The following is a 101,742-nucleotide window of genomic DNA, read 5'->3' on the forward strand; positions in this document are numbered from 1 at the left end:
CAATCATACAATATGATCACAAATGAGGACAGAATTTCTATGATCCAAGATGAAGCGTCAATTATTAAATTTCACATTGTGAAAGTTATTCATGAGTATTATGATAAATCATGCTTGAACACAGGCTTGAATGTGAAACTCAGAGTAGTAATGGATGTTTGGATTCCATACCATCAGAGAAATCAGCTAATGTGAACATGTATCATGCCCTTAAGTCTTACCACCGACAAAAAGATGCACTTCAATTAGTTGAAGTACCCAGACAATCAATAGAGCATCTTATACAAAAGGCTTGGAGTAAAACTCAGAAAAAGAGTTAAATGGTGAATGATGAGAAGATGCATCATAAATTAGTGACCAAGACTTTCTACTAAAACGAAAGGCCTTGAATATCCAATTTTAGCTGATGTAAATATAAAGCTAGTGCATGCTTAAATGCCATTTGATTACATATAACAATATTATGCGAATCCTCTATGGAATAAAATTAAACATCTAATAAGATAGAAGTCTTCCATCGGCAAGTATAAACTAATCAGTGGGAGACATGCAGCTTACACAGTATTGTTTTGTCCAACAGGCCTACATTTTCATCAGGATCATTTGCTCCATTAATAGACTACTTAGTCCAAAGCATGACTTAACAACAGCACCTTAATAAGACCATATGTGCTGTGATGCCATTGGTTTGAGTCCGGAAAGAACAAAAAAGTATTTTAATGTTCTTAATGTCCTGAAGTAATATCTGACCAATCAAGTCCCACTGGTATCTGAGGTAAAACAAAGGCTACATTCCATTGTAAAAGATTTCTAAACCTGAAGTCATTTTGCTTGAACTTTGGAACCTGTTTTTCGTGACCTTTTAACTATCCTATTGATTTCACTGAAAAAATGCTAATCCTTGTAAATGCCAGGGCCCATTCTAGTTCAAAAATTCCTATTCAAACCTTTGTTTTTCTGTTCTATATTCATAATTCAATATTGGATTAATGTTTTGATATGGGATACCAAATTTTATGTTTGACATCTTTAGCTTAGTGCTCTAGTATCTGATTTATCACAATAATACATGTTATGCAAAATGTTTATTTAGTGGCTTTCAGACTTTTTCTCCACTTAATCATCTACCGACCAAGCATTGCATCATTATTCCTCCTGACCTGTGATACCAAATAATTGTCGCATGGTGAACAATTAGATCTCAAACATCAGTTTCCCAAATTCGAAAAGCATATGACTTTTATATATTCCTAGCATCCTGTCAATAGTTAGAAAAGGATTCTTAGTCAATTCTAGAGTGTCAGGCATTTCAAAGGCCGCAAAGCTGATACTCCACCCTAAACTTGCCCTCCATCTAAAATTTCTATGGAACAAAAACAATTTTGTTTTCCTTCTTTTAAAAAATTGATGAGTCAATCTCTGATTATTCCCAAACAGAAATTTTCATGATTCCACCATATAGAAAACAAAGAGGATGTAAAATTAAATATACAATATATATATAAATCAATGGAAACATACAGATACAACAAAAGTGATAAGCTGAATCAAGATTCAAGGTGGATTCTTTCCATTGTTTCTCATAATAATCAAACTCATCTCAGATCCTTCCAAGGTAACATTCCTCACCTCCAAGACGCTCGATCTCTTGAACAAGGCCTTGATCCCCTCCGCCTGTAACTGTCGCCGTACTGCAACAACGACAACCCCACCGCGCCGCACCGTCCGCTCCATCTCCGCAGCGAACCGTGCCGGAAAGAGCGCAGCTTCGACGCCGGTGCTGAACCCGAGATCAAAAACTCTATCAAAGAATGGGAGGTTGTGCGGATCTGCCCGCTTTACGAGCGGCGGGAAGTCGACGAGGTCGACGCCGGTGACGTCGACCACGCCAGACTCCTGCAACGCGGCGACCTCGTGTCCAGCGCCGGCAGAGACGCAGAGGACGCGGGAGGAGTTGGAGAGGAGGGAGATGAGGCGGAGGGGGAGGAAGACGGCGGAGGAGAAGGAGTCGACGCGGCGGCGGTAGGGGGCAGAGGACCGGAGCTTCGAGAAGCGCTTCTCGGGGGAGAGGAAGGAGCGGGAGGAGGCGTCGCAGGAGGACTTGGGGAAGGGGGCTAAGGTTAGGGTTTGGGATTGGTGATTCGGGTGGGAAGGGTAAGAGATGGGAGGAGAACAGTAGGAGGAGGAGTGGAGGAAGAGGTGGAAGAGGGCAATGGTGGCGAGGGTGGCGAAGGTTAGAGAGATGCGGTTAAGTAATCGGCGGACGTTTCCGTCCATTAGAGAGAGACGGAGATGGGGGGACAAGAGACAGAAGAGACTATGGAGGCATTTTGTTTGTTGAAATGCGCCTAAGAGGACGATGGGCAATTTCGAGTAAGCCCAGATCAGGCTAATACAAGGGGAAAAAGTACATTTCACACTTTGTCTTGAAAGAAAATTACGGTTCACATCCTAAGCTAACATTGCCTAGAAAGAATGAGAAAGGGTAAATTACAAATGTTAAATCTTTCCACCACAATAAATATTAAAATTTAAAAAAATATATACTTTCAGCCTTTTTATCTTCTTCATCTAATGTGACAAGATTTAAATCTTAATTATTATCTAACTATTATAATATATATCTCTTTTTAAATATATGATTATATTTTTATTCATCGTAGAAGCTTCATGTTTATTCAAATAATAGAGTGATACGAATAAAAGCTTAGTATATCAAATAGGCATAACCACAGTGTACACCTCCGACCTCAAAGCAATCAAGAAGAAGCACAAGTAGCTCCGCATCCTCACCCACCCCGACAAGAACCTCCCCGCCGCTGCCGATGGCGCGTTCATGTTCGTCAAGGAGGCGTGGGACGCGCTATCGGCGTGCAAACCTGAAGCCGCCGAGACCGGCTCATGCACCAAGGCGTCTGACGAAAGGCCATGTAAGATGGTGTGCTACTACTGCCGCGTGATGTTTGTTGCTTACGTGGAACAGTCGACCGTGCAGTAGTTGGATGAGTTCGCCGTGGTATAGGTTTAACTGGCCGTTTAATCAAGATTCGACTTTTCCAGATGTGCCCTTGAAAGCTTAGCCGACGATAGGACGAGGGACCTGCCGGTGCTGCCGCTCATCGGGTTGGCCCGATGTTCGCCGGCAAGTGAGAATTACCGTGCAGCAGTGGGCCATCCGAGACTCGCAGAGTGCCGATGGTGATGATGAGGGGTCGCCTGAGGCCGGCGGCGGTGTCAAGTTCCCTAAGAGTGCGGCCGGTAGTGCAAGTAGTGGATGTGCGGTAGATATCACAGCAGAGATGTTTCTAATGTTGAGGTGTTATTTTCCTCAGCTTCTCTAGCTCTCTTACACTAGAATTTCCGAAGATTTTTGTTTTGAGTATAATGAATAGGTCATGAAAGCTGAATGCTGAAAACAATCTCGTATTACTCACTGACACCATGGCAAATTCACAGCTACAATCTCAACTTCTTTAGGCACATTTTAATTTAAGAAAAATATTTCGCTATAGTTCATAAGGTGTCTGTGTAATTATCCCTAAAAAGAACATTTTAAGTTCTCTTCTCATGACAAACTTTCAATGATTTGCAACACAAGAATATATCAAAATCAAAAGTTCACTCTTGCACTCAATCCACATGTTTTATCCCATAAATCCAAACATTTTTCGAGATAGCTGAATAAGTTGGCAACTATCAACAGTAAAACACATTGGTAGACACCTTAATTCCATCAGTGAGGTTATTGCCGATATCTATCCAACCTAAGAAGACAATAACAGATTTCGATACCTAATAAATACCAAAAGGGCATTCAACCCACACCAAGTTGACACCAAGTTGAGCAAAGAGAATTAATAAACAGAGAAAGGAGTCATGTAGCTATCTAAGATGTATGGCACATTGGCATTTGAGGCGCAGTTCTGTTATAGTTATTGGTACTTTCCTGGAGAGTTCTGCCCCTTTGACAAGCACAAAAGACAGTACGTTCCCTGGGTACATAGGCATGACACAAACCAAAACTACACCCTGAAGACCAAGGCATAATTTCTCTCCCTCATACTTTCAAATGACAACACTAAATTCATCATGGATTGCCAAACAATGATGTGGAGCATCAAAATATCATACTGACTCCCACAAAAAATGAATAACTTGATTCTCTGCATTAAGATTGGATCTTCAAATCAATTTACTGCTTCATCAACTAAAGCAAATTTTCTCAAAGCAGTAGCTACATTAAGCTATGAAGCATACATATATGGTGCACACAAATGAAGTAAGCTGCTAACTTTCGTCACAAGAATAAAATTTGTCGTATCAGGATATCGCTAAAGTTGCTCGACTATTCAAGTAAAACATCATGTTTGGGACCGAACTATTCCACCAAATCTCCTTTAAACATACCTATTACTTACATATATAGGAAAAACTTCTCATGCTAATTTTAAATATCATTTCAATTTAGCATAAAGATAACATTATAGACCTATTTGTTGTACTAAATATCTCATTGTCTCTCTAGTAAACCATTATAATCTTTAATGTTGATGTCTTTATGGAAGTCGATTCTAAAAGTTAAGAAAAATTTCACCTGTCTTAGAGAAGCAAATATTTTCAGTAAAATTAATAAGAGAACAAAATAAAATATGATATCCTCTATTTGTTCTTTTATCCATATCTAAGGTGATATCTCATATTTCAACTTCTTTTTTTCAATATGACTACTCAAAACTGTTATTCTATAGATGTGTTACATTTAATATCCCTCTAGTCATTTCATCTGGACCTTTGTCCACTCACATTCAGGATGATGTGCACTATCCCATCCTTAGCTCATCAATGCATCGGAGGTAATGAAGATGCATTATTTAGCACTAATTTCTTCACCTGAAGGAGTTTATTTTGGATATATCAGTTTTCATAGTTTCAAGTACCTAGACAAAAGTTTTACATTGAAAAGATACAAGCTGCAATCCTCCTCCTTTACGCCAGCTAAAAAAAATGATAACATAGAAAGCAGAAAAGATAAGTTATATCAAATCAGTGGTGAAATATAAATTAGTAGTACTAGAATTATTTCAATTTCAAAACATGTACAGAATACAAACTAATGTGAAGAGTCAGATAATCAAACTTCTTGAATGCAAAATAAATGTTCAAGGAGCACCTCACCATTTAGAAATGGAAAAAAAAATGAACCAAGAATCCGCATTGTAGAGAGATTGATAAGGTCCCAACCAATTTAGATCTCATGACAGATTAGATAACCACTCCATAATCTTTTGGTCCAGCATGCATCCGCAAGGCTTCTCAAGTAGCCATGAATCTCCACAATTGGAACACTCGATGAACTCGCCCAACTCAACTCTTGAGTCCCAAAGGAACACCTTCAGACGCGAACTCTTCTCAAGGACTACATCAGTGATTGATGAACTCTGATATCCTGAAATGTCAAGGTGCTCAAGCTCCTTCAACTGATCCAAGAAAGTGATAATTGCCTGTGCTGTGAAGTTGGTATTAGTTATCTCGAGCTTCTGCAAGTGTGGGAGAGAATTGGAGATAATAGACGCCATCTCATCATCCAAATATCCAGTAAACACCTTCAACTCAGTGAAGTTGGCGCAGCACTGATTAACATGCAGAAGCACTTCGTAGCTAATAAGATTTTCATCTACTGCCATGCCCTTGAGAAAATGTAATTTGGAAACAGCTTCACAAAACTTATCCGCAGATAAATGTGGATCTGGAAGACTGAAGTAAAGCAATTTTGGGCACCTGAAAGTTCCACAGTTTTTTTTTTTATCTTGTAACAAACTGAGGAATTCAATCCCATTTCCAACTAAAGAAATTTGCAAACGAGTAGAAGATGTTCCTCAAATCAGAAGATATGCTCCACAAAAGAATGACCAAATTTCCTAATCCTAAGAAAATTTTGACAAAATTCGAACTGCATTCTTCAAAATTCTAGAAACTGCATTCATAACTAAGAGAGTCAAAAATTCCAAAATGACACCACTAGAACCCAAAAAATCCGACTTTTTTTTTCCGCTAAAACAATCTCATCAGCAACCAAACAACAACACCCAATTCGAAGAAACAATCACCTCTCGGCGACCAAGAGGAGGTCGTCCTCATCGGCGACGGAAGGGAAGTAGATGGAATCCAGCAGACCGCGGGTACGAGAAAGGACGAACTCGAGGAACCCGGGGAAGCCGTCGAGGCCTCGGAGGCCGAGGTGGTACGAGATGGCGTCCCAATTGCTGAAATCGAGATTTCTCCAGCACGCCGGGTCCATGGCGGCGCCGCGCCACGACGAGCACACGAAAGGTACGGCGGCGACCAGATCCGCCACCCCGACCCTGGCCAAGATCGCGACAAGGAGGTCGCGGTTGAGATCCTCCCACCTCCCCGCTCCGCCCTGAGTGGAAGAAGACATCCGTGTAGGTTTGAGAATAGGAGGGTTGGGTCGGAGTCGGAGAGTAAGGTTTGGGCCTCGGCTTTATTAATACTCTTTGGTTCAAGTTTCGTCAAAATTTATTATATAAATATCACATAACTAATAAGATATTTATATTCTCTCCGGCGTAATCTTTGTTAATCCTCTCTTTCTCTCTCTCTTATTCTTCCAGCATTTTTCTCTCCCAATAGCAATTACTCTATGTCCCTTCAAACTTTAAGAATAACTTTTTATTATGAAATATAATTATTTCAGCTAAATATTATAATAGCTCTAATCTAGAATATAAATATTATTTACTAGAATTATATCTATACCACATAATAATTTACTTACTAATTTATCTTTAATATTTATTCAATCAATTTATTTTATATCAAATCAAAAAATATTTATCCTAATTTTATAAAAAAATAATTTTCTTTTTTTCTTTACTTATATTACATTAAAAATAATTATTACAATTTTATTTTAAAATATTAATAAATATAAGAATACTTATATTCTTAGAATAAATACCTCGTTTTAGAAATAACAAATAAATAATTTCTCTTCTCTTTATAAAATCTCCAAAAATAGGCTGTGAATCATAAATAGATAAAATACAAGGTGTAATTTATAAAAATCTCTTGTTTTTATTTAATTTATATTAATTATTCATTCTATGTTAATTAGTTAATTGAAAGTAAAAGTTTGAGATGCTGATTACTTTAAGATTATGCACTCATTACTATAATTATTATCCAAATACAATTAGTACAATGGGTAATTAAATATACTTAGAAGCATTTACATGTATATAAATATATATCTATAAATTATATATTATTAATAGATTAATAATTATAGTTTTATTAATTCTAATCAAATTTATGTATATTTCTATTCATGCTATGTAATTCTAACGTCTAAATAGATTCTCTTGACTTTCTTACACTAATTATCATCGATTTAGGTAAATCACATGGGCAACATTTAATTAATTCACTTTATTAATTAGACAATCTGCTTAATATAATTTACTAATGATAATTTGTATTAATTATCCGACATGTTCAATTAATATAGATATCCCTAAATCAACTACTCATTTGCTAAAATTAATTTAACCAAATTGTAATTGACCACGCCAAATTCCGATTAGAGCTAATTCCCGGTTATCTATAACGGTACTTTGGGATCACAGTCTAATTTATTAAAAAAAATTATAATAATTAATATAGTTGAACACTAATATCCACTAAATATAATTAATTAAGGCTCATGTCGGACAAGATTAACTAAATAAAATATTTAAATAAATTAATAATAATAAATTTATTTAAGCTAGCTCAAAGTCCATAGCAAAATGGGTTGAGTTGTCACCAACCCAAGCACGACAAACCCACCAAGATAGGCCTAGAAGGCCCCAATCCACTAAAAAAATTAAATAGGTTGGGTCACAGCACAACCCGCAACAATATAGGCTAGGCCACGACCCAACCTATGACCACACATGGGCTAGGATGCACTTAGCTTAAACCCAACATGAGTTGAGCTAACAACAGCCCAACCCAACTAGCAACCTAGGTTGAGTTGCATCCCAACTTAAACTCGAAATGGGCTAGGCAACCCAACTCAATAACACCCTTATCTTGGGCTGGGCTGCACTCAGCCTAAGCTGACTTGAGTTAGGACTCAACCCAACCCAAACCCCAAGGTTGGGCCCTAGCAAACCAAGGGAGGATTCAACCCATCCCAACTCCGTTTCCTCAACCTAGCCTAGCTGAGGAGTAAGGGAAATGGGTTGTGCTATTCCCGACACCCTATAGGTTGAAGAAGACACCCACTATGCATGATTAGCCGACGGAGTAGGCAGCAGCCACCTAACAATGCAACCAAATGCCTCATAACGGGGAAGGAAAGCTGCCAGCTATCTCAGCCACCGATAGCCTTGATTGACCCCACCGGCACTCTCCCCTTGACTAGCAGAAGCTATACGACCAAGGTTGCCGACCAAAGCAAAGGGCTGTCTGGCAGCTCCGACCATGATGGCACCAAAGGATGCCTTTGAAGGCATCCACGCGAGGAGGGGAAGCTCACAGGACTGGCACGGTGAGGCACGAGGTCGTCAGCGATCAGATCACAGCAAGATCGAGAGGAGGAAGACTCCCTCGCTCCTTTTCTTTTTCTCCTTCTTCTTTTCTTTTTATTTTCCTTCCTTCTCCTCACCTGCAACTACCATTAGCCCCTTTTGGGGTTTACACTAGTCACGTGCGTACTCTCTTTTTTTTTTCTAGGGATGTTATAGGAGTACAATTAAATTGTCGAATTACGAAGTCCATCCCTCCAATTTCCGTGATGTTTTTAAAAGAGTCATTCGTGTCAACTTTCCACCAAAAGGAAGGTGGAGGTTCTCATCAGATCAAAAAATTAGAGGAGGTAGTTTTATCGGTTCGATAAAATGGTATTCAACGTATTCATTTTTCTTATGGATGAGAAGCGATCAAATTTGATCTAAAATTTCTCTATCAAAATTTAAAGGTAACCCGATCTATATATTACTAAATCTGATGAAACATAACAGCAATCAAAATCGTGAGACTTTATCTTTTATCTTTATCAGGGAGACACTCCCTCTCCATCTGCCCAGCCTTCATGTGGATTAATGCAGGAGAGGCGAGATTACATCCATAAACCTCAAGGAGGTAAACGAAAGAATGTAATAGACCATTTAACCATTTACTATTCTAAAAAATAAAAGAAACCATTTACTTATGCGACTTGATTAACATAGCAGACCACGTGGAGAAACTCAATTCAAAATTCAAAATTAGATTATTTTAACTAGAAAATTATTTAAAGAGAAGAAGCGATCTATTCTAATTAAACTTAAATTTGACTGTAATATTATATCTAATAATCTTACATAATATATATATATATATATATATTAATCTGATTTTAAAGATTTTATAATTCGATCCTTATTTTCTCTATAATTTGTATGACATCCTACTCACTTCAATAATTTTCTATATAATTTTTATAACATCTGAATTTAATGGAGTATTTTCTGAAAATATTTAGTAAAAAGTAGGCCTCGAATTGTAAATAAAAAAAATAGATGAACAGGGTGGGTGCTAAATGAATATTTTACCTTAATTTCCTTTTTGATTTAAATTTATGCTCGATTTAAAATTTAAAATATTCATAAAAGCTATCCCATATTTCCATACGTTTGGGTAAGAACGTACGAATTGTAAATTACAAAAATGGAGGGTGTAAATTAGAAAGAGATAAAAAGACGGGATGTTAAATGAAATCTTTCCTACATTTTACTTTAAAACATCAACCAGTTTCCTTCCGACTTGACTTGTTTCACTATTTCCAAATTGAGCCGTACATCTGACGAGCATATTTAATAAGGAAATAAAGGTCTCAAATTATAAATATTAAAATGACAGGATGCTAACCACAAAAATGTAAACACCTACCAGTACCGATATAATAAAATTATTTAGTTTACATTTTAAATAGTACTGTGATGAGCTCCTCAAATTATTAACTAATTTGATGCATATGGCTTAATCCCGTCTTGGTACCAAGATGCATTCAATGCCCCTAAATGGACAGAATATCTACGATTAAAAAATGCGAGATCCAAAACATCGAGTGCGTACAAACTAAGGACCGTGATCTTGTGGATCGACAGGTCACAGACTCAGAGATCTCTCACTACGCTCTCTCTCCTACTTAACCAATTGGAGTTAAATATTTACTTTTTTTAAATTAATTTATTTATTGAAGCATTATTGAAGACTGACGATTTGATAACGACGCACAGAAACAGAGGGGATTCAATGAATAACACCGACTGGGTCCAAGCAGGATGTCTGCAAGTGACAATTATATTTTTGGGATAATTGAGATAATTAATCTTCCATGCTGAGATGAGTATGATGCATTGCAAGTATCCTCGGTAGTAATTTGTTTTATTGAAATAAATACAGTAATTTGTCTTAAATTATACATTAGATTCTCAGGGAAATACATGCAATTATATTTCAAACATTTTTATTTTTATACTCAAAATTAATATTGTAGAAATTGATCAAAGGTTCGTAGATGTAACGATTATATGACATGTCATTAGTTTATAATTGTGGGTTGCGTGCAAATTGGATCAAAGGTGCTTCTAGAGACTTATAAATATTTTTATAAAAATGCTATAGCATGTAGGATGCTAATGAGTCCGTCACAAGGAGTGCTATTATGATAATAAAAAATGAGCAATTAATTAGATAATAAGAACGGTTTAAAACTATCGGTAATGCAGCTGAATCCTCTATTATTTGACCATCTATATATGTAATTATATTAATTTTTTTTATTATTTTATTTCTTATATAAAAACTTTTATAACTAAGGATGAATTATACAAGACAATGGTCACTTCTATCTACGGATTGATTTTTATCTATTGCTCACTTTTTTATTTTAATTTTTGATACATCGAACAAAACCAAACATACTTGTCCCATATTATATTATTCACGTGGTACACTATGTGAATTTTTGAATATTTATTATAAATTATATTTTGAAGGCATAATATAATCTGTGAGATGTTTTATGTTGGATGTAACCAAATTGGGTAACAATAAATTCTATATAATCATAATATTTTGTTATTGCTCAATGGATAATACTTTTATAGCAATTATGTTCGCTACTATATATATATATATAAATGATAGGTACATAAGTAACACATATATTTTGCTAGTAAAAAAATGTAAATTTTTACCACTAAATATATTTGTCACTAAAATTTTTTTAATGATAAATGATATTTGCTACTTAAGTTCTTTACTCTTAGAAATCAGTAGTAGTAACAATTATGATCATCACTTTAAACTCTACCTATAATAGTAAATATATTTATCGTTATAAATTATAATTTTACTGAATATTTATTTATTTTTGCTAAGATTTATCGAGAGTATTTGCCATTACAAATCAATCTGTTGCTGCTAAATATTTTAGCTCCCCCAAAAAATATATTTTCTAGTAGTAATTATGCTTACTAACAAATATATTGTAATGGGTACGTCTGCACTTGTATATTATTGTCATATAGCAAAGAGTGAGGTGGCAATGTTTTGAATAATAGAAAGATCAGATCAACTAGGAAAAAAAAAAAAGGGGTAAAGAATCACAAGTGTATATATAAGATAAGACAAGGAGCAGAACAGTACAAGCTCGTGTCTATATCAACATGTATGTCATAAGGGGGAAGTATCTTCATCTCCACCTCTCTTTCTCCAGCCAAACAAAATGCTCATCAGTAAGCCTTCCCTTTCTATTCACAAGTTATTTATCGTGAAGCGAAGTGCACGAGAACCACACCCTCTTCAACTGCCTCTATTGTATGGAAGCTCTCATGATGACAAGGTTAGCAAATTATTAACAACTTTGTTTACAAACACTAAGCATGCATACATACATATATATATGTATTACACTTCATCATCTTGGTGCACAATGTAGATGCCTTGCAAAATTTTGAACAAACGGAACACAAGGTGTAGCTTACAAAAGGTTACGCGCAGATTAGCAAATTACCATCCGAGCATTTGGAATCATGAACTCATCCAATCGATGCGGAGCCCTTTTATCGTGAGATTCTTAGTGCTTAGGTTTTTAGAGTAGTCGTTGAGTTTAAATGCTATATATTTACTTTGATACGGTAGGAGGAGAGATTCACGGAGTATCTGGACGAACTCAAGTTTGAGGCTAAGTCACTGCTTAAGGCGTGTGATGGGCTCTCAGCTCAACTCCAACACATCAACTTGATGCAACGGCTTGGAGTGGCATACCATTTTGAGCAAGAGATCAATGATGTATTCGGTAATGCCTATGCCAATGGTTTCGAGCATTTCGATGATTTAGGCGATAGCGCCCTTTGTTTTCGACTCCTAAGACAGCATGGTTACTATGTGTCCACTGGTAAGAGACTCAAAATATTGCAATACATCTCTAAAGGCTTGATCGATTCCAGACTTCAATTAACTGCATCCCTGCATGGAACTCAGATATTTTTGACAGGTTTAGAGACGAGAATGGATTTAGAAGCTGCTATGCCGATGATATTAGAGGGCTACTTAGCTTATACGAAGCCTCGTACATAGAAGTAGACGAAGGAGAAGTGCTGAAGGAAGCTAGAGAATTCAGCGTTAGGCATCTCAATCAATTGCCATTGGATGCTGACTTCAGACTTGTGGAGCAAGTAAGACATGCAATGGAGGTTCCTTTGCATTGGAGGAGGCCAAGGCTGGAACACAAGTACTTCATACATAGCTACCAAAGGGAGGAAGGATGCAATCCACTCCTTGTAGAGCTAGCAAAGCTAGACTACAACATTATCCAGTCACTGCATCTAGAGGAGATGAAAACACTCTCGTGGTATAATTAGTATTAGTAGATAATTATATTAATTTACCTCTCAAGTTTGTAGATCGATCGAGTTGCTAAGTCTTTTCCATGCTATAATAAATAGGTGGTGGGAAGAACTCGGCAAAAAGCTAAAATATTCTAGGGATCGTTTACTTGAGAATTACTTGTGGACGGTGGGGATTGCCTGGGAGCCTCAATTCTCCAAGTGCAGGATCATACTCACCAAGATTACTTCCATCCTCTCGGTGGTCGATGATAATATACGACACTTACGCTACACTCGACGAAGCTCAACTCTTCACACAGTCTCTCAAAAGGTGATCTTATATACTACATATATATCGAACTTTATCAAGATATGACCTATGTTTTGTCTTTATTGTTATTATCTAAGGTAAGTAACGGTAAGATATAGTTTCAAATGATAAATTTTCCATACACTAATATACAATAGTACCGTGGTTAAGAGTTGAAGGCAATTCAAGCAAGATAAACTAGAATTTATATTAAAGTAAATTCCACAATTATTTTTACTAGCTAGATTGGTTTCCTGGATTTCTTGTTTATACCTAAAGAAGAAAACAAAAAAGAATCCAATAATGGCGAATCCATATGGGGTCAGCGTAAATATCTCTTGATTGATTGCGTTGGATATGGAAAAAGATAAGGAAATTTGCAAAAAGGACCTTTTATGGTTTAAAAATTAAAACCCACCTTATCATTTTTTTTTCTCTAAATAAGCCCTTATTTTTACTAAAATATTGAAAAACCTCAAAGTTAACCTAAACCACATTAGCCTAACATAACAGAAATATTCTACTTTCCTCCTCTAGTTTGCATCCTGAGGCGAAGGATGGGCTTCCAGATTACATGAAGTGGTATTTCCTGGCAGTGAACGAACTCATCAACGAAGCTTCAATTGAAATTGAAATGGATCATGGCTGGGATGCTAAATCCCTCATCAAGAAAGAGGTATATATCTATATATGTATCTATGTATGTATGTATGTACATATGTATATATCTATATATCAAAATTGTCACTACTTTTTTTTAAGAACTTTTTTCAAGATATATATGTAAATAACTAAAAGCTTTTACAAGAAATAAGATTTTCTTATAGATACTATGCTATTGTGTAACAATGGAGAGCTTTAAATTTATACAAGGATATATTAATCTCCTTGTAATCTAAGTTTAGTTTTTAGTTAGATTTAATGGGCGAATTGATATTTTAAAAAAATGTCAATAATTTTCATGATAATTATGATAATTTAAAGAATGCAACTAGTTGTCATTGAGCCTAGCACTAATTAAGCTTGAATTAAAATTAATTTTAAATCTAATTATAATATTAAGTTTGAATTGAAATAATTTTAATTTAATTTAGACTTAAATCAAGCTTGATATAAGGCATGATTATGGAGATATAAGAACTTATATAATAATATTATATGTATTATTTATTATATAATTTAAATATTATATTATTATTATTTTTAGTCTTATTATGATTTTGTTCTATAAATCAAGCTTGAATTAGCTTATTTTTAAGCCAAGCTCAATCGAGCTTTGGCTCTACCGGGGTGGATAAATGTAACAGCAATAATGATAATTAATTTTTTTCCTCCAAAATGCAAAGTGGGAGAGATTATGTGAAGCATTCTTAGTTGAAGCTGAATGGTACAACAAGGGATACAAACCCAGTCTTCAGGAGTACCTCAACAATGCATGGATCACAGTGGGAGGCCCCATTGTTATGGCTCATGCTTATTTTCTATTGGGAAACAAACCAGTTGGAGATGATAGGAATAGCTTGCAAATTGAATCTGGAATCATATATTGGTCCTCACTCCTCGTTCGTCTGGCTAATGATCTGGCAACTTCTAAGGTGATGATTTCTCTTTTAGCCCTTCGTATGTAATTGAATTCATCATCATGATTTATTTTTTCATGTAAAAATAGACATAAAACCTTTCCCCGTATCTCATTCTTTGAACTTAAAACAAACTGTGGTTTTTCTTTTTTTTCCCTCCTTTTCTACTATCTTGAAGTAATAGGAAAGAGTGGTATACATATAAAATTTATGATTGTTGGTGTTGGAAGGCGGAGAAGAGAAGAGGAGACGTTTCCAAATCAGTGGACTGTCATCAGAATGAAACGGGTGGGAAGGAGGAGGCGTCCATGGAGTTTATAAAGGGGTTGATGAGCTACTCCTGGACACAGTTGAACAAGGAGAAGTTATTAAGTGGTCGTCTCCCACGGAGTTTCACAAGCATGGCGGTGAACATGGCAAGAGCTGCTCATTGCATCTACCAACACGGCGACGGCGTCGGCACTTCTACTGGCATTACCAAGAACAAAATCACCTCTATGTTCTTCGAATACATCCCCATGGAATAATAAGAATAATAATCGTAAGAGTAAATTATAGCTTTGATCCCTTGGTTTATAGCTATATTGACTTTAGATTAAGTACTTTTATCTTCTGTGGTTATAATTAAGTCGGACTGTTAATTTTTTTCATCAGAAAATAAAGATATTTTTATCGGTGCTAATAAATTACAAAGCGAGAAGACTACTCGTACAATATTTCAGAGCAGATTATTCTTTTTGTGCGGACGAAAAAAAGTTCCACTAGTATTTTATTCTGGTAATTAACAGTTGAATTGAAGTTTGGTAGGCTCGACCAGGCCAGCCAAGCTAGTTGTAACAATTAATTACTATTAGAATATGGAATGGGGATAAATATCCTTCTTGGGTCCAGGACTGTAAATAACATCTTTTTATCCGAGTGCCTCCAAGATTCGTTCATTATAATTAGCAGATTTAGTCGCGGTGCCCAATTTGATCTCAATTTGGTTAGACAGAGATTTTTAACTTACCCCTATCTATTTTAAACTTAATCATTTAATTTATTAACGAAAATATAAAAGGGCTTAATTACCTTGCACAAAAGTACACTTCGATTTGACGATATGAAGGATATTTTAGTTATTTAGGCTTTTAATCGAAAATATTAGAGTCAATAATAGTATTGATAATAATTGTTATTTGTACTATTACTTTTGGATACAAAGTCTAACCATTGCAACTCAATCGGATATATCTCATAGTGATTAAGTGCTTCAGTTTAAAGAATGGTGCTGGTAAGAGATCCAAAACTTTCTACGTACAACGAACAATAAACGAAGGGGCGTGTTTGAAAACGGTAGGTACTTAAGATTAACTTAATTTCTAATCTCCGTTATGTGTAAATTTCTCACAAGAGCGGAACAATGAGGAATTTACTTGTTTTGCATCTGATCCTTGTTCTATTATTCTTGCGTCCTCCTCCATAATTCAATACACCACATAATTAATCATGTCTACGTACTTAGGACATATTAGAACTCTTTCCTTTCCAGATCTACCATGCGTTCCAGATGCTCCAAGCCCAACCTCTTCCAATGCACAGCCCATGTACAGTTGCTATTATAAATCAATTACTAATGCCTCCTACTTTAGACTAAGTTCTCCTTCGCTCAACTAGAATCATGGGGTTCCTGACTTGGTGGAGGGGAAAGAAAGCCTCACATTCAAACAGTAACAATCAACAGGCCACACCAGAGCTACAAGGCATACCCAAAGACAAGGCATTCTTCGAGTTCGGTTCGACGACCGGTGCGCGAGCAGCTCTCGTCGGGTGCTGCCCGGTTGCCGGAGGGCTTGAGCCTTGCAAGTGGGAGATTATCCGGCCAGCCGAGTCCAATGCACCTCAATTCAGAATTCTATTCTAATTGTCGGTGTATAGCTATAATAAAAAGCTTCTACTTCCTTAGCACACTCTGTTGGTGTTTGCTCTTTAGATGGATTCTCAAACGTTTGCTTTGTTCTAAGAAGTTGATCTCTGAGATGACCTCAGTGGCATTAAGCTTTTTATTAGACCTATCAGTTCTCCATGTATCAAATGGATGGTCCGGTATAATAGAACTTTACTAGAAAATCAAACAAATAGTTCATCTCTTCAGCACACATAAAAAAATGAAGAGAAATTTAGAGGATACCAAAAGCTTATTCTTTCCACTATCCTAGCTTTGCAAGGATGTCATCAAGGGCTGTTTTGGTAGCTGCGTAAGACTTCTCGGCCTCCGCGGTGCTCTTTATCTTGGCGGCGTAGTCGAGCTGATCACCAATAAGCACGTAAAACAGGGTGTCAAATGACAAAAATCCCCAAAACTTAGAATAAGTCGAGAAAGTAGGGTGCGAAATGAGAATTTCTCACCTGGTCGATAGTGGCGAAGAGCTTCCCGGAAAGTTCCTTGAGGGACTTCTTCTCCTCCTTCGGCTTTGCGGATATGACGGTGTTAAGATCGTAACGGAGATAAGATGCCTTAAGGCGAAGGTCATTTTGCACGTACGGCCATGCCTTTTTATCAATTAAGCCCTTGAGGTTTACGATATCCTTGGCGGACTCCTTGGCTCGCGCTGCGGCCTCGGACGGAGGCAATGGTTGGAGGTAGAATCGCTGCTTCAGAGGAAGTACGAGATCTCTGGCTTGGTCGGAGTTTAGAGTACCAGCTGTTCAAGACGTGGATTATTATTATTATTATTATTATTATTATTATTATTATTATTATTTTCAATTTACACCTGCTGTTTGGGTTTTTTTACATAATTACCGCTGAATTTTTTAACAATACTATAATTACTACTACATTCTTTAAAATATCATATATAACAGCAACTAAATTTTTTAAAACCCTTTCAAAGGTATCATTATGTTTAATTTTTAAACTAAATATTTATAAAATATTTCTAATAAATAGTCGTTAAGTGAACAAATTCTTATAAATAACTAAAATAAAGCGTGAAATATTTATCACTGATTTTCCTATTTTTGTACTGTGATATCCTTACATAACTTCAGAACTAATTTACGCAATTTAAGCAATTGATATAGGGACAAAATTTAGTTTGGTTAATCTAATTTTTGTCGTAACTTTGATTAATTAGATTTAATCGTACTTCAATAATTTTAATGACAATTATAATATTTTAAAGGATGCAGCGGGTATTTAAAAAGTCGGTTCACTATTTCCGAATCATAACCTGCATTTCTAATTAAACCAGGGGAAATTTGAGTTGATTCTCGGTTTCTTTTGGAGACAATTAATTTGAGAAGACTTGGCTAATTTGGGAATATTGTGCCTCGATCCTGGTGAATTCGTACCAATCGTAAGCGAAACTACGAAAGCTTAGCACTAAGTCAAGTATTTCCTAAATAATTCCATCATTAATCGATCAACCAAAAAGATTTAAAAGAAGGGGGAGCTGGGTTTCAGACTACTCACGAAGTCCACCGGAGGGGAGCGGAGGTGGCCCAACCTTAATGGACCTCGCCTCCGCAAGCACGGCCTCGACAAACGCTCCGCCAGCTAGGCCACCGGCGACGAGGCCCACCAGGGCTCGCCGGCCAACTGCCGCGTCATCTTTTCCGGCCCGGGCTTGGATCCTGAGCCCAACCCTGCCCAACTTGGGCTGGCTGCTCCCCGGCCTGGCTAACCGGCTAGAGCCACCAAGTTGGCGGCTCCCCTCTAGTACAGCCTGAGAAGCGCCACGTAAGCCAGCCATGGAAGCCACAGCTTGTGCCATCTCTCCCTCGAGATCTCAATTCCACCGATGGCTTTTTTCTGTGATCGGGGAGGAATAATAATGTCGGATGGATACCTTATCCGCCTCTCCCTGATTTGGATAGGTTTCTAACCAGGGGATGGTGGACGCGTGGCACTGTTTCCGCTTTTGGTGCAGTGGGTAAGTGGGTTGCCACTGTGCTGTTGAGTAGTTGACACGTTTCTGATGTATTCTCGTTTATCGTGGTCCTACGAGGGCAATTCAAGTTTGGGATGAATTGAATTTTCCGATATATCGCTATATATTAAAATAAAATGTCATGAAATTATAAGTATGGCTATAAGGATGTCTACTGTTCTTCAATTTATATCTTTATTTAAATAGACTATATTATTATAAATATAAATTCAGATATCAAGATGGATAAAATTTATCAAAAATAAGATGAAAAGAAAATTCTTAATTCATATTCAACAAAATTTAAATACTAAATTAGAAAACTCCATTTTCACCCCTAAATTCAAGGGTCAAATTGTCTATCGGGGATGTCAATGATAATTAAGAGTAAACATTAAATTATAAAATTTCCAGACAAACCTTACAGATATAGGTGCTATCTCAGTTTGTTTAGTAGTACCATAAGTGCGTTATGTTACTACTAAACAAATTACTAAATATGGGTCCAGAATACCTTACTAAAGATGTCAACTTTCACGTTGCATGTATAGGCAGGCATATATATGTTACTACTAAACAAATTACTAAATATGGGTCTATAAAACGTTACTAAAGATATCAACTTTCACGTTGCATGCATAGGCATATATACGTTACTACTAAACAACTTACTAAGTATGGGTCTAGGAACGTTACTAAAGTTATCAACATTCACATTGCATGCAGAGGCATGAAGCATGTATATGTTACTACTAAACAAATTACTAAATATGGGTCCAGAAACCGTTACTAAAAGATGTCAACTTTCACGTTGTATGTATAGATATATATACGTTACTAATAAATAAATTATTAAGCATGGGTCCAGATTACCTTACTAAAGATATCAATTTTCACGTTGCAAGCATAGGCATGTATACGTTACTACTAAACAAATTACTAAGTATGGATCCAGAGAACAGAAACCGTTAGTAAAGATGTCAACTTTCACGTTGCATAGGCATGTATACGTTACTACTAAAGAAACAACTGGAAATTTAGCAGAAACACAATTCAAGAACTTCTGCAAGTGCTTAAACACACAAGCAAGCATTATAGACAGTCTGCCATACCACAACATTGTAAAGTTTAAGTTGTTAGTACTTAAAACACAAGCACCACTACTACCAGTTTATTATTAGGGAAGTTCCTAGGAGTTCCATGACTTCCTCATAGTTCTGGAGTAAGCGACAAGCAAGCAGCCTATACACCAAACCTGCGGGCTTGTCGCCGACCTCCGCCGATGTACTCAGTTAATCCGCACCGCCACGTTAGGGGAGGCTCGAAAGAAGGCTCGGATCCTCTTGCGAATGAGAGAACGCATCGCCACATCAGCCCATGAAGCACACTTGATGATGAGATGCTCCAGATCAACAGAGCTCCTTAGCAAGTACATGACAAGCATCATCTCATCCTCCATTGTTCCAAACTTCTTCAGCTCAATTTTCTTCAGACGGTTGGGGATCACTCTGTTCCTCATGATGTCTGGGGTTTCGGGGTAGTAATAGATCCTCTCTTCGTTGTAGTAAATTCCTGGCGCAGAACACTGATGAAGGAATTCAGGTAAGGAATAAGAAGACTAACACTGGTTTAAATGGTAGCTAGCTGATAATAGAATTAGTAGGTCGTGCTTAAGTGTGAGAAAGTATTACTTACATCCAGACTTGTGATACTGAGGAATTGTAGGCCCCGCGCGGCGTTGATTATCTTGACTAAGATATATGCGTGGCCTCTGTTAGGGCACATGCTCACGGATAATGACTTCAAGTTCATGAAGGGAGGAAGAGTGATGATGTTTGATATTGTTGTCAAGTACTTGATACACACAAATATGATAATTATGGCAAAGTTAGCAAATCTATATAATGAAATCAGCTTCCAACAAATTGAGCTATTACCGAAGAAAAGGACAGCCATATGTTATAGATTTATGTAGCTTGTAAGTTTGACATGGAAAAGAAGTTCTTAAATAGGTACCTTACCTCAATGCACCATTCACTCAGAAATAGGTCAGTGACATTGCGAAGAGCCCACAGAATCCGATTCATATTCTTACCAAGGACACATGCAAATCCATCCCTCCTATACTCCAGGTATCTACCACCTTGTTCTTCAATATCTAACCTCGCCTCCTTTATTGATGATAGGATGCTCAAGCTGTACTTGCCGAGCACAAAGTTCATGCCTTTGTATCTGAACTCTGTAAGGTTTGCGGCTGACAAAACAAGCGCGGCCTGATGGAAGAAACGGCAGTTGATGAAGCTCAAGTAGGTGAGACTGGATTGGTTTATGAGGATATCGACATCCCTCGGTCCGTTAATGAGACACTCTTTCAAGACAAAGTTCATCAAGTTCGGGCATCCGTCGAGCAATCTCTGGAAGATACTGGTGCCATGAAACACAACCTCCTCAAGCCACAACTTCTTTAGGTTTGAAAGGCAAATATTAGCAGGCATTCTCACACACATCTCATGCATTCTGAGTTTTAGACACACCAAGGTATCACATGTGAAGACCGAAAACGGCAGCGCTACCGGAAAGCTGATGTCGATTTCTAGATTCATAATTCGGTTTCTTGTCAAGTAGTCGATCCACATAGCGGCCCTTCTGCTACTTGAATCATAGTAATGGTGAGCGATCCTCATTGACTGAATGCCAGGTCCAGTATGGAAATAAATTACGCGCTCGACGAAATCTTCGAAGTTCTTTCTCTTGTTCTTGATGCGAGGAAAATCAACGTATGCTAGGTCCCAGTTCGGCATTGAACTCCAGATGTTCCTCCATGCCTTTGATAAAACTCCAGTCATGACAGCGTCCCTCAGAGGAAGTAGGGATACTATGTAGCATAGAATAACATTCGGCAAATCATTGATTGTAGTAGCCCTTCTTGTTTCCCCATCATTGTTCGCCAGCCGGCTTCTTTTACTTGCGACAACGAATTCCATTGGTTATGCACCTGCAGCAAAGTTCCTAACATATTATTGTCATGCAGTACTTAGTGGTATTTTCACAATGCCGAAAAGGAGGATGTGAGATATTTTGCAGGTTTACTTCAAAGTGACGCTTGTGGTAAAGCAAAACCAAATCTCTCTCTCTATCTATCTATCTATCTATCTATCTATCTATATATATATATATAAAGCAGAAATTTTCATGTTTCTAGATATATTGCATCTATGCATTTCTTGTATCAGAAGATGATAAGGTGACAATAATTATCTTTTATTGCTTCATCCTTCAAAAGATTTGATAGTAAAAGAATATGTACACGCGTAAACATATACAGTAGCACTTGAAAAACACAGAACTAGAAGATCATGGATATATTTATGCAAGAAAAAGTTTTGTAAGTGCTACTACTAATGCTACAAATATAAAAGTAGAATATTGTGGAACATCTATTTTTGGTTGTATAAGTTTGATGCAGGTGTAATGCGGGACATTGTTGTGTTAATAAATACCATGATCTCATAGTTTCGAGCCATGGTAGCAGCCTATATGTATAGCAATAGAAGAAGGAATGCATCACGCACACACTCTCTCTCTCTGATGCAAGAAACTAAGCTTCAAGGGAAATTAAATAATTTTGAATCCATTTATTCAAGATGAATATTGGTAAATACTAGTATGTTGATTTTCTGGGATGCCAAATCAACGGCAACAGCTTTTATGATTAGACAAAATATGCAAATTAAGTTGCAAAAACCTTAAATTTCATTGATAAATAGCCTCCATGAGCCTATAATATTTTATATAAGATATAAGATAAATTAGGACTCACATAATTTGATAAAAAATGACAAAATTTCTAAATTAAGAAAGTAATTTGATAAAAAAATGGCAAAATTTATAAATATAGAAAGTTCGGATGAAGACTCACAAAATCCTACTTAACTTGTCTCAAGACAGATGGAATTAACTCCGAGCTCTACAAAGAACGACTTAAACAAAACTTTCCTAAGGTAATGAAAGTACAATCTTGAAAATCTGAAGATGCAATTTGGCTGAAAATTTCGCCAACAAAGGTATGATAGTTTTTATTCCCCTTTCAAAGGTCCCATGAACTTATCAAGTTTTACCATATTTCGAATCGGAGGCATCGACTATTACTCATTTTCTAATCAAACTGGAATTTCAATACCAACTCGGTCATCAATTCATAGTCCTTCTCCAACACGAGCATTGTCATCATCATCATTTCTCTCTTACACATATACTTTATTTAGAATTCGCAAAATGGTAGATCAAAAATTAAGATAATATAGCTCTCACTCATTCCATGACCTTATCAAGTTTCGCTAGATTTTGAATAAGAGGCACTTACTATTACCCATTTTCTAATCAAACTTAAATTTCAATACCAACTCGATCATCAATTCACAGTCCTTCTTAAACACAAAAATTGTCATCATTTGTTATCTCTCTCTCACAAACTTTATTAATAATTCGTGAAATGATAGATAAACAATTAAGATACTGTAGCTCTCGCTTATTCCATATACTTGCATATTATCACCTTCCAAATGTCATTTAAAGATTCATGGAAAGACATTTTCTTGCTTGGTTTTCTTTGCTCGACATCATTTACTGATTTAGCCGCAGAAAGATTCTTAAGAAATATTAGAGCTACAAATAGTAGCATATTTTTCTTAATGAGAAGCTAACCAACTAGCTAACTGGATGGATGACCTTGGTTGATCACAAAAAATTTCCTCTCTTGAGATCGACATTATGCTCCCTAATTAGTTGGCCTTTCTGTATAGGGATACCCTAGATATTTGATAGGATAGCTTAAGTAATTTGTGCCCCTTTTGAGGTAATAGTAGGACTTTTCTACGTAGAGTTGTCAATCTAGCTCATTTATTCGCTAACAGATAATCCAATTATAAATTTTGTCAGGGATGGTCTCTCTCAAGGAAACAAAATGGAATTTCATTATATAAATGAGATTTGAGCTTGAAATATAAACGGCTAGAACATGAGGCTTAGCTTCCTCATGTTTGTTTCATCATAATTTTGACTCATTAATCCTCGAATCATATATTTTATCGCTACATATTCATAAAATACTCTCTCTATATTATTTTTATCTGGACTTAATGTTATCCATGATTGTTTTTCTACTAGTGCGTTATTCACATCGAGAAAGAATTCAAGTTGCATTGGACTCTTTCCATTTCTTATGGCGGAATATATGGAAAACAGGAAATTGATAAATTTTCAAGAAGTCAACCAAAACGACCATAGGACTTTGGTGAATTCTAATTGATAGAATTTTAGAGATAATTTTGCCCCTTAAAATATTCTCTCCCTTTTTATTGTTTTTCTTCCTTTTGTGTGATAACTCTTCATCTTAATATATACTTGGGCATTTCTCATTTCTCAAAAGAATATATTGCTTTCAAATATGTATACAACTGATTTGTGATATGTTCTTCAGCAACAACTTCGAGAACTCAACGAATTTGAAAGCTATAAACAAGCAAATCCCAAAGTCGAAAGAGCTAGGTCTAAGTGATCTTGCAAACTTTAGAGCTCTTCGACAACCCAAATGAGCCCAAGAGGAGCTTGTCATTCTTAGCTCGACCTTTGATTCTATTTGAGGTCAAAGCTTGTGAATCTTAGTATTGAGTAGAGTATCGTAGTCTTCTTTCTCACGTTCGACAAGTCGATAGCCCTACCTGTGAGTAGCTTGAGAACCTGCATACAAAATAGGTTGATTAGGTTTTCAAGAGAGAAAACCCTAATCTCCATAATTGACTTCCACGGTAAGAGAACCACTTGGTAGCATATATTAGAAATATAATATAGTAAGTTATAGCGCTCTTGTGTTCAAACAAAAGTGAGGTTACTAAGTTCAAGTTGGACTTGGCTTTTATGGAGTGAGATCAAGGGACCATCAAGTCTTCAAAAGGGGGGCTCGATTGCGGTGGGCCTCTGCCTCTGTCTCTTTCTCTCTCTCTAAGATTTGGAGGTAGTGGAGAACCTCTTTCTCTTTCTCTTTCTCTTCCTCTTCCCAGGTATCCTTTGATGACTTCTCAATGGTGATCTCTCCATAATTCTATATTCCTCTTCTCCTCGGTATGTTTCTCCCTTTGTTTTTTCTAATAATATAAGTGGGCTCGACCAGCTTTTCTCAAAAAAAGAAAAGAAAACTCTTGGACAAATCCAATCATTTAGGTCCTCAAAGTAGCAATTTTTTTTTTTGTTTCTGGGAAGATGTTTCGTCAAGAACTTAGAATTTGATTTCATTAGTCCTTAGTGATTATCATTGGATATTAGTTGCCTGCAAGTATATATAATACAAACATTTGCATTTTTGGGGATTAGGCTGATTTAATTTTCCAGCTATTAAGGTTTCTAGTTATGGGTTTCCTATTAATACTTCAACAAGCCAAAGATGAAAGTAATTTAGACTGTTATTTCTTGGTAGCGAAATTATTTTTCTCCTTTTCTAGCTCTCACACCCTTAATTGTTAGTGCTCTTTTTTTTTTAATCTATGTTTATCCTGAATCAATAGATTATGGAAAGTTTAGCTCTTCATCAGCAAACATATGAAAATAGAGTTATTCATGCATTCCCATCCATATCAGCCGGTGACTAATCTCTTCCAACGTTGTTGCATAAGTTAATGTAATAATTTTTCAGGCTTGGCTGCATCAATTGGTATGAAATCTCTTCGTACTACAATCAAGCTTAACATTATCGTTTTGAGTAAGGTTTTTGTTGCAAATTACCTAGTCATTCGGTTATCCAACTTCAAGCTATGAACATTTTCAGCGGAAAGGTAGAGGACAAAGTTGATGTAGGATAAGATTTTACCTAGCCTCTTACAGATTTTTATAGTGGTATGTTATTAGAATACACTTTCTTAATATTTTTGTAAATGGAAAATTGATTAAAAAAATGTTAAGAAATTTTACCCCCAATATGATCTGATAATTGTGGGACTAGTAATCTATAAAATCAATTAAAAATAAATATATTAATGTCCTATATTCAGAACATAGAAATGAATAATTCACAACAATGTAGGAAAACAAAACTAACTATGTTAAGAGTAAGAAAAGAGGCACCACCAAATACCAACAACGAATGACCTATATATGGAAATATAATCTCAGTCAGAATTATTCCCTCTAAAATCCAATAATCATTGACTAACTAAGCATGAGAAAATAGCAAATAAATAACAAAACATTGAAAAGAGAAAAGAAAAATTCTTCAGGTATATTACTCATATTACTCTAAAATGTTCACTTCTATATAAGACATTATGCACAATTGAATCAGACAAAATGAATAACAATTATCAACTGTAGGTCTACTCAAAATATCACTCTAAACATTCTTCATCTTTTTCCATTGTTGTAAAGGTAAAGGCAACAAAACACTCCTACCAGTTACGACATAAAACATAGACCAAAGCCAAGAAAACCACAACGTGTATCCATGAACATCAGAACATGGAAACGACGAAGCAAAACGTACCTAAGCACACCAGATCTAACAAGAACAATACGGAAACACCAAAGCCGAGAAACACCAAGGCAAAGAAAGCTGTCGTATGTATATGTGAACACAAGATCAAGATCAAGAGGGAAACACCGACCTGAGAGCCTTCTCTTCCTAAGAAGAAGCGCGTTCCCAGTCTGATCTCCCCCGGTTCGTCTGCCCTAAAGACGATCGATGAGCAAGCGAGAGAGAGAGAAAGAGTGAGATAAGCGATGAGCTTGGAAAGGATGAGTGAGGAGAGTAATTAATAGAGGGAAAAAGAAGGAGAGGGGGGTGTTACAACTTAAAAATTGTGGTGACACCAAACGATGACTACGAAGTTTGGTTACCAGGTGTTGTTGCCTCCAACCCTGATTTAGAAGGCACATAGCCGAACGTGCATGCACCTCACATACACTCATTTATGGCACTCGATTCCGCGAATATTAAAGCAACGTTTTTTTGGCAGTGAATTTGCCGGTGAATTTTAAAGTTCGGGCCGGCGCTAGATTCCGGAGCGGGCTCGAAACCCAACCCCAGACGTTACAGTGGTAGGAGATTTGGCAACGTGGCAGATAACTATTGGCTGACATTTTTTTTGGCGGCTCGGGTCTTTGAGAGGTGGGCCCCGCTTTCCCCAGATAGTTCGTAACTTCCCCCCGCACGGTTTATTCCTGTAACAATTTCTTTGGATACCCGACCAGCCTTTTACGCCCCCTCTCCTTCCTCTGACCTCTTCCTCCCCTCCCACAGCGATCTAGGGTTCCGGCGAGGGGCCGAGATGGGCTCGCATGAGAACTCCGACTGGGTCTTGGATTGCCCCCTGATCGACGATGCGGCCGTTGCTGCTAGCGAACTCGCGGAGTCGGGGAGCGGGCTCTACTGGAATCCACAGGGAATCAATGTCTCCTCCATTCCCGGGTACGACCAGCTCTGAAAATTGGTGCTTCAAGATTCTTTGTTTATGCGATTGAGTAGATTAGGGCTTTCTTGCTCGAAATTATACTTCTATTAACCTTGAAACAATTCTTTTTCATATAATTATGAAACGTTCTGCCTGTTTGGAGTAAATCTTACGGAATGCTTCTACCACTTGCCTTATGTCGCTTCTAGACTCAAGTTGACAAATTGAACCAATTTCCTTTTTTTTTTTTTGGTCCTTAGAATTTAACTATCTTAATGGATTAGTTCATGAATAAAGTGATTCGTGCTTTATTTTCATACATTATGTGCATCAGATAGAGATTAGAGATATGGAAACTTTTATTCATTAACTTAGCGATCATTGATGTTTGTGAGACGAGGAGCTGTGTTTATAGGGCAGATGTCATGTAAGCAATGTCGTTCTATCTGTTCCACAATCCACCTATTCATTAACTTGTTGGAGAAGGTAGGCCCGTTAGTTGACTCCTTTACATATATTTGTGTTTTAACATGAAGCGGCCTAGCTCTCCTAACTCCTTTCTATCCCCTTGTGTTTAGATTTCCTACTCTAGATAAGAAGTACAGATTTTGATAGGACAAGTATGATTAATGATTAACAAAAATACGACATAGTTCATATTAGTACTTCTTTAACTCTTTTCAATAGGAATATGATGAGGGACATTTCCCAATGAGAGAGTCAATCCGGTGCATTAAAACAAACTTTAATCACTAGTTAATTGCCTAGGCATCAATTCCATCAGGCATTGAGTTTCTATTATGCATTCTGTTGCAGGATTAAAATGTCCAATGCAATTTAAAAGTTTAAAGTAATAATTTCTTGTAGGAAATTTTATCTTCTGCATGTTGTTCATTTCTTTCAGTAATTCTTTTGGAGTTCTCAGCTTTTTGAATCATGTTTGCCTTTTCTCATCAGTGTTGATATCAATGGTTCTTTTGTGGGTTCTGATTGCACTGAAGAATCTGGCGCCAATAAACGGTTTGACTCTATTTATTACAAGATCAATATGTACAAAAACAGATATTTTCTTGCCTAGTTTGTTTGTTCAACTGTTGACCATTTCTAAGTTGCAGTGCTAGATCGGAAAACAAGCAGCCTACCTCCAAAGCTTGCAGGGAGAAAATGAGAAGGGATAAGCTGAATGATAGGTATATTCACTGCCATTAAATACCTTTTCACTACCATTAAATCCCTTTTGCTACCCATTATGAGTTAGCTCGTATAGTTATTGTTATTTCTCATATTGTGATTTGTCGACCTCTGGATTAAGGTTCTTGGAGTTGGGATCCATTTTGGACCCAGCAAAGCCCTTGAAGATGGACAAAGCAGCTATCTTAGTTGATGCTGTCCGCATGGTGACTGAATTACGTAATGAATCACAAAAGTTGAAGGATTCAAATGAGAGCCTCCAAGACAAAATCAAAGAGTTGAAGGTCTTAATTCCATTCTCTTTATTTTCCTGTTTGCATGTCTAATTTGATTTGAAATTATATTATTTGGTTCAGTGAGCAAATTTTGATTTCTAATTGATATAACAAGTGGATTGCTTATGTTCCAACTTCCAAGTGGTGATAGTTAGAAAGTTGTGGTATTATCTTTCTATGATTATTCCTTTCAGATGCATGATAAGCCTGAGAGGTTGAATACGTGTTCTCCCTGTTACGCAGGCTGAGAAGAGCGAGCTTCGGGACGAGAAGCAGAGGTTGAAGGCAGAGAAAGAGAGTCTGGAACAACAAATAAAGATCCTAAGTGCTCGACCAAGCTTTGTGCCGCACCCTCCTGTCATACCGGCCACTTTTTCTGCTCAAGGGCAAGCGACGGGACACAAATTGGCTGTGCCTGTCCTTGGCTACCCTGGGTTCCCCATGTGGCAGTTCATGCCACAGGCAGATGTTGATACCTCTCAAGATGCAGAATCATGCCCTCCAGTTGCTTAAGATCATTGCTCATTGCCTTTTAATGATTTCACATGTTTGTTTGCCTCAATGAATTTGCTTTTCTTATATTTCTAGTTTAGCTTATGTGTAGCAAAAGTTTAAATTGTAGCTCCTTGCTCACTTGGTCACCTCGGATGACCTAGAGGTACACTGGGGATGCTTTATTATGAATAAATCTAGCTTTCGTTGGTGTCCTGCGAAAAGAAGTTTGTGTTTGATGTTGTGCCAACGTGAAGTGCCTTAGCTTCTCTATGTATATGGTCTAACATTTTAGATCAACATTATAGTTGGTATATATTTTGTTATAATGAAGTTCACATAATTTATATCTACCTAGCAGACCAGAGTCCATTATTACAAATCAAACAAATAAATATAAAATATAAATTGCTATTTGGTATTATCATTGTACTACACTTTCTATTTGCATTTTTGGTCCTGCTTTTCCGAGTTTTTGCGTAAAAAAGTTACTTTTGGCAGATTCAGCCCGATCAGTCGAACGAAACACATCAATAGATGGTACTTACAATTTGCAAAACCCTGACCCTAGACCCTATTCTCCATCTCTCTCTAGCAATGGGATTGCTCTCTTTGTGGAAGGGGATGGCCCCTCCTCCGGCACCCCGAAGCCGGTGGCTGAGGAGTTGCCGGTGCGAACGGAGGAGACGGTGGCGCTCCAGGTGCGAGCTTTAATTTTACCGATTCCCTCTGACAGACAAAGTTGTGAATTTTATTATCCTGAGCAATTTGGCGGCATGTTGAACTTTAAATCTGCAATGTTGTAGTTGTATGCTGATTAAATAAATTTGTTCACTTGAGACTGCTGCTGTTCGAAGATCGAAACTGAGTATTATTTTGATTCTAGAATATGGTTATTTATTACACATAGGAAATGCTAGAACATAGGTGCTATAAATATTAAATTCTTTATTACATCAGTGCAATGTTAAATATCAAATATAAAAACTACTATTTTTTAATAATTTAAGCTTTTAGAGTAGTGAAATCAAGTATACTTCTTTGACCAATCAAAATGTCTCAGCCCTGAAGTGAGGGAGAGCAGTTGATGAGTTAATAAAGCATATTTATTTACTTAACTTCTACCTAGGTTCAAATTCTGTAACTGACAGCTCATTCAGTGATAGTGGGACAGACTTGCTTGAGGATTGGCGACACTTTTCAATGCAAAATGCAGGCATAGAAGGAGCTTTGATGGATAAATTATCACTGCTAAGCATCAAAACAACCGTTGACATGCTGGGTCTATCTGCTGGATTTTTCTGGACACACAATAATCCAATATGGATGCACGTTAACACCTCACTTCTTGGATAATTCATGCCTAAGGATGGGTCTGTTATCTCTTCCATTGTTCCATTGGTCCAATGGCCCCATACCTGCAATGATAGCATTAGTTATCTAAACTCTATTCTTTATAATCTTCATTAGGATGGTTAAATTTGAAATTTTTTCTTGCTGCACTACTCACATAGGATAAGAGATCTTCATCCTGCTGATATTCAAAATAACCACCGTTTTTTCTTCCTGTAACAACCTCTAGAATTAGCACACCGAAGCTGAATACATCTGACTTGATCGAGAAGTGTCCAAGCGTGGAATACTCTGGTGCCATATATCCACTGCAAATATGAGAGTAAACTATATGATATGCCTAGAAACCTTCTATAAAGATTAATACGATGTCGAAGAGGGGCACTTTGTACTTACAATGTCCCAGCAACTCGTGTTGTGATGCCTTGAATTTGGTCCCCCCCAAAGAGCCTAGCTAAACCAAAATCTGAGATCTTTGGGTTCATGTCAGCATCTAATAAAATGTTACTTGCCTTTAAATCCCTGTGTATTATTCTTAGCTGAGAATCTTCATGTAGATATAGTAGGCCTCGAGCAATGCCAACAACGATCCTGAACCTTGTCCCCCAGTCAAGCTGTTTGGATTTCTCAGGATCTATGTCATCAAATTTACAAAATTACTTCAGTAACACGCACTATAGTAACTTTAAGCAGAATTATATACAGATCTCTGACACTAGAAAAATAGCTTGTTCTAGATTCAGTATGAAGTTAAATGTGGCTAGATGAAAGCAGAGAGTGATGATTTCTGACTACAAAACTCTTAGTCTCTAGAAGAGTAAGTGTGATGTTGTTGTGAAGTAGTACCAAAAAGAATTGTGTCTAGGCTTCTGTTTGGCACATATTCGTAGACAAGCAATTTCTCCTCCAAGCAAGCACCTAAAAGCCTTACAAGATTCTTGTGCTGGAGTTTGGCAACCAAAACAAGCTCATTTTTTAGCTCTCCTATTCCTTGCCCTGAATCTCTTGATAGTCTCTTCACTGCTATCTCCTGTCCATCAGGTAGGATACCCTGTGCAATTTCAGAAGGTTAAAGAAAGGATGGAAGCATCAGAAGTTTCATATGCATGTATAATTAGTCTGTGTCAAAAAGAGTGGAGAGAGATAATGTAGAGTTATCTGACTTTGCAGTGCAACTTCAAAAATCAAACTAACAAATGGGCATGTCATTGAAATGGATATCATGATACCTTATAAACTGTACCAAAGCCTCCTTGTCCAAGTTTGTTGATTTCAGAAAAATTAGCTGTTGCAGCTCGTAGTGTTGACAGACGAAGAAGCAGTGACTCAATATCTGTGATCCCTCTTTCAGTGTCATCTAGTGAAACAGCACAAATATGATTACTGCCACCAAATAATCTATGTCACAGAAATAATAAGACCATAAGTGAACTTTGGTTGGTATCATTCCATTCAAATAGTTACTTACATAGTAGTACTTCCTTCCTTTTTGATCTCCTCCATAAGTAGATGCAGATTGAGAGAACTAATGCTGTCGCTATGGGTATAACAATCAGAACTGTGCTTGTTACCTTCTTTTTTCCTGCATTTATAATTAAGTAATATGTCTGAAGATAACAGATATATGATAGAAGAAGAATATGCGACACCTAAACATATACTGCCATTTCATTTTTTGTAATGTGTGCAACTCTTATCTGGAAATCGAAGCTGTTGATGCCTTAATTTATTGCATCCTTGTTTATCTCAGACTTGCAGTGACATTTGATGCATAAATGATTAGGTGTGACACAAGGCTCCTCTCAGAAGACAGTAATCAAAGAGCAATATATAAAATTTCTTCATTCCCTGAGGTCAGCAGTCTAAGTAAGGTATCATGTGAAGGTTGCTAATTTGTTATACATTCCTTGGTTACATATTTAATTAAACATTTATCAATTTAGCGGTGTTTGTCTATCAAAGAGTCGTGAGAACTATTATTGCGTTGGCTGGTTGGTGGAACTATATTACTTAGGTGGAATACAGCATCAGGTGTTCCCACCATTTTGTGTCTTGTGGCATTCTCATTCTTTGAAGTGCATGTTGACCCATGATATTTTGGGTGATTGCGCATCATATTGGCTGTTGTTTTTTGCCTCTGTTTTGTCAAGGTAAAATTGATCTACTCTTGGGACACAGTAAATTACCTTACATTCTAGTGATTCCTTATGTACACCAATGGATGGCTTCACCAGGCTAACTGCACTGTTTTGAATCTAGTCAAGGTAAATTGAATTTGATTAAAATTAATGACAATTAAGTTGACTTCAATTGAAACAGATAATATTTGTTGTTTTGAACCGAGTCAATATTTTGTTCTTTTAAGCTACTGGATTACTTGAGACAGTGCTGAACTCATAGTTATTAACACAGATGCCTTTACACCCAGTAACTTACCTTGTTTTGCAGCTGGAATAACTAAAGGAGGCATCACTGGAGCTGGAGCACCTGGAGAAGGAAGTTGTACCATTGGCACCCCATTGTAGAAGGAAAACACCTTATACATGATGATGCACTGGACTCCGAGGATCCGCCCACCTTGCTTCCCATCAAGCCATGTTGGCATATCTCCTATGAGCTTCTGCAAGCACTGCCTGCACTGCCTCCTTGACAGGTCATAAGTGCACTGCACCAATGCATATATGGTCAGAGTATCGTCTGTAGATTTCACCTTCCCAGTGGCGAACATCCTACTGGTGTTATATGCTGCCCAATCAGCCACGGCGTTCATGAGCTTATCCACCAGCTTGTCGAACCGACTGTGGTCCGTGATGTTCTGCTGGACATGCATGATCAGCTGGTTCGAGTTGTTGCTGGAGGAGCAGAAGTTGCGATTGGAGTAGCAAAGGAGGCAGTTGTCGTACCAGATGGTGGCATTCTTGCTTCCTGGGCAAAGCCGGAGGATATCCTGGGGTGCGCTGCTGACGCATGAGCTGCACGCAGTGGTGTTGATGTCCCCACGACAAAGGACATGGCCCGATACTTGGTCGGCGGCGTGACCAACAGTCGCAGCGGAGAAGCCGCTGTCGAGGGAGGTGTTGGAGGTGAGGGAGGCGAGGAGGTGATTGAGGTTGGATAAATAGGTGCTACTGGCTGTGTAGTTTTGTCTCGTGCCACAGTGTTGGCCGAGGAGATCGCTGGAGGCGTGGTGAAGGTGGAGGAACAAGAGGCATGATAACACTATGGAGATCAGGGACATCATGGATATGGTGGCATAAGATGTTTGATCTTTGGACCTATTACCATATCCTACGATTCAAGGTGGCGGTGTTAGAACTATGTCGTGATGCAGAGGACTGGTCTACAAGGTGTGGTGCCGTATAAGATTGTTGACTTAATTCCGTTTGGGGGGATAATTTTCCAAGCTGAAACCACAGGGACGATATCAATTGTTTGATAGAAAAAGAAGCATATCATACAACGGATGAAAGGGAATGAAGTTTTCCATGTACTCTGCTTGTATCTTAGTTTTGTTGGTTCAATATGTGAACTTTTTTTTCTTCTCAATCTCACAAATTTAGAGGTAAGATCAGGAATCAATTTAGAGGATATCTGAGAAACCAATGATTTCTGGGGAGAAATTAAATCCTGGTCTTGACTGTTGGCTCGATGTCCTCTATTTCCTGTTTAGTTGTCAGTAAGTCATAACGCCTGAGTGTTCCACTTGTGGTGAGCTATGAGCAATTGAGCATGGCAAATAGACGTCTAGACAATTCGAAGCTGGGATTGAAGGCAAACCAAGCCAAAGAAAGGCGTTCCCTGGTCAACACTCAACTCGTAGGCCATAGCAAGGAAAACTTAATCAAATACATCTTTCCTCGACTAGTACCCTCGGTAGCGATTTATGGTTTAACTACTTCAAGAGTACGACATACAGTATTTTTTATTATCTTACCTATGACTCAGAACATTTTATTACTCCAACAAAATATATTACTGTGGGAGTTTGATCATTTTTTCTACAATTCGAAAATACCATTGACTTGGTACCATCAGACTCATACGGGCACACCAGTACCAGAATTATATCAAATTTTATTTCCAAAGAAGATATCTTGACCTTGGCATTCTTTTCTTGCAGAGCAATTCGAATTACATAGGCATTAGCATCAATTATGTCACCCTCCTTCCTTTTCCCTTTGAATATTTAATCTTCCAACGGAAGAATGGCCAACGAACAACTGTTTGACACAAGTTCTCACGGGGCACAAATATATATATATATATATATATATATATATATATAGAGAGAGAGAGAGAGAGAGAGAGAGAGAGAGAGAGAGAGAAGCCATTCAATAGTATGTATGAACACTATGGCGACGAGCCCAGGATTGAAGAGGCAAAATTTACATGGGGAGAGCTGAAGACAGAATCAGCAACCTCCTAGAACAATTAACCAGCTCTCTCTCAAGGAGATTGAGATCTTTGTATCAGCACTGCATCATCTTTGCCAGCATACTAGATCTTGGTGTGGAATTCTCTTGCAGCCAATCTCCTCGAAACAATTTGCGACAACCGTCAACCGATAACTGCGATTACATGGCGATGGAAAGCTCCAAAAGTTCCGCATTCTCGATCTTCTCTCCCTTTGGTCTCTTCATGCCTGATATAGAGAGCTGGATCAGTTTCGTAGTAAGCAAAGGAGTTAGTTAAGGTGCTTGATTTAGACTCGTCACAAGGTACAGCACACAACGGTATACATATTGCTGAAAGATGGTCATTCAAGCTACCAAATTGTCTGTTACAGTGCTCATTTGTATCTAAGCCGTTGCGAGTTTCACTTCTGCTCTAGACTAGAGATGTTTTCATGGACTCTGTGAGTTCTCTCTAAGTTACATAAAGATTACAAATGAAATGCTCCAAATAATTTTGCTCGATAGTCTGATACTCGAAGGCTTGATCCTGAGGAATTGTGCACTTATCGTCGATACCAAGATCTCGGGTCCTGACATCGGGCTTCAAAGCATAACAATTATAAGTTGCTTTGCCAGGCACTGAATTGGAGATATCAACTCCTAACCTCCAATCTCTTATCCTGTATAGAAGGCTTTCTGCACCATATCATTTCAACAACATTTCTGCATTGGTTGATGCGCATATTTGCTCGGCCTATATTTTAAGTGTATTACAGAAGAAATTGTATTTTTCCTATTTAGTATCGCCTTCCCGAGTTTTGCTTAAAAAGTATTATATTTTGCAGATTTAACCCGACAAGGCAACAAGTCATAAGGAAACGCATCAGTAAAGTCTTTTTTTTAACATAAAAACAGTGATATCCAAAGTTGAAATTTGGTTACTTATTGCTGTAATTAACAGCATTGTATAAAGATTAGTACAGTAGTTACTTATTGCTACCGAGCACAAAAGAAAATGCTAGAGCATAGGAGCTAAAAATGCTAAATACTTTATTCCATCAGCACAATGTCCTTAGTGTTCTAAAGAAAGACATGTCTTGCTAGGCACCAAAAAGCACATTCTATTACTTTCCAACTTCTACCTAGGTGCAACTTCTGTAATTGACAGCTCATTCAGTGACAGTGGGATAGAATTGCTTGAGGATTGGCTGCATTTTTCAATGCAAAATGCAGGCATAGAAGGAGCTTTGATGGATAAATTATCACTGCTAAGCATCAAAACAACCGTCGACATGCTGGGTCTATCTGCTGGATTTTTCTGGACACACAGTAATCCAATATGGATGCACGTCAACACCTCACTTCTTGGACAATTCATGCCTAAGGATGGGTCTGTTATCTCTTCCATTGTTCCATTGGTCCAATGGCCCCATACCTGCAATGATAGCAATTAGTTATCTAAACTCTATTCTTTATAATCTTCATTAGGATGGTTAAATTTGAAATTATTTCTCACTGCACTACTCACATAGGATAAGAGATCTTCATCCTGCTGATATTCAAAATAACCACCGTTTTTTCTTCCTGTAACAACCTCTAGAATTAGCACACCGAAGCTGAATACATCTGACTTGATCGAGAAGTGTCCAAGTGTGGAATACTCTGGTGCCATATATCCACTGCAAAGATGACAGTAAACTATATGATATGCCTAGAAACCTACTATAAAGATTAATACGGTGTCGAAGAGGGGCACTTTGTACTTACAATGTCCCAGCAACTCGTGTTGTGATGCCTTGAAATTGGTCCTCCCCAAAGAGCCTAGCTAAACCAAAATCTGAAATCTTTGGGTTCATGTCTGCGTCTAATAAAATGTTACTTGCCTTTAAATCCCTGTGTATTATTCTCAGCTGAGAATCTTCATGTAGATATAGTAGGCCTCGAGCAATGCCAACAATGATCCTGAACCTTGTCCCCCAGTCAAGCTGTTTGGATTTCTCACGATCTATGTCATCAAATTTACAAAATTACTTCAGTAACACGTACTATGATAACTTTAAGCAGAATTAGATACAGATCTCTGACACCAGAAAAATAGCTTGTTCTAGATTCAGTATGAAGTTAAATGTGGCTAGATGAAAACAGAGAAGGAAGTGCTACCAGAGTGATGATTTCTGACTACAAAACTCTTAGTTTCTAGAAGAGTAAATGTGATGTTGTTGTGAAGTAGTACCAAAAAGAATTGTGTCTAGGCTTCCGTTTGGCACATATTCGTAGACAAGCAATTTCTCCTCCAAGCAAGCACCTAAAAGCCTTACAAGATTCTTGTGCTGGAGTTTGGCAACCAAAACAAGCTCATTTTTCAGCTCTCCTATTCCTTGCCCTGAATCTCTTGATAGTCTCTTCACTGCTATCTCCTGTCCATCAGGTAGGATACCCTGTGCAATTTCAGAAGTTTTAAAGAAAGGATGGAAGCATCAGAAGTTTCATATGCATCTATAATTAGTCTGTGTCAAAAAGAGTGGAGAGAGATACTGTAGAGTTATCTGACTTTGCAGTGCAACTTCAAAAATCAAACTAACAAAAGGGCATGCCATTGAAATGGATATCATGATACCTTATAAACTGTACCAAAGCCTCCTTGTCCAAGTTTGTTGATTTCAGAAAAATTAGCTGTTGCAGCTCGTAGTGTTGACAGACGAAGAAGCAGTGACTCAATATCTGTGATCCCTCTTTCAGTGTCATCTAGTGAAACAGCACAAATATGATTACTGCCACCAAATAATCTATGTCACAGAAATAATAAGACCATAAGTGAACTTTGGTTGGTATCATTCCATTCAAATAGTTACTTACATAGTAGTACTTCCTTCCTTTTTGATCTCCTCCGTAAGTAGATGCAGATAACTGAGAGAACTAATGCTGTCGCTATGAGTACAACAATTAGAAGAACTGTGCTGGTTACCTTCTTTTTTCCTGCATTTTGATTTCAGCAATGTGATTTGTAATCCATCTGACAAATAATAGATAACAGATATATGATAGAAGAATACGTGACACGTACTTAAAACATATACTGTCATTTTTTGCAATGTGTGCGACTCTGATCTGAAATTGAAGTTATTGATTCTTAATTTATTGAATCCTAGTTTTATCTCACAGACTTGCAGTGACGTATGATGCATAACTGGATTAGCAGTGAAACAAGACTCCTCTCAGAAGACTGTAATCAACGGGCAATCTATGAAATTTCTTCATTCCCGGAGGCCCGCAGTCTAAGTATCATGTGGAGGTTGCTACTTATTTATACTTTCCTTGGTAACATATTTAATCAAACATTTATCAATTTAGTGGAGGTTGGTCTATCAAAGAGTCGGAAGAGCTATTATTACATTGGCTGGTCAGTGGAACTACAATACTTCGGCGGAATACAGCATCGAGTGCTCCCACCATTTCGTGTCTTGTGGCATTCTCATTCTTTGAAGTGCAAGTTGAGCTATAAAGATTTGGTTGATTGCCCATCATATTGGCTGATGTTTCAAGCCATTTGTTTTTTGCAAGGTAAAATCGATCTACTGTTGGAATACAATTACCTTAAATTCTAGTGATTCCCTACGTGCACAAACAGATCGCTTCACCTTTTCGGAATCTAATCAAGGTAAATAGAATTTGATTACAATTGATGATAATTAAGTTGATTTCAATTGAATCATTTAATATTTTGTTGTTTGGAGCCAAATCAATATTTTCTTCTTTTTCTGCACTGGGTTTCCTGAGATAATGCTGAACTCATAGTTACTATCACAATTGCCTCCATTTTTACCAAGTAACTGGATTGTTTTCACTTACCTTGTTTTGCAGATGGAATAACTAAAGGAGGCATCACTGGAGCCGGAGCAGCCGGAGGAAGTTGTATCATCGGCGCTCCGTTGTAGAAGGAATACGTCTTGTACATGGTGATGCACCGGACTCCTAGAATCCACCCTTCTGGCTTTCCATCAAGCCACGTTGGCTTGTCTTTCATGAGCTCCTGCAAGCACTGTCTGCACTGCCTCCTTGACAGGTCAGGAGTGCACTGTGCCAACGCATATATGTTCGAAATGTCGTCTGTAGAATCCACCTGCCCGGTGGCGAATAATCTACTGGTGTTATATGCCGCCCAGTCAGCCACGGCGTTCATGAGCTTATCCACCTGCTTGTCGAACAGATTGTGGTTCGTGATGTTCTGCTGAACATACATGACCACCTCGTGCGTGTTGTTGCTGGAGGAGAGGAAGTTGTTGTCAGAATAACAGAGGAGGCAGTATTCGTACCAGATGACGGCGTCTTTGTTTCCCGGGCATAGCTCGAGAATATCATCGGAGGCATTGCGGAGGCATGAACTACACGCAGGGGCACTGATGTCCCTGCGGCAAAGGACGAGGCCCGATACTTGGTCGGGGTTGCGACCGACGGTCGCGGTGGAGAAGCCGCCGTTGAGGGAGGCATTTTGGGTGAGGGTGTCGAGGAGGTGCTCGAGGTTGGGTAAATAGTCGCTGTTGACTGTGTAGTTTCTTCTCGTGCTGCAAGTGTGGCAGAGGGGTTCGTCAGCGGCGAAAAAAGGACCGAGGAATAAGCAGGGTATCAGTATGGAGGTCAGGGAACTCATGGATGTGGTGGAATAAAGTATTGTTTGATTCTCGACCTATTACTATGTCTGCTATGATTCAAGGTGGTGGTGGTGGAACTATGTCGTGATGCAGAGGAGGGGAATGCAAGATGTTGTGGTGTCTCAGATTTTTCGTTAGGATTGTTGACTTAAAATATTGTCGGGTTTGGGGTGGGGGATAATTTTCCGAGGAAGAAAGGAACCAAAAGGTCGATATCCAAAAAGAAGCATATCATAGACGGAAGAACAAATCAAGTGTAAGTTAAATTTACCTGGGAAGAAATATTCTCCAAAATTTGCATTATCGAATCAAACTTCAGAAAGGGAACTAAGTTTTCCATCTATCTTTATTTTATTGGTCCAAAAATGAAGTGAAATATCTTAATTGTTTTTCTTAACCAAGACAAACGAAATCTTGGTCTTGGGTTTTAATGAAGTGGACGTCCTTTATTTCCTCCTTTGCCGTGCAAAGTCATCAGTCATCACGCACATATGGTGAGAAGTCATTGGCTGAAGTGTGAAATATGAACAGGAGTCTCTTTTCGTCCTCAGGTATATCTATCAAGTTCGGGCTCAATCAAGCTCTGGTCGAAAACGAGCAGATTTAAGATTGATCTTTAGAATAAGCTCAAAATTAATTTCAAATCAAACTGAATAAGACTCAGAAATAATAATTTAATATTATTATATTAGTTTCTATATCTTGAACCAGACCTTACTTCAAGCTTAATCATATAATTAGACTTGAAATTAGCTATGTGCAAGAAAAAACTAATCAAAAAACACTTTCTCTTCGGATTATGATTTAAAAGAGTAAAGCATAAATTCTTATTATCTCGCAATAAAATTCTTACTGCACTTAAATATCAGACAACAATTTGAAGTAAATATTGCTGCTTAATTCAGTTAGAAGAACAGTCTTCCTGTAAACATTGAGAATAAAATGAATGGTTTTCTAAAACAGTCTTCCTGCTATTAGCTCTTATCTATCAACTCTCTCATATTAGGATAACACAAGCTCTCTTATACATAGCTTCTCACTTAACTCAAACGAGTAACTGGCTCCATAAGTCTATTGAGCCCATCCAAATAAGTACATGGTTTGATGATTATGTGAGTTCAATACTACAAACCCAACAACAACTTTGACCTTTATCTGTTGCCAGAAAATTAAATCAATTGAATAGAATGGCCATCACTCCAATTTTATTATTTTGCACCCGATATTTGTTTTGTGTACCATCCAACGTATGCGTGCGTACCACTACAAGAATTTTTTATCAAATTTTTCTTTCCAACCACGATAACCCTGACCTTTGCATTCTTTTCTTGCAAACTAATTCATATTGCATAGATTACAAATTTGCATATAATATCCTATTTTTTAATAAAATTATAATTTATATTTTATAATTTTATTATTTATAAATTATGTTAATATTCTGGATTAGATTTGAACTAATACCGTGAGAATATTCCGTTAAGTATAGATATTTTTTTATTTTTAAAATAACTAAAATATCTTTAGTATGACTTAGTTGAAGGTATTTTTATAATTTTCTTAGTATATTTAACTTAACTCAAATGCTAACACGGTAAAAAAAATTTTATACATATTTATTAAATTATATAATTTATAAATAATAAAAATATATAGTGTAAACCATAATTTTATTATAATATAGGATATTATATGTAAATTTTCTGAACATCAATTATGTCACCCGCCTTCCTTTTCTCTTTTAATATTGAATCTTTCAAAAGAAGAGTGGCAGGATTTAGCATCGATTTTGTGGCATCCGCTCCTCTTCTCTTTCAATATTGAATCTTCCAAAGGAAGAATGGCCTGCCAACAACTGTTTGACAAAAGTTCTCAAAGAGGACAAGTACATATTGAGAAGCCATCCAATGGTATGTATGAACACCATGGCCACCAGCCCAGGATTGAAGAGGCAAAACATTGGGAGAGCTGAAGACAGAATCAGCAGCCTCCCTGATGACATCCTTCAATCCATCCTTTCTATGGTGCCTCTCAAGTCAGCCATAAGAACCAGCGCTCTCTCGAGGAGATGGAGATCTTTGTATGAGCACTGCATCATCTTTGCCACCGTACTAGATTTTGGTGAGGAATTCTCTTGCAGCCAATCTCCGGAACAATTTGCAACGACCGTCAACCGGTATCTGCGACTGCATGGCGATGGAAACCTCTAGAAGTTCCGCATTCTCTTCTCTCCCTTTGATCTCTTCATGCCAGACATAGAGAGCTGGATCAGTTTTGCAGTAAGCAAAGGAGTTAAGGTGCTTGACTTAGACTTGTCACAAGGTATAACACACAACGGTATATATATTGATGAAAGATGGCCATTCGAGCTACCAAATTGTCTGTTCCAGTGCAATTCCTTGACTCATTTGTATCTAAGCCGTTGCGAGTTCACTGCTCCTATAGATTTGAGATGTTTTCGAGGACTCTGCGAGCTCTCCCTTGTTAGGAGAAGGTGATGGTAAACTTAAGAGAAGAAGATTGTTCTCTTAACACAAGATGAAGTAGATAAAAAATTTTAAACTTTTTTTCATATCCTTGCACAAGATAAGACCACATATATATAGTGGTTTACATGACTCTTAGATATACTATATGACTCTTAGTTATCATATATAACTCTTTGATTTCCATCATCTAGGGAATCCAAAGATTACTATCATTTAAAGGTATACAAACACTAAGAGTCACATCAAAACCAAAGCATTTTTCTTGAATTCTATACTAGCCAATTAATCTAATTGACTAGTCAAATGGGCTAGCTTAATATTCTAACATTTTCCTCTTAAGCTAGACCATTTCCACACCGAGTTTCTTCTTCAATTTGGTGAAGGTATCCATCTTGAGAGCTTTGGTGAATATGTCTGCTAATTGATCTTGAGTCTTGCAATACTTGACCTCGATCTCACCATCTTTGACCAAATCTCGAATGAAATGATACCTGACTCAAATATGCTTGCTTCTACTATGGAAGACAGGGTTCTTTGTGAGTGCAATTGCTGATTTGTTATCACAAAATAAGTTTGTGCCTTTTCCTTGTGGATGCTTGAGTTCTTCCAAAATCCACCTCAGCCATAATGCTTGACAACTTGCCAACGACAAGGCAATATACTCTGCTTCTGCAGTAGAAAGAGCAACGACATCTTGCTTCTTTGAAGACCATGAGATTGCACCGGAGCCGACATTGAAAACATAGCCGGAAGTACTCTTGCTATCGTCGACGCTTCCACCCCAATCACTATCACAATAACCAACTAAACATGAACTGTTAGTACTTTTATAAGTAATACCTTCATCCAAGGTACCACTAATATATCTCAAAATTCTTTTGCCAGCATTCCAATGACATCTTCTTGGTGTTTCCATGAATCTGCTTAAAAGACTAACATAGTACAAAATATCTGGTCTTGTACCTGTTAAATACATGAGACTACTAACAAGACTTCTATAAAGAGTAGCATCTATAGATTTATCATCACCTTGCTTGCTTAATTTTAAGCCAACCTCCATTGGTGTGCTTATAGGTGAAGCGCCTTCCATTCGGAATCTCTTCAAGAGATCCGCTGCATACTTCTTTTGTGAGATGGAAATTTTGTCTCTACTTTGTTTAACTTCAATGCCAAGAAAGAAATGTAGAAGTCCCATGTCTGTCATCTCAAATTCATGCATCATGCTTTTCTTGAAAGCTTCACAATAATTTGGACTATTGCCAGTGAAGATCAAATCATCAACATAAATGCATGTAATTAAAAACTCACCATGTGTACCTTCTTTGATGTAAAGAGTATGCTCAAATGGACACCTCTTGAATCCATTTTTCAAGAAATATCCATCTATGCGACTATACCATGCCCTTGGTGCTTGCTTTAAGCCATACAAGGCTTTCTTCAACTTGCATACTTTATGCTCTTCACCTTTCTTCACATAACCTGGAGGTTGATCAATATAGACCTCCTCTTCAAGAACACCATTCAGGAATGCTGATTTGACATCCATTTGATGCACCTTCCATTTATTTTGAGCCGCCAAAGCCAAGACTATGTGAATAGTCTCAAGTCAAACAACAGGGGCAAAAACTTCGTCGTAGTCAACGCCATACTTTTGATTGTAGCCTTTTGCTACCAATCGAGCCTTGTGCTTCTCAACTTCACCTTTTTCATTTAACTTGGTCTTGTAGATCCATTTAACACCAATTGGTTTGTGCCTAGTAGGAAGATCTACAAGATCCCAAGTATCATTTTTTATAATTGAATCAATTTCTTGATCCATAGCATGCCTCCATTTTTGTTGTTCTGAAGCCTCCTCAAAAGTGATAGGATCTGCATCAATAAATAGTGCAAAGTTGCTCATATCATCATATGATACTTCTCTTGCAGCTTCATAGATATCTCTAATGCTCCTTGTCTTCCTTGGTAGAGACTCCAATGATGAAGACGTTGAAGATGACGTGGAAGAAGAAGACGGGGAAGTAGGCGGAGTCCTTTCTTCTTCTCCAAGATCACCATCTTGACTTTCTTCTTCACCTGCAAGAATAGAATATTTTCTTTTCTCTTTCCCATCCCACCCCCAAGATTCTCCTTCATTAAATTTCACATCTCTACTTACAATAACCTTCTTGGTAATGGGATTAAAAAGTTTATAGGCTTTGGACATTTCACTATAGCCTATAAGAATACATTTTTCAGATTTGTCATCCAATTTCTTCCTTTTTTCATCAGGCACATGCACATAGGCAATACTTCCAAAAACCCTCAAGTGAGCAACACAAGGCTTGTGTCCACTCCAAGCTTCTTGAGGTGTCATGTCATGCACACTTTTAGAAGTTGCACGATTCAAAAGATAGATTGCACATGCAACGGCTTCGGCCCAAAATGTATTAGGCATCCCTTTTGCCTTTAACATGCTTCTAGCAAGTTCCATAATAGTTCGATTCTTCCTTTCTGCCACTCCATTTTGTTGTGGTGTATAGCGAGTAGTAACTTGATGTTTTATGCCATGCTCTTTGAAAAAAGAGATAAAATCTTGTGAATTATATTCACCTCCTTGGTCGGAACGCAAAGTTTTTAAGATATATCCACTTTGCTTTTCGACTAAGGCCTTGAATTCTTTAAACTTGTTCAATACATCTCTCTTTTCTTTAAGAAAATAAATCCATGTCTTTCTACTATAATCATCAATGAAGGTAAGGAAATAACGATTACCTCCAATAGATGTTGTGTGCATAGGGCCACATAGATCGGTATGAACAAGCTCAAGAGGTTTGGATGCTCTCCAAGCTTTTCCACTTGAAAAAGATTCTCGGTGATGTTTTCCAAGAGCACACCCTTCACACACTTGATCATGTTGATGAATATTTGGCATGCCTCGTACCATATGTTTCTTGCACATGTGAGAAAGAGAGCTAAAACTCAAATGACCATACCGGAGATGCCAAAGCCATGACTCATCCTTTATGATGGTGTTGAAGCATGGAAGAGCTTCACTTTGTATCTTCAAGGGAAACATCTTGTTTGGTGTCATCTTCACTTTGGCTATAAGAATATTATTTTTGTCCTTGATTTCGCATGAGTCTTCTTTGAAGAGAACATCATGGCCCTTAGAAAGAAGCTGTCCAACACTCAAAAGATTTTGCTTAAGATCTGGAACATAGAAGACATTAGTAATGCATTTGACACATTTCTTTGTTTTAACAAGAATGTCACCACTCCCTTTGACCGGTAACTTGTTGTTATCGCCAATGCGAACCTCACTTTGGATAGATTCATCCAAAGTGACAAAAACACATTTGTTCCCTGTCATATGGTTACTACAACCACTATCAACGTACCAAATATCATTAATAACATCTTCTTGTACATTACAAACAAGAAAGAGAGAACCATCATCCTTTTTTTGATCATTTTCTTGAGCATAGTTCACATCTTTATTTTCCTCTTCGGTAATTCTTTTTCTACACATTCTTTTTATGTGGCCATATTTGCCACAATGATGACATTGGACGTCTGTATATCGTCCTCGTCCTCTACCTCTACCTCTATTTGAAGTAGATGAGAATGTATTATCATTTTCATTTTCTTGGCCTCTTCCTCCATTGTTTCTATCTCTCCCACGGCCAAAATGCCGTCCTCCTCTCCCTCTAGAACCTCCTCTCAATGAAACTTGAGATTGAAAGGCTTGCTCTAAGGAAGGGGAATCAAATTGATTCATGCGATGTTCATGGGATTGGAGTGATCCCAATAAACTTTCAATGGAGATAGTAGATAAATCTTTAGATTCTTCAATAGCAACAACAATATGCTTATACTTTTTAGTTAAACTTCTAAGAATTTTTTCAACTACTCTTTGGTCTAAAATTTTCTCACCATTAGTCCTCAATTGATTAACAATAGAGATTACCCGATTGAAGTAGTCTTCAACTACTTCGGAGTCCTTCATATGTAGCGTGTCAAATTCGGCTCGAAGAGTTTGAAGCCGCACCATCTTCACCTTCTCCTCTCCTTTGTAGGACACATTGAGTATATCCCACGCTTCTTTCGCCGTCGACATAGTAGAGATTCGTTCAAAGATTGCCTCGTCCACCGCTTGATAAATGAAGAACAATGCCTTTTTGTCCTTCTTGCGAGTCTCCTTTAACTCATTGAGTTGTTGTGGGGTGAGTGTTGTCACGTTCTCTGGCTCATCATAGCCTTTCTCTACGATATCCCATAGATCTTGGGATCCATAGAGAACCTTCATTTGGATACTCCATTGGTTGAAATTCTTTCCGGTGAAGCGAGGAAGTTGGGGTTGCAACAAACTATTGGAAGCCATTGTATTGTAAGGAAAGCTAGCTCTGATACCACTATGTTAGGAGAAGGTGATGGTAAACTTAAGAGAAGAAGATTGTTCTCTTAACACAAGATGAAGTAGATAAAAAATTTTAAACTTTTTTTCATATCCTTGCACAAGATAAGACCACATATATATAGTGGTTTACATGACTCTTAGATATACTATATGACTCTTAGTTATCATATATAACTCTTTGATTTCCATCATCTAGAGAATCCAAAGATTATTATCATTTAAAGGTATACAAACACTAAGAGTCACCTCAAAACCAAAGCATTTTTCTTGAATTCTATACTAGCCAATTAATCTAATTGACTAGTCAAATGGGCTAGCTTAATATTCTAACATCCCTGAGTTACATAGAGTTTACAGATGAAATGCTCCAAATAATTCTGCTCAATAGTCCGTTCCTCGAAAGCTTGATCCTGAGGAATTGTGCACTTCTCGTCGATATCAAGATCTCGGGCCCTGACATCCGACTTAGAAGCTTGACATTGGTAGGTTGTTTGCCAGGCACTGAATTGGAGATATCAGCTCCTAACCTCCAATCTCTTATCCTCTATGGGAGGCTTTCTGCACCATATCATTTCAACAACATTTCTGCATTGGTTGATGCGCATATCTGCTCGACAACTCGAGTAACTGACAACGACTATGTTACGTTGTTAACTGACCTTGCACACGTTAAGATCCTGACTCTTAGCAGTGCTGCTCTCATGGTACTTCTCGTGCTCAATGTCTTCCTAAGTGTTTTTTTTTTCTCTCTCTCTCGCAATCAGTTTTAAGATCTGTCAAGTGATGTATCCATTTAGGATCTAGCTTTAGCTACAGAATACGATGACGACGAGTATTTCCCGATCCAGTTGCAAAACCTACAAGAGCTACAGATTGCAATGGATTCGATAAGTGAAGAACATCTGACATGCATCTTTGCCTTCTTTGAGCATTGTCCGTCTCCATTTCTTGAGAAGCTTTTCATTCAAGTATGTTCATGTTCTATTTACTTTCAATTTCTTCTATATCTGTGAATATTCTAATACAATCATGCTGAACCTTGCAGCTTCTGGTTGACATGGAAGATCCAATCGGTGTTGCAGATACGGTGACGATTGCAAAAATTGCACCTGACGTCGCCTTCAACCATCTCAAGCTGATCAAAATTAGCAACTTTCGAGGGTCCATTACTGAGCTGCGATTGGTGAAGTTCCTCCTAGAGAACTCTATTGTCTTAGAATCTCTTGTTCTAGTTGCTTCTCAAGCTTCTGATCATACCAAAAGATGTGATGATAGAGAACTTGGCTTAGCAGCAGAAGCTAAGCAAGGAGACAGCTTAGCTATGAGAATTCTTCGAGGGCAGTTGTCACTGATACCCAAGGCATCAGCTGAAGCATGCATTGTGTTGCATGAATTTTTTGAAGATGATTGTAATTTGAATCCAACACACAGGATTGTATGTAGAGAAAATGATGTTCAAACATTTGATCGGGCATAAAAAAAAAATTCTTTTTTTCCTCTTCTTTTGCATATGTATATTCCTGTACTTATTTTCGGAGGGCTAGTTCCACGACCAATGGTAGAAGAAAGTTCTTATTGGATTTCTTCAATTTCCTGCAATCTATGCATGGTTACTACCAAACCTAAATAAACTGCAAGACATTCTTAAGAAAGTCTATTCAAGCACGGAAATAGGAAGTCCAGTTGTTGATTTAGCAATCAAGCAGCAACCAACTATACTACTAAGCATCACTTAACCAAGTTCAACAAAAATGAAATCGACTATACTAACAAGCACTTCAATCATTTTCATTATTGCATTATAGATGATTCTTGGAGATATAATCAACAAATTTGTTGTTATTTATAAATGTTTCCAGATTAAGCACCTGAACTTTGCAATATTGGAATCTCTCACTTCACAATTGAACCCACCTCTTACACTTCCATCATTTGTGCCAATGAAAGTAAACAAGTGGTCAACACCTCCTGAGAATGGATGCTCTAACACCTGAGGAATATCATCATTGTTCATGAAGCATCTGCAACATAGTTCCCTTTCATCTTAGTTCTAGGCTTCGAAATGCCATACTTGGATAATTAGACAAACATACATACCTGGGAAGCTTGAGATATAGAAACTACCCGAGAACTGCACCTTATCGAATAAACAGCTGATCTGAATTTCAAGACGTGCACATAATCATGAGCTTCTAAGGAATAAAAATGGACAAATGCAGGAAACAAGTTTTCACTTTCCAGATTTTGGTAATCATTGGTAGTTTCATTGCAAGGACCACTAAGAATCTCAGAATTGTTTCTACTACCACTGAAAGACCCATCACGAGAAATTATTAGCAATGGCTGAACATCAGAAAACCTATCCTCACATATCTTAGATGTGAGTGGTTTCTTTTGCATCTGCATGAAGGATACAGGACCATCATGTTTGGATACTAATTGCCGCACATCATCAGCATGTTCAACATCCCAAATCTGGAAGCCCGACCTAAAAGCCAGCAGCAGAACTTGGCGAAGCACTTGACCCTCACATTCCAATTTGTCAAACCCAGCCCAATGCACCTTTTAACCAACACCAAAACTATGAACAAATGTGAGTCAACTAACAGCAAACACTTCCAAATGCTACAAAATAGATGCAAGACATAAATTGAATCACTTGCAAAAACTATCGCAGTATATATATTGAGTAATGAGCACTGAATCAACACTTTATGTTAACCAATTACATCAGAAAAGTACATAAAGTGTTGATATCAATGGTTCTTTTGTGGGTTCTGATTGCACTGAAGAATCTGGCGCCAATAAACGGTTTGACTCTATTTATTACAAGATCAATATGTACAAAAACAGATATTTTCTTGCCTAGTTTGTTTGTTCAATTGTTGACCATTTCTAAGTTGCAGTGCTAGATCGGAAAACAAGCAGCCTACCTCCAAAGCTTGCAGGGAGAAAATGAGAAGGGATAAGCTGAATGATAGGTATATTCACTGCCATTAAATACCTTTTCACTGCCATTAAATCCCTTTTGCTACCCATGATGAGTTTGCTCGTATAGTTATTGTTATTTCTCATATTGTGATTTGTCGACCTCTGGATTAAGGTTCTTGGAGTTGGGATCCATTTTGGACCCAGCAAAGCCCTTGAAGATGGACAAAGCAGCTATCTTAGTTGATGCTGTCCGCATGGTGACTGAATTACGTAATGAATCACAAAAGTTGAAGGATTCAAATGAGAACCTCCAAGACAAAATCAAAGAGTTGAAGGTCTTAATTCCCATCTCTTTATTTTCCTGTTTGCATGTCTAATTTGATTTGAAATTATATTATTTGGTTCGGTGAGCAAATTTTGATTTCTAATTGATATAACAAGTGGATTGCTTATGTTCCAACTTCCAAGTGGTGATAGTTAGAAAGTTGTGGTATTATCTTTCTATGATTATTCCTTTCAGATGCATGATAAGCCTGAGAGGTTGAATACGTGTTCTCCCTGTTACGCAGGCTGAGAAGAGCGAGCTTCGGGACGAGAAGCAGAGGTTGAAGGCAGAGAAAGAGAGTCTGGAACAACAAATAAAGATCCTAAGTGCTAGACCAAGCTTTGTGCCGCACCCTCCTGTCATACCGGCCACTTTTTCTGCTCAAGGGCAAGCGACGGGACACAAATTGGCTGTGCCTGTCCTTGGCTACCCTGGGTTCCCCATGTGGCAGTTCATGCCACAGGCAGATGTTGATACCTCTCAAGATGCAGAATCATGCCCTCCAGTTGCTTAAGATCATTGCTCATTGCCTTTTAATGATTTCACATGTTTGTTTGCCTCAATGAATTTGCTTTTCTTATATTTCTAGTTTAGCTTATGTGTAGCAAAAGTTTAAATTGTAGCTCCTTGCTCACTTGGTCACCTCGGATGACCTAGAGGTACACTGGGGATGCTTTATTATGAATAAATCTAGCTTTCGTTGGTGTCCTGCGAAAAGAAGTTTGTGTTTGATGTTGTGCCAACGTGAAGTGCCTTAGCTTCTCTATGTATATGGTCTAACATTTTAGATCAACATTATAGTTGGTATATATTTTGTTATAATGAAGTTTACATAATTTATATCTACCTAGCAGACCAGAGTCCATTATTACAAATCAAACAAATAAATATAAAATATAAATTGCTATTTGGTATTATCATTGTACTACACTTTCTATTTGCATTTTTGGTCCTGCTTTTCCGAGTTTTTGCGTAAAAAAGTTACTTTTGGCAGATTCAGCCCGATCAGTCGAACGAAACACATCAATAGATGGTACTTACAATTTGCAAAACCCTGACCCTAGACCCTATTCTCCATCTCTCTCTAGCAATGGGATTGCTCTCTTTGTGGAAGGGGATGGCCCCTCCTCCGGCACCCCGAAGCCGGTGGCTGAGGAGTTGCCGGTGCGAACGGAGGAGACGGTGGCGCTCCAGGTGCGAGCTTTAATTTTACCGATTCCCTCTGACAGACAAAGTTGTGAATTTTATTATCCTGAGCAATTTGGCGGCATGTTGAACTTTAAATCTGCAATGTTGTAGTTGTATGCTGGTTAAATAAATTTGTTCACTTGAGACTGCTGCTGTTCGAAGATCGAAACTGAGTATTATTTTGATTCTAGTATATGGTTATTTATTACACATAGGAAATGCTAGAACATAGGTGCTATAAATATTAAATTCTTTATCACATCAGTGCAATGTTAAATATCAAATATAAAAACTACTATTTTTTAATAATTTAAGCTTTTAGAGTAGTGAAATCAAGTCTACTTCTTTGGCCTATCAAAATGTCTCAGCCCTGAAGTGAGGGAGAGCAGTTGATGAGTTAATAAAGCATATTCATTTACTTAACTTCTACCTAGGTTCAAATTCTGTAACTGACAGCTCATTCAGTGATAGTGGGACAGACTTGCTTGAGGATTGGCGACACTTTTCAATGCAAAATGCAGGCATAGAAGGAGCTTTGATGGATAAATTATCACTGCTAAGCATCAAAACAACCGTTGACATGCTGGGTCTATCTGCTGGATTTTTCTGGACACACAATAATCCAATATGGATGCACGTTAACACCTCACTTCTTGGATAATTCATGCCTAAGGATGGGTCTGTTATCTCTTCCATTGTTCCATTGGTCCAATGGCGCCATACCTGCAATGATAGCATTAGTTATCTAAACTCTATTCTTTATAATCTTCATTAGGATGGTTAAATTTGAAATTTTTTCTTGCTGCACTACTCACATAGGATAAGAGATCTTCATCCTGCTGATATTCAAAATAACCACCGTTTTTTCTTCCTGTAACAACCTCTAGAATTAGCACACCGAAGCTGAATACATCTGACTTGATCGAGAAGTGTCCAAGCGTGGAATACTCTGGTGCCATATATCCACTGCAAATATGAGAGTAAACTATATGATATGCCTAGAAACCTTCTACAAAGATTAATACGATGTCGAAGAGGGGCACTTTGTACTTACAATGTCCCAGCAACTCGTGTTGTGATGCCTTGAATTTGGTCCCCCCCAAAGAGCCTAGCTAAACCAAAATCTGAGATCTTTGGGTTCATGTCAGCATCTAATAAAATGTTACTTGCCTTTAAATCCCTGTGTATTATTCTTAGCTGAGAATCTTCATGTAGATATAGTAGGCCTCGAGCAATGCCAACAACGATCCTGAACCTTGTCCCCCAGTCAAGCTGTTTGGATTTCTCAGGATCTATGTCATCAAATTTACAAAATTACAACACGCACTATAGTAACTTTAAGCAGAATTATATACAGATCTCTGACACTAGAAAAATAGCTTGTTCTAGATTCAGTATGAAGTTAAATGTGGCTAGATGAAAGCAGAGAGTGATGATTTCTGACTACAAAACTCTTAGTCTCTAGAAGAGTAAGTGTGATGTTGTTGTGAAGTAGTACCAAAAAGAATTGTGTCTAGGCTTCTGTTTGGCACATATTCGTAGACAAGCAATTTCTCCTCCAAGCAAGCACCTAAAAGCCTTACAAGATTCTTGTGCTGGAGTTTGGCAACCAAAACAAGCTCATTTTTTAGCTCTCCTATTCCTTGCCCTGAATCTCTTGATAGTCTCTTCACTGCTATCTCCTGTCCATCAGGTAGGATACCCTGTGCAATTTCAGAAGGTTAAAGAAAGGATGGAAGCATCAGAAGTTTCATATGCATGTATAATTAGTCTGTGTCAAAAAGAGTGGAGAGAGATAATGTAGAGTTATCTGACTTTGCAGTGCAACTTCAAAAATCAAACTAACAAATGGGCATGTCATTGAAATGGATATCATGATACCTTATAAACTGTACCAAAGCCTCCTTGTCCAAGTTTGTTGATTTCAGAAAAATTAGCTGTTGCAGCTCGTAGTGTTGACAGACGAAGAAGCAGTGACTCAATATCTGTGATCCCTCTTTCAGTGTCATCTAGTGAAACAGCACAAATATGATTACTGCCACCAAATAATCTATGTCACAGAAATAATAAGACCATAAGTGAACTTTGGTTGGTATCATTCCATTCAAATAGTTACTTACATAGTAGTACTTCCTTCCTTTTTGATCTCCTCCATAAGTAGATGCAGATTGAGAGAACTAATGCTGTCGCTATGGGTATAACAATCAGAACTGTGCTTGTTACCTTCTTTTTTCCTGCATTTATAATTAAGTAATATGTCTGAAGATAACAGATATATGATAGAAGAAGAATATGCGACACCTAAACATATACTGCCATTTCATTTTTTGTAATGTGTGCAACTCTTATCTGGAAATCGAAGCTGTTGATGCCTTAATTTATTGCATCCTTGTTTATCTCAGACTTGCAGTGACATTTGATGCATAAATGATTAGGTGTGACACAAGGCTCCTCTCAGAAGACAGTAATCAAAGAGCAATATATAAAATTTCTTCATTCCCTGAGGTCAGCAGTCTAAGTAAGGTATCATGTGAAGGTTGCTAATTTGTTATACATTCCTTGGTTACATATTTAATTAAACATTTATCAATTTAGCGGTGTTTGTCTATCAAAGAGTCGTGAGAACTATTATTGCGTTGGCTGGTTGGTGGAACTATATTACTTAGGTGGAATACAGCATCAGGTGTTCCCACCATTTTGTGTCTTGTGGCATTCTCATTCTTTGAAGTGCATGTTGACCCATGATATTTTGGGTGATTGCGCATCATATTGGCTGTTGTTTTTTGCCTCTGTTTTGTCAAGGTAAAATTGATCTACTCTTGGGACACAGTAAATTACCTTACATTCTAGTGATTCCTTATGTACACCAATGGATGGCTTCACCAGGCTAACTGCACTGTTTTGAATCTAGTCAAGGTAAATTGAATTTGATTAAAATTAATGACAATTAAGTTGACTTCAATTGAAACAGATAATATTTGTTGTTTTGAACCGAGTCAATATTTTGTTCTTTTAAGCTACTGGATTACTTGAGACAGTGCTGAACTCATAGTTATTAACACAGATGCCTTTACACCCAGTAACTTACCTTGTTTTGCAGCTGGAATAACTAAAGGAGGCATCACTGGAGCTGGAGCACCTGGAGAAGGAAGTTGTACCATTGGCACCCCATTGTAGAAGGAAAACACCTTATACATGATGATGCACTGGACTCCGAGGATCCGCCCACCTTGCTTCCCATCAAGCCATGTTGGCATATCTCCTATGAGCTTCTGCAAGCACTGCCTGCACTGCCTCCTTGACAGGTCATAAGTGCACTGCACCAATGCATATATGGTCAGAGTATCGTCTGTAGATTTCACCTTCCCAGTGGCGAACATCCTACTGGTGTTATATGCTGCCCAATCAGCCACGGCGTTCATGAGCTTATCCACCAGCTTGTCGAACCGACTGTGGTCCGTGATGTTCTGCTGGACATGCATGATCAGCTGGTTCGAGTTGTTGCTGGAGGAGCAGAAGTTGCGATTGGAGTAGCAAAGGAGGCAGTTGTCGTACCAGATGGTGGCATTCTTGCTTCCTGGGCAAAGCCGGAGGATATCCTGGGGTGCGCTGCTGACGCATGAGCTGCACGCAGTGGTGTTGATGTCCCCACGACAAAGGACATGGCCCGATACTTGGTCGGCGGCGTGACCAACAGTGGCAGCGGAGAAGCCGCTGTCGAGGGAGGTGTTGGAGGTGAGGGAGGCGAGGAGGTGATTGAGGTTGGATAAATAGGTGCTATTGGCTGTGTAGTTTTGTCTCGTGCCACAGTGTTGGCCGAGGAGATCGCCGGAGGCGGGGTGAAGGTGGAGGAACAAGAGGCATGATAACACTATGGAGATCAGGGACATCATGGATATGGTGGCATAAGATGTTTGATCTTTGGACCTATTACCATATCCTACGATTCAAGGTGGCGGTGTTAGAACTATGTCGTGATGCAGAGGACTGGTCTACAAGGTGTGGTGCCGTATAAGATTGTTGACTTAACTCCGTTTTGGGGGGGTAACTTTCCAAGCTGAAACCACAGGGACGATATCAATTGTTTGATAGAAAAAGAAGCATATCATACAACGGATGAAAGGGAATGAAGTTTTCCATGTACTCTGCTTGTATCTTAGTTTTGTTGGTTCAATATGTGAACTTCTTTTTCTTCTCAATCTCACAAATTTAGAGGTAAGATCAGGAATCAATTTAGAGGATATCTGAGAAACCAATGATTTCTGGGGAGAAATTAAATCCTGGTCTTGACTGTTGGCTCGATGTCCTCTATTTCCTGTTTAGTTGTCAGTAAGTCATAACGCCTGAGTGTTCCACTTGTGGTGAGCTATGAGCAATTGAGCATGGCAAATAGACGTCTAGACAATTCGAAGCTGGGATTGAAGGCAAACCAAGCCAAAGAAAGGCGTTCCCTGGTCAACACTCAACTCGTAGGCCATAGCAAGGAAAACTTAATCAAATACATCTTTCCTCGACTAGTACCCTCGGTAGCGATTTATGGTTTAACTACTTCAAGAGTACGACATACATTATTTTTTATTATCTTACCTATGACTCAGAACATTTTATCACTCCAACAAGATATATTACTGTGGGAGTTTGATCATTTTTTCTACAATTCGAAAATACCATTGACTTGGTACCATCAGACTCATACGGGCACACCAGTACCAGAATTATATCAAATTTTATTTCCAAAGAAGATATCTTGACCTTGGCATTCTTTTCTTGCAGAGCAATTCGAATTACATAGGCATTAGCATCAATTATGTCACCCTCCTTCCTTTTCCCTTTGAATATTTAATCTTCCAACGGAAGAATGGCCAACGAACAACTGTTTGACACAAGATCTCACGGGGCACAAATATATATATATATATATATAGAGAGAGAGAGAGAGAGAGAGAGAGAGAGAGAGAGAGAGAAGCCATTCAATAGTATGTATGAACACTATGTCACTATGGCGACGAGCCCAGGATTGAAGAGGCAAAATTTTCATGGGGAGAGCTGAAGACAGAATCAGCAACCTCCCAGAACAATTAACCAGCTCTCTCTCAAGGAGATGGAGATCTTTGTATCAGCACTGCATCATCTTTGCCAGCATACTAGATCTTGGTGTGGAATTCTCTTGCAGCCAATCTCCTCGAAACAATTTGCGACAACCGTCAATCGATAACTGCGATTACATGGCGATGGAAAGCTCCAAAAGTTCCGCATTCTCGATCTTCTCTCCCTTTGGTCTCTTCATGCCTGATATAGAGAGCTGGATCAGTTTTGTAGTAAGCAAAGAAGTTAGTTAAGGTGCTTGATTTAGACTCGTCACAAGGTACAGCACACAACGGTATACATATTGCTGAAAGATGGTCATTCAAGCTACCAAATTGTCTGTTCCAGTGCTCATTTGTATCTAAGCCGTTGCGAGTTTCACTTCTGCTCTAGACTAGAGATGTTTTCATGGACTCTGCGAGTTCTCTCTAAGTTACATAAAGATTACAAATGAAATGCTCCAAATAATTTTGCTCGATAGTCTGATACTCGAAGGCTTGATCCTGAGGAATTGTGCACTTATCGTCGATACCAAGATCTCGGGTCCTGACATCGGGCTTCAAAGCATAACAATTATAAGTTGCTTTGCCAGGCACTGAATTGGAGATATCAGTTCCTAACCTCCAACCTCTTATCCTCTATGGAAGGCTTTCTGCACCATATCATTTCAACAACATTTATGCATTGGTTGATGCACATATCTGCTCGGCCTATATTTTAAGTGTATTACAGAAGAAATTGTATTTTTCCTATTTGGTATCGCCTTCCCGAGTTTTGCTTAAAAAATATTATATTTTGCAGATTTAACCCAACAAGGCAACAAGTCATAAGGAAACGCATCAATAAAGTCTTTTTTTTAACATAAAAACAGTGATATCCAAAGTTGAAATTTGGTTACTTATTGCTGTAATTAACGGCATTGTATAAAGATTAGTACAGTAGTTACTTATTGCTACCGAGCACAAAAGAAAATGCTAGAGCATAGGAGCTAAAAATGCTAAATACTTTATTCCATCAGCACAATGTCCTTAGTGTTCTAAAGAAAGACATGTCTTGCTAGGCACGAAAAAGCACATTCTATTACTTTCCAACTTCTACCTAGGTGCAACTTCTGTAATTGACAGCCCATTCAGTGACAGTGGTATAGAATTGCTTGAGGATTGGCAGCATTTTTCAATGCAAAATGCAGGCATAGAAGGAGCTTTGATGGATGAATTATCACTGCTAAGCATCAAAACAACCATCGACATGCTGGGTCTATCTGCTGGATTTTTCTGGACACACAGTAATCCAATATGGATGCACGTCAACACCTCACTTCTTGGATAATTCATGCCTAAGGATGGGTCTGTTATCTCTTCCATTGTTCCATTGGTCCAATGGCCCCATACCTGCAATGATAGCATTAATTATCTAAACTCTATTCTTCATAATCTTCATTAGGATGGTTAAATTTGAAATTATTTCTCACTGCACTACTCACATAGGAAAAGAGATCTTCATCCTGCTGATATTCAAAATAACCACCGTTTTTTCTTCCTGTAACAACCTCTAGAATTAGCACACCGAAGCTGAATACATCTGACTTGATCGAGAAGTGTCCAAGTGTGGAATACTCTGGTGCCATATATCCACTGCAAAGATGACAGTAAACTATATGATATGCCTAGAAACCTACTATAAAGATTAATACGGTGTAGAAGAGGGGCACTTTGTACTTACAATGTCCCAGCAACTCGTGTTGTGATGCATTGAATTTGGTCCTCCCCAAAGAGCCTAGCTAAACCAAAATCTGAAATCTTTGGGTTCATGTCGGCGTCTAATAAAATGTTACTTGCCTTTAAATCCCTGTGTATTATTCTTAGCTGAGAATCTTCATGTAGATATAGTAGGCCTCGAGCAATGCCAACAATGATCCTGAACCTTGTCGCCCAGTCAAGCTGTTTGGATTTCTCAGGATCTATGTCATCAAATTTACAAATTACTTCAGTAACACGTACTATGATAACTTTAAGCAGAATTAAATACAGATCTCTGACACCAGAAAAATAGCTTGTTCTAGATTCAGTATGAAGTTAAATGTGGCTAGATGAAAACAAAGAAGGAAGTGCTACCAGATTGATGATTTCTGACTACAAAAATCTTAGTTTCTAGAAGAGTAAATGTGATGTTGTTGTGAAGTAGTACCAAAAAGAATTGTGTCTAGGCTTCTGTTTGGCACATATTCGTAGACAAGCAATTTCTCCTCCGAGCAAGCACCTAAAAGCCTTACAAGATTCTTGTGCTGGAGTTTGGCAACCAAAACAAGCTCATTTTTTAGCTCTCCTATTCCTTGCCCTGAATCTCTTGATGGTCTCTTCACTGCTATCTCCTGTCCATCAGGTAGGATACCCTGTGCAATTTCAGAAGGTTAAAGAAAGGATGGAAGCATCAGAAGTTTCATATGCATGTATAATTAGTCTGTGTCAAAAAGAGTGGAGAGAGATAATGTAGAGTTATCTGACTTTGCAGTGCAACTTCAAAAATCAAACTAACAAAAGGGCATGTCATTGAAATGGATATCATGATACCTTATAAACTGTACCAAAGCCTCCTTGTCCAAGTTTGTTGATTTCAGAAAAATTAGCTGTTGCAGCTCGTAGTGTTGACAAACGAAGAAGCAGTGACTCAACTTCTGTGATCCCTCTTTCAGTGTCATCTAGTGAAACAGCACAAATATGATTACTGCCACCAAATAATCTATGTCACAGAAATAATAAGACCATAAGTGAACTTTGGTTGGTATCATTCCATTCAAATAGTTACTTACATAGTAGTACTTCCTTCCTTTTTGATCTCCTCCATAAGTAGATGCAGATAACTGAGAGAACTAATGCTGTCGCTATGAGTACAACAATTAGAACTGTGCTGGTTACCTTCTTTTTTCCTGCATTTTGATTTCAGCAATGTGATTTGTAATCCATCTGACAAATAATAGATAACAGATATATGATAGAAGAATACGTGACACGTACTTAAAACATATACTGTCATTTTTTGCAATGTGTGCGACTCTGATCTGAAATTGAAGTTATTGATTCTTAATTTATTGAATCCTAGTTTTATCTCACAGACTTGCAGTGACGTATGATGCATAACTGGATTAGCAGTGAAACAAGACTCCTCTCAGAAGACTGTAATCAACGGGCAATCTATGAAATTTCTTCATTCCCGGAGGCCCGCAGTCTAAGTATCATGTGGAGGTTGCTACTTAGTTATACTTTCCTTGGTAACATATTTAATCAAACATTTATCAATTTAGTGAAGGTTGGTCTATCAAAGAGTCGGAAGAGCTATTATTGCATTGGCTGGTCAGTGGAACTATGATACTTCGGTGGAATACAGCATCGAGTGCTCCCACCATTTCGTGTCTTGTGGCATTCTCATTCTTTGAAGTGCAAGTTGAGCTATAAAGATTTGGTTGATTGCCCATCATATTGGCTGATGTTTCAAGCCATTTGTTTTTTGCAAGGTAAAATCGATCTACTGTTGGAATACAATTACCTTAAATTCTAGTGATTCCCTACGTGCACAAACAGATCGCTTCACCTTTTCGGAATCTAATAAAGGTAAATAGAATTTGATTACAATTGATGATAATTAAGTTGATTTCAATTGAATCATTTAATATTTTGTTGTTTGGAGCCAAATCAATATTTTCTTCTTTTTCTGCACTGGGTTTCCTGAGATAATGCTGAACTCATAGTTACTATCACAATTGCCTCCATTTTTACCCAGTAACTAGATTGTTTTCACTTACCTTGTCTTGCAGATGGAATAACTAAAGGAGGCATCACTGGAGCCGGAGGAGGTTGTATCGTCGGCGTTCCGTTGTAGAAGGAATACGTCTTGTACATGGTGATGCACCGGACTCCTAGAATCCACCCTTCTGGCTTTCCATAAAGCTGCGTTGGCTTGTCTTTCATGAGCTCCTGCAAGCACTGTCTGCACTGCCTCCTTGACAGGTCAGGAGTGCACTGTGCCAACGCATACATGTTCGAAGTGTCGTCTGTAGAATCCACCTGCCCAGTGTCGTCTGTAGAATCCACCTGCCCGGTGGCGAATAATCTACTGGAGTTATATGCCGCCCAGTCAGCCACGGCGTTCATGAGCTTATCCACCTGCTTTTCGAACAGACTGTGGTTCGTGATATACATGACCACCTCCTGCGTGTTGTTGCTGGAGGAGAGGAAGTTGTTGTCAGAATAACAGAGGAGGCAGTTTTCGTACCAGATGACGGCGTCTTTGCTTCCCGGGCATAGCCCGAGAATATCATCGGAGGCATTGCTGAGGCATGAACTACACGCAGGGGCACTGATGTCCCCACGGCAAACGACGAGGCCCGATACTTGGTCGGGGTTGCGACCGAAGGTCGCGGTGGAGAAGCCGCCGTTGAGGGAGGCATTTTTGGTGAGGTAGTCGAGGAGGTGGTCGAGGTTGGATGAATAGGCGCTGTTGACTGTGTAGTTTCGTTTCGTTCTGCAAGTCTGGAAGAGGGGTTCGTCGGCGGCGAAAGCAGGACCGAGGAATAAGCAGGATAACAACAGTATGGAGGTCAGGGAACTCATGGATGTGGTGGAATAAAGTATTGTTTGATTCTCGACCTGTTATTATGTCTGCTATGATTCAAGGTGGTGGTGGTGGAACTATGTCGTGATGCAGAGGAGGGGAATGCAAGATGTTGTGGTGTCTAAGATTTTTCTTTTGGATTGTTGACTTAAATATTGTCGGGTTTGGGGTGAGGGATAATTTTCCGAGGAAGAAAGGAACCAAAAGTTTGATATCGAAGAAGAAGAAGAAGAAGAAGAAGCATGTCATGGACGGAAGAACAAATCAAGTGTAAGTTAAATTTACCTGGGAAGAAATATTCTCCAAAATTTGCAATATCGAATCAAATTTCAGAAAGGGAACTAAGTTTTCCATGTATCTTTATTTTAATGGTCCAAAAATAAAGTGAAATATCTGACAAATGAAATCTTGGTCTCGGGTTTTAATGAAGTCGACGTCCTTTATTTCCTCCTTTGCCGTGCAAAGTCATCAGTCATCACGCGCATATAGTGAGAAGTCATTGGCTGAAGTGTCAAATACGAACAGGAGCTATCAAGTTCGGGATCAATCAAGCTCTCGTCGAAAATGAGCAGAATTAAGATTGATCTTTAGAATAAGCTCAAAATTAATTTCAAATCAAACTGAATAAGACTCAGAAATAATAATTTAATATTATTATATTAGTTTCTATATCTTGAATCAGACCTTACTTCAAGCTTAATCATATAATTAGACTTGAAATTAGCTATGTGCAAGAAAAAACTAATCAAAAAACACTTTCTCTTCGGATTATGATTTAAAAGAGTAAAGCATAAATTCTTATTATCTCGCAATAAAATTCTTACTGCACTTAAATATCAGACAACAATTTGAAGTAAATATTGCTGCTTAATTCAGTTAGAAGAACAGTCTTCCTGTAAACATTGAGAATAAAATGAATGGTTTTCTAAAACAGTCTTCCTGCTATTAGCTCTTATCTATCAACTCTCTCATATTAGGATAACACAAGCTCTCTTATACATAGCTTCTCACTTAACTCAAACGAGTAACTGGCTCCATAAGTCTATTGAGCCCATCCAAATAAGTACATGGTTTGATGATTATGTGAGTTCAATACTACAAACCCAACAACAACTTTGACCTTTATCTGTTGCCAGAAAATTAAATCAATTGAATAGAATGGCCATCACTCCAATTTTATTATTTTGCACCCGATATTTGTTTTGTGTACCATCCAACGTATGCGTGCGTACCACTACAAGAATTTTTTATCAAATTTTTCTTTCCAACGAAGATGACCTTGACCTTTGCATTCTTTTCTTGCAAACTAATTCATATTGCATAGATTAGAAATTTGCATATAATACCCTACTTTTTAATAAAATTATAATTTATATTTTATAATTTATTTATTTATAAATTATGTTAATATTTTGAATTAGATTTGAATTAATACCGTAAGAATATTCTATTAAGTATAGATATTTTTTTATTTTTAAAATAACTAAGATGTCTTTAGTTAAAAGCATTTTTATAATTTTCTTAGTATATTTAACTTAACTCAAATGCTAACCGTAGAAAAAATTTTATACATATTTATTAAATTATAAATTTAATTTATAAATATAAAAAATATATAGTGTAAAATATAATTTTATTATAAAATAGAATATTATATGTAAATTTTCGGAACATCAATTATGTCACCCACCTTTTTCTCTTTTAATATTGAATCTTTCGAAAGAAGAATGGCAGGGTTTAGCATCGATTTTGTGGCATCCGCTCCTCCCTTTTCTCTTTTAATATTGAATCTTCCAAAGGAAGAATGGCCTGCCAACAACTGTTTGACAAAAGTTCTCAAAGAGGGCAAGTACATATTGAGAAGCCATCCAATAGTATGTATGAACACCATGGCCACCAGCCCAGGATTGAAGAGGCAAAACATGGGGAGAGCTGAAGACAGAATCAGCAGCCTCCCTGATGACATCCTTCATTCCATCCTTTCTATGGTGCCTCTCAAGTCAGCCATAAGAACCAGCGCTCTCTCGAGGAGATGGAGATCTTTGTATGAGCACTGCATCATCTTTGCCACCGTACTAGATTTTGGTGAGGAATTCTCTTGCAGCCAATCTCCGGAACAATTTGCAACGACCGTCAACCGGTATCTGCGACTGCATGGCGATGGAAACCTCGAGAAGTTCCGCATTCTCTTCTCTCCCTTTGATCTCTTCATGCCAGACATAGAGAGCTGGATCAGTTTTGCAGTAAGCAAAGGAGTTAAGGTGCTTGACTTAGACTTGTCACAAGGTATAACACACAACCGTATATATATTGATGAAAGATGGCCATTCGAGCTACCAAATTGTCTGTTCCAGTGCAATTCCTTGACTCATTTGTATCTAAGCCGTTGCGAGTTCACTGCTCCTATAGATTTGAGATGTTTTCAAGGACTCCGCGAGCTCTCCCTGAGTTACATAGAGTTTACAGATGAAATGCTCCAAATAATTCTGCTCAATAGTCCGTTCCTCGAAAGCTTGATCCTGAGGAATTGTGCACTCCTCGTCGATATCAAGATCTCGGGCCCTGACATCCGACTTAGAAGCTTGACATTGGTAGGTTGTTTGCCAGGCACTGAGTTGGAGATATCAGCTCCTAACCTCTAATCTCTTATCCTCTATGGAAGGCTTTCTGCACCATATCATTTCAACAACATTTCTGCATTGGTTGATGCTCATATCTGCTCGACAATACGAGTTACTGACAACGACTATGTTACGCTGTTAACTGACCTTGCACACGTTAAGATCCTGACTCTTAGCAGTGCTGCTCTCATGGTACTTCTCGTGCTCAATGTCTTCCTAAGTGTTTTTTTTTTCTCTCTCTCTCGCAATCAGTTTTAAGATCTGTCAATTGATGTAGCAATTCATAATCCATTTAGGATCTAGCTTTAGCTACAGAATACGATGACGACGAGTATTTCCCGATCCAGTTGCAAAACCTACAAGAGCTACAGCTTGCAATGGATTCGATAAGTGAAGAACATCTGACATGCATCTTTGCCTTCTTTGAGCATTGTCCGTCTCCATTTCTTGAGAAGCTTTTCATTCAAGTATGTTCATGTTCTATTTACTTTCAATTTCTTCTATATCTATGAATATTCTAATACAATCATGCTGAACCTTGCAGCTTCTGGTTGACATGGAAGATCCAATCCGTGTTGCAGATACGGTGACGATTGCAAAAATTGCACCTGAAGTTGCCTTCAACCATCTCAAGCTTATCAAAATTAGCAACTTTCGAGGGTCCATTACTGAGCTGCGATTGGTGAAGTTCCTCCTAGAGAATGCTATTGTCTTAGAATCTCTTGTTCTAGTTGCTTCTCAAGCTTCTGATCATACCAAAAGATGTGATGACAGCTTAGCTATGAGAATTCTTCGAGGGCAGTTGTCACTGATACCCAAGGCATCAGCTGAAGCATGCATTGTGTTGCATGAATTTTTTGAAGATGATTGTAATTTGAATCCAACACACAGGATTGTATGTAGAGAACATGGTGTTCAAACATTTGATTGGGCATATCAAATATCTTTCTTTTTTCCCTCTTCTTTTGCATATGTATATTCCTGTACTTATTTTCAGAGGGCTAGTTCCACGACCAATGGTACAAGAAAGTTCTTATTGGATTTCTTCAATTTCCTGCAATCTACGCATGGTTACTACCAAACCTAAATAAACTGCAAGACATTCTTCAGAAAGTCTATTCAAGCACGGAAGTAGGAAGTCCAGTTGTTGATTTAGCAATCAAGCAGCAATCAACTATACTACTAAGCATCACTTAACCAAGTTCAACAAAAATGAAATCGACTATACTAACAAGCACTTCAATCATTTTCAGTATTGCATTATAGATGATTCTTGGAGATATAATCAACAAATTTGTTATTTATAAATGCTTCCAGATGGAGCACCTGAACTTGGCAATATTGGAAGCTCTCACTTCACAATTGAACCCACCTCTTACACTTCCATCATTCGTGCCAATGAAAGTAAACAAGTGGTCAACACCTCCTGAGAATGGATGCTAACACCTGAGGAATATATCATTATTGTTCATGAAGCATCTGCTATGAGTACCTGTAAGACGTTAAAGAAAATCTCAAGATTCTGTACAGGGAAAAAAGTCCACAATATACAGAGAGCGCAACTGCTACAACAAACATATCAGTAGTCAATCTTGGAGAATAAAGACTCCAAGCACGCACTAATTCAACTATGCAGAGCGAGATGAGTGGAATTTGCCAGGAAAGTTCTTCAAGGACCAATTAGTCACAAATCTAATTGCCACCAGTGTGGGATAAGTGAACTGCTGCAATTAGTAAAGCAGGACACTACACTGATGAGCATGTAAATTCTTTGTGCATTATATAACAAACTCAAAACCATAAATAAGACATCAGCAGCAGCAGCAACATATTATGGTTGGACAACTGAGTTTTCTTCAAAAGGTTACCTAAATCATCATCATTATCATTTCCGGAAGTGGGTCTCCATCTCTGTCTTCTCTGTTATTTACAAACCTTATCTGGAATCCACCTTCATGCCCTCACAATATCTACAAAGTCGAGTTGGCTTTCAAGTTTCAAGTTCTAGCATGTGGGTTGGCTGTCCCTTTACTTATAGCACCTTCATAAATGCCCCTTGGGTAAGAAACCCAACTATTTTCGTCAATTACATTAGATCGATCAGCGACAACAGCACTTCTACACATGCACTCTGAAGAACTGCAACTGCTTCTGCATGAAGGTCTCCCATCTTCTGTTAGTCCAGACTTTTGGCACAAAGGTCGTCCTTTTATGTTAATATCAAGAGTACTTACACTGTGAAAAATAGAAGATTATTTAGTAGCAACACCATCCAATCATGGATATTAGATAGAAAATAAGAAACACCAAACAAACCAACATTCTAACCAAAAGGAGAAGAAACAATGGCATGAATTTCTAATATGGCATCCCAGAACATGCATAGATTGAGGAGAGAAAGATTTCATACAATCCAAAGCGCACCTCACTTGTTGAGATCTGGATCTTCGGTAACAATCAAAAACTGGTCTGAGATCTTTTGACCTTGCTGCAATTGTCCGAGTAGGGATCCTTTCTATTTCAATTTCCCTGCCAACTGCACTACTATTGTCAACTTCCATCTTTTCGTCCATCATCACTTGAAAGCATATCTGCTAAGAAAGTAACATGGTGAGCTACCTTAAATTAGGGTACAAAAATTATCACTACAAGGCATGAGCAGACCATAAAAGTACCCCATATTTTGACCATAGTGGAAGCTGGACTGCATGCATCTGCAACTCCATCTCAGATATGTACAAGTGATTATTCTCTGCAGCACTAATCTTCGGTTTTGAGTCGCAACCACTATTAACATGACTGAGATTAGTTCCCTTATTAACCCCTTTCTGGAAGACATTAATGTTTTCTCCATTCCCTTGATCACCATATATATCAACACTATCCCCACTATCTCTTCTGTTTCTCTTGTGACATATATCCCATTTCTGAAGTGGTCTAACAACAAAGGTTGTATCAGTTTCTTTCGATGATCCATGAGAACCAGCACTAAACCCAGAAATATCCATGCCAGAATCTTGCCCTTGTGGGTGATGCAAGACATACTGAATAACACAGCCAGAAGGGGAGAACACAAGTAAGTAGTATTTTCTCCACATTGAGCAATTGTCGGGATAGCCCTCAGAGTTGTGGAAGGCTGATGCAATAGCCCCCGAAATTGGACTGACCACACCTGTAGCAAATGCTGCAGCACCACGGACAGCGCTTTTCAACCCATTACTCCCATTTCTTATTCTGCTTGTCACAGACAGTGTGACTGGAGCACCAGATGTGGAAAGGCTGTCCTCATGGAGCTTTAAAGAGGATGATGTCTGAGAGCAAGGGAAAACTGTCTTAGAAGTCGGATGCATCATATAGTTGTTATTTGCACAGCTGTTCTCACTGATCTGATAATTTGCACTTGCTTCAAAAGGAGATAGTGAGAATAAGTGACTAGTTCCCCTTGAGGAACTAATCATTACCCATTGACTATCGTCACTAAAACTGATGTCTTTTATAATCTGGTATACATGAAAGGAAACGGTTTTAGAAATAAGAAAGTATAGTCTAAGAGCGAAGACAATCAATTTGTAGGCATATCTACCGCATTTGTGATGCCACGTTGCAACCTGTATAGATGTACATATGTCCCATTAACATCAGATCTTTGTGAGCTTCCTTGTAAAGAAGGCATAATACAGAATATGTTGATGTCACGACCATGAATAGAAGCAGTAACTAGTAAAGTCCCACTAGGATCAAAGCATAATGCAGAGATAGAACTAGTATGTGCCCTAAATTGAACGACAACTGACTTAGAAACAATATCTCGAACTATGACCTGCATATGTAAAAAACGGCAATTATCATAATGGAATGACAAATATTAAGCACATCAAAGAATATCTTAGAAAAGTATGATATCTCGAATTTATACCATCCCAGCATTTTCATCATCAGATGTATGCTCATTCATGGTACCATTATCTTTGGTGCTAGAGTTGCCTATCTTTATAGAACGATTGTCATTAGGCAGAAGATCCGAGCAATACTTTGACAGCTTCTTATATCCTATATCTGCAATTGTAACTATACCAGCAGCTAGTTGCTTGCTTGATTCTTTTGCATAGAGTGCCACCAGACTTCCATCTGGAGGAGGTAATGACACACTTGTAGGACTTAAAAGTTGAGAGCTGACACGACCAGAATCTGAGATTGCCACAGGACTTCCACTATAGGCTAACCATCTAGATCCCACTGCAAGTGGTCCATAACCTGTAACCCCTGATCCAGGAATTGCCGAAACTATCGGATTTGTAAGAATAGTATATTCTCTCTCCAGCGTCACAGAGTTAAAACAATGTATCTGCAACATAGTTCCCTTTCATCTTAGTTCTAGGCTTCGAAATGCCATACTTGGATAATTAGACAAACACACATACCTGGGAAGCTTGAGATATAGCAACTACCCGAGAACTGCACCTTATCGAATAAACAGCTGATCTGAATTTCAAGACGTGCACATAATCATGAGCTTCTAAGGAATAAAAATGGACAAATGCAGGAAACAAGTTTTCACTTTCCAGATTTTGGTAATCATTGGTAGTTTCATTGCAAGGACCACTAAGAATCTCAGAATTGTTTCTACTACCACTGAAAGACCCATCACGAGAAATTATTAGCAATGGCTGAACATCAGAAAACCTATCCTCACATATCTTAGATGTGAGTGGTTTCTTTTGCATCTGCATGAAGGATACAGGACCATCATGTTTGGATACCAGTTGCCGCACATCATCAGCATGTTCAACATCCCAAACCTGGAAGCCCGACCTAAAAGCCAGCAGCAGAACTTGGCGAAGCACTTGACCCTCACATTCCAATTTGTCAAACCCAGCCCAATGCACCTTTTAACCAACACCAAAACTATGAACAAATGTGAGTCAACTAACAGTAAACACTTCCAAATGCTACAAAATAGATGCAAGACATAAATTGAATCACTTGCAAAAACTATCGCAGTATATATATTGAGTAATGAGCACTAAATTAACACTTTATGTTAACCAATTACATCAGAAAAGTACATCAAGAAATTAAAGAGACAAGACATTCTTGCAACTAATAAATTCCTGATGATTAAACTGACTAGCTACAACAAGTTGCACCCAAAGCATAACAAATCAAGGCAGCTAGGCACTGCCTGACATCATTTAGTTACTTAAAACACTAAAACGTTCAACTGTCAACGAGAGAAATGGTTTCCAATTTCATGCATAAAGCCTCATGAAATGAGGCAAAAAATATTATTGATTACAAGACTCTGTATATTAATCGCCACATACACCAGAAGAGACAGTTGTCTCATGCATATATTCTTATAATACAATCACAACCAAATTCCTAGTTCAAAAATATATACAGAACAAACATATGAATTTGACTAATTTCAGCTCAGCAAACCAAAACGGCTCGGACTCAAACAAAACAAGAAGATGAAATCAACTTCCGATACCTGATCACGGCCAGCATCATCGTTGGAGATCGAGGACACGAGAGACGCCCCAGCCGAACGTAAGGTGGACGCAGCGGTCGACGCGCCCGAAGACATGATCCTCATATAATTCGACAGGGAGCGGACAGAGAAGAGCCCATTCTTGCTCCGGCCATCTCTCTTCGGTGCATCGTTCCTCATCCTCTATTTCCCCCAAAAACCTTCCTAGTTTCCAAAAGAGAAGAGCCCAAGTAAAATACTTGCGATCATAACCCCAGGCTGCTTTTTTTTTTTTTTTTTTGGTTCCTTTTCTTCCCAAGAAGAAACAGCCGAAACACTTTAGGTTACCAGCATCTCCATTTCCATCTCCATCTCCATCTCCAACAAGAATCCCCCAAAAACCTACACAAGTCCGTATCAAAATCAAAGTTTTCTCTCTTGGTTCGGTTCAGGATAGAGAAAAACGAACTGGGTAGCTTAAAAATCGCAACTTTTTAGGAGGCATGCAGTCGCCGTAGAATTAGGTGAATTGGGGGGAAAAAGATAGCGTCTTTTTTTCTCCTTTATTCGAGAAGGAAGAGGGAGATAGGCGAAGACGCTTGTGATCGGATGATGGAATAGACTCGCCGTCTACGTCTCTCTCTCTTCTCGTCCGATGTAGCTTGGTTGAAGTCTGTTTATTTATTCCGCCTTTTTTTTAATCTTTGGAGTTTATTCTCTTCTATGAACTCTTCATCCACCGATAGCGTGGCATACATTAGTCGGATGGCATTCTTTTAATCTCTTTCCTTATCTTAGTAGGTTGCATTGATATCGTATAGAATTATGGGCAAAGATTCTATCCAGATCCAGAAACACCTCCGGATAATGATTGTAAATTTCATAAATCTTTCTATTGGATACGGATATCACGGACTTCATAACTTAAGCTCATAAGCATTGCGCTCGAGCCAAATTAGGATCCTGGGGGAGATGACTCCGTGCCATCATTCAAATTTTACAACAACTCTTTATATAATTGTTTAAAATACAATTTAATATATATATATACTTTCTAAAAATCCTAAATTTTATTATGCATCTCACTCTCCTTATCTTCTCCGAATACAACAAACCAAGCACTCAATGGTTACTATGTGTGAAATTATAGTTCACCTAGAACCCCAATTACGTAAGGAATAACCAAAAGGGGCAAGAAAGATGCTGAACCAGAGATTATCCATTAGAATTTAATTTATAAATAATAATGTGATAGAGATGGATCTTGTGTTTGTGATAAATAGTTTGTAGGCAAGTAATGAAATTGTATGCTTTACTTAGGCTTGATTACAAGCTCCTTACCGAAGAATTGACTCGCACAGGCTAATATAAAAGAAGATGAACAAATTCACCGTCACTTCATGAGCAAGTAGTGATAGTTCAACTGCAAGGCTATCCCGTCTATTTCATTTGCCTTGCAGAGTAGTCAGAGGCTATGGGATTTAGATGGAAACTTTGAGTATTACTCCTCACAGAAATGATCCTTTAGATCCGTATTTCATGAGCAACTATGAATAAGTAATTTAGGTTGTCAACGTAAAGCTTCCGATTAAAAATTTTAAGATCTTATTTGTACTTATGTAATTAATAAATTATGTTTTAAATAAAATTGTATCCGTGTTATATGTCTAGTTTCTATCTATAAGCTTTAGTGTAAATTATGAGATTTTTAATAAAGAATCTAAACTTTAATTTTATAGCATTGGCTTGTCACAGACCAAATAAGCCATTCTGATTGACTTGTCACAGAATATTATTAGGAAGAACTAACAGATATGAGAGTCGTTTTGCATGAAAGATATGATGCTTTATGGAATGAGTTTCTACTTGATGAATGTCAGTTGTAGTTTGCACTGAGAGAGAGCATGGCTATGTATAATGCCAATAGAAAACGAAACAAGATCTGTTGGATGAGAAGACTAATGCATGCTTCTTTTAACTGAAACTCGTCATTACAAATTAGGCAGATTGTGTCTGTCTCTAGCAGTTGTTGGATGAAATCGCAAGAGCCCAATATTTGAAATTAAAACTTGAAACCTTACTAAGCTTAAAATTTGAACACTTTAAGTTCCGGAGTCTGGACCACTTTTACATATCAACCTTTTTTCTACGTGAATCCTCTAATTTAACCAACACGGTTTGCAATTATCCAAAACAGTTTTCTGATACTGAGAGGGCTGCCTTTCTTTTCCTAACAAAACAGGTACATATATGGGGTTATTGTAGATAAGATGAGACCGAAATTATTTGACTTCAGAGCTTCAGATAAGAATCAGATGCAACTATTTGTAGAATCTCAAAACCCCCAGTTCCACCATAAATGTCCTTGTCTTGATTGATGTCACAGGACTTAGCAGAATTTCTTGCTGCAATGGATCATGTCCAACTCAGTTGTGAGGTTTAATCACACAAGGACTGAAACTTGTGACCAAAAATGTTGCTAGGGAATAGTGGAGTCATAATTTGCATTTACTGCTCAACCTTTGTCTTCTCAGGTGATCAATAAGAGTACCTCCGTAGGAACTTCTTTCCATTCTTGAACTTCCCAACCCATCTCAGGCCAATCACTCCTCTCTACTAACTATATTGAAACTTTTGATTGCTAATGCTGCTATTCTTCTCTATGTGTTTTCAGCTGGCATACCAATACAAGATCTTCAGTTCACCGGAAGGACAAACATTCCATATTGGATCTTTACTGGGCAACTTGATACAAGTTTGTTTGCTCAATAAATAAGAGAGAGAAAAATCAGAAACTATCCTCAAGCACGCAAGCCTTGTCGGTACAATTCTAGAATGGAATGAACAACACCTCATAACCTAATATGAGCCACACTATGATGGGAGTACCGCAACCAATCAGGATCACTATATATGCCAGCCAATGGGAGCCAGCAGAAACCACCAACTGTACCGCCGTCATCAGTGATACTACCATTGCTAGGCATGCAACCACTGTGATCCTGTGACCCCAAATTAGCTGCTTGAGCTTGAATTGCACCGGATCTCTCCATGCCCAGATGAAGCAGATGACTGCGATAAGTGAGCTCCACATGGCAATAGTGTTGGAGACCACAAAAACCTTGAATGCAGGAAACCTTCCAAGGATGGCTATACCGGAAAATTGGTTATAGCCGCCAGGCATAGTGAAGGTTGCAGAAAAGGAGACAGTGGCTATGAGTGCAGCAACCAGAGTGTATGTCAATACACTTAATTCAAAGTAGTCATTGCTCATCGAATTATTGTTTCGCAATAGCCGTTTGCTTGCTACAGGAGGTAATTGTTCCTTCTTGCATTTCTGCAATTATTGTTTCTTTAGCTCCTTCCAAATGAACATCTAATATGATAATAAGATAGTGTTAGTGTGGCATGCTTTTAAGAGAGCAAGAATGGGACTGCCGGAGATGTATCCGATGAAGTACCCAAGTGGAAGAGGAGGTTGAGAGTTCCGACTTCCCGGCGGCAAATTTATCTTTGTTTATCTGCTCTTTGACAGAAAAGAATGAGACTGAAAGATAGTTTAGCAATCCCTACGTCTTTGAGACACTAGATCAGATATTCATAATTATGTCTTAATCAATTTCTTACATCTTTTCGTACACACATGATTCCACATCTTCAGAATTTGGAAAGCTGCTTTGAGGAATCAGAGTGTGTACTAGGATCACAGCACGTTGACCAAGCTGATCTACTTCTATCTTAAGCGGTCAATTGGTTAAGTGATCTTAAAAATAGATAAAGTGGAATATAGATTCCCATCCATTGTACTTTATACATTTGGTAAAATTTGTATAATAAAGTGAGACCAATCTTTATCTCGATGCTTCTTTCATTCATTTAGCTAGTTACATCAATGTGCAACAATATAAAATTTTCTTTTCTAATTTGGTGTTCTAACATCTGATCAAATGAACATAGAAATGACCTGACATAAAGATGTTTATTACCACCTATCTTTCACTGTTGGTTTCAATGATTGCGTAGACGACTAATTAACCGTGTAAATTTGACAAGTTAATATCTGACAATAATTTTTTGTTTTACCATTTCCTCTCATGTGTGGACTTGGGTCGTTTTTAGTGCGTCTATGTTGTGAATTTGACATAATTTGGTAGGGTAAAATTTTCCCATTTAATGATAGATATTCCTGGCTGGATAATTACCTCATAAGTTTCCATTTCATCCAGCGACTCGATTACGCTCCGAGCTGTCTTTCCTTCGTTATTTACGATGCACGGATTAATCCTCTTGTCCCTCAGCAGATGAATTGATGACTGTATTCTGGAATGCATTGCTGAGAGATGGAGTGGAGTATTGCCTTCAGCATCAGCGTGGTTTATGATTTCTTCCGGTTCTATGTATTTCAACAAGCACTTGAGAGCGCCGACTTTCCGGTTCGTCACAGCGATATGAAGTGCATTTTGACCATTTATGTCAACTAGCTCTGCAGTGTCTGGGCATTGCTTGAGGATCTCCTTGATTGCCGAGTTTGATCCATAAGCAGCAGCTGAATGAAGAGGAGATTGCCCATCATGGTTCTTGATGTATGCCAGGAAAGGTTCTTTGTTCAGAAGCATTTCTATCATCTTAGTGTTGTTCTTCTGTGCCGCGTAACGAAGGGCAGTGTTGCCAGAGCTGTCAGCAACTTTGATGAAGTCGCTTCTTGCCTCCAGGAGCATCTCCACAATTGCTACAACTTTCATATATTGGCAGAACTGACAAGTATTGGCTGCACGACGTCGAGCAACGGCGATTTCTACAACACCTCCGGCGTCGTAGGGCTAGGCTGAGGCAAGCTATCTCTCATGTCACAGTTGAAGGCTAAGAAGTTCTCCTACTGCTTCACTTCTTACGTAGACCCGAACCAGGCCGGAAGCTCGAGCTCACTCATATTTGGCCCGTCGGCGAATTTAACCAACAAGGCTCTATCCACGCCGTTTGTTCCAAACCCTAAGAGTGCTCCCACGTCATCCTTCTACTACCTCTCCCTCCAGGGGATAACAGTGGGAGGAACCCGGGTTTCGATACCGAAGTAGGCGTTCGAGCTTAAAAAGGACGGCAGCGGCGGCGTGGTGGTCGACGTCCCGTTCTTGCTGACGTACTTGATCGACGAGGCGTATCAGGCGGTGAGGAAGCAGTTCGTCGCGCAGATGACGCTCGAGGAGACGACGGCGCCGGACGGGTTGGATCTTTGCTTCGCAGTGCCGCCGGACACGCCGTCAATAGAACTGCCAACGATGGTGTTCAACTTTAAGGGAGCGGACATGAAGTTGTCGCCGTATAACTATTTCGTTGTATTTTCTGATGATAGAATAGTGTGTTTGACTATGAACTCGGTTACTGGTATTACGGTAATTGGTAACCTCCTGCAGCAGAGCATGCACGTATTCTATGATCAACGTAAGGGGGTCTTTTCTTTTGAGGATGCTGACTGCACTAAAGTGTGAGGTTGAAGTCTCACTCTTTTTCCTATATCCATCTCTTTCTTTATGTGTGATGGAGTCTTCGGTCTCACGCAATGGTTGTAATGTGAAGCTATATGGACTGTGATCTGTGAAGTCTATGTATGTGGCTTTATTTTGTTGTTTTCTTCGAGTTGGTTCTCCTTAATAAAGGCTCGTGTTCTGTCTTTTTCATTTTTATTATCTTATTTTTCATCTTTTTCTTCCCAAAGATGGATGGTCGACCGTTGACTGACCAAAGATTTGGGGTGTTATATGCAAACTTCCGTTTGGCGTTTTTCTACATACGGGTCCGCGACCAGGATCCGAATCAGGGAAGCGCTCGGTACGAAGGATTCCTCTTGAGAGAGAACCCCTGTTTCTTCTGGGTGCGGATCCTCTCCAGCCGCGACTGCGGGAATTCACTACAGTCGATTTCACGGCTGCCAAATTGTGAGCTAAATCTCCTCCTCCTACCTCGTTTCTACCTTAAAGGAGGCTCCTTTTTTGCGATCTCTGTGTTGGTTATTGGAAGAAGAGACAATGCCGACCAACGACATGGCAGTCCACGCAAGGTGACTGCATTTTGTTCCAAGTTCTTCTATCTCGTTGTGCTTTATGGTTGTTTCGCCATATGGGTCGGACTCCGAATCGAGAAAATTTTCCTTATTTGCTTAGATATAGCGTCCCCGCTTTCATAGTTTTGATCCTTGCTTTGTTAATCGACGAACTATGGTTGGTTTATTGTATGAAATTATAAGGAGGGTTCTCTTTGAAATTTCACCTAGAACCCCAATTACATAAGGAATAACCAAAAGGGGCAAGAAAGATGCTGAACCAGAGATTAACCATTAGAATTTAATTTATAAACAATATTGTGATAGAGATGGATCTTGTGTTTGTGATAAATAGTTTGTAGGCAAGTAATGAAACTGTATGCTTTACTTAGGCTTGATTACAAGCTCCTTACCAAAAAAAAAAAGACTCTTACAGGCCAATATAAAAGAAGATGAACAAATTCACGTTCATGAGCGAGTAGTGAAAGTTCAACTGCAAGGCTATCCCGCCTATTTCATTTGCCTTGACAGAGTAGTGATAGGCTATGGTATTTGAATGGAACTTTGAGTATTACTCCTCACATAAATGATCCTTTGGATCTGTACTTCATGAGCAAGTATAAATAAGTAAATAACATTGTCAGCCTAAATCTTCCGATTAAGAATTTTAAGGTCTTATTTGTACTTATGTAATTAACAAATTGTACTTCAAATAAAATTGTATTCATATTTTATGTCTAGTTTTTATCTATAAGCTTTAGTGTAAGTTATGTTTGATGAAGAATATTAAAGTAGAAGATTAATTTTAAAGTAAATTTTTTTAATTTTATAGCATTGGCTTGCAAAAAGAAGATTTACATGAAATGTTCATGCAGTGTTTCTAACCATCGAAAAAAATGGTTCTAACAAGAAAGTTCAAGATTTTTTTTTTGGTTGTCAAGCGCTAGAAGAATGATTCTAACCATTCTTAGAATTAAAAAAAAAATCAATTCAACTATGTAGAATTATTATCATTAGTCAATTATGTGGATACGATTTCCATAAAGTAAAAAGGGATTGGAGGAGTCTATGAAAGATGTATTATGGTTCAAGATGAAATGAGAAACCAAGTCATTATTATGTGGGAATTTGCATTCTACACGACCAAATAAGCCATTATGGTTGACTTGTCACAGAATATTATTAGGAAGAACTAACAGATATGAGAGTAGTTTTGGATCAAAAATATGATGCTTTACGGAATGAGTTGCTACTTGATGAATGTCATTTGCAGTTTGCACTGAGATAGAGCATGCCTATGCATAATAATATGGTGCCAATAGAAAACAAAACAATATGTGTTGGATGAGAAGACCAATGAGACTAATGCATGCTTCTTTTAACTGAAACTCATTATTACAAAGACCAAATTAGGCACATTGTGTCTGGCTCTTGTAGTTGTTGGATGAGATTGCAAGAGCCCAATAGTAGCAGAAGTAGGACTTGATGTGCATATTTGAAATTAAAACTTGGAACCCTACTAAGCTTAAAATTTGAACACTTAAGTTCTGGAGTCTGATCCACTTTTACATATCAACCTTTTTCAGTCTTATCTTTTGTTCTATGTGAATCCTCTAATTCAACCAACACGGGTTGCAATTATCCAAAACAATTCCCTCATACTGAGATTGCTACCTTCCTTTTTCTGACAAAGCAGGTACATATATGGGGTTATTGTAGATAAGATGAGACCAAAATTAATTTGACTTCAGAGCTTCAGATAAGAATGTGCATTCAGTGATTTGGACTGATGCAACCATTTGTAGAATCTCAGAACCCCAGTTCCACTATATGTGTCATTGTCTTGATTGATGTCACAGGACCTAGCAGAATTCCTTGTTACAATGGATCACATTCAAGACATTTGTGAGGTTCAATTGCACAAGGAATGAAACTTATGACAAAAAATGTTGCTAGGGAATAGTGGAGTCATAATTTGCAAGCTCAAGTTTTGAGTTGATCTAGTTTTAATTTGCATTTACTGCTCAACCTTTGTCTTCTCAGGTGATCAATAAGAGCACCACTGTAAAAACTTCTTTCTATTCTTGAACTTCCCAACCCATCTCAGGCCAATTACTCTTCTCCACTTACCATTGAAACTTTTGATTGCTAATGCTGCTATTATTTTCTATGTGTTTTCAGCTGGCATACCAATACAAGATCTTCAGTTCACCGGAAGGACAAACATTCCATTTGGACCTTTACTGAGCAATTTGATACAAGTTTGTTTGCTCAATAGATAAGAAAGAGAAAAATCAGAAACTATCTTCAAGCATGCAAGCCTTGTTGGTACAGTTCTACAATGGAATGAACAACACTTCATAGCCTAATATGAGCCACACTATGATGGGAGTGCTGCAACCAATCAGAATCACTATATATGCGAGCCAACGGGAGTCAGCAGAAACCACCAACTGTACCGCCGTCATCAGTGATACTATCATTGCTAGGCATGCAACCACTGTGATCCTGTGACCCCAAATTAGCTGTTTGAGCTTGAATTGCACCGGATCTCTCCATGCCCAGATGAAGCAGAAGACTACGATAAGTGAGCTGCACATGGCAATAGTGTTGGAGATCACAAAAACCTTGAACGCAGGATGCCTTCCAAGGATGGCTGTACCAGAAATTTGGTTATAGCCACCAGGCATAGTGAAGGTTGCAGCAAAGGAGACAGTGGCTATGAGTGCAGCAACCAGAGTGTATGTCTCTACACTTAATTCAAAGTAGTCATTGCTCATCGAATTCTTCTTTCGCAATAACCGTTTGCTTGCTACAGGAGGTAATTGTTGCTTCTTGCATTTCTGTGATTCTTGTTTCTTTAGTTCCTTCCAAATGAACATCTAATTTGGCAATAAGTTAGTTGTCAATATGACTGGAACTAAATATGAGCAAAAAATCAAGTTAGCATGTTAGTGTGGCATTCTTTTTAAGAGAGCAAGAATGGGACTGCCAGATGTACCCAATGAAGTACCCAAGTGGTAGAGGAGGTTGGGAGTTCCAACTTCCCAGCGGCAAATTTATCTTTGTTTATCTGCTCTCTGACAGAAAAGAATGAGACTGATAGCAATCCCTATGTCTTTGAGATACTAGATCAGATATTCATAATTATGTCTTAATCAATTCCTTTCTTCTTTTCCTACACACATGATTCCACATCTTCAGAATTTGGAAAGCTGCTTTGAGGAATCAGAGTGTATACTAGGATCACAGCAGGTTGACCAACCTGATATACTTCTATCTTAAGTGGTCAATTGGTTAAGTGATCTTAAAAATAGATAAAGTGGAATATTGATTCCCATCCATTGTACTTTATACATTTGGTAAAATTTGTATAATAAAGTGAGACCAATCTTTATCTCGATGCTTCTTTCGTTCATTTATCTATTTATATCAATGTGCAACAATATAAAATTTTCTTTTCTAATTTGATGTTCTAACATCTGATCAAATGAACATATAACTGACCTGTGACATAAAGATGTTTATTACCACCTTATTGGATTATCTTTCACTGTGTTGGTTTCAATGATTGCATAGACGACCAATTAATTGTGTAAATTTGACAAGTTAATATCTGACAATAATTTTTTGTTTTACCATTTCCTCTCATATGTGGACTTGGGTCCTTTTTAGTGCGAGTATGCTGTGAATTTGAAATAAATGGGTAGGGCTAAATTTTTTCCATTTAAAGATAGATATTCCTGGCGGGATAATTACCTCATAAGTTTCCATTTCATCCAGCGACTCGATTACGCTTCGAGCTGTCTTTCCTTCATTATTTACGATGCACGGATTAATCCTCTTGTCCCTCAATAGATGAATTGATGACTGTACTCTGGAATGCATTGCTGAGAGGTGGAGTGGAGTATTGCCTTCAGCATCAGCTTGGTTTATGATTTCTTCTGGTTCTATGTATTTCAACAAGCACTTGAGAGCGCCGACTTTCCGGTTCGTCACAGCGATATGAAGTGCATTTTGACCATTTTGGTCAACTTGCTCTGCAGTGTCTGGGCATTGCTTCAGAATCTCCTTGATTGCAGAGTTTGATCCATAAGCAGCAGCTGAATGAAGAGGAGATTGCCCATCATGGTTCTTGATATATGCCAGGAAAGGTTCTTTGTTCAGAAGCATTTCTATCATCTTAGTATTGTTCTTCTGTGCAGCGTAATGAAGGGCAGTGTTGCCAGAGCTGTCAACAACTTTGATGAAGTCACTTCTTGCCTCCAGGAGTTTCTCCACAATTTCTGCCAATACATGGAAGAACTGACAAGTTTTGGTCATCAATTAATTGCCTATATTTGCATTGACAGTTTCCAAATGTGAAGATGTCCAAAATACTGAAGCTTTAATTATGTGAATCACTACCAAGGACATGAACGATGTGGACCTTGATTTTCTGTAAGTACAAGAGATCCTTCTACTTTGTTCTCATTATCTTCCTTAAATTATTATAAGTGATGGCTGGATTCACTGTGATGATAATGGAACAGAACCCTTGTGAAATGTAACAATTTCTGTTTATTATGATCTGTGTTATCAAAATCAAGATAGAGGTGCATGATTTATATATTCATTATCATTTGAGATTATTTGATGGGGGCTTTTGCAATTTAATTATATATAATTTTTTAATTTAGTATATAAAACTAAGTGCATATATTATTTTATAGTTGATATATATTTTGTTATTATATAGTTCATATAATTTATATATATAGTGTGCACTAGATTTTACAAAAACCTCCTGACTGGTGACATATATGAACCTTATAATTTCAAGCCCATATCGGAATATAAGATACAAATTCTTCTTTTATCTAGCAGCTTAACTTTAACCTTTTGGTAGTCATGGTGATTTTACATCTGTCAGTCCATGTTATTGGCCATTAAAATGTAATTTGTGTTGGGTTTATTTAGCCAAGTTGGTTTGGGCTAGCCCCATGAGGTGACTCACTTGGCCAATAATTAGTTGAGTGAGACTTTTGTTAAGGGGTACTTTTTGCTCATGCCACTTAGTGAAAAAAAAAAGAAGACAAGAGAAAAGGAGGTTTTTCTCTACATACAACAAGGGTTTGCAACTAGAAGATTTCTTGGTTGGGATCAAAGGAACAAGGATTTTCTTCTTCACATCTACAAGGGTTTTCTTACTTCAAGAAGGTTTGGGTTTCTCTATTAGAGGTGTTATCTAAACTTGTTAACTTGAAGCTAGGGTTATTGGTTTCTTGTGGATGGCATTCTTGTGACTTTAAGAGACTTGTTGTGGTGATCTTCTTTGTACCAATTCTCTTGATAGTGGATTCAAATTCATGCTCCGTGAGTTTTCCCTTTAAGAAGGGTTTTACACATAAACATAGTGTTCTAGCTTTCTTTGGTGCTTGGTGTTGTTAATTGCATATGTTTCTTAATTGGCATCAATTTTAGCTTTCATTGTCATAGATCTCTTGGGTGGGAAAGAGAGCTCCTTTTCAACAAGTGGTATCAGAGCCTTGGTTGGTGCACATAAGGTGTTTGATAAAATTCCCTAGAGAGCTATGGAAGTGGATACAAGTAGAATGATGAGCTTAAGTGGTGCCAATTGGAGGACATGGAAGGGCAAGATGCTAGACTTGCTTTATTGCAAAGAAATGCATGCTACATTGGAAGGTGATGATGCTAAGCCAAAGGATATGTCGGAAGATAAATGGAAGCTCTTGAACCGGCAATGTGTTGGTTTCATTCGGCAATGGTTGGAAGATAATGTCTACCATCATGTGGAGAATGAGACATCGGCTAGCACATTATGGAAGAAGCTAGAAGACTTGTATGAGAGGAAAAGTACAAATAACAAACTTTATGTCTTTAAGAAGTTTGTTAATTTGAAGTACAAGGAGGGCACACCAATGGCGGATCATTTGAATGAAATGCAAAGTTTAGTGAATGAGCTTGCAACCATGAAGATGGTATTGGATGATGAATTCCAAGCACTTCTACTCTTAAGTTCTCTTCCGGAAAGTTATGAAACATTGGTGGTTGCTCTCACAACAACGGCATTGAACGGAGTAGTGACAATGAACATGGTGAAAGCTAGTTTGCTTGAGAATGAAACAAGAAAGAAGAATATAGATTCTTCACACTCACAAGTTCTTATTTCGGAAAATAGAGGGAGGAGCAAAAGTCGTTTTTCTCACAATCGTGATAAATCTAAAAGTAGATCCAAGTCAAGAAAAGGTATACATTGTTACAATTGTGGTAGACCCGGCTGCATGAAGAGAGATTGCAAGTTTCCAAGAAAGAAGAATGAGAAGAAAAGTGAAAGCAAACAAGAGGATAATGATACCACCGCGGTTTCGGATGAAGAATTGATGATATTATCCGCTTGTGACGAAACTTGTGTTGCCATTGCAAACCAAGACTTGGATTGGATTATTGATAGTGGAGCCTCATGTCATGCTACCCCAAGGTTGGATTTCTTCACTTCTTACAAGGCTGGAGACTTTGGTTTTGTGAAGATGGGTAATAATGGAGTTGCAAAAATTGTGGGCTTGGGTGATATACATCTTGAGACTAGTTTAGGCAATAAGCTAGTACTCAAGGATGTAAGGTATATTCCGGATCTTCGTTTGAATTTAATCTCCATCGGCAAATTGGATGATGATGGTTTTGAAAATCGGTTTGTTAATGGAAATTGGAAGCTACTCAAAGGTGCACTTATCTTAGTAAGGGGGAGAAAATGTTGCTCACTTTACCGAACTCAAGCTAAGGTGTACAATGTGCAAAATAATACCATAGAGAAAGAGACATCTATGGATCTATGGCATAAACGGCTTGGTCATATGAGCGAGCGAGGTCTCCAAGTACTTGCAAAGAAAGCACTCATTTCTAATGTCAAAGGTATGCCATTAAACCGGTGTTCTCATTGTATTATTAGAAAGCAAAGTAGAATTTCATTTTCACATACTTCTAGTAGAAAGCATGATTTATTGGAATTGGTGCATTCCGATGTATGTGGACCCATGAGAAAACAATCTATAGGTGGTGCATTTTACTTTGTCACTTTTGTAGATGATGCTTCTAGAAAGGTGTGGGCATATACAATGAAGCACAAGAATGAATTATTTGGCATTTTCAAGCACTTTCATGTAAAAGTTGAAAGGGAAATCGGAAAGCCTTTGAAATGTATTCGGACGGATAATGGTGGAGAATATAGAGGTCCATTTGAAATCTATTGCAAGGAGCATGGTATCCGATGTGAGAAGACGGAAAGTGATACTCCTCAACATAATGGTGTGGCGGAGCGGATCAATCGCACTATTTGTGAAAAAATGAGGTGTATGTTGTCACATGCCAAATTATCAAGATCATTTTGGGGAGAGGCAATGCGGACCGCATGCTATTTAATTAACCGGTCTCCTTCAAAGCCTTTGAATGGTGATTATCCGGAGAAGATATGGACCGGTAAAGATGCCTCTTTCAAGCACTTGAAGGTATTTGGGTGTAAAGCTTTTGTTCATGTTCCAAAAGGTCAAAGAAGTAAACTTGATGACAAGTCAAGGCCATGTATCTTCTTGGGTTATGGAGGTGAAGAGTTTGGTTATCGGCTTTGGGATCCAAAAACTAATAAGTTAGTTAGAAGCCGAGATGTTGTGTTCTTTGAAGACCAAACTATTGAAGATGTTGACAAGGTTGAGAAGCCACAAGCTAGTGAAGGTGAACTTGTTGATTTGAGGCCTATTTCTCCTCCGGTGATTCATGATGAAGGGGGAGATATTCAAGAAGATGAACATGAAATGTTTGGTGAAAATCCTCTTGAAGATTCTAGCCAACAAGGAGAACCTATACATGAGCAATCTTCTCAAGATCAACCTCCACCGGTTCCGCAAGTTAGAAGATCTATAAGGGTCTCACAACCATCAAGAAAATACTCTTCTAATGAGTATGTGATGCTTAATGATGTTGGAGAGCCGGAAACATTTCAAGAAGCAAATATGCATGAACAAAAGGACAAATGGCAAAAGGCTATGCAAGAGGAGATTGATTCTTTACATAAAAATGAGACATATGATTTGGTGAAGCTACCAAAGGGCCGAAAAGCTTTGAAGAATAAATGGGTGTTCCGATTGAAGAATGAAGGTGATAATCAAGTCAAGTACAAGGCAAGACTAGTTGTTAAAGGCTTTGAGCAACGGAAAGGTATTGACTTTGATGAAATCTTTTCACCGGTTGTTAAAATGTCTTCTATCCGGATTATTCTAAGTCTTGTTGCATGTCTAGACTTAGAATTGGAGCAATTAGATGTCAAAACTGCTTTCCTTCATGGTGATTTGAAGGAGGAGATCTACATGGAGCAACCCCAAGGTTTTGTTCATAAGGGCAAAGAAAACTTGGTTTGCAAGCTAAAGAAGAGTTTGTATGGATTGAAGCAAGCACCTCGGCAATGGTATAAGAAATTTGATGGTTTTATGATGAGCCACAAATATAAAAGAACAAATGCGGATCATTGTGTTTATGTTAAGAGGTTTGCGGATGGTGATTTTATCATTCTTTTGCTCTATGTAGATGATATGCTTCTAGTTGGCAAGGATGTAGAGAAGATCAAGAAATTGAAGAAAGATTTGGGTAAATCTTTTGATATGAAGGATTTGGGACCGGCAAAGAAAATTTTGGGCATGAAAATTAAACGTGATAGGAAAGCAAAGAAGTTATGGCTATCACAAAAGAAATATATTGAGCAAATTCTAAAGAGATTCAATATGAATAATGCCAAGCCGGTTGGAACACCATTTGCGGGTCATTTCAAATTGAGCTCAAAGCAATGTCCTTCAAGTGAGAAGGAGAAAAATGAAATGAAGAGTTTTCCCTACTCCTCCGTCGTAGGAAGTTTGATGTATGTAATGGTTTGCACAAGGCCGGATATAGCATATGCGGTTGGTATGGTTAGTAGATTTCTCTCTAACCCGGGAAAAGAGCATTGGATAGCCGTGAAGTGGATGATGAGATATTTAAGAGGCACTTCTAATTTATGTCTATGTTTTGGAGGTGGAAAATCTCACTTAGTGGGCTACATGGATTCCGATATGGCCGGTGATGTCGACACTAGACGGTCTACTTCGGGGTATATATTTACTTTTGGAGGGGGAGCCGTATCATGGCAATCAAGGCTTCAAAAGTGTGTTACTATTTCTAGCACCGAAGCAGAATATATAGCCGCTACCGAAGCTTGCAAAGAAATGTTGTGGTTGAAGAACTTTTTGCAAGAATTGGGTTTGGAGCAAGATGGATATGTCATCCATTGTGATAGTCAAAGTGCCATAGATCTTAGCAAAAATGCAACTTATCATGCTAGAACCAAACACATTGATGTCCGCTACCATTGGATCCGGGATGTTTTGGAAAAGCAATGGTTGAGACTTGTGAAAATATCCACAGACTATAATCCATCGGATATGATGACCAAGGCTCTTACAAAGGTGAAGCAAGAACTTTGTAGAGACTTGGTGTATATTGATGTTTGGTGAGTATTGGCATTTGGCATGAAATTCACTAAGAGAATGAAGACTCCCCTCGTGGGTCTAGAGGGGGAGATTGTTGGGTTTATTTAGCCAAGTTGGTTTGGGCTAGCCCCATGAGGTGACTCACTTGGCCAATAATTAGTTGAGTGAGACTTTTGTTAAGGGGTATTTTTTGCTCATGCCACTTAGTGAAAAAAAAAAGAAGACAAGAGAAAAGGAGGTTTTTCTCTACATACAACAAGGGTTTACAACTAGAAGATTTCTTGGTTGGGATCAAAGGAACAAGGATTTTCTTCTTCACATCTACAAGGGTTTTCTTACTTCAAGAAGGTTTGGGTTTCTCTATTAGAGGTGTTATCTAAACTTGTTAACTTGAAGCTAGGGTTATTGGTTTCTTGTGGATGGCATTCTTGTGACTTTAAGAGACTTGTTGTGGTGATCTTCTTTGTACCAATTCTCTTGATAGTGGATTCAAATTCATGCTCCGTGAGTTTTCCCTTTGAGAAGGGTTTTACACATAAACATGGTGTTCTAGCTTTCTTTGGTGCTTGGTGTTGTTAATTGCATATGTTTCTTAATTGGCATCAATTTTAGCTTTCATTGTCATAGATCTCTTGGGTGGGAAAGAGAGCTCATTTTCAACAATTTGAGGGCCCATAAGGTATAAAATATGCATGTATCAGCCATGGTTTCGGAAAACACGATGCCAAAAGAGCTGGCGAGAAGTTTACTTACTGATATGACCACCGAGCACAGCCTGGTGCAGAGGTGAGCCCGTTCCTGACAACGGCGGCTCCAGCTCCTCCGGCTTCTCCACCCATGGATGATTCAGGATTTCCTGGACGACGACGCCCAGCCCTTCCCTTGCAGCAATGTGGAACGGCGACTCCTCCTTGAGGTTAGTTATATGCCCCACGTCAGGGTCATTCTGCAGCAACTTCATTGCAATATCGGTTCTCCGGTGAATCACCGCCTCATGCAGCGGAGTGTTCTTTAGCTTGTTGGTCATCCTTAGGGGCCCTTCCTCAGATTTGATGTCAAACGGCCAGATCGTAGCGTGGTTGATCAGCGAGGTGACAACATCGACGTGTCCGAACCTCGCCGCTAAATGCAGCGGGGTATCACCGTCGGCGTTTTTCCACAAGGCGAGGCGGTTGGTATCGTCCTTTAGGATCTCTTCGGCGAATTCCTTGTGTCCTAGCTTTGCAGCAATATGTACTGCAGTGTTATCTTGTGGAGTCATGGACAGGATGATCTTTGGGTCGTCCTGGAGGAGAGCTTTTAAGCTCCCGACATTCCCCAGAGTCGCTGCTTTGAGCAATGCAGGATTCATGCTTGCCAATTATAAATTAGGAGACGATTCGGATCGCTTCTCCAATCAAAACAAAGAGAGCGTCTGTGATGTGACATGAAATGAAAGGTAACGGAATATATTTACACCACTACTATTTATCATTTAAGCAGAAAAAAATAAAGTCTAGTTAATTTGACAAACGTCATGCTTACCTTGTCCTCCACCTGAGGTTATCTTCTTATGAGATTGCCTAAATGGGCTAAAGATGGCTCCCCAGATTGGAATGAAGCTCGGGATAAGGGTATAACCTTCTCTCTGGCCACTATATAGAGAGACACAACGTGAATTGGTACTTTCCTTACTTGGATTCCTTGTGCTCTATTGATACCTTACCACTGTTCCCAGGATAGTATATGAGCGGCTCCACCTCATACCTAATTGCTACTTTTCCTTTTCCTGTCTGCTTTAGGAGCACCTCTTGCTTCCAGAAAGAGGAACACAACTGATGCTAAAACTTCATAACCCCTGGGTGAGCCATGTATGCTCTTGTTTTAAGATGTTATTTTGTCAGGAATAAAAGCTTTAGCTTTCTACTTTCTCTCAGTTCACGCATACTTGTTTTCTTGTCTCTTTTTTTTTTTTTCCGGTATGTGTGCTCATCTTGATATTTTCGTTTAATGAATCAACTTATGAGCTCCAAGTGTATAACAAAGTCTGAGCTTGATAAATAGAACGTGCATGACACAATGATTTATCTGTTCACTTTTATATGCATAATTATGTGATCATTGGCAAGGGATCGGGATCGGAATCGAGATCTGAATTAGGTGTTGGATAGAATCCTATTAGATGGGTCCTAATAGTCTGAATTTATGGGCTCATTTGGAATAAGCAACAAAAAAGAGATTAAAATAAAATAAAGACTTATCTTAAAGTTTATCTCAATTTAGTTGTGGGCATTTGGTCGAAAAATTAGAATAATTATTAGATAAAAAATATAGATTAAGATAATATTTGACTGTGATGGTTAGAATAATAAATAAAATAATTAAATTTGATCATATTACCCATTTTCTACTGGAATAAGCTCATGGCATGGGTGGGAAATTGTGTGGAAACTTGGCATCAGTTCCGCGGGTCAAATTGTTCAATTGAAAATTGACGTGCGGAAGAGCGTCATCCAAAGTGTATCGTCACAATCTTGGCTTGGGCGTGGATTCCATCTGCTCACTTTGTGAGCTATGGAATTAAAAACATTTAGGCGTAAATATGCCACAGAGGACTGGGAAAGTATTGGTAAGATATTGGTATCACTTTTGAGCCTACTTCAAATTAGCTCACTGCTGAGCAGTCTGTTAGACAGAGCAAAGAGTAAATTTAGTTAATGTAAAGATGTTAAATAAACATTATAAAAAAAATTTAGATAATAAAATTCTTAAAGAGAACGTGTGAGTTGAATCATAAAATAAATAAATTATAAATTGTGACTGATAAAAATTCCTTAAAATTTAATGATATTTGAGGGGTTTTAATATATAGAAAAAGATAATTTTTTTTAAAAAGATATGCATACAAATATCAAATTTAGAAAGATATACGCGGGTACATCACATTTAGAAGAAGTATATGTGAATGAGATATTTTAGGAGGGTAGATTGTAAATAAGAGATTTAGAAGGGTATACGCTGCAAATATCACTTTTGAGCAGTATATGAGAGTAGTTTTGCTAATTCTTATCAAAGTTTTCCGAGTTAGAGACGACACAAAGAAAGATAAAGATATGGGATATTTTGAAGAGAGACCCTCTACTCTCTAGTAGCGCTATAAAGAAAATGAAAATATCAAAGACCCAAGGGCAAATAAGTTAAGTTCTCTGTATGATAAAACACCCGAGCATTATTGGCTAGCTAGTATAAGCTTCTCTTCGATCAAGCGATGATCTTGAAGCATTAATAGCAAGACCTTCCAAAAACCAAAATCCTGACAAGCACGAGACACAGCAGCCACCAGCACGCAGACATGGGACAGGCCGCGGTGAAACCCCAAAACCCATCGCACCAAACAACCAAGACCGTGGCCAAGGACAAAAACTAGGCCAACTGAAAAACTCTGACCAAGCACCGCAAAGACCTGAAAGGGCTCCGCGAGATGCCGACCGGAGAGAAGACGACCGGAGCAACTCGGCAGACAAGAATTCTTTAGTTCACCGAAGGACAAACGTTCCATTTGGACCTTTACTGGGCAATTTGATGCAAGTTCGTTTACTCAGTAGATAAGAAAGAAAAAGGAAAAATAAATAAATCAAAACTCTCTCGAAGCAATGCAAGCCTTGTCGATCGGTACGGTTCTACAATGGAACGTACAAAACCTCATGGCCTAAGATGAGCCACACTACGACGGGAGTGCTGCAACCAATCAGGATCACGATATATGCCAACCAAAGGGAGTCAGCAGAAACCACCAAATGCACTGCCGTCATCAGTGATACTATCATTGCAAGGCATGCAACCACCGTGAGTCTGTGACCCCAAGGTAGCTGATTGAGCATGAATCGCACCGGATCTCCCCATGCCCAGATGAAGCAGAAGATGACGATAAATGAGCTGCACATTGCAATGGTGTTGGAGATCACAAAAACCTTGAATGCAGGACGCCCTCCGAGGATGGCTGTACCGAATGATTGGTTGTAGCCTCCAGGTAGAGTGAAGATCGCAGAAAAGGAGACAGTGGCTATGAGCGCAGCTACTAGAGTGTATGTTTGTACACTTAATTCAAAGTACTCGTCGCTCTTTCGCAGTGAACGTGTGCTTGCTGCAGGAGGTAATTGCTGCTTGTTGCATTTCTGCGATTCCATTTTCTTTAGTTCCTTCCAGATGAACATCTAATATGATAATAAGTTAGTTGTTGATATGACTAAAATTAAATATGAGCAAAAAGTCGAGTTAGCATGTTAGTATGGAGCACGCATTTAAGAGAGCAAGAATGGGACTGTCAGAACCCAAGTGCTAGAAGAGGCTTGGGAGTTCCAACTTCCCAGCAGCAAATTTATCTTTGTTAACCTCTGACAGAAAAGAATGAGACTGATAGACAATTTAGCAATCCTAAAGTCTTTTAGATACTAAATCAGATATTGGTAATTATATCTTAATCAATTTCTTACTTCTTTTCCTAGACACATATGATTCCACATCTTCTGAATTTGGAAAGCTACTTTGAGAAATCAAAGTGTATACTAGGATCACTGCAGGTTGACCAAGCTGATCTATTCTATCTTAAGCGGTCAATTGGTTTAAATGATCTTAAAAATAGATAAAATGGAATATTGATACGCATTCATTGTACATTATATGTTTATCTTTATCTTGATGTTCCTTTCTTTCTTTTAAGCTATTTATATCAATGTGCAACAATATAAAATTTAGTTAAGTTTTCTAGGATCTGATCAAATGAACAGAGATCTGACCTGACATAAAAATGTTTACTACCAGCTGATAGGATTATCTTCCACTGTGTTGGTTTCAATGATTGGACAGCATAATCGGCCAATTAACTGTGTAAAAATGACAAGTTAATATCTGACGACATTAATTTCCTCTCATGTCTGTCTGGGCTTGGGTCCTTTTAGTGCGTCTAAGTTGTGGATTTGAAATAAATGGGGTAAAAATTTTCCATATAAAGATAGATATTCCTAGTGGAAGTATTACCTCATAAGTATTCATTGCAGTCAGCGACTCGATTATGCTTCGAGCTGTCTTTCCTTCATTATTTACGATGCACGGATTAATCCTCTTGTCCCTCAGCAAATAAATTGATGACTGTATTCTGGAATGCATTGCTGAGAGATGGAGTGGAGTATTGCCATCAACATCAGCTTGGTTTATGATTTCTTCCGGATATATGTATTTCAACAAGCACTTGAGAGCGCTGACTTTCCGGTTCGTAACGGCGATATGAAGTGCATTGTGACCGTTTGGGTCAACTTGCTCTGCAGTGTCTGGGCATTGCTTCAGGATCTCCTTGATTGCCGAGTTTGATCCATAAGCAGCAGCTGAATGAAGAGGAGACTGACCCTCATGGTTCTTGATGTACGCCAAGGAAGGTTCTTTCTTCAGTAGCATTTCTACCATTTTAGCACTGCTCTTCTGTGCCGCGTAATGAAGGGAATTGTTGCCAGAGCTGTCAACAACTTTGATGAAGTCGCTTCTTGCCTCCAGGAGCTTCTCCACAATTTCTGCCAATATATGGAAGAACTGACAATAAGTATTGGTCATCCATTGATTGCCTTTCCTTAAGTTGACAGTTTCCAATTGTCGAGATATCCAAAATAGTGAAGCTTTAATTATGTGAATCACTACCAAGGGCATCGACAATGTGTACCATGATTTTCTGCAAGCAAAAGGGATCCTTCTATTTTGTTCTCATGTTCTTCCTTTAATTATTAGAAGTGATGGGTGGATTCACCTGAGGTGTAGGAAGAGCTTTATCTGTCCTCGCTCTTGGAGGCGAAACACTCAACAATATCTTGCAATAGCAGTTGTTGAGGTTTCTCCCTCAGAAAGGAGAGCCTAAGGAGCTTTCGACGAGAAGCCTATGAAGAGCTGACAACGGAAGCTTTTATAGTGCTTTTAGGATGAGATATAAATTCATCCTTATGAAGCTATTAAGTTCAAGAATGAGTAATCTATCACCTTTAACTTCCCCATAATGGAATACAAAATATAAATTCATCTTTTAGCAGCTTAAGCTTTGGTAATCTGGTGATTTTACATCTGTCAGTCCGTGCTGTTGGCCATTAAAATATAATTGAGGGCTCATAAGGTACAAAATATGTATGTATCAGCTTAAGCTTTTGGAAAACACGATGGCGAAAGAGCCGGTAAGAAATTTACTTACTAATATCACCACCGAGAACAGCCTGGTGCAGAGGTGAGCCCTTTCCTGACGACCGCGGCTCCAGCTCCTCCGGCCTCTCCTCGCATGGATGGTTCAGGATTTCCTGAACGACGGAGAACAGCCCATCCCTTGCAGCAATGTGGAACGGCGACTCCTCCTTGAGGTTAGTTATATGCCCCACGTCAGGGTCATTCTGCAGCAACTTCATTGCAATATCGGTTCTCCGGTGAATCACCGCCTCATGCAGCGGAGTGTTCTTTAGCTTGTTGGTCATCCTTAGGGGCCCTTCCTCAGATTTGATGTCAAACGGCCAGATCGTAGTGTGGTTGATCAGCGAGGTGACAACATCGACGTGTCCAAACCTCGCCGCTAAATGCAGCGGGGTATCACCGTCGGCGTTCTTCCACAAGACCAGGCGGTTGGTATCCTCCTTTAGGATCTCTTCGGCGAATTCCTTGTGTCCTAGCTTTGCAGCAATATGTACTGCCGTGTTATCTTGTGGAGTCATGGACAGGATGATCTTTGGGTCATCTTGGAGGAGAGCTTTTAAGCTCCCGACATTCCCCTGAGTCGCTGCTTTGTGCAGTGCAGGATCCATGCTTGCGAATTATAAATTTGTAGAGGATTTGGATGGCTTCTCCAATAAAAAAAAAAGAGAGCCTCTGTGATGTGACATGCAATTAAAGGTAATGAAATATACTTACACCACTACAATTTATCATTTAAGCATAAAAAAAAGTCTAGTTAATTTGACAAATATCATGCTTACCTTGTCCTCCACCCGTGGGTATCTTCTAATGAGATTGCTTAAATGGGCTAAAGATGGCTTCCCAGATTGGAATGAAGCATGGAATAAGGGCATAGCCTTCTCTCTTGCGACTATTTAGAGAGACAGAATGTGAATTGATATGTTCCTTACTTTGATTCCATGTGTCCTTTGATACCTTACCATTGATCCCAGGATAGTATATGAGTGGCTCCACCTCATACCTAGCTGCTACTTTTCCTATGCTGCTTTAGGAGCACTTCTTGCTTACAGAAAGAGGAACAGAACTGATTCTAAATCACCATAATCCCAGGATATTGGTGAGCTTGGCTCTTGTTTAAATTCTTCTTTTGTTAAGAATAAAGGCCTTCTGCTTTCTCTCAGTTTACCGCATACTTTTTTTTTTGTTCGTGTGTGTGTGTGTGTGTGTGTGTGTGTGTGTGTGTGTGTGTGTGTGTGTGTGTGTGTGTATACACAGATAATGCCACCCCAAATTAGGCGTTGGAATTGGAACCCAATGTAGATGTCGTAGATGGTGATAAGTGACACACTTTATCCACATTGATCCGCCTTATAGTTTGCTGGCTTCTTAATGGAACATTTGGGTCCATCATCCAGACATCCACATGATCCGCTTGGCTCGCGTTTTCAACTCGCCCGAGTCTCGCCTCATTTGCTCGATTCGCCGACGCCGTCGTCCTCTCCCCTCCGCAAACTACGCGGTCCTACCTCTCTTCCCAAACTCGAGCCCTTCGCATCCACTGAAACCCTTCTCCAAGCGTCTCTCGCACATCTCTTCTTCCTCCTTCCCCATCTCTCCAGCGATGGACCCCTCGGCCGCCGCGACCACCTCCGCCCCGGAGGCTGCGCAAAACCCTAGCCATAACCCTGACGCGAATCCGCCTGACGGGGTTGACTTCGCTTTGGCTACCGCTCATGAGGTTCCTGGAGGATTGGGGGATTCCGAGGGTTCGACGGAATTGGGAGCGGGTAGGAAGAGGGTTGTGCCGGAAGAGATCGCGAAGGGCGTCGTGTTCTTGGAGTGCGAGTCGTCGGCGGAAGGCGGCTCCTGCGATGTTTACCTCGTTGGAACGGCCCACGTTTCTCAGGTCGTCTCGAAATCCAATCCGTAGCTATTCAGGTTTCCATATTCAATTTCCCTTAAGATTGGCTCTTTTAAGTGTCACTTTTTAGTTTTCTTGCCTGAAACGAAAATATTGGTTTCTTGATCTCTTTTCTTGTCCATTGTTTTCTATCCAAATTAACAAAATTGAATCTATTTAAAAAAAGAGAGGTTATTCTATCTTTGCCTGAATTGAAGTTGTTTTTCAGTTCTTGGCTTTTACCCCTGGTTTTCTGAATCTCTTTTATTCATAGTGGAAAGAAAGTCTTTTTGTTGCAATTGGTTAAGGCAATAAGTCGCTTGTTAGTTTTCTTTCTTAATTGTATGTGAACATTGGTATGAATGAGAGGAAATGAACAGGAATTTTGAGCTTGGATCAATGTGGTATTATTCTTTAGGAGACATAAGCTACATTATGATGAAAATTTTGTGGTGAACCAAAGTTTTCTTTTGCTTCGTGAATCTTTATTCAATTCTGTGTTTCTTTAGTAGTAAATGGTAATAATAATAATCAAGGAAGCTAGAGGATTATAGTCTTATAAATTAGGGAAATAATTTTAGCTATAGTTCATTATAAACTTCTGTCTTCACCGATTGCATAAATGTTTTGTGGCTTATGTTAGCAACAACCATCATAGAACGACAATTTAATATTTTCTCTTGCCTATGTTTTTGTAGGAGTCATGTGAGGAAGTCCACGCTGTCATCAGATACTTGAAACCGCAGGTGCTTCCCTCTTTGAAACTCATCAATCACTTCTTTGGTTGATGGATCATTCAGCAGGTTAGCTGCCTGCTTTAGAGAATCCTCCTTTATTGATGTTTTTCTTATCTTCCCAAGGTATGGCTGAAAAAACTAATTCTGATTTCTGGCATGCCATTTCCCCTTTTATTCAGGTTGTTTTCTTGGAATTGTGTCCAAGCAGGGTTGCCATTTTGACCCCACAAAATCTTCATGTATGACACAACATTGCTGGTTTCTCTCAATCAAATTATCTGTCAGAGGTGTTGCTTCTAAAAGAATGTTACTTTCGAATAGCTTTATGTAATCAGAGGTATTGCTTCTCAGGTTCCTACTGTGAATGAAATGATTGACACATGGAAGAAGAAAAAGTCGAATACTTTTGGAATTCTTTACAGCTGGTTTCTCGCAAAGGCATGCTTATCTTCTTATTTGTGCAAAATAATGTTTCTTCCCTCGATCATTTGGACTGTGATGGAATTATGTTTTTCTGTTTAGGTTGCTAGTAAACTTGAGGTGCTTCCTGGTTCTGAGTTTCGTGTGGCATATGAAGAAGCAATGAGTTATGGAGCCAAAGTTATACTGGGTGATCGCCCTGTCCAAGTATGAAGCTCCGGTCTTCCATTTGTGCCAAATTATGTGATGGGTCCTTTCCTGCATATTGCCGTTTTGCATTATATGAATGACACTGCTTTGACAAGCAACTATTGGCTGGTGCTACCTGTTGATGTTCTTCTTATGGTTTTGCTTCTATTTCTCATAATTCTCATTTAGCTGCAAGAATTGCCCAACCTTAAATTGCTTGAGAAAGGTACCATGCATTTTATACTTTTAACAGTGATGGTTGTTGTGCAAGGTCTAGCTGGCCAGTCACATGCAAGCATTTATCATTTTTTCCTCCTTGTGGTCTAATGGCCATTCAAGGTGCTCATGGTTCAGTTTCAATAGTCAAGTATGTATCTATAACAGTGGATATGAAACTCAATATATATATATATACTATTATCCTAGTTTGTATTGTTTTCCTAATGATGAATTCATTGTTTTGAATCGGTAGTGTCATAACTGAGTGTCTGATCTTGACCTATAAATCTGGGTTCTCCTGATATTGACTTGTTCCCTGCAACTGAAGATTTGCTAATGCAATATTTGTTGTGCTGTTTTGGCTTGTGATATGCATCGAGAAGCTGCACATTAGCTTAAATATGGTCTAATTGATTCTTCTTTCTTCTTAGATCACCCTAAGGAGAACTTGGGGGAAGATGACGCTCTGGCATAGGGCAAAATTTCTCTACTATATACTGTTTCAAACCATCTTTTTACCGAGCCCTGAAGATCTTAACAAAATGGTAAGTTATGCTGCCAATGTGTTTGTTTCTCTATACATTTTCCTTATTATGCGTGTAGTGATGCTCTTTGAATTGACTTTGAGAATAGCAATTTATGTTGCCTTACAATATACCATCACCTGGAATTGAAATTGGACTTGTTTGCGCATCTCTTTCTTACCGCCCTACCCTTTTGCTTGCTTAGATTTTTGATGTGATTTTTGTGGAAAGGGGCACTTCAAATGGCAAAGGGTGCCCAACTTTTACTGACATGGGCTCAAAGGCGGTGCGATGTAGGTAATAGGTGTAGCAGAACCTATAAATCCATGAAAATGTTTCATATTAGATAGCATTGCAGGTTTGAGCACCATATTGGTGGTATTTGCATCAAACAAGTCCCAGGTTATCCTATGACAAAAAAGAATTTTCCCTGTTAGAAAGTAAAAACAGTCATGAATGGTTTCAAGTTTTTCTAAATACTAGTGTACTACATATTTGATATTGTAGTGCTGATTTACTATGTTTATATTCTTTCTGCATTTCCATACAATTATGATTGCTTGTGCTTATTGCAGTTGAAGGAAATGAATGATGTTGACGTTCTAACACTTGTGATTCAAGAGATGAGCAAGGCATTTCCAACTTTGATGGAGACACTTCTGCATGAACGTGATATGTCAGTTCATTCTAACTTTTGTTGCTGCCATCTATTAGTTCTTGCTATAGCTTGCTCTGTAAAATAAAGGGTATCTCTTCAATGGGAACTTTATATAGCTATTTATGTAGATTTGCTTCATATAGCTATTCCTAGTATTTGATTCACAATTTCCATTTGTTCGCCTGCACTCCAATAGATGCAAGAAATAACATATTTCGTATTATCTTAATATAGGTGAATTAAAAAGAGAGTGCATATAGATCCTTGGAGTCTTTCACTGTTGTTTCTCAAGACCTGATGGATTGCCATATGCTTAATTGCTTATCATATCGTATCATACCCATATCCCATAACTGTCCTAAATTTGTAGTCACGTAGCTTCTCCTTTCGATAACAACAAGATGATCATTACTACTAATTTTTATTTATTTTTCCATGCAGTCTCTATGATAGGTTGATCTAGATTAGAAGCTCGACTACTTTAAGTCATACAAAACTTCCAAGTAGATGATGTGAAACCTCTATGTGCAAGTCCAGCTCTGCAACTCCTAGGAAGCTGCATTAAAAGTTGAGATTATAATATCTAGAAGACTGGAACATCACCCGCACCCACAATCAGCATGGATGAGCATATTGTCCTTTAAATAGCTTGAATTTGACATACACAATATGCGTAAAAGGAAAGTGGTTTACTTGACCCTGACATCCATTTGTAAAAAAGCCAGCCCAAGTCTTCAAAGAAACGTGTGAATATTAATTACTTGAAGCTGATATTTGTTGGACATGGCTGTGACACTCCTAATGGAGTGTCCATGCTTTGCACATAGAATTCTTTGCAACCTCTTCTGATAATATGTAAGAATTCAATTGGGAGAAAGGACACAAGGTATAATGAGTCCCTATGTCACCTTGACATGCGTACACCCCATACAAACTTTGCTAGCTTGTTATCTGTTATGTGTTGTATCTAGAAACTGGTGGCATCATACAGTCAGAACGTGGAAAACGAATTACCTTTCTTATATTTTTACTTGTTTATGCAGGTACATGTCATCAAAATTGTTGAAAGTTGCTAATAATCATTCTTCAGTGGTTGCTGTTGTTGGAAAAGGGCATTTAGCAGGAATTAAGAAACATTGGAAGCAGCCTATCGAGGTTAGCAGCATTTTCATATTGGACTTGAAGTAATTTTTTGTGTTTATCATATTTTTCAAATTCCAGATGTCCTCTTCTGATTAAGGTCTTCATAAGATACTTTAAAGATATCTTCTGGTCTGAACTATCTCAAGTTTGTGGAGCTTGAGATCAGATTGTTTTCAACATGCAGCATGATCTGCAGTTTTTAAATTAATTTTGTGATAGATCTATTTTTGAAATATTTAAAATAAGCCACTATCTTATGTACCATCTTCCAGTGGGATCTTCTCTTGGACATTTTTCTGGTAAATTTACTTTTACAGTTTGATATGCATTGAACTTATAAGATTATGCATGCTCTTGTGCTTTGTCAAACCATTAATGTTATCAGGCATCACATGAATATGCAAACAAAGAGAATTATTTAGAATGTGTATTCTAGGTTCCCCTATTAAGAAATTCTTCTGAGCTTCTACGTCGTGCATTCCATAGTACCAGGGTTAAGAATAGAAAAGTGAAGCGGCGGGGGGGGGGGGGGGGGTGGGGTGGGGGCACTGCACCCTAATTCTATCTTTAGTGTGGATTAGTGCATACTGATCATGGGAGCACAAGAATTTCTTCAGAAATTTTTTTTAATACTTGAAAGGGATTGAAAAGAAAAATACCTAACTATTTGGTTTTACAAAGCTACATATTTTCATTCTTAGGAAGGGGAGAGAAGGCATATCTAGTTGGTCATTATTTTATTCTTATTTGTCGATAGCTGCATGGTAAATATATTCTTCCTGTTTCCTCGTTGCAGGTAAAGCATTTACTGGAAATTCCCGCCAAAAGCCCTGGAATTTTTAGGATGAAAACCCTAGCATCTGCTGGTATCGCTGTGACCGGCATTGCTGTTGCTTCTGGGCTTTATTTCTGGGGAAAGAAATAATTTTTAAGATGCTTGATAAATTATTGTTATGGTACTGCACATTAATACCCTAAAGTCAGTAATAATAACTCTGTGTTGTCCCTACATTCTAATTCAGATGCTATCCTTTCTATAAGAATAGTTGGAGCACTCTGTTTAGTTTTCAGGAGCTCATTGTTCTGTTCACTGGCACCTCACCATGACCTTCCTAGCTCTCCGAAGAGATCTTTCGTCAGAAGATCAATGGCAGGACTCGGTTTTTAATTGCAAGAATGTTGACTGGGATGCCAATGTACTTGTCTGGAAATGTTTTCCGATATGCTAAAACGAATATAAAAGTTACTTGTTTATACTATGGCAGAAAAGGACGTAAACTATCTACACTTTAATACTCTGCTGAAAAATCTTCACAGAATTGCAGTACATGATTTTGAAGCTTAGGGTGGTTATTCCTGTATCATTTTCTTTTCTTCCTTTTATTTTGTAACAAAGCTTTGCTTTAAGATATCCAAGTTCAGAAATAGATAAGGCTAAATGGTGGTAAATTTATTGCAAAGCCCTGCTGTGCGATCCGCTTGCATCATTTTGGTCTGCTTTAATTACCAAGCTCCTCGCACTTCTTTGGTTACAAACTTATATTAATAATGACTATGATAATGATCATCATATATAACAGTTGCATTGCATATTATTGTGAAGAGCTGCACATATAAAATTTCGAGGTCTGAACCAAATCGAGGTTCTAGAAATTTCTAGAAAGTTCTTCAATCAGTAAAATATACAAACACAGCAGTGTTAGTTTGTTAGCTTAAACCAGCTGGAAAATAAATGCAGGATCAGGATTGAGTATAATGTACATGTTCTTCAAGAGGAAACCAGTCAGACTTTTTGAGCAATAGATTGTCCTTTCTCCAGAATAATAGTATGACCTTATGTACATAGTCACATGGTGGATCACACATCCATGCAGAGACTTGACTAGAAAATTCCTCCTAGGGTAGTCTCAAAGCTTACTTCCATGGAGTTGTTTTACCACTAGATAGACCTTTTATTCAGTATATTAAAAGTTTAAACATAAACTTTAGAGCCAAGAGAATTAGGTCAACCATAGGATGATACGTAGCACTGAGAGAGGCAGAGAGAGAGAGAGAGAGAGAGATTTAAAAAAACCAAGGAATTAACTGGAACTAGCATCCCTAGAAAACATAATGTAAAGAGTAAGCGAGGGACTATCCATAGCTTCTTCAGAGTCTAATGGAGTTAATAAGATCACCCTACGCCCTTTCTCATCTGATGAGCTATAGCACGAAATCAAGCATCTCTTTATGGCAATCCTCTCCTTAGTTCTTCTCCTATTAGCCCATATCATCACAACTAGCTTTTCTCTACAGATCCACTTCTATAGTAAATCATGTCCTAGAGCTGAGATCATAGTTAAGCAAGTCGTCCAGAAGCATTTCCAGCAAGACCCTTCTGTACCTTCCGGCCTTCTTCGCCTACAGTTCCATGATTGTTTCGTTAGGGTACGTTACGATACTTAACTTCACATCTTTGTCAATCAAATGATTCTTATTCCTTTCATTGTTCTTCAAATATTTCATTTTTTTCTTAATGTCAGGGCTGCGACGGTTCTATACTTCTCGACAGCGATGGCCATAACGTAGCAGAGAAGAATGCTCCTCCAAATCTAACACTAAGAACGTTCGACGTGATCGACGACATAAAGGCTGAGTTAGAGAAGGAATGCAGAGGGGTTGTCTCTTGCGCAGATATATTGGCTTTGGCTACAAGAGATGGAGTGAAATTGTCTGGAGGAGCTGCATATGCTTTGCCTACTGGGAGGAGGGATGGAGTTGTTTCTAATGTAGCAGATGTTCACTTACCAAGTCCTATGATCTCAGTTGCTGAAGCTGTAGCTGCTTTTCTGAGCATCAATCTTGACATAGTTGATCTCACTACATTGCTAGGTAACAAGTTTTGTTACTACTTAGTGTTTACGATTCTAATGAGATTATGCGTTTCCACAATTTAATCGTAATCACATAGTGACAATTGTTAACAACTGTCAGCTAGTTCTTGCTTGCAGTCTAATACTACAAGTTGCTATGCTGAGCAATTTTTAGTCTAATGCTTGCTTAATTAGAAGATTTCCATGTGCCCAATGCCAATCAGGTCAATGCTAAAATTAATTGATGGATTACAAGAGAGCTAAATCCATATATTTTACTTGGAGATGTACTTTTATGGAAGTACAAAGGAAAATTTTCAACTATCACCCTACATTTTAGTAACTTTTTTTGTATAGATTATGAACTCTTAAACTAATTATAAATTAAACAGATGAACTAGTTCTTCTCAATAAATAAATTAGACAACTGAGCTACGTACACCTAAGCCATATATGTGCATATATTGATATAGTAAAAAAACTTGCTATCAATTTAAGTATCAACTATTAATCCTAGACTATGATTTATTTAACTCCACGAATAAGATTATTAAAAATACCTCGGAGAGGCTTACTACTCTTAACTCTAAATTAACTAAATTACTAAAATACTCTTAAAAAGAATAGAATAATGTCCTTGATCAAAGGACTTTAAGCATTTTAAAGTGTTAACCTGATACTCCAACAGAATATTCAATTTTACATAGCATTTTTGTGTTAATAGACTAGAAGTAGTGTAGATTAACCAAATAGTGTGATATCCCAATTATAATTTAAAATGAAGTTTCCATCTTACATCACATCCAAATCCAATGTACAGGTGCTCATAGTATTGGACTCTGCCATTGTGGATTCTTCATGGATAGGCTTTACAACCACAAGGGCACTGGATTGCCAGACCCATCAATTGACCCAACTCTGCTCACCACTCTACTGAAGAAATGCCCACCTCATGCTGTAACATTGCAGAACATAACTCAAGATTCATCAGTGTTCATGAATCAAGCAACCACCACTCCTTTTCTTCTAGACGGCAGCTCCTTCTACCATGGTGTTCTTAATGGGATGGCAGTGCTGCAATTAGATCAGGAGTTAGCCTTCACAGACTTAACCAATAAATTAGCTGCACGATTTGTGAACAGTCCAAAGCTGTTCAGGAAGCAGTTCTCCAAGTCCATGGTCAAGCTTGGAAATGTTGGAGTGCTAACCGGAGAAGAAGGAGAAGTGAGATTGAACTGTAGGAGGGTGAATAGTGCCACATCAAGCAACTCAAGCACTAAAGTTTAGTGTCATGACACTGGTATTTTCCACTCAGTTTATCATTACTATGCCTAATAATATCATGCATTTGTTCTTGTTCTAAATTCGTCTTAAGTTCTTAGTGCATTGCTTTATTCCTTTTACTACTCGAACTACTTCGATTTGATACTTAGAATCAAATCAAAGAAAGGCAGTAAGTATATCATAACTTTTTCCTATGCACATTAATAAAATGATTTCTAGTACCTAATGTCAAAGATCCTAATCCGGCATTCATTTTGAATTCATCTTTTTCGTTGATTTCTATCAGTTTGCGACTAAAACTAATAACAACAACGGAGACGACAAACGCTGGCATAAGTTTTTAATTTCTTTGTGGAAAATAGTTCTTATAGAATCTAGTTATTCACATTAATCATATTTAACAACATTTTTGTGGCCCAAGGCTAAGACACGGCTAAATTATTTTATACGCCATATTATATATATTGCCCGTATGAAACCTTTAAAATATTATAATTATCTTTAAAAATATATATATTGTCTTTCAAAATTTGCCATTATAGTTAGTATTTTGATAGTACATAAAATATTAAATTATTATAATTATTGCTGAATTATTTGAATCTTTCAAAATATTTGTCACAATTATTTTTTATAGCATAAGGAAAAAAATTCTTCTCTTGTACTGCGAACTTTCAAATCATTTCAAACAATTTGAATAAGGGCAAAATAGTCTTTTTTTATGATTTAAATTTAATTTTGATCATGCTTAGTAAGATTTAATTGATAGAATAGTATTTAATTATGATATTTTGGAAAATTTAGTGGCAATATGATACCAAAGAAAGTTTGAAACTTAATTCTTTGTTTCAAGAAACCAATGTAGTCCATCACTTAACTAAGCTTACATGTGAGCCTCTAATCACTGTTTAGAATGGAGTTAACTTAACGTGTGAAATGACTAATCTACCCATGATATTTGAGATTCCGGAGGATTTGGATTTCTAAGGTATGATATCTGAAGGATGACTAATTATGGTGCAAATTATTTAATTAATGATGCATTAAATCTAATCTCGGTGGAGAAACTCTTCACTCTAAGTGGATCGTTGATCAAAGCCTCATCCAATTTAATCATCTCCTTCTATAACCCAACTTGTACTCTGCTTGCAAGATGGTTAAAAACCTTAATTAATTACAACACAAATCTTAATTAATGGTTAAATATTTCAAATTTCCCTCCTCCACTTTCAATATAGATTAACAATAATTCGACCACGAAAAAAATTAAATTAAAAGAAAATCTCCCTGTATATATTTTTATTCTCTCTCACAAAGTCTGAGGAAAGTATTAACCTGGATGTTAATTATCACCTCTAATCCAGATTATCACTAGAAGGATTCAAAATACAGTGGTTGCGTGTCAATGAAACTAATTACAACACTAAAGATAGTTGTAGTTATTGCTGACCTCTAGCTATTATTATGTTACTATAGGATTCAAGTTAATCAACTATA

At 38.1% G+C, this 101,742-nt stretch overlaps 16 protein-coding genes, 1 long non-coding RNA gene and 2 pseudogenes across 26 annotated transcripts; 9 read left to right on the plus strand and 10 right to left on the minus strand.

Moving 5' to 3' along the window:
• Window positions 1–1,477: 1,477 nt before the first annotated feature.
• Window positions 1,478–2,384, minus strand: LOC140758745 (uncharacterized). Its single transcript, XM_073095017.1, has one exon. The coding sequence runs from the start codon at window positions 2,275–2,277 to the stop codon at window positions 1,555–1,557; it is 723 nt and encodes a 240-aa protein (XP_072951118.1). The 5' UTR covers window positions 2,278–2,384; the 3' UTR covers window positions 1,478–1,554.
• Window positions 2,385–3,840: 1,456 nt separating this feature from the next.
• On the minus strand, window positions 3,841–6,498 carry LOC140758744 (F-box/LRR-repeat protein At3g48880-like). Its single transcript, XM_073095016.1, has 2 exons — window positions 6,108–6,498; window positions 3,841–5,778 (listed from the first exon to the last, which is right to left on the minus strand). The coding sequence occupies exons 1-2, from the start codon at window positions 6,437–6,439 to the stop codon at window positions 5,253–5,255; spliced, it is 858 nt and encodes a 285-aa protein (XP_072951117.1). The 5' UTR covers window positions 6,440–6,498; the 3' UTR covers window positions 3,841–5,252.
• A 5,292-nt stretch (window positions 6,499–11,790) lies between these two features.
• Window positions 11,791–14,550, plus strand: LOC140758743 (trans-ocimene synthase, chloroplastic-like). Its single transcript, XM_073095014.1, has 7 exons — window positions 11,791–11,896; window positions 11,993–12,121; window positions 12,196–12,451; window positions 12,538–12,907; window positions 13,002–13,215; window positions 13,732–13,870; window positions 14,541–14,550. Exons 2-6 carry the CDS (start codon window positions 11,993–11,995, stop codon window positions 13,741–13,743), a joined length of 981 nt encoding a protein of 326 aa, XP_072951115.1. The 5' UTR covers window positions 11,791–11,896; the 3' UTR covers window positions 13,744–13,870; window positions 14,541–14,550.
• Window positions 13,769–15,301, plus strand: LOC140759090 (trans-ocimene synthase, chloroplastic-like). Its single transcript, XM_073095561.1, has 3 exons — window positions 13,769–13,870; window positions 14,541–14,789; window positions 15,005–15,301. The coding sequence occupies exons 1-3, from the start codon at window positions 13,769–13,771 to the stop codon at window positions 15,299–15,301; spliced, it is 648 nt and encodes a 215-aa protein (XP_072951662.1).
• A 1,551-nt stretch (window positions 15,302–16,852) lies between these two features.
• On the minus strand, window positions 16,853–18,595 carry LOC140758747 (oxygen-evolving enhancer protein 3-2, chloroplastic-like). Its single transcript, XM_073095020.1, has 3 exons — window positions 18,232–18,595; window positions 17,163–17,458; window positions 16,853–17,062 (listed from the first exon to the last, which is right to left on the minus strand). The coding sequence occupies exons 1-3, from the start codon at window positions 18,530–18,532 to the stop codon at window positions 16,964–16,966; spliced, it is 696 nt and encodes a 231-aa protein (XP_072951121.1). The 5' UTR covers window positions 18,533–18,595; the 3' UTR covers window positions 16,853–16,963.
• Window positions 18,596–19,976: 1,381 nt separating this feature from the next.
• On the minus strand, window positions 19,977–21,672 carry LOC140759092 (F-box/LRR-repeat protein At3g26922-like). Its single transcript, XM_073095563.1, has 3 exons — window positions 20,710–21,672; window positions 20,384–20,542; window positions 19,977–20,273 (listed from the first exon to the last, which is right to left on the minus strand). Exons 1-3 carry the CDS (start codon window positions 21,670–21,672, stop codon window positions 19,977–19,979), a joined length of 1,419 nt encoding a protein of 472 aa, XP_072951664.1.
• A 5,236-nt stretch (window positions 21,673–26,908) lies between these two features.
• On the plus strand, window positions 26,909–29,300 carry LOC140758746 (transcription factor ILR3-like). 2 transcript variants are annotated; one of them, XM_073095018.1, is made up of 5 exons: window positions 26,909–27,143; window positions 28,084–28,146; window positions 28,242–28,316; window positions 28,439–28,601; window positions 28,836–29,300. In XM_073095018.1, exons 1-5 carry the CDS (start codon window positions 27,004–27,006, stop codon window positions 29,103–29,105), a joined length of 711 nt encoding a protein of 236 aa, XP_072951119.1. In that variant the 5' UTR covers window positions 26,909–27,003; the 3' UTR covers window positions 29,106–29,300. The 2 variants fall into 2 exon arrangements, with proteins under 2 accessions (XP_072951119.1, XP_072951120.1); XM_073095019.1 differs by lacking the exon at window positions 28,084–28,146.
• Window positions 29,301–30,205: 905 nt separating this feature from the next.
• LOC140759093 (uncharacterized) lies at window positions 30,206–39,713 on the minus strand. The gene is made up of 15 exons (XM_073095565.1): window positions 38,681–39,713; window positions 37,688–37,844; window positions 37,449–37,602; window positions 37,065–37,269; window positions 36,599–36,836; window positions 36,360–36,510; window positions 35,974–36,266; window positions 35,408–35,511; window positions 32,874–33,725; window positions 31,906–32,019; window positions 31,667–31,794; window positions 31,284–31,488; window positions 30,834–31,071; window positions 30,595–30,745; window positions 30,206–30,502 (listed from the first exon to the last, which is right to left on the minus strand). Exons 1-15 carry the CDS (start codon window positions 39,477–39,479, stop codon window positions 30,206–30,208), a joined length of 4,086 nt encoding a protein of 1,361 aa, XP_072951666.1. The 5' UTR covers window positions 39,480–39,713.
• Window positions 39,714–46,727: 7,014 nt separating this feature from the next.
• On the plus strand, window positions 46,728–48,058 carry LOC140759094 (uncharacterized). The gene is made up of 3 exons (XM_073095566.1): window positions 46,728–47,069; window positions 47,163–47,333; window positions 47,411–48,058. Exons 1-3 carry the CDS (start codon window positions 46,728–46,730, stop codon window positions 47,840–47,842), a joined length of 945 nt encoding a protein of 314 aa, XP_072951667.1. The 3' UTR covers window positions 47,843–48,058.
• A 999-nt stretch (window positions 48,059–49,057) lies between these two features.
• Window positions 49,058–50,330, plus strand: LOC140759095 (transcription factor ILR3-like; annotated as a pseudogene).
• Window positions 50,331–51,235: 905 nt separating this feature from the next.
• LOC140759096 (uncharacterized) lies at window positions 51,236–60,834 on the minus strand. Its single transcript, XM_073095567.1, has 15 exons — window positions 59,694–60,834; window positions 58,704–58,820; window positions 58,465–58,592; window positions 58,082–58,286; window positions 57,617–57,854; window positions 57,378–57,528; window positions 56,990–57,285; window positions 54,859–54,866; window positions 53,898–54,749; window positions 52,930–53,043; window positions 52,691–52,818; window positions 52,308–52,512; window positions 51,864–52,101; window positions 51,625–51,775; window positions 51,236–51,532 (listed from the first exon to the last, which is right to left on the minus strand). The coding sequence occupies exons 1-15, from the start codon at window positions 60,499–60,501 to the stop codon at window positions 51,236–51,238; spliced, it is 3,936 nt and encodes a 1,311-aa protein (XP_072951668.1). The 5' UTR covers window positions 60,502–60,834.
• Window positions 60,835–62,317: 1,483 nt separating this feature from the next.
• Window positions 62,318–64,563, plus strand: LOC140759135 (F-box/FBD/LRR-repeat protein At1g13570-like; annotated as a pseudogene).
• On the minus strand, window positions 64,349–69,290 carry LOC140759134 (autophagy-related protein 18f-like). Of its 7 annotated transcripts, none has more exons than XR_012104202.1 (8): window positions 68,618–69,287; window positions 67,545–68,009; window positions 67,040–67,468; window positions 66,707–66,943; window positions 65,799–66,623; window positions 65,548–65,717; window positions 64,992–65,358; window positions 64,349–64,615 (listed from the first exon to the last, which is right to left on the minus strand). XR_012104202.1 is itself a non-coding variant. In XM_073095614.1 (8 exons), exons 2-8 carry the CDS (start codon window positions 68,795–68,797, stop codon window positions 65,121–65,123), a joined length of 2,544 nt encoding a protein of 847 aa, XP_072951715.1. In that variant the 5' UTR covers window positions 68,798–68,998; window positions 69,088–69,287; the 3' UTR covers window positions 64,747–65,120. The 7 variants fall into 7 exon arrangements, 6 of the variants coding, with proteins under 6 accessions (XP_072951715.1, XP_072951716.1, XP_072951718.1 ...); XM_073095614.1 differs by lacking the exon at window positions 64,349–64,615 and having other exon boundaries at window positions 64,747–65,358; window positions 68,618–68,998; window positions 69,088–69,287; XM_073095615.1 differs by lacking the exon at window positions 64,349–64,615 and having other exon boundaries at window positions 64,747–65,358; window positions 65,548–65,714; window positions 68,618–69,285.
• A 2,120-nt stretch (window positions 69,291–71,410) lies between these two features.
• Window positions 71,411–73,338, minus strand: LOC140759097 (protein ACCELERATED CELL DEATH 6-like). The gene is made up of 3 exons (XM_073095568.1): window positions 72,799–73,338; window positions 72,058–72,117; window positions 71,411–71,933 (listed from the first exon to the last, which is right to left on the minus strand). The coding sequence occupies exons 1-3, from the start codon at window positions 73,336–73,338 to the stop codon at window positions 71,427–71,429; spliced, it is 1,107 nt and encodes a 368-aa protein (XP_072951669.1). The 3' UTR covers window positions 71,411–71,426.
• A 3,622-nt stretch (window positions 73,339–76,960) lies between these two features.
• Window positions 76,961–85,746, minus strand: LOC140758804 (uncharacterized). 2 transcript variants are annotated; one of them, XM_073095107.1, is made up of 4 exons: window positions 85,670–85,746; window positions 84,899–85,559; window positions 78,393–78,919; window positions 76,961–77,515 (listed from the first exon to the last, which is right to left on the minus strand). In XM_073095107.1, the coding sequence occupies exons 2-4, from the start codon at window positions 85,494–85,496 to the stop codon at window positions 76,970–76,972; spliced, it is 1,671 nt and encodes a 556-aa protein (XP_072951208.1). In that variant the 5' UTR covers window positions 85,497–85,559; window positions 85,670–85,746; the 3' UTR covers window positions 76,961–76,969. The 2 variants fall into 2 exon arrangements, with proteins under 2 accessions (XP_072951208.1, XP_072951209.1); XM_073095108.1 differs by having other exon boundaries at window positions 84,899–85,532; window positions 85,670–85,730.
• Window positions 85,670–89,398, plus strand: LOC140758807 (uncharacterized). 2 transcript variants are annotated; one of them, XR_012104157.1, is made up of 3 exons: window positions 85,670–85,806; window positions 85,927–85,995; window positions 89,258–89,398. It is a non-coding gene; the product is annotated as an uncharacterized lncRNA (long non-coding RNA). The 2 variants fall into 2 exon arrangements; XR_012104158.1 differs by having other exon boundaries at window positions 85,927–85,986; window positions 89,258–89,396.
• LOC140758805 (uncharacterized) lies at window positions 87,180–91,191 on the minus strand. Its single transcript, XM_073095109.1, has 4 exons — window positions 91,120–91,191; window positions 90,351–91,012; window positions 89,162–89,688; window positions 87,180–88,338 (listed from the first exon to the last, which is right to left on the minus strand). Exons 2-4 carry the CDS (start codon window positions 90,946–90,948, stop codon window positions 87,805–87,807), a joined length of 1,659 nt encoding a protein of 552 aa, XP_072951210.1. The 5' UTR covers window positions 90,949–91,012; window positions 91,120–91,191; the 3' UTR covers window positions 87,180–87,804.
• A 493-nt stretch (window positions 91,192–91,684) lies between these two features.
• LOC140758806 (uncharacterized) lies at window positions 91,685–97,172 on the plus strand. Its single transcript, XM_073095110.1, has 9 exons — window positions 91,685–92,225; window positions 92,918–92,965; window positions 93,136–93,195; window positions 93,308–93,394; window positions 93,479–93,583; window positions 94,216–94,329; window positions 94,884–94,984; window positions 96,010–96,121; window positions 96,906–97,172. Exons 1-9 carry the CDS (start codon window positions 91,743–91,745, stop codon window positions 97,032–97,034), a joined length of 1,239 nt encoding a protein of 412 aa, XP_072951211.1. The 5' UTR covers window positions 91,685–91,742; the 3' UTR covers window positions 97,035–97,172.
• Window positions 97,173–98,325: 1,153 nt separating this feature from the next.
• On the plus strand, window positions 98,326–100,457 carry LOC140759563 (peroxidase 57-like). The gene is made up of 3 exons (XM_073096159.1): window positions 98,326–98,536; window positions 98,632–98,980; window positions 99,782–100,457. Exons 1-3 carry the CDS (start codon window positions 98,339–98,341, stop codon window positions 100,246–100,248), a joined length of 1,014 nt encoding a protein of 337 aa, XP_072952260.1. The 5' UTR covers window positions 98,326–98,338; the 3' UTR covers window positions 100,249–100,457.
• The last annotated feature ends 1,285 nt before the right edge of the window (window positions 100,458–101,742 follow it).

Source organism: Typha angustifolia, chromosome 4, assembly GCF_048772165.1.
Source record: "Typha angustifolia cultivar Huaian chromosome 4, ASM4877216v1, whole genome shotgun sequence".
In the NCBI taxonomy this organism is placed as follows: Eukaryota; Viridiplantae; Streptophyta; class Magnoliopsida; order Poales; family Typhaceae; genus Typha; species Typha angustifolia.

Bases quoted from the DNA above. Each gene is read 5' to 3' on its own strand.
- LOC140758747 (XM_073095020.1), bottom strand. From the start codon at position 18,532: ATGGCACAAGCTGTGGCTTCCATGGCTGGCTTACGTGGCGCTTCTCAG. The intron at 17,459-18,231 runs GTGAGTAGTCTG...CGTCTTGAACAG, and splicing joins GCTCCCCTCCGGTGGACTTC to CTGGTACTCTAAACTCCGAC. The intron at 17,063-17,162 runs GTGAGAAATTCT...ATTGGTGATCAG, and splicing joins TCTTCGCCACTATCGACCAG to CTCGACTACGCCGCCAAGAT.
- LOC140759563 (XM_073096159.1), top strand. From the start codon at position 98,339: ATGGCAATCCTCTCCTTAGTTCTTCTCCTATTAGCCCATATCATCACA. The intron at 98,537-98,631 runs GTACGTTACGAT...TCTTAATGTCAG, and splicing joins TCCATGATTGTTTCGTTAGG to GGCTGCGACGGTTCTATACT. The intron at 98,981-99,781 runs GTAACAAGTTTT...TCCAATGTACAG, and splicing joins TGATCTCACTACATTGCTAG to GTGCTCATAGTATTGGACTC.
- LOC140758804 (XM_073095107.1), bottom strand. From the start codon at position 85,496: ATGAATCCTGCATTGCTCAAAGCAGCGACTCTGGGGAATGTCGGGAGC. The intron at 78,920-84,898 runs GTAAGTAAACTT...ATGTATTGGCAG, and splicing joins TGTGCTCGGTGGTCATATCA to AAATTGTGGAGAAACTCCTG. The intron at 77,516-78,392 runs GTAATTATCCCG...TTGCCAAATTAG, and splicing joins ATGAAATGGAAACTTATGAG to ATGTTCATTTGGAAGGAACT.
- LOC140759134 (XM_073095614.1), bottom strand. From the start codon at position 68,797: ATGAGGAACGATGCACCGAAGAGAGATGGCCGGAGCAAGAATGGGCTC. The intron at 66,944-67,039 runs GTATAAATTCGA...TTACATATGCAG, and splicing joins ATGATGAAAATGCTGGGATG to GTCATAGTTCGAGATATTGT. The intron at 66,624-66,706 runs GTAGATATGCCT...CATGTATACCAG, and splicing joins AACGTGGCATCACAAATGCG to ATTATAAAAGACATCAGTTT.
- LOC140758744 (XM_073095016.1), bottom strand. From the start codon at position 6,439: ATGTCTTCTTCCACTCAGGGCGGAGCGGGGAGGTGGGAGGATCTCAAC. The intron at 5,779-6,107 runs GTGATTGTTTCT...TGGAACTTTCAG, and splicing joins CTCCTCTTGGTCGCCGAGAG to GTGCCCAAAATTGCTTTACT.
- LOC140759092 (XM_073095563.1), bottom strand. From the start codon at position 21,672: ATGGAATTCGTTGTCGCAAGTAAAAGAAGCCGGCTGGCGAACAATGAT. The intron at 20,543-20,709 runs GTAAGGTACCTA...GTGTGTATCAAG, and splicing joins TGAGTGAATGGTGCATTGAG to TACTTGACAACAATATCAAA. The intron at 20,274-20,383 runs GTAAGTAATACT...TTCCTTCATCAG, and splicing joins TCAGTATCACAAGTCTGGAT to TGTTCTGCGCCAGGAATTTA.
- LOC140758743 (XM_073095014.1), top strand. From the start codon at position 11,993: ATGCCTTGCAAAATTTTGAACAAACGGAACACAAGGTGTAGCTTACAA. The intron at 12,122-12,195 runs GTGAGATTCTTA...TTGATACGGTAG, and splicing joins CGATGCGGAGCCCTTTTATC to GAGGAGAGATTCACGGAGTA. The intron at 12,452-12,537 runs GTAAGAGACTCA...CATGGAACTCAG, and splicing joins TGGTTACTATGTGTCCACTG to ATATTTTTGACAGGTTTAGA.
- LOC140758805 (XM_073095109.1), bottom strand. From the start codon at position 90,948: ATGGATCCTGCACTGCACAAAGCAGCGACTCAGGGGAATGTCGGGAGC. The intron at 89,689-90,350 runs GTAAGTAAATTT...ATATATTGGCAG, and splicing joins TGTTCTCGGTGGTGATATTA to AAATTGTGGAGAAGCTCCTG. The intron at 88,339-89,161 runs GTAATACTTCCA...TTATCATATTAG, and splicing joins CTGCAATGAATACTTATGAG to ATGTTCATCTGGAAGGAACT.
- LOC140759090 (XM_073095561.1), top strand. From the start codon at position 13,769: ATGAAGTGGTATTTCCTGGCAGTGAACGAACTCATCAACGAAGCTTCA. The intron at 13,871-14,540 runs GTATATATCTAT...CAAAATGCAAAG, and splicing joins AATCCCTCATCAAGAAAGAG to TGGGAGAGATTATGTGAAGC. The intron at 14,790-15,004 runs GTGATGATTTCT...TGGTGTTGGAAG, and splicing joins ATGATCTGGCAACTTCTAAG to GCGGAGAAGAGAAGAGGAGA.
- LOC140758745 (XM_073095017.1), bottom strand. From the start codon at position 2,277: ATGGACGGAAACGTCCGCCGATTACTTAACCGCATCTCTCTAACCTTC.
- LOC140759093 (XM_073095565.1), bottom strand. From the start codon at position 39,479: ATGAGTTCCCTGACCTCCATACTGATACCCTGCTTATTCCTCGGTCCT. The intron at 36,511-36,598 runs GTAAGTACAAAG...TCATCTTTGCAG, and splicing joins ACACGAGTTGCTGGGACATT to TGGATATATGGCACCAGAGT. The intron at 35,512-35,973 runs GTAGAAGTTGGA...CCTTCTATACAG, and splicing joins ATTACAGAAGTTGCACCTAG to GATAAGAGATTGGAGGTTAG.
- LOC140759096 (XM_073095567.1), bottom strand. From the start codon at position 60,501: ATGAGTTCCCTGACCTCCATACTGTTGTTATCCTGCTTATTCCTCGGT. The intron at 58,593-58,703 runs GTAAGTAACTAT...CTGTTTCACTAG, and splicing joins AAGGAAGGAAGTACTACTAT to ATGACACTGAAAGAGGGATC. The intron at 51,533-51,624 runs GTGAGTAGTGCA...CTATCATTGCAG, and splicing joins ATGAAGATCTCTTATCCTAT to GTATGGCGCCATTGGACCAA.
- LOC140759097 (XM_073095568.1), bottom strand. From the start codon at position 73,338: ATGAAAGTTGTAGCAATTGTGGAGATGCTCCTGGAGGCAAGAAGCGAC. The intron at 72,118-72,798 runs GTAATTATCCAG...GTCAAAGAGCAG, and splicing joins ATGAAATGGAAACTTATGAG to ATAAACAAAGATAAATTTGC. The intron at 71,934-72,057 runs GTACTTCATCGG...CAATAATTGCAG, and splicing joins CAACCTCCTCTTCCACTTGG to AAATGCAAGAAGGAACAATT.
- LOC140758746 (XM_073095018.1), top strand. From the start codon at position 27,004: ATGGGCTCGCATGAGAACTCCGACTGGGTCTTGGATTGCCCCCTGATC. The intron at 27,144-28,083 runs GTACGACCAGCT...TTTTCTCATCAG, and splicing joins AATGTCTCCTCCATTCCCGG to TGTTGATATCAATGGTTCTT. The intron at 28,147-28,241 runs GTTTGACTCTAT...TCTAAGTTGCAG, and splicing joins GAATCTGGCGCCAATAAACG to TGCTAGATCGGAAAACAAGC.
- LOC140759094 (XM_073095566.1), top strand. From the start codon at position 46,728: ATGCTCCAAATAATTCTGCTCAATAGTCCGTTCCTCGAAAGCTTGATC. The intron at 47,070-47,162 runs GTACTTCTCGTG...GTATCCATTTAG, and splicing joins TTAGCAGTGCTGCTCTCATG to GATCTAGCTTTAGCTACAGA. The intron at 47,334-47,410 runs GTATGTTCATGT...TGAACCTTGCAG, and splicing joins TTGAGAAGCTTTTCATTCAA to CTTCTGGTTGACATGGAAGA.
- LOC140758806 (XM_073095110.1), top strand. From the start codon at position 91,743: ATGATCCGCTTGGCTCGCGTTTTCAACTCGCCCGAGTCTCGCCTCATT. The intron at 93,196-93,307 runs GTATGACACAAC...ATTGCTTCTCAG, and splicing joins TGACCCCACAAAATCTTCAT to GTTCCTACTGTGAATGAAAT. The intron at 93,584-94,215 runs GTATGAAGCTCC...CTTTCTTCTTAG, and splicing joins TGGGTGATCGCCCTGTCCAA to ATCACCCTAAGGAGAACTTG.